Here is a 141108-nt window from a genome sequence, read left to right on the forward strand (position 1 = left end):
CAACTGAATACTAAGAAATGGAGTTCGAAAACGCTTAATGTTTACGACCACTCCTGAAAATCTATCGGAGTGAGAAAAGTGTCTGAGCGGATGCAAAAAGGGGGCATTGTATGTCATTTTTGCATCTTGCTGATTGGACAATGTCACGAAGTAAACAAGGAAGTCAATGCTCGGGAAAGGTCCACATAGAATAAAGAAGAAGGGTATTTACGCCCGACAATTGCGCAAAAGTAGCTGTGTTACTTTCACGCTTGAAGTACTGTGAACGCACCCCGTAAACCGCACATAAGGGTTCCGCAGCAAAGTCTGACTTGTTCGCACGAAGGTGTCAAAAATACAAAAAGGATAAGCCCGAATGCTGTTTATTGTGTTCACGATGTAGCGTATTGATGAAGTTTCCTCAAAACGATTCGAAAAAAAAAATCGAATTTATCGTTAATTAATCGGTTCAACAAGTTGTACCTCTCAAATAAAATTTATTTGTCAATAACAAGCCAACATTCATCATAACATGTGAGTTTTTACTGTGCTAATTCAACTTTAGTTAACAGTTGTACGTGTTTAAACGGTGACCGTACATTTGAACCCACGGAATTTGAACCCATACATTTGCACCGGTATGTCCGCGGGTTCAATGTATATTTGGGTGCTAAAATCCATGGGTTAGGGTTAGTATGGGTTCAAATATCCATAAAAAAAATATCCATAGGTGCAATAGTATGCAGGTGCAATTGTAGTGGGTTTAAATTACGGGTTCAAATGTCCGTGGGTTCAAATGTAATGGAACCGTTTGATTTAGACTAAAAATTATTCTAATTTAACACGAACACTAAAATCAGAATCAAGCTGAAGTAATGAAAACGCGACAATTAGACCTGTACCAACCATGATATTACAGCGTCATTACCACGAGATATCAAAACAAGTTCCTAAATGACCACTTATTAGGAAACGGGTTAGCTAAGAAGAACAATCGATTAAGTGAGAGAGTAATTACCAACTTTATGACCTTTGACCGATGCTGCCAGCAACATATTTTGAGGGGACGCTCCGCGCCATTAAAAACTGTCTGGCTTATCAGTCATGTATGTGTTTGAAAATATACAATTCCGACACATTCGGAAGTATGAATATCGAGTGTCCGCGTCATATAAACAACAGTGCAGCCAATAACAGAACTACCATGTTTCCCCGAAAATGAGATTGGGTCTTATTTCAGTATTCTACCGAAAAATAACACTAGGGCTTATTTTCGGGGGATGTCTTATATTCTCATTTATCAAAAACAAAATTACAAAGTAGAAAGGTACGAGATTTTCAAATATACAAAATTTGAAAACCGATATCCATTTACTTATGAATAACACGTTTTGATTCAAAAAACTGCAAAACATAGTTGTATTATCGATCATTTAAAATTCGTACGAGTGTTTCTTTCTATCGACTAGGTAAAAAAAAAAATCGCGTCTTGACTAGGTCTTATTTCAAAGGGAAGGCTTATATTAAAATAATATTTATTATTCAGGCTAGGTCTTTCAGGGCATGTTTGATTTCCGGAAAACACGGTAGCTACCAAACCACAAAAAGGTTTTCTCAGACCCTGCACTCTAATGCAAAGGTTCCCAAACCGCGGTCCAATTGTGGCCCGCGAACGATTTAAAATGGCCCGCCGAACTTGGGTAAAATAGTTTAACGGTTAAAGTTTAACCGTAATTAAATTCTAATACGTTCACCACTTTATGTTTTTATTTTTTTGCGAGACTGAAAACAGACGTTTTTCAGATAAATGGCAGCGTTCTGATTTCTTTATGGAAAAAAATCAAACTTCAGCGATTTGTCTTCCTTCCCAACAAAATATACCAGTTCTGAAGGAATATACCATTAGGCGCCATTATGAGACGCAGCATACTTCAAATTATGATCAGTTGACGCATGTACTTCAAAGTTTAATTCATTGCTAAATCCATACAAAAGTCAAACAAATATGTTAAAAAAATGTCAAATGAAAGTGAATCCACGTTATTGGCCAGTTATATTGTAGCCCACAACATCGCTTTTAAACAGCGCTGTTTGGTGAAGGGGAATTTTCCCGCGAATGTATGCTGCAAGTTTTGGAAGTCATTTCTCCTGATATAAAAAGTAAATTTTTAAGCATCAGTTTTTCTAACAACACAATTTTGAATCCCAACAAATCAAAACTTCGGTCCGGACTGGCGATAATCACTTGAATGTGTTATTGGGAATACAATGTACTGAATTACAGCCACGTTTTGAACATCTGATTTTGAGCCAACCCTACTTACACGTATACACAAAAATACGCAACTAAATTATGTTGGCATTTCGTTTTTTTTTTGAATATATATATTATATACACTAGGGTGTTTTTTGTGTAAATAACAAGCCATAAGTAGTTATTTATGTCAGATGAGCAAGTAACTTCATTAGTCACTATTAGTTGCAAATCCTTGTTGAGTGTCGTGCTTGTTATTCCTCAGGTATTCAATCACCTAACTATTATAATTAATAATTTTATTACATAACAAATTGCGATGCTAGGTGCATCTAAAATCCAGCTTGCAGCCTATTTTAATTTTTTAAAATTTTGCCCTTTTTGCCGCTCCCATTTTCTGGACCGCAAATATCCTTCTGCTTCGAATTTTGGCCCGCGGTAAATCAACTTTGGGAACTTCTGCTGAGTCTAATGTAATAATATTTTTGTAACTACGTCTGATAATACTTCGCTACAAAATGAAGAGTTCGTGCATATTGTTTTGCTGCCTTTTCACAGATTTTTTCTAAACGCCAAATAATAAATTTATATCGAAGAATTTGCTCAAAGCAAGGTCGTGTATACTCATTCCACTTACAGTGGCGTACGCACAATTTGGGGAACTCTCGTAGTATGTGAACCAAAATAGCGGACACCGGAACGTAGTATGTTTACCAGGTCAGGGTTAGGCCATAATTTCGGGGACAAATACTATGTGAGTCACTTGGCTAGTCCCCGAACTCGTAACAGAACTAAAATAAGGAAAACTGTAATAGAATTATAGCCTAACCCTAACCTGGTACACATACTATGTTCCGGTGTCCGCCATCTTGGTTCACATATTACGAGAGCGCCGAATTTTGTTGAAGGATAATTGAAAAAAATATACGATATATATATATAATGATGTCATATTTTGTATTTTTCACACCCGAAACATTTTGTTGACCTCATATTAGATTTCTTTAAATGAATCATGACGTCATAAAATGACTTTTACATCTATGTAAAATAAGGAATTGCAGTTCTAGCTAGATAATAATATATATACGCATCACGCAAGTATATTTGAAATAACTTGGATTGGTAAACAAATTAATTAGGAAATTCGAAGCTGTATGAAATCGTTATGGTACTATAGAAGGGAGGGTACGCGACTATATGCCTATTTAGGATAGGATTTACATATTTATCCCAGTGGAGAGGAAAGCCGATAAGACGGTGTAGCCATATAGCGAACCACGGCCTCTCGTCCGGTGCGGCGGCGTATTCCTAACGCCCAGCAGGATGAGCCACACCGCCGCGTTATCTATATACTAACTTCGGATCTTTTGTGAAAGCCCCCGACACTAATGCAAAAAATTTGGATTTGAGAAAAATGAAACCGCCACGTTTTAAAATAACAAATTTGTAATTTTTCCGTCGGGTTAGAAATGATTTGGAAATTCGAATTTCTTGCGCAATCCTCACCCTAACCAAAACTGGATAATTCTTAATTTTCCTATTTTGAGCGTTGGCGGGTTCTTTGTACAGGAAATCCTCAACTTCTTAACAACAAAACAAACGTTTATAGTCGGAGGTTCTTAATAGAAAAAAATTCGGCGCTTTCGTAGTATGTGCACCAAGATGGCGCACTACCTGATAACCCCAACCTGATACACATACTATGTTCAGGCTGTGCGCCATCTTGGTGCACATACTACGGGAGCGCCAAAAATTCGAACAAATAATAATTTTCATTAGAGAATTTGCTCAAAGCAATAGGAAAGACTCATCTCTGTGCAAAGTTACATCACTGAAATTTCTACTGCTGTATATGTACATTTATGGGCGCTCCAGAAGCATGTGTACCAATATGGAGGTAACTAATTTTGTTTGCCTACTTTACATCAAGTTGTGTAAAGGGAATGAAACCTATAGACAGGGGGTATATTCACTTGGCTAACGCAGACAGTCCCCAAACTCGTAATAGAACCAAAATGAAAAAAAAAAATCGGAATAAAATTATGGCCTAACCCTAACCTGGTACACACATACTACGGGATTACCCATTTATGTATATGAATAGGCCGCGCGCTTCTAAAATTTTCAAACTATGGACCTTTCCCCGAGCATGGACTTCCTTGTTTACTTCGTGACATTGGCCAATCAGCAAGATGCAAAAAGTGACGTAACAATGCCCCCTTTTCGCATTCGCTCAGACACTTTTCTCACTCAGACAGATTTTCAAGCGTGATTGTAAACATTACCTCGTTTTCGCGTTTTTGAACTCTATTCGTTAGTTTTCAGTTGTGTTTTGGGAACTTAAATAAAAATCAGATAATTCAATGATCACTCTGTCTTTCTAGGAGTTTTAATTTAATTGCAGTAATAAAAATTAGGCTGTGATAGACTATCCTGAAATTCTTTACCGGTACTTTTAAAAAACAGATTGTTGTATGCGATGAATCATAATGATGGTTTGAAACACATACCCCATTTTACAGACGCCAACTCGCAAAAGCACTCTTGAAATAGCCTTGACAATTTTGCAATGGTAAAGTATAGGGAGAATTTTCCGAGGGTCAAAGGTCGGGGAAAGGTCCATTGTTTTTCAGGCTGCTCAAATTATTTTACAACAGGAAACTCCAACGGTAGCTACGTAACTGATGCATAGACAGCGAGTTCTCAAGAGAAAAATGCGAACCAATAACCGTGAAGGCCCAATGGCAACCCACTGACGTCAGAGCGTTAAAAATAAGGAAGTTGCCCAAGTTCTATTTGCCCCAATTCGAGTAAAAAATTATTATTACAAAATATACGAAACTGTTGACCTTCCTGTTTCAGCCATACTGTTTCATTATGAAACTTGAAGTTCTACTAAGTCGTCAGGGTACTAACAAACTTGACGTCATAATACTCGTTTACAGTCATCAGGGAACTATCACCCCTCTATTGATACGTTAGTGTATATTCAAATAAGGCTTTGATAAATTAGGCGTTTTCATTACATTACTTCGCGTTCATAGAGCATAAAGACTAAGGGTATTTACGCCCAACAATTGCGCAACCACGACAAAAGTAGCTGTGTTACGTGAGCTGATAAGTTGACGCTCGAAGTACTGTGAACGCACCCCGTAAACCGCACATAAGGGTTCCGCAGCAGAGTCTGGCTTGTTCGCACGAAGGTCCCAAAAATAGAAAAAGGATAATCCCAAATGCTGTTTATTGTGTTCGCGATGTAGCGTATTGATGAAGTTTCCTCAAAACGATTCGAAAAAAAAATCGAATTTATCGTTAATTAATCGGTTCAACAAGTTGTACCTCTCAAATAAAATTTATTTGTCAATAACAAGCCAACATTCATCATAACATGTGAGTTTTTACCATGAGCTAATTCAACTTTAGTTAACAGTTGTACGTGTTTAAACGGTGACCGTACGTTTGAACCCACGGAATTTGAACCCATACAGTTGCACCGGTATGTCCACGGGTTCGATGTATATTTGGGTGCTAAAATCCATGGGTTAGGGTTAGTATGGGTTCAAATATCCATAAAAAAATATCCATAGGTGCAATAGTATGCAGGTGCAATTGTCGTGGGTTTAAATTACGGGTTCAAATGTCCGTGGGTTCAAATGTAATGGAACCGTTTAATTTAAACTAAAAATTATTTTAATTTGACACGAACACTAAAATCAGAATCAAGCTGAAGTAATAAAAACGCGACAATTAGACCTGTACAAACCATGATATTACAGCGTCATTACCACAAGATATCAAAACAAGTTCCGAAATGACCACTTATTAGGAAACGGGTTAGCTAAGAAGAATTATCGATTAAGTGAGGGACTAATTACCAACTTTATGACCTTTGACCGATGCTGCCAGCAACATATTTTGAGGGGACGCTCATCTAACCGCGCCATTAAAAACTGTCTGGCTTATCAGTCATGTATGTGTTTGAAAATATACAATTCCGACACATTCGGAAGTATGAATATCGAGTGTCCGCGTCATATAAACAACAGTGCAGCCAATAACAGAACTACCATGTTTCCCCGAAAATGAGATTGGGTCTTATTTCAGTATTCTACCGAAAAATAACACTAGGGCTTATTTTCGGGGGATGTCTTATATTCTCATTTATCAAAAACAAAATTACAAAGTAGAAAGGTACGAGATTTTCAAATATACAAAATTTGAAAACCGATATCCATTTACTTATGAATAACACGTTTTGATTCAAAAAAAAAGCAAAACATAGTTGTATTATCGATCATTTAAAATTCGTACGAGTGTTTCTTTCTATCGACTAGGTAAAAAAAAATCGCATCTTGACTAGGTCTTATTTCAAAGGGAAGGCTTATATTAAAATCATATTTATTATTCAGACTAGGTCTTTCAGGGCATGTTTTATTTCCGGAAAACACGGTAGCTACCAAACCACAAAAAGGTTTTCTCAGACCCTGCACTCTAATGCAAAGGTTCCCAAACCGCGGTCCAATTGTGGCCCGCGAACGATTTAAAATGGCCCGCCGAACTTGGGTAAAATAGTTTAACGGTTAAAGTTTAACCGTAATTAAATTCTAATACGTTCACCACTTTGTTTTTACTTTTTTGCGAGACTGAAAACAGACGTTTTTCAGATAAATGGCAGCGTTCTGATTTCTTTATGGAAAAAAATCAAACTTCAGCGATTTGTCTTCCTTCCCAACAAAATATACCAGTTCTGAAGGAATATACCATTAGGCGCCATTATGAGACGCAGCATACTTCAAATTATGATCAGTTGACGCATGTACTTCAAAGTTTAATTCATTGCTAAATCCATACAAAAGTCAAACAAATATGTTAAAAAAATGTCAAATGAAAGTGAATCCACGTTATTGGCCAGTTATATTGTAGCCCACAACATCGCTTTTAAACAGCGCTGTTTGGTGAAGGGGAATTTTCCCGCGAATGTATGCTGCAAGTTTTGGAAGTCATTTCTCCTGATATAAAAAGTAAATTTTTAAGCATCAGTTTTTCTAACAACACAATTTTGAATCCCAACAAATCAAAACTTCGGTCCGGACTGGCGATAATCACTTGAATGTGTTATTGGGAATACAATGTACTGAATTACAGCCACGTTTTGAACATCTGATTTTGAGCCAACCCTACTTACACGTATACACAAAAATACGCAACTAAATTATGTTGGCATTTCGTTTTTTTTTTTGAATTTATATATTATATACACTAGGGTGTTTTTTGTGTAAATAACAAGCCATAAGTAGTTATTTATGTCAGATGAGCAAGTAACTTCATTAGTCACTATTAGTTGCAAATCCTTGTTGAGTGTCGTGCTTGTTATTCCTCAGGTATTCAATCACCTAACTATTATAATTAATAATTTTATTACATAACAAATTGCGATGCTAGGTGCATCTAAAATCCAGCTTGCAGCCTATTTTAATTTTTTTAAATTTTGCCCTTTTTGCCGCTCCCATTTTCTGGACCGCAAATATCCTTCTGCTTCGAATTTTGGCCCGCGGTAAATCAACTTTGGGAACTTCTGCTGAGTCTAATGTAATAATATTTTTGTAACTACGTCTGATAATACTTCGCTACAAAATGAAGAGTTCGTGCATATTGTTTTGCTGCCTTTTCACAGATTTTTTCTAAACGCCAAATAATAAATTTATATCGAAGAATTTGCTCAAAGCAAGGTCGTGTATACTCATTCCACTTACAGTGGCGTACGCACAATTTGGGGAACTCTCGTAGTATGTGAACCAAAATAGCGGACACCGGAACGTAGTATGTTTACCAGGTCAGGGTTAGGCCATAATTTCTGGGACAAATACTATGTGAGTCACTTGGCTAGTCCCCGAACTCGTAACAGAACTAAAATAAGGAAAACTGTAATAGAATTATAGCCTAACCCTAACCTGGTACACATACTATGTTCCGGTGTCCGCCATCTTGGTTCACATATTACGAGAGCGCCGAATTTTGTTGAAGGATAATTGAAAAAAATATACGATATATATATAATGATGTCATATTTTGTATTTTTCACACCCGAAACATTTTGTTGACCTCATATTAGTTTTCTTTAAATGAATCATGACGTCATAAAATGACTTTTACATCTATGTAAAATAAGAAATTGCAGTTCTAGCTAGATAATAATATATATACGCATCACGCAAGTATATTTGGTAATAACTTGGATTGGGAAACAAATTAATTAAGAAATTCGAAGCTATATTGAATCGTTATGGTACTATAGAAGGAAGGGTACGCGACTATATGCCTATTTAGGATAGAATTTACATATTTATCCCAGTGGAGAGGAAAGCCGATAAGACGGTGTAGCCATATAGCGAACCACGGCCTCTCGTCCGGTGCGGCGGCGTATTCCTAACGCCCAGCAGGATGAGCCACACCGCCGCGTTATCTATATACTAACTTCGGATCTTTTGTGAAAGCCCCCGACACTAATGTAAAAAATTTGGATTTGAGCAAAACAAAACCGCCACGTTTTAAAATAACAAATTAGTATTTATCCGGTTCGGGTTGGAAATGATTTGGAAATTTGGATTTTTAGCGCAAACTGCATTTTTAACCCCAACTGGATAATTCTTAACCTTTTTTTTTTTATTTTGAGCGTTCGCGGGGTCTTTGTACAGAAAATCCTTAATTTCTAAACAGCAAAACAAACGTTCATAGCTGGAGGTTCACAATAGAAAAAAACTCGGCACTCCCGTATTATGAGCACCGAGATGGCGCACAACCTAATAACCCTAACCTGGTACACATCTATATTCAGGTTGTGCGCCATCTTGGTGCACATACTACGGCAGCACCAAAAATTCGAACGAATAATATTTTTCATAAGAGAATTTGCTGGTCGTATGCACTTATTCAGAAATAGAAGAGACTCATCTCTGTGCAAAGTTACGAGCGATCACTGAGATTTCTACTGCTGTATGTGTACATTTATGGGCGCTCCAGAAGTATGTGTACCAATACGGAGGTAACTAATTTTGTTCGCCTATTTCCCTTCGAGTTGTTTAAAAGGTAATGAAACCTATGAGCAGGGGGTATATTCATTTGGCTAACAAAGACAGTCCCCGAACTCGTAATAGAACTAAAATAGGGAAAATCGGAATAAAATAATGGCGCAACTCTAACCTGGTGCTGGTACACATAAACTACGAGAGTACCCATTTATGTATCATAAATAGGCAGCGCGCTTCTGAAATTTTCAAAAGATTGTTTTTCAGGCTGCTCAAATTTCTACAACAACAACTTCCAGCTGTTAGCTACGCAACTGATGCATAGACAAAAAAAACAAATGTTCGAAGCAGCGAGTTGTAAAGAGAAAAAATGCGAACCAATAATCGTGAAGGCCCAATGGCAACCCATTGACGTCAGAGCGATTGAAAAATGAGGAAGTTTAAGTTTCTTATAAATTCTACTGACAACATGGCAATAATAAAATATTATAAACCTGATCTAAGAAACTGTTGACCTTTTTCATTCCTACATACTGTTTCATTCAATGCTCACAAACACACATAAACAAGAAAATAAAAAGTCGTTACGCCTGTAGCGTACGGACCAAGATGGCGGAACTACGTTCGGGTGTCCGCCATTTTGATCACATACTTCGGGAGTACCAAAAAGTCATGGGTGGAAATAATTATTTTCACAAAATATTAAACGATATAACATCAAAAATGGCTTTTCTGATAAACTACCACGAATAAAAGTCGACTAAATTTAAATATTATTCCTGTAACAGTTCAAGACTTAACACATGTAGTTAATTTCAAGAATCGGTGAGCAACGTTCTTGTTGTTTATTAAATGAATTTTACTGAAAACGTTTTATAAACTGTTTGCTACACTTCTGGTCCTGGGTTCATCTGCAACAATATATAAAAGGTAAGTCACGCGATTGTAAATGCCTGAGTGAATGTTTAGGACCGAGTGCACAAAAACAATAGTGAATGCGTAACTGCAGACGCCAAAAAATGAGGAAGAAGAGTCAAATTCAAGGGTTCCTAAAATTAGAAAATGCATTTTCTCGATTTTTTCGGACGAATTGACTCGAATCAAACTTGGAAAACTCATAGAGGACTTTACTTCCAAAATTTATTATGTGTGAAGTTTTTGAAATAGTACAAAGGTAACTAAATACGATACCAAGGTGTTGGGCGATCGTTCTAAATATTTCTGGGGTCGCCGAGTGTCTGGCGTTGTCTTTTATTTTTATTCTTATTTTATTCCCCTGTGTACATTTTCGTCATTTATTACTTCGCTACATAATAAATGTTTGTATATTTTGTTTCGATGTCTCTTAACAGATTCCTTTTAAATGTTTACATGTTCAAATACTGTAAACAAGATACTGAAGCCGTGATTTTCCACGTTTGAAAAAAACAAACAAAAAAAGTGAATGTTGGTAATTGTTAATGGCGCCTTTCGCGACTTGGAGAACTTCAATAATATATATACTTCTGCGTATGCAGAATTTCGTTGAACGAGGATTAAGGAAAATTGAAAATATTTGACGTAATGTTATTATGATGTCATTAGACGAAAAAAATGTTTGTCGGCGATTGTCAATGACGCCTATCGCGACTTAGAGAACTTACAATATAACAATAAATATAGCAATATATATAGTTCTGTATACGCAGAATTTCGTTGAGCGTGCATTTTGAGAAATTAAAAGTTTTTGACGTCATTTTTATTATGATTTCAGTTGTAACACTTTAAAAATTCATTTTGACGTCATATTATTAGATTTCTTTGAAAAAATTGTTAGGACCACGTAATACTTCTTTCTCCTACTTAAAATACAGTTCTAGGCAAGATACGTACGCTTCACGCAAGTGGGCTACATTTGGTTACAGAAAAAAAATGAGGAGAAAATATCCGAGGGGCGAAAAGTCTGTATACCCACCCCACTGCGTTTCCCCGAAAATAAGACCTAGCGTGAATTTTTAAAATGATTTTAAATAAATAAAAAATAAAACATAGTCAATAAAATTATTTAATTATATAAAATTATTATAGGAAATTATTTTTTGACCTAGTGCTAGTCGATAGCAAGAAATCTCTCCCACCCTTATTAAATGATAAATAATCTATGTTTTGCTGTTATTTTGAATAAAAAGTGTTATTTATGGGTAAATTGATATCGGTTTCCGTATTTTGCATATTTAAAAACCTCGTATTACTTCATAATTTTGTTTTTGATAAATGAAAATAAAAGACATTCTAGCCCTAGTGTTATTTTTCAGAAGAAAATTGAAACAAGACGCAGCCTTATTTTCAGGAAAACACGGTACTAATTATTCGTATTTTAACATCCTCAAACAACTTACAAAGCCACCTGTATGATATTTTAGTTTGGTTTAGAAAACAATGTAGGGTGCAGAATGTCAGACCTCCGTGTTTGTACGGACCTATAAGGTGCGTCACCATAGTTTGGGAAAATCAGGATATTTCTGGTTCGACATTGCTTACCCAGTTTATCACACCCCGAGTAAGGGCATGGTATTTGAACCCGGGATTTAACCTGCAACAGCATGATGGTGTATCCTAATGCCTCACTACAAAGCCATCACGCTTATTCTCCGACTCAAAGCAGCCACTTCTCGCTACAATTATATATTACTTTTTGAGACGATGAACCGTAAATAATACTTATACCCAGCATTCAATTCTGGGATTTTGCCATGTCTTTCTCGGCAGGCACAAGGATAATGGTGTTTCAAACGTCACAATGAGTCGATAAAAGTTATTCGCTCCCCTTGGCAATACTTGTAGTGATATTCTCACGCAACTATAATGCCAAATGCTATATATGCATTTATATAACATAGATGGATCACGCGCTACTAAAATTCGTTTGTACCAACCCCTATCGGTAACTAAAAAACAAAAAACCGCCAACGCATTAACCCATTGACGTCAGAGCGATTGAAAAATGAGGAAGTTTAGGTTTCTTACAAATTCTACTGACAACATGACAATAATAAAATATTATAAACCTGATCTAAGAAACTGTTGACTTTTTTCATTCACACATACTGTTTCATTCAATGCTCACGAACACACATAAACAAGAAAATAAAAAGTCGTTACGCCTGTAGCGTGCGAACCAAGATGGCGGAACTACGTTCCGGTGTCCGCCATTTTGGATCACATACTTCGGGAGTACCAAAAAGTCATGGGTGGAAATAATTATTTTCACAAAATATTAAACGATATAACATCAGAATGGCTTTTCTGATAAACTACCACGAATAAAAGTCGACTAAATTTAAATATTATTCATGTAACCGTTCAAGACTTAACACATGTAGTTTTTTCAAGAATCGGTGAGCAACGTTCTTGTTGTTTATTAAATGAATTTTACTGAAAACGTTTTATAAAATGTTTGCTACACTTCTGGTCCTGGGTTCATCTGCAACAATATATAAAAGGTAAGTCACGCGATTGTAAATGCCTGAGTGAATGTTTAGGACCGAGTGCACAAAAACAATAGTGAATGCGTAACTGCAGACGCCAAAAAATGAGGAAGAAGAGTCAAATTCAAGGTTTCCTAAAATTAGAAAATGCATTTTCTCGAATTTTTCGGACGAATTGACTCGAATCAAACTTGGAAAACTGATAGAGGACTTTACTTCTAAAATTCATTATGTGTGAAGTTTTTGAAATGGTACAAAGGTAACTAAATACGATACCAAAGTGTTGGGCGATCGCTCTAAATATTTCTGGGGTCGCCGAGTTTCTGGCGTTGTCTTTTTCTTTTATTCTTATTTTATTCCCCTGTGTACATTTTCGTCATTTATTACTTCGCTACATAATAAATGTTTGTACATTTTGTTTCGATGTCTCTTAACAGATTTCTTTCAAATGTTTACATGTTCAAATACTGTAAACAAGATAATGAAGCCGTGATTTTCAACGTTTGAAAAAAACAAACAAAAAAAGGGAATGTTGGTAATTGTTAATGACGCCTATCCCGACTTGGAGAACTTCAATAATATATATACTTCTGCGTATGCAGAATTTCGTTGAACGAGGATTAAGGAAAATTGAAAAATTAACGTAATGTTATTATGATGTCATTGGACGAAAAAAATGTTTGTCGGCGATTGTCAATGACGCCTATCGCGACTTAGAGAACTTAAACAATATATATACTTCTGTGTACGCAGATTTTCGTTGAACGTGCATTTTGAGAAATTGAAAGTTTTTGACGTCATTTTTATTATGATGTCAGTTGTAACACTTTAAAAATTCATTTTGACGTCATATTATTAGATTTCTTTGAAAAAATTGTTAGGACCACATAATACTTTTTTCTCCTACTTAAAATACAGTTCTAGGCAAGATACGTACGCTTCACGCAAGTGGGCTACATTCGGTTACAGAAAAAAAATGAGGAGAAAATATCCGTGGGGCGAAAAGTCTGTAAACCCACCCTACTGCGTTTCCCCGAAAATAAGACCTAGCGTGAATTTTTAAAATGATTTTAAATAAATAAAAAATAAGACATAGTCAATAAAATTATTTAATTATATAAAATTATTATAGGAAATTATTTTTTGACCTAGTGCTAGTCGATAGCAAGAAATCTCTCCCACCCCTATTAAATGATAAATAATCTATGTTTTGCTGTTATTTTGAATAAAAAGTGTTATTTATGGGTAAATTGATATCGGTTTTCTTATTTTGCATATTTAAAAACCTCGTACTTCATAATTTTGTTTTTGATAAATGAAAATAAAAGACATTCTAGCCCTAGTGTTATTTTTCAGAAGAAAATTGAAACAAGACGCAGCCTTATTTTCAGGAAAACACGGTACTAATTATTCGTATTTTATCATCCTCAAACAACTTACAAAGCCACCTGTATGATATTTTAGTTTGGTTTAGAAAACAATGTAGGGTGCGGAATGTCAGACCTCCGTGTTTGTACGGACCTACAAGCGACTTACGCAAGGAGATGCAGGGCCAAGAAATGTACCGGCCTCGACCTCTAAATAGCCCTTGCCAGTTTACCAACATACAAGCTTTTTATTTGACGTATTTTCACTCATTTTGCTCTGAAAAAAGTTGTGCACAAATAGCTACTGCCGGGTAAGGTGCTACTATAGTTTTAAAAAATCCGAATATTTCTGGTTCGACATTGCTTACCCTATTTATTACACCCAGAGTAAGGGCATGGTATTTGAACCCGGGATATAACATGCTACAGCATCATGGTAGAGCCTAATGCCTCACTACAAAGCCAGCACGCTTATTCGCCGACTTAAAGCAGCCACTTCTCGCTACAATTATATATTACTTTTTGAGACGATGAACCGTAAATGATACTAATATCCAGCATTCAATTCTGGGATTTTGCCACGTCTTCCTCGGCAGGCATAAGGATAATGGTGTTTCAAACGTCACAAGGAGTCGATAAAAGTTATTCGCTTCCCTTGGCGATACTTGTAGTGACATTCTCACGCAGTTTTTGCCTTTCTGTGTAGATAATTACGAAAAAGGGTACTCCTGGAGTATGCGCACCAAGATGTCGCACAGCCTGAACCCTAACCTGGTACACAACCTGAGTTCAAATTGTGCGCCATCTTGGTGCGTATACTTCAGGAGGTCCCGAAAAAGATTTACAAGATACATGACGCGTTCCCGTTATAAACTTCATTCAAGGCTTTACCGCGTGCCTCTGTCTTTGCTTCGTTTATATTTTGGTATTTATGATGCACAAAAAAACGGACGGCAGCACTGCAATGGCAGGTTGTTACTAACGCTTAGTACGTGGCGCTAGCCGTCGACCATTTCGAAAAAAATATTTCTAATTATTGTCGAGTTTACAGTGATGTCGTGGGTGGGACATAATAGGAGTTACAATCCTAGGTAAGTAAAAGGCTTGAATAAGTCAACTAGCTCGTTGGACTGGTAACCAGACCAATGTTGTGATATAACTAATCCATCATCTACGGCAGGGCTACTCAACTAGCGGACCGCGGTCCCAATCCGGACCTTCGAGTATTAGATTCGAACCGCACCTAATTCTTTATTTTGGATCATTAGCCGCACTTTTTGAGTTTCCTTTTATAAAATGACTTTTATAGTTTTGAATATATATGAAAAGAACCATAACACCATAATAAACAATCTTGATTTGCTAATAATCATTAGCCGCTCGAGGAAGTGCGCGTTTAAAGGTCGCCGAAATATAATTTCTGGAAAGGCCGAACCCAAATAATTTTGAAGTTTTGTATCTTCGGTAAAAATAGTTGAGTAGCCCTGATCTACAGGTCAACTCATTGTAATGTGCAAGAGTCCGGCTTTCACAGTAAAATATCTCCCATTCTATAGTTATAGCAAAATGCACAAAAATCTTGTTCAGGCCCTTTCTCAGGGTTTTCCTTCAGTCCTGCCGTGCGACTCAAGCTCCCACATGCAATATTAATTTCGATATCTCAAAAATGAAATCTTTTCTCAAACTACGTCAAGACTTTTTTCGGTACTCCCGAAGTATGTGAACCAAGATGGCGGACACCGGAACATAGTATGTGTACCAGATTAGAGTACAAATACTACGGGAGTCACTTGACTAGTCCCCGAACTCGCAATAGAACTAAAATAAGGAAAATTGGAATAAAATTATGGCCTAACTGATACACATACTACGTTCCGGTGTCCACCATCTTGGTTCACATACTTCGGGAGTACCAGACTTTTTACCTATACTTGTTCTTAGCCATTCTCCCCTACATTGTGCCAGACGCATAATTATTAGTCTTGTTACAATTTATTAGCTACTTAGCAGTTACGATAGAATTGATTAGTATACATTTAAAATTGAAATTACAGAAAAAAAATTATACATATGGTATAAACACAGGGATGCCAAAACTGAATCAAATAATTGAATGCTTTTGAAATTGGAAACATTCGACATAGGTAATTCTAGGATTTGAGAATGATTTATAAGGTTTTTATTTAGAAATTTGTAATTTCTCGTCAAATGATTCATTTCTGATAACTGTAGAAGTGGCGCAATCAAATGAACAATGTTTATCTTCAAGTTTCAACATTATAATAAATTTCAGTTTTTAACATCGATAAATGGGGAAATGCCGGCAGGGTGGAATTTAGAATATTTGACATTTCATATTCAAAAGTATTATTTTAAATCACGAATTAATTGGTTTTTGACATCCCTGTAATAGGCATAGTTAAAATATATGTACAGTCAAATTAGTTTTAAACATAAAAGACTCTTGACAGCAAATTCTACAATTTGAATAAAATTGATACCTGGCGGTGAAGGGGTTAATATTTGTAATAATTACAGTTAAATTTAAAAAAAAACATAACCTGAAATAAATGTTTCTATTATTTTCACTAAAGGTAGCAAGAGACTTTCGGAATAATCTATGTCAATTTTTGTAAAATATATCTATATATGGATATACTAAAAACCTTAATTATAATAATTAATTTCATAGATTGTGGTTACTTTGAACCATCCATTCCATTTCCAGAAAGAATCCATTTCAACAAAAAATCAAGAAAAACAATTTAACTCGAACTTTTTATTTCAATAAATCTGTCGTAATGCGTTCGAGAGTCTCTAATGTTTAAAGGCATCATTAATATAAATGGCTGCTCGAGGAGTACGTGTACCAATATGGAGGTAACTAATTTTGTTCGCCTATTTTACATCAAGTTGTGAAAGGAGGGAGAGCCCATGGGCTGGGGGTATATTCACTTGGTTAACACAAACAGTCACCGAACTCGTGATAGAACTAAAATATGGAAAATTGAAATAAAATTATGGCTTAACCCTAACCTGGTACACGCACTACGGAAGTACAAGAAAATGAATTACAATACAACACATTTTAAATTTTACAGGCATCGGTAATTATTCAATGTAGATTTGTGGTTTTGATAATTACTCGAAAAAGTGAAAAGATTCGCTTTTTTGGCGAAACTAGGCTTGAAATAAAATTGATTTTGTTTCCTTTCTCTTCAATAATTACCAACACCATCAAAATCTCTTGAGTGAATCAACTTATGTGCCAACCAATCTTGGCTCCAGTGCCGGCTCCAATAAATCCACCGACAGTAGCAACTATGGCAGTTAAAACCATACTTCCTCCAAACATGTATGGTAAAAGCCATCCGAAAAATGCCCCACCAACCCCACCCACTACAATGAGTAAGAAAAACTTGGTCCAGTCCTGAAACACAAATAACAAAGTGTTGGTCGGGAATTTTCATTTTGTTAATGCCACCAAAATTTCACTTTATGAATCACACCCGAAGTAGTAATCCTAGTTTCCCCTAATGATCCTATTGTTCGTGATCAGAAAGATCAGATCAGACAGCAAACCCACACAAGCTAATCAGTGCGATGATAGCAAAATATGTTACTTATGCTCAGCACAATGCAGCCGCGGTCATGCAAAGGTTGTGAATTCAAGCTTTTATTAAATATGATGATGAGTGAGTAAACATGAAAACACAGAAAATATTTTTGAAACTCAACTCACAAAATTCGCACTTTTGCCTTCAAGAATTCTCTTTTTTGCATCATCCAGATCTTCCTTCTTCACTCCAGCCTTTACCAGAAAGTCATCCAATAGTTTGGAGGAATTTTCATCTCCCTATATGATGTGAAAAAAAGTGTGAAAAATCAATTTATAATTACAAAAATGGCACCAAAAACGAGTACCCAACCAAAGCAGCAAATGCAGCAGCGTTTCCCAACGGGGGATGGGATTTGTTATTTTCAGGAAGTTAATACAAAATTATTTTTGAATAATATGTATTTGGTAAGCTTCTACCAATGTTGCCTAGCTATTTGTATTATATTGATATATAGTTATGCACACATTGAAGTCCAGTGGTTCTCACACTTTTTGAGTCGCGTCACCTCTTCAGAATTTGTCAAGTCTCGTGGCCCGCCTCAAAAATAATAAGCTACAAATGAAAGATAAGAAGGCGAAAGTATGTTTTTTCAAAAATAAAAAACACGTTGAACATACGTGGATGAAATCACAATCTCTAAACAATAAAAAAGTGTGAATATACAAAATAAGGCGGGCAAGAGCAAATCTAACAGTTGTGCGTAACACTAGCTAAGGGACGTTTCATGATTGAACAAATAATGTAAACACAATTTGTATGCACAGTGAAGGAGAAATAAACACAGGTTTATATCGGTAAAGGTAGGTATATATCGAAAAAGTTTGACACCACTTGGATATAGAAGGATACGAAAATTGTTGCATTACGAATAATATGAGATACGTTTAAGTGGATACCGGCAACTCTTTCATCAACTTGTCCATTTCAGCTACCAGCTCTTCCTTGCTTAATTTTCCTTGAGCTACCTTATTCTTAAATTCTTCGATCTTCTTTTTTGCATGAGAACATCCATCCCCATAATCAAGAAAGCTCTCGCGGAGTGATTTCAGTTCAACCTAGATGAAAAAGATTCAAATTCCAAAATTAATTTCAACACTAAATATATACAAAATGTGTGCTTCTAAATCCCAAATAGGCATCACTGTAGAAATTATAAATTCATTATACTTTTTTCCTTCATATTATTTTCCTTTAAACATTAAACGTATATATATTATTAATTGAGAGCATACAATTCTTTAGCGCTAACAGGTCTATTTCGTGGAATTAAGAAGTATCGGTAATGCTCTGATAACAAATTTTGATGGACTGAAATCAATACTGTACTTCAAGATATGCATACATTCTACTTTCATTTCTAGATTTCTAAATTGATTCAAAATGCATATGAAGCTTAAGTTAAAGGTTATGAGACGAGTTTCCGCCCCTGTTTACAAGTTGTGAGAGAAACTACATTTTAGTTTTATAAATTGTAACTTTTACTGACAGAGTGTTTTTTTTGTATTTCTTCAATTTTGTTTTCATGCTTTTCCATGAGTTCTTTCATATCTCTTTTGCAGCAATCCTAAGAAAAATAGAACAACCCTTGTTAATTAGAATATTCTCACCAATGTGTTTAACTCCTAAAATAGATAATTGGTGGAAGTTGAAAACAGAGTACACAAACCACCTTGAGACCAGACGATCCCTTTTACAGGTAAATCATGGATAAAAAAAAGAGAGATCGGCTTCTAAAGTTTAATAAACACCATAATTTTCTCTTATCAGGTATGCCTACAGACAAGGTCTTGAAAATGTTACTTATAAATAATAATACTAGAGCATAAGTTGCACTTCTCATACCAAAAATTGTGCCAAAATCAGTGGTAGAGATGTCCGTATCTGGAAACTACACTATTCTACTATTACACTCAAAAATTATTTGGTATATTGTTGAAACTGAATTCACATAGATGCACCAGTGTTTGAATCACATTAATGCCCACCATAAGGGAGTTAAATGCAAACAAGACATGATACAAGTTCTGCCAAATTGCACTAATGCACATTGCTGAAATAATGATTTATTCACAACGGTTAATTCACGAAAGGCGATGATGAATGTCAAAGCCGATGCAACATTCAAAAATCAGAATAAAAAAAAATGTGTCTTGAATCCACCCCTAATAGTTGTCTTCGCCAGAAAAAACAAGTTTCCACATCCGCCATTGCGAAGGAATTGGTACTTGTGAAGAAAAGTGAACGAAGCGCGTGGTCGTCGTGCCACCGATGCAATGTAACTCAATGATGCCAACAAAAAATTTGTTAAATTGCACTCATTGAAATGAATGCGTGATGAAATTGGCGATTATTTCACAATTAAAAATTTATTATTGTTTGTGCAATTGGAGCCCCCAAAACCATAAGGGAATGTCTTGTAAGAGTTATTTATGGTGAATCGTATATAAGCGGAAATATGATGATCTTAAAAACCAATTGTTTTAATTAGCGATGCTCATTTTCTACATATTTACCTCATTTTCCTGACACCTCTTTCCAATTTCAACCTTGTAAAAAAAAATTTTGTTTATTGGTTATGCACTTTGTCTTCAAGTTCAAAATAAAATATTATTTTTCAGAAATAAATATCTCAAAAAAGAAATCTTAAAGCAGGGGTCACTCGCGGGCCAAAATTAAGGGTTGCAAGTCATTGGGGGCCGCACATATTTTTAGGAAGTTGAAAATGGAACGAATGATAATTTTTATAATAAAAATCAAGCAATGATACATTACATTGCATCTCAAAAAATTACATTTGAATTATTCGGCACCATAGAACCCTTTGCGCTTAGCATCAACTTTTCTGCGTTTTGTTGCCATTTGTTTTGTCCAATTATAATTATAATATAGGCTCATTAAACGAGCAATTGTGAATTTTATACTTGTTAGAATATAATATAATTAAGTCTACATGTGTCTCACAATAAATTCTGTTACATATAGAATATAATCATCAAAACAGCTGTTTTGTTAATAAACATAAAACAAGAAAAATGAAATCTTACCTTGATTCTTGCTTCATACAATTATGATATGTACATCGATGATCCTTATGGCAAACGCACAGAAAGATACAGACATTATATTTGTCAGACATCAACATCAGCAACGAGTCTTCTGGCGAAAAAAAGAGAAGAAACATGTTATAATGAGGCAAAAGAAAAGGATGTGACGAGGTAAAAAAAACTTGTTATAAGTCTGAATTAATAACCTATGCTTAGTTATTGCTGAACGCCCGGAAATAATTATTTATGTACATTTACTGGAATTAAGTCTAAACGTAGAGCACCAAATAAGAGGTGCAATCCCATGTACAAGACGTCATTCAAATTTGCTCCAGACTTAACAAATTGCAAGAAAAACTTGTCCTATATATGCACAACAAATGCAGGTATTTGAAAAGTTGATATTTTTGAAGGGATGGGGAAAGATGATAAGATGGTCTCCTACATAACAAACCAGTATAGTCATCTTGAGGCAACATATATCGCAGACTGGAATCCTATAGATGGAATGTCTTGGACTCTCATCAACTAACCGCTGATGACATTCAACTCAGTGATTGACTTGAGACCAATGGGATAACCGAAAGGTCAAGTCATCTGAGTGTTGGGGTCGAGTAAATCACTCACTTAAGTCTCACTGATAGTTACTTGATGACAAGTCCGAGTAATTCCATTCAGATGACTTTAGTCACTTCGGGTCTTTGGTGAATGGCGACTAGAGTCCAGACAATGACCCAACCCTTCCCAAAACTGAAGGCTTCCATTTGATTTATGAAATTAACTTTTCTGAATTTCTTAATTCATTTTCATAGTTTTGAATTCTTTATGCTCTCTGTTAAACATGAACCAATTAACAACAAAAGATTACGGTAATTTAGAATGAATTCAGAGTAGGATGGGATAAGAATTTCATTTTTGTCCCAGAGGAGAGGAGGTGGTTTAATAATATAGCAAACCGAAGCATCCTGTTCGGTTATCAGTCATATCGGGTATGGGAAAAGTGAATTATTCGGTTTCGTCCATACTTTTATTACCAGCTTTATATATCTTTATATATACATCAACATTATTTTAAAGAATTGAATATTACCAACCTCTTTGTTTTCTTCTTATTGAAGCATACGCCGGTCATACTTCGAAAATGTTCTGGAATGTGAAAACCCATTGCAGGAAATATCATATACCAGTATGTTATAAACAAACACTTTGAAGGACACAAAAGCCTCTGAGAAATATCTGGTAGAAAAAAGATTCAATATTAAAGTCTTTGAATTTGTAATGTTTAATAATGAGTTAGAAATAATGTTTTCACTAGTATATATTATCCTAAATTTGAGAACTACAGGTGTAAATACTGTTATTGACTGAATGAATCATAAAATCTTTCACTGAGACTGCTCGTCCAGTCGTCAACTGTATTTTCAGATTATATATTTTTATATTTTATTATACATTTTTTTTTGAGTTATTTTTATTCTTGAATGATGAAAACAAATATATGAATCTGGCCACAAACTGGCACTGCTGAATACCATTTAATTGTTCGCCAACTTTGATTTATTGATTACAGTATTTTTTCGGTCAGTAAAAAATTGAATTGTACCGTAGCCGTCCGTAGGTACCCATATTTAAAGAGAAAGATAATCATACAGTTTAACTGGGGTATTAAAAAGTGTATATTTAGCGCTACACACATAATTAGCATAAATAAAATTACACTTGTCCAATATCTATTTGGAAATCAGAAAACTTCTTCCGCGATTACAATAAATCTCTCCTACTTAGGCAATGCACATGTTGATATATTTTAACGCGGCAGCGATATGAATGCCAGGCGAAATCGACAACATGGAGGCATTACTCCGCCGCCAGTGACGCCGCCACGATAACCCATCGAGATCCTTAGCAAAAAAAAAAAAAAAAACTGACTGAAACGTGCAAAGAACATACTAAAGCCGTCAAAAACAGAGAAAGTCCATGCTTCCGAAAACAAATAACTAACTAATCCCATACCCGACATGGAATAGTAAACGGACGAGGGTACGAGGTTCGCCATATGGTTTAGCCGTCTTATCAGCTTTACCCTCCCCCCGGAATGAATATGTAAATCTTATTCTATCATAAAAAAAAAAGTTATTTTCATAAGCAATGTTAACACGAACAAAGAATACAAAACAAGGTTAAAATGTTGCATATCATTTTGCTAGTTTCGTTTCTACCAAGTAACTTATCCCAACTTTCTCTCGGTAAATTTTTATAAAATAAAACAATATTGCGATAAATAATATTTATCAATAACAGCTTTTCACCATAATATATACATATTACATTATTAGTTGAATTATATTATAAGAATTCTCCATTTTTTGTTATGTTTGACAATTTTCTTTTTTTCAATGGTAAATCTCTTTCGTTTTCTCCGATAGTGCCAATCATGTATAAAACAAGAGAGCTGTGCTCAAATATATGGACACGTAGCGCCACCCAGTGGCAATAATTTTGATGACGTCATAGCGGAAAAAAAAGTAATAGCCTTCTGGAGAAAAATTTTATCTTTAACCACTGAAAATATCAAAGCAATTGGTCCAGTATTCGAAGAGAAAAGCGATTTTTTAAAAATGGAGACGGAGACAAATAACAATAACAATAACAAAATTTTGAAACGATCGTTAGGGCCACTAAACGTGTCCAATAAACGTGTCCAATAAATATGATCGTGTTTGCGTCTGTGAGTGGGCACGAATTAATGGTATATTTCCAAATGCCGTGTTTCCGCGAAAATGAGACAGGGTCTTATTTCAATTTTCTTTCAAAGAATACCACTAGGCCTATTTTAGGGGGATGTCTTTTATTTTTATTCACCAACAAAATTACAAAGTAGGGAATTACGAGATTTCAAAATATAAAATCGATATCAATATAATTGATAAAAACAATGTTTTTCATTCAAAATAACGGCTAAATAGAATATTACTTATCGATCTTAAGATTGGTAAGTATGTTGATAGGTATTTGTTTGTTTGTCTGTTAGATGCACGCGATATCTCACGAAAGCGAGGTGCAATCTGCTCCAAATTTTGCATGTGCATTCATCATAGCTCGGAAGCCTATTAATTTTGGATGGATCATGTCGTATAATTAGCGAGTTAATAATTGATTAGTGATGTGACACACGGTGTCACTATGGGGTAAGACCGCTGTTTTGGGGGATCCCCTAACCTTCGATCGATAAGTCTTCAGTTTCCAACCGAATTCTAGTTAATTATTTAAAGCGTGTAGAAGAGATCGACTAGGTCAAAAATAAATTTGCTTTATTGACTAGTTCTCATTTTAAGGGAGGGCTATTAGAATCATTTTTTTAAATTCAGGCTTTATTTTCAGGGGAAGACGGTATCTTTCGATTTGTACGATGGTGCGTACGCTTGCGATGCATTCCTGTTCTAAACTTCATTCAGGGCTTAACCGTGTTTCTCCGTTTCTGCTGTTCATATTTGATATTTATGATACATAAAGAAATCGGAATACAGTAGTATGTAAGTAATGGGAAGGCGTTACTAACGCACAGTGCCATACGCTAGGTAGCCACTGAGCAATTTATTTCTAATTATTGTCGAGTTTACAGTGGGCAATAAGAGAAGTCACAGGTAAATATGTAAATGATCCTGATGCGGAAATGTACACTTCAACCCAGAAAGTATTTACTTTAAAGTGATCCCAAGAACTGACATTATTCAAGTGTGGTTATATCGGTAGATAATAATGGCTGCTTGCAACGGGCATTGTTCAGAGCTTAATCAAGCCATTAGATAAATATTGTTTGTACTGGTAATCAGACAAGACAACATCTTGTTCAGATTCTTACTCACAGCACAGTTCTTCCCGCCCTGCCAAGCGACTGAAGCTCCCGCCCGCAATAGTATTTTCGCTATCCCCAAAAACAAAAGCTTTTCTCAAACTGTCATGACTTTTTTCTGTGCTCCCGAAGTATGTGAACCAAGATGACGGACAATGAAACATAGTATGTGTACCAGGCTAGGGTTACGCCATAATTCCAGGTACAAATACTACGGGAGTTACTTGGCTAATCCGCAAACTCGTAATGGAACTAAAATAAGGCAAATTGGAATAAAATGATGGCCTAATCCTAACCTGGTACACATACTATATTCCAGTGTCCGCCATCTTGGTTCACATACTTCGGGAGTACCCTTTTTCCAGCTATATACTTGTTCTTAGTCATTCTCCCCTACATTGTGCCAGACATATATATTATTAGTCTTTTTTACAATTTATTAACTACCAATCAGTTATGATAAAATTAATACATTCAATAAGTAATATACATTCAAAATGAAAACTACAGGGAAAAAAACTACACATAATGTATGGATGGACACAGAGATGCCAAAATCTAATCAAATAATTGAAAGCTTTTGAAATTGGTAATATTCGACATAAGTAATTCTTGGCTTTGAGAAGGATTTATAAAGTTTTTATTCAGAAATTTGTAATTTCTCGCCAAATGATTCATAACTGCACAAATGTAATAGGCAGAATTGAAATATATATACCTAAGTCATTATATAATTTTTTTGAACATAAAAGACTCTTGAAAGCATATTAAACAGTTTGAATAAACTAGATACTTGGTGGTGAAGGGGTTAATATTAGCAATGATTTCACTTGGTTATTCGATATTCTAAGGCGAAAACAACGTCAACTCAAATTGACCCAAGTGATCAGGAGTTTTGTTGCACACTAACAAAAATAAGGATAAGTAGTTAAACTCGCAGAAACCAAATAATTGGCGCAACTAAAATTGAATATGAGCATTTTTTCATTCAAAATTTTCAGAGCAAATTCGCGTATACTGAAAGTAGATAGAGTACTAGAAAGAGAAGAGAAAGTAGAAGAATACTGACGCACATTAGGCCGCCTGTTCATTTATTTGTGCTGTTAAATCTGTTACAGTGCGTTCAAAAGTCTCTGATGTTCAAATTTATCATTAATATAAATGAATGGAAAATGAATTACTATAAACACAATTTCAATACTTTACAGGGATTAGTAATTGTTTGCAGTAGATTTATGGTTTTGATAATTACTCGGAAGGGTGAAAAGAGATAAAATTACAATCCGCTCTTTTGATCAAACTAAACTATGGCGGACACCGGTACGTAGTATGTGTACCATGTTAGGTTTAGGCCATAATATCAGGTATAAATACTACGGGGGTAACTTGGCTAGTCCCCGAACTCGTAATAGAACTAAAATAAGGCAAATTGGAATAAAATTATGGTTTAACCCTGACCTGGTACACATACTTTGTTCCGGGAGCGCCTAAATAAACACAATTAAAATCACTTGAGTTTATCAGCAGATACGGTGGCCAATCCCGACTCAACTTCATCTACCAGAAAATTTCCAACAATGGCAATCACAACACCGATTGCTTGAACCAGGAATTGGAAAGGCGATATAATAGCCACACATCCACAAGCTGCGATCATGATTATCAATGGCAGGACCCAATCCTGCAACACAAAATGCTGAATTTCAAATATCGTAGTTTAATTTGTAATTCAGAATAAAAGAGGATTTTAAAATTTCGGTTTAAGATAAGAATTCAATCGAACCATGAAATAGATGAACTGACATCAGGAACCATCAAACTGGTACATACAATTATTTAATGAACAAGAGAGCTATGCTCAAATATACGGACACGTAGCGCCTATATGCGGTCGCGGAACCGCCAGATGGAGGCCAATATTGATGACGTCATAGCAGAGTAAAACAAGCATTTATCGACAAAGATGGATAGGTACAAACAAGAAAGATGAAATACTTGGAACTCAACTCACGAAATCTGGACTTTCGATTCCACACGCTTCCTCTGCTGCTTTGACCACATCTTCCACTTTCACTCCAGCCTTTTCCAACATAGATTCCAGTTTATCACAAAAATCTGTATTTTTCTGTAGAAAGTGAGATGAAGAGTGTGAAAATTATTTTACAATGTGAAAAATGAAGCTAAAAACGGGTGCCGAACCGAGTGCCGAGTGTTTACAGGGAGCTCCCGTAATATGTGTACCAAGATGGCGCACAACCTGATAACACTGAGCTGGTACACATACTATGTTCGGGTTGTGCGCCATCTTGGTACACATACTACGGGAAATCCGGTACAGGAATAATGGTTTCGCCCAGATATTAAATACTAATTTTGGTACTCCCGTAGTATGTGAACCAAGGTGGCGGACACTTGAACGTAGTATGTGTACCAGGTCAGGATTAGGCCATAATCTCATGTACAAATACTACGCGAGTCAATTGGCTAGTCCCCGAACTCTTAATAGAACTAAAACAAGGAAAATTGGAATAAAATTATGGCCTAACCTTGAGCTGGTACACATACTACGTTCCGTTGTCCGCCCTCTTAGTTCACATACTACGAGAGTACCCTAATTTTTGCATTCATATGACAACAACTATTTCGTGTTGATGATAAAAAGTGGTACTCCTGAAGTAAACGTTCCAAGATGGTGGACACCGGAACGTAGGATGTGTACCAGGTTAGGGTTGGGCAATAATTTTATTCCAATTTTCCTTATTTTAGTTCTATTACGAGTTCGGGGACTGGCCAAGTGACTCCCGTAGTATTTGTACCTGAAATTTTGCTTAACCGTAATCTGGTACACATACTACGTTCCGGTGTCCGCCATGTTGGTACGCACACTTCAGGAGTACCTAAAAAGTAGTAGTAGATACCGGAAACTCTTTTATCAACTTCATCAATTCAGCCATCAGGTCTTCCTTGGGCAAATCCTTGCTTCCCAAGTCCTCGATCTTCTTTTTCATGTCTTCCTTGTTCTTAAAATCACGTTCGAAACTCTCGCGGAGTGATTTCATCTCATCCTAAATAAAAAAGATTTTAATTTTGAAATTGATTCAAAACAGAATTATGAAAAAGGTGTTTGCTTCCAAAGCTGAAAGAGACTGCAAGAATACTTTAATAACATCATAATAGGGTACTCCTGAAGTACGTGAACCAAGATGGCGGTTACCGGAACGTAGTATGTGTACCAGGATGGGGTTAGGTCATAATTTTATTTCAATTTTCCTTATTTTAGTTCTACTACGCGTTCGGGACCAGCCAATTGACTCCCGAAGTATTTGTACCTAAAATTATTGTCTAACCCTAACCTGGTACACATGCTACTTTCCGGTGTTCGCCATCTAGGTTCACATACTTCGGGAGTACCCATAATAGCAGTATTTAATTAACTTTGAAAGTGTCTATACTTATGAAAACGCTAGATTTTATACGTTTATAATGACATCGCAAGGCGAAAACAGCCACGAAGGCATTCTTTCACTTCATCTAATTGTTACACTGTCAACTTTAAGACAGAATGTAATTATTTCTACAAAATAATTAAAAATATATCATGACCTCATGTTCCGTCTTTATTTCTTCAACTTTGTCTTGGTGCTTTTCCATGAGATGTTTTATTTTAGCCTTGAAAAATGAAACACCGTCGTCAAATTGGAATTCACCGCTCATGGCTTGAACTCCTTAAAATAGCTTTTAGATCCCAGGTGAAAGACTTGCCACTTCATTTATTTTCCAGGTTATCATAGATAAGAGGCTTGACAAAATAACTTAGTTTTTTTCAATCATCAGGTATGACTACGGACAGGGCCCTAAAATTACTCTCAAAAATGATATTTCCGATATATGTGCATATCCCCCCTCTTGCTTTTTGTTAATATTTAGCGGTATTAAAATCGAAAAACCATATGAGCATTTGTAAAAATTACTATTTTATAGTCAAGTGTAATTTTGATGGGTTTTGCAAACAGTAAAAAAATAACTGTTCAGTTTTAAAAATGATGTGTATATATATATTTACCTCGCATTCTTCTCGCATTTTCCCTTTCATATCAGCCTTAAAAAAACAAAAGCTTTTGGTAATTAGTTGTTAAACTCATGTTTTATTTTCAATTTGTGGAAGAATCTATAATTAACCTTAGGTTACATAAACCACAGTCAGTTCTACCTCTGTTTCATATAAGTCAGGGGTGGCCAACACGTCGATGGTCGTGTCTGATGTTTAGTGAATTTAATAACACACCCCAAACTTTTTCCTTGTACTAGTTTCATGCAGCGCCTATTGTGTTTTAAAAAAGGAAGAATATAGTTACATGCGCAAAATGAGGCTGTATATCTGAATTGTACGATTCAAATAAATGATGGAAGTTTCTCCGGGTGAATTTATTACATAATCAAATTAGATGAAACATAAAAAATACAAGGTCTTGTGACGATCTCATTGAAATGCGCCCACAGAGCCGAGTTTATTGGCTGCGGTGGAATTTTATGTATGTGCCTGTATGAGCGCTCCCGAAGTATGTTTACCAAGATGGCGCACAACCAGAACCCTAACCTGGTATATATTCTATATTCAGGTTGTGCGCCATCTTGGTACGCATACTACGGGAGTACCCCTGAATGACCTTATTATCTATAGATCAGTCGATCGCGTGCTAATTTGACAATTTTAGCCGATCGCGATCGCAAGCAGGTTGGCCACCTCTGATTATAAGTTTTGCTTGCATACTGGGTTTTATATAAGTTAGAAATTTTTATTCCCAAACAAAACTCGAGAATTGAGTTGGTAGATTTGAGTGGCATTATACGGCAATAGTCTATAGAAATTGGTTTCTCGAAAGAAAATTCCCAAAGCATAAATTTAACAAATATTCTATATAAAACAGATAGATCGCACTCGCAAGAATTTCCTCTTTGAGCCGATTCCTAATTTTTTGAAATCTCTCAGTCACTCTTATCTAGATAAAGAAGATGTTAGATGTATCTTCACCCTTTCGAAATTATTTAAATTCATGTAAAATTGAAGGGGCGTATTACAGGCAGGGGTACTCCTGTGGTATGCAAAACAAGATGGCGGACAACGGAACGTAGTATGTGTACCAGGTCAGAGTTAGGCCATAATTCCAGGTACAAATACTACGGGAGTCACTTGTCTAGTCCCCGAACTCGTAATAGAACTAAAATAAGGAAAATTGGAATGAAATCATAGCCTAACCCGAACCTGTTACACATACTACGTCCCGGTGTCCGCCATCTTGGTTCACATACTACAGGAGTTTCGAAGTAAGGCCGGGTAAACAGTAATTTCTGTGAAATAAGGTGGACCCAACGTATGGACGAGAAATAAATGATATATATAGAAACTTACACTGGGTTCACTTCCATCGGAAGCTTGGGCGCCGCTTGGTTCGTCAGACATAATATATGTTAAGTTAAAACTTATATTCTACTCCCAATTATTTATTCAAGATGTTTAACCCTAATAAACAAAGAATAGTCAATCAATATTTTTGATATAGTTAGTTTATGATCATATGATTGAGATAGCACTATTTGTTCAATAACTGACTTGAAATTTAAAGTTATTTCGAATACGAACGTAAAGCAGATTTTTCGTTACATTTTCACAAAACACTGAAAGCGTGTTATCCAATGTATACCGTAAGTTGGATATTTAGACGAAGAACTTAAATTTAAAGTCAAATTTTTCTTCATAGCAACGTTAAAAATGAACTGTTAAAAAAGCGTCAGTCTTGAAATGTTTGAATGGCATTTCATAGTAATTCAATACTCTTGAAAGGTGTCAGTCGTTAAATGTTGTAAGTAGCATTTCATCCTAACTTCTGTTAATTTTGCGTTACTTTTTACCCCCCTGTATCTGAGTCCCATTCCATCAACTCGCCCGGGGTGTGACCCGAAAGAAGTTGAAAAATAGTAGCACCTTACGTGTCCGTGGTTTCTTTCCTATAATCATGTTCGAAGTGTGAAACCGCTTTATAAAACATGCTAATAATTCCAACCAATAAAATCTTTTTTTTCACAAATATTGGATACGTGTAGAAACAGGGACCAATTAGCCCGCAGTTGCCCCAACTTTTATCATGTGTATCCAAACATATCTATAGATCGATAAAGAAGTTTTTATTTATTCAAAGTTTGAGCACAAAAAACCCTTCAAATTCCTCTGTGGTATTAATGATATCCGTTTCTCAGTTATCAGTGCTTCCTAAATTTAAAGGTTTAATTAAAGATACCGTAATCCTCTCGCAGCCTCTCATCTAAATTTACAGAGATAGAGTAAAATAAAGAACAATATTTTGATGTCTGCCTCACTATCTGTAAGGTATCCCGGTGGAACTGAATGCTCTTAAGTAGAAAAGCATAATATAAGAGATTTCATTTTTCGTCGACATGATTACAAACGTTACAATGAAAAAGCGCATAACTCTCCATCGCATAAATTGTAACCAATACCACTGACTGGCCGAATAATTCCATTACATTCCGAGGTAACAAAAACACCGTATGAGTGATTTGTAAACACGATCCGGCAATATACGTAGCTTGGTGACGATAAATGTCTTCCCAAAGGTGCCCTTCTCTTGACTTTACTAATCATAATCGACCCATAATCAAATCGAATGAGGTAACGAGACTCATATTACGAAGACGATGCGCACAAATAGCGATTGGTTTTTTAATATAAAAGTACAATTGTTTTTATAATGATATGCGATATAAAAAAAATCTTTCAAAGGGAACTCGCCCATTTTGAAACACTCGCAACTTAAGCTGTATATAAATATAACAACTGCTAGGGTTTGAATGAATTCAAAAACATTGCATTCGTGTAATAAATATTACATTATTCCTTTTTTTTAATTTCCAAGATTCGGGGTTCTCTAGTCGATACAATAAAACCGCCTCTATTTTTAAGTTATGATCTACCCAGCCAAACTTCTGATAACGCCGATCTGATCGCCAGGCTTGTCCATGGGACATATTTTTCTGACCCATCCCATAGCAATTTATGCCTGTCCCATCCCATGGGATTCCCAATAGAATACAATTCAATAAAAATTGTCCAAATTTTGATTTAGCGTAGGACTAAATAGGACTACATGTACGAAGAGACATGCAAAACAATATAATTTACTGACTTTGATGCCGGGTTTTATAAATCGGATTTTTACCAAATATTTGTCAGGAAAAGGAAAGCGGTGGAGCCGTGTAGAAACAAGGGTACTCCCGGAATATGTGAACCAAGATGTCGGACACCGGAACGTAGTATGTGTACCAGGTTAAGGTTGGGACATAATGTTATTCCATTTTTCCTTATTTCAGTTTCATTGCGACTTCGGAGACTAGCAAAGTGACTCAGGTAGTATTTGTACCCGAAATTATGGCCTAACCTCAACCTGGTACACATACTACATACCGATGTCCGACATCTTGGTTCACATACTTCGGGAGTACCCATATTTTAAAGTAAAGCAACACCGCTAGACTTTCTATCGTTTAGACAGATTACGGTACCTCCATTAGTCGGCTCTAACTTATCTTCATAGTAATATGTTCCCAGCGCATCGCGAGTCTTCGAAACAATTGCTTGGATTCCGCGAAAATTCACCTCCGGCTCTCGCGTATAGATCGGAACGGTAAATGTGAATATTTTTTTTTTTATAGTATTTTTTTTTATCCTCGTCTATCATATCTTCTAAATTTATGATTTTGCGTGGAGCAAGCATAACAACATCTAGCGGGTTGCTACGCAACTGATTTATAAACTCAAAACAAATGTTCAGAACTGCAGATTCTCAAGACGGGAAACAATGCAAACAAAATTCCGTGAGGGCATCCGAGTGTCTGGCGTTGTGTTCTTCTTTTATTATTCCATTGCGTGCAGTCTACCGTTTATCTGACTAGCGCTACATAGCTTATAATTTGTATATAATTATAATAATAATACATAGTTATAATTTGAATTAGAGTGATATCTTTTATGATGGGGTGCATGTCGCACATTCGTGTCTTAGGCAAGTAAGGTCTTGAACATGTACCCCGTCTCTGTTATAGCGTTTAATTATTATGCAGATACTGTTACATTTTTGAGGCAAATAAACATACATACATACGGTAATATGGCTATTGCGTAACGACAATAATTTAAATTTTAAAGTAAATCGTTGTGTTTTCATTGTAATTCACCGTTGCTTTTACTGCTAAACTTCATTTTCCAAGAAACCGTTATATTTAGACTTACCATAATTTCTTGGGCATAATCCGGGACAAAATCAAAACTATGAATGGAATAACTGGACGAAAGGCCGAAGGCCTGAGCTTGGCAAATTTAACATTGCATTACTCTACAGAGTCTCAAGTTTTAGATTACTCTCAACATAATATGACTCAAACAAAACCAAATTAAAGTTAATATGCCTTCTCCAACTCCAAGCATATATATACCTAAAATGGTTTATAATGCAGCAATTGCTGTAGTTTGATTGAAGTCAATAGAATAATGACGCAATAAACGTCACTCTTTATTCCCTAACTAAAGGATTTCTCAAGCTATGCGCGATATTTTACTCAACCTAATAAGCTAAAAAAAAATAGGATAATAAAATATGCCTCGAGTTAAAGCAAAATTATGTCTTTTGGGACGGAATTATTTCATAATTTTGCGTCAGGTTGGAGTTAATTTTAAAGATTTCACCAAAGTAAAATTCCGGGACACTTTGCTAACCGGGACGGGACACCGGGACAGACGTTTAAACCGGGACTGTCCCGGCCAAACCGGGACGTATGGTAGGTCTAGTTATATTGCTAGTTCTTTGGTAAGTTTTACAACTGGCTGATAGACATGAAAGAAACTGCAGAATACTGCAATGAACGACGTCTTTGTATTGAAAATGACCAAATATTCAGTATCTTACATTGCCAAAAGCCCAAAATAGGTCTTTTCGTCGTTTAATACGAGTGTTATGACGTCACGTTTCTATCACCATGACAACTTAATATAGCTTTCCTTTTTTCTTGATACTTTGCTACGCAATAAAGAGTTTGTACATTCTACTTCGCTGTCGCTTTCTAAACGCTCACATGTTCATATACCGTAAACAAGATAAAAAAAAAGCCGCGATGTTGCACGTTCCTGGAAAATAATGTTTGTCGGTAATTGTCAATGACGCTTGTCGCGACTTCGAAAATTTCAACAATATATATACTTCTGTGTACGCAGAATTTTGTTGAACTGGCATTTTGGAAAAAAAAATTTGTTGACGTCATGTATATTATGATGTCATTTTACACAGTTGGAAGAGTTCATTTCGACGTCATAGTAGATTTCCATTTAAATAGTTGCTATGACTACATAATGACCCCCCACCCCCACATATATAAATATATATATATAACAGAATTGCAGTTCTAAACAAGAAGAACTGCAATTCTGTTATATATATATATTTATATATGTGGGGGTGGGGGGTCATTATGTAGTCATAGCAACGTACATGTGCTACATTTGGTAACAGCTTGAATTTTAAAACAAATTAAGAAACTCGAAGCTATATTAAGTTTTCATGGTGATAGAAACATGACGTCATAATACCGTTTCCAGTTCCATAGAGTGTGTAATGTGTACATAATACCCGTGACTTGAGGCACCGGCGCAAACCCAGTCTTGACTAGGCCCAAATGTCCATAAATTTGCGTGTATTTTTAAACAATTTCGAAGGCGACTGTGAAACGAAATGCTAACTAAAACTATACAGCCGTCCTATACCATCTAGCGTTCAGGAAAAGTCTGGTGCGTGAAATGTGGAGGTAGAAGTCTGCAGACCCAACTCAAAATACGCAACCATCTGAAGCCATCTAGTGGTCATAAAAAAGTTCGACAAGCAAAATAAAATCGGTGCTCCCGAATTATTTGTACCAAGATGGCGCACAACCTGAACATAGTATGTGTACCAGGTTGGAGTCGTTCAGGTTGTGCGTCATCTTGGTACGGATACTTACGGAGCTCGAAAAAGCTACGGAATAATATGGTGAATATGTCCAAATGTTATAATTGAAATGTTGAAAATATCCGTATGGTATTATTCTCAAACAACACATAAAGTCACCGAAACTCAAATTCATAACCCCAATCGACATTGCAATCGGGAAAGTCCCTACACCGAGCGGCGCTCCCGTAGTACGTGAACCAAGATGGACACCGTAACGTAGAATGTGTACCAGGTTCGCTCCCGTAGTATGTGAACCAAGATCGACACCGGAACGTAGAATGTGTACCAGGTTCGCTCCCGTAGTATGTGAACCAAGATGGACACCGGAACGTAGAATGTGTACCAGGTTAGGCCATGATGTTATTCCAATTTTCCTTATTTTAGTTCTATTACGAGTTCGGAAACTAGCCAATTGACTCCCGTAGTATGTGTACTGGAAATTATGGCCTAACTCTAACCTGGTACACATACTACGTTCCAGTGTCCGTCATCTTGGTTCATATACATCGGAAGTACCCACCGAGCGAAATAAAGTCCCCAATTCTAAAAATTCACCTCATTACAATTTTCACACAACACCCAAAGCTACTCAAAATCACTTTCTACTCTTTTTTTCATTTTTTCACTTACATGATTCCCATTCTAAAATCAGAAAATTTTTAGCCCATTATCAAAAATTACCCTGCCTAGGGTCCAAAGGGCACACAGACAGTAAATAGATAAACAAACGGAGTTCATAATTTGTATATATCATTACTTATCGATCTTAAGATCGGTAAGTATGTTGATAGGTATTTGTAGGTTTGTTTGTTTGTCTGTCTGTTAGATACACGCGATCTCTCACGAAAGCGAGGCTGAATCCACTCCAAATTTTGCATATGCATTCATCATATCTTGGATCAGAAGCCTATTGATTTTGGATGAATTATGTCGTATAATTAGCGAGTTATCAATTAATTGGTGATTGGACACCAAGGAGTCACTATAGAGTAAGAGCTCTGTTTTGTGGGATCCCCTAACTTTCGATCGATATTCTCGTAATTTTTTATTCCAATGATAAATTAGGTTGCTAAATCAATTTATATAATTATATACAGCCAAGATATCTAAAAAATGGACAAACTTCATAAACGAAGTTATCGGTCAGAGACTGAAGACTTATCGATTGAAAGTTAGGGGATCCCTCATAACAGCGCTCTTACTTCATAGTGACACGTTGTGTCCCATCACTAATTAATTGATACCTCGTAATTATACGACATAATTCGTCCAAAATCAATAGGCTTCTGGTACGAGATATGATTAATGCACATGCAAAATCTGCAGCAGATCCAATCTCGCTTTCGTGAGATATTGCGTGCATCTAACAGACAGACAAACAGACAGACAAATACCTATCAACATACTTACCGATTAAAATTGATAAGTAATAAGTGATTCACTTAGTGATACATAAATTGAAATTGACAATAAAACAAAAATTGAAAATCAAGATTACATTGATATGATTTGCTCTTCAATGTGGAGCACAATGGGAAATTCGTTACCAATTAGGACAATATAATTTGAATTTCTTCTGATTGCAATGGTGATTACCACAATTATGTAACCACCTCCGACAACTACTCTCTGGCGAAACCTACTCCAGCCCAAGCTGCGACTTTTCCACTCCAAGAACTATACAAACTGACTTCAGAACTGTAACTTTCCATGGTTTCTGTTGAAATTAAACATTTAATATTTATGTCCACCGTAATCATTTTTGAGAGTATTGCTAGACTCCTCACCACCATAGAGAAGAAAAGAGATAGATTTATTATTCGTCAAAAAGCATTGCAACAATAATATGCAACAATAAACGCACAATGTTATTCGGTATAGAATGGGAGGAGCGATACGACCATACAGTCATCAGAGTCAGTTCCCCCCATATTCACTATTTTATATTATGTATGATAACGGCGGTTATGGTGAGGAAAAGGTGAACAACGAGGCTGACTGTTGCGAAGTTATCTAGTTTTCTACAATACGTTTTCAGGTTCATTTATGAAATCATAGGGCTTTCTACCCAATTCAGTTGAGTATTATAGGTTAGATACCTTATAGGTCCGGGATTCCATCCCTATGGGTGGTTTATGCAACTGCATGGAACAAATACCTGGCTAACTAATCTCATACCAGACATGGACTTGTAGCTGGTAGGTTATATCATTGAGTGCTCTCACAATATTAATAAATATGATATCTTATTCTTATCAAATGCCCAGGGGGTGAACTAGGATAGGATAGGATTTACATATTTATCCAGAGAAAAAGGGAACCGACCAGCGATTACATGAACCATCCTATGACGGCGAGTCCAGCAATCCGCTTGCACATAACTATCCTCGCATGATATTCGAACCTGCGAACCCAAGCAAAGTAATCAGAGGTGCTGTGGGCGAGCGTATTCCCAACGCTTAGCACGAGGAGCCACACCGCTTTTTGAGGCTCATACTGGTTTCACCTGATAGCTCTAACTTTAATGAAATGAATACTGGTTGCCTGAGTTTTTTGTTTTATCTCGTTTTTTCTTATATTCGAAGGTTCATATTCATAGTCCCGCTCTAGCCTATGAATTGTCTTATTAGATGAGTTCTATGGGGTTAAAGACAAATTTGTAAATCCGAAGAAAAGTCATAAAAACTAAAATTCAACTCAGTTTTTCAATCAAGTTGTAAAATATTGTCACAAAATATGAAAAAAAGTGTTATTTTGAGTTACAAATAGTACTCACTATATTGATTGTGCCTCTTTGTTCAAGTTGATTTCGCAATTCCTGGTTCTCTCTTTCAAGTTCTTCACATTTTGTTTTGCATTCCTGGAGTTCGACCTGAAAAAGTGTTTTACTACTTTTTTTTATTAAAGCAGAGCAATAAGAACAACAATGCAACAAAGATCGAATTTTAAAGAGAGGAGATCTAGTATTCAATGCCAAATAATCATGTTCGTGACAAGATGAAAAAAGTCTTATCGCGGTGGAGCGTTGCGGACGAATATCTATCAGAAAGGGCAATTAGAAAAACCTACATGTGTGAGGCAGCATTTTTAGCTCTTACCAAGTTGATGACAAAATACAGGTCGAGACTTCCCGTAGAGTCGAATCTACGAGTTTGCTTGTCACAAATTGCTACAGCAATTATAAATTATGCAGTCAAAATTAGGAAAAAAACATGGCTCCATGGCCTAAAAAGTTTGTATAACATTATATCATTTCATAATACCTATTGAATTATTATGTTAAATACATTATAGCACAAAAACAAATATTTATATTGTGTGAAATACAAAATTTCAGTTGCAGTCAATCGATGTACACCAATAACCCAAATAGATCGGATACCAAGTTGAAATTTAAAAAACCTTCAAACAACCCAGGGCTGTCAAGACACAAGGTAATAAACAACACCAGAACAATACTGCCTATTCGCGATTGGAGTCACTGCAGAAATAGATATTCATAGACTTGTTGTTGCTTAGATAAATTATTATAGCTATATATTGACAAAACCTGCTTTTCCATTATGAATAGGAAAAACTATTTTTTTAGGGCCATTCAAAACAAGCCGTAATTTAATATCCCATGTTTCAACTATTTTTGCTCAACTCTGTGAAACGATTCATTAATTTTCAGTCTATTGCACTAGTCGTAAATTCTGTTCAAATATAACCAACCTTCTGTTCCCGATTTGCTTGTTCAAGATCAGCAATCCTTTTTTTATTCTGCTGATCTGACTTTCTGAGCTCAGCAACACTTTCCATCAATATTTTAAGATCTCCTTTTGACGCATAATCACCTTCAGGGTGGAAAGTTGTTTTCGCCTATGTGAATGAGAAGAAACGATTATTCCTCACTTTTTCTGAAATCATTTGAATTTGGTCAAACAGAGATTGTATTCGAAAGTAGATTACTATTATGAGTTTGTTTAAATAATGATAACTGGTTTATGATATAAAAATGTTATTATTAGAAAGAAGCATTCTCATTTACACCATCCATATTCAGTATAAATTTCAAAGTCATTTTATTTATCATAGGATATGATAGGATTTACATATTTATCCCGGGGGAGAGGAAAGCCGATAAGACGGCTTATCCATATGGCGAACCACAGCCTCTCGTCCGGTTACCATTCCAAGTCGGGTATGGGATTAGATTTACTGTATTGTTTGTTTTCGGAGGCATGGACTTGGTGGTGGAGGAAGCCGTAACCGACCAGCGGTTACGTGAACCACCCAACGACGGCGAGGAGTCCAGCAATCCTCTCGCACATAACCATCCCTGCATGGGATTCGAACCTGCAAACCCACGCAGAGTAGTTAGAGGTGCGGTGGCGAGCGTATTCCTAACGCTTAGCCCGTTGAGCCACACCGCCGCGCATAATAACTAATAATAACATAATAACTAATAATGACTGATCATATGTGACTTTTCTAATTTTTCCAACAGTTTTTACAACAATAAATAATATTGGATTATTAAGGGAGGATTTGTATCTTTAGCACAAACATCAAATAAATAATATGCTTGTTTTCAAATCGTAGGAATTTTTTAGGAAAAGTCTCAGATATTGCATGGGGCATTACTCTGGACCAAGGGTGTGTAACATGTCAATCGCGGTCAACAGGTCGATCACCATATCTTGAGTAGTCGACTGCATCTGATGTTGAGTGAATTAGATAACATACCCCAAATAAATTATCTTGAGCCAGTTTCATGCAGCGCCTGTTGTATGTTTTGAAACAGAACGAATACAGTATGCTATGTGCATAAAATATACGACACACACATAACAGTATTTGGCCTTAGCCATGGAAGCCATGGAAAATTTTAAATAAATTGGCCAAGTGTAGTTGCAGCTTGTTGAAAGCAAGAGGAATGTCGTAATCTTGACAACTTACTAGAGTGGTGTCGGCATCATCACAAGTGGAGGTAGAAAATGCAGTGTTGGACAGTGCAGCCATAATCAACGTAAACTTTAAACTAATATGCTATCACTGCTTACATGATTCCAAAGGATTGACATTAATGTCTTGCTATTCCTTGTAATCAACCGTAGGGGTATCATATTAGGGAAATCTGATTTCAGTCAAAATCGAAAAACTATTTCCACATTTTTCAACTTCATCATGACCTGATGAAGATGTTAAACTCGGCGATTGATCGCATTGTGCTGAGTAACGTTTGCCACTGCAACTCTGATTACCCTGCCTGGCTTCACCGGTTTAAATTCCATGACGAGATAGCTATGTGCAAGATGATTTCTGGACTTCTCGCCGGCGTAGGGTTGGTTCACATGTTCCCCCACTTTTTTTAAAAATTGTTTGAAAACTGGAAAATTATCAGCGTGACGTGTTATTTAGGCCGTGAACACCTTTACGTTGGTTTTATTTTTTCTAAACCGCAAATTTTCCACAACTTTTTGCCAAGATAACGATGATATTCATTTTAATTTTGTACACGCACAGAATTGTGAATCCGGTGATAGTTTAATATACGTTCATCGGCGCGAGTTTCTAAAGACAACACAGATTTTTTGATTGAAAAGCGGGAAAATATAAAATACTGAAAAAGAAAAATTTTCGTTTCAACATTATACAAGGTTTAAAATAGTACAATTTTCCTGATTTTGATGATATATGAGATAATCCATCTAATGTATATTCAATATATTTTTATTGCATTACAATCAATTTTTCCCTGAGATTTTACAGCAGATTTATGGATTTTTTGAAAGATGTTATCTCAAAAATTATTGGAGCGGCAGCATTGTGATGTTACAAGTACCTCTAAAATTCGTTGAACACGCAAAATAGTAAAAATAAGGTTTAAAGCTTCATATAATCGGGCAGATTGCCGTGGTATTTTAAAAATAGGAAGATTTTATTTTGTCGACGCAACCACATGTTAAATTGAAGACAATTAAGTTAATAAAGCAAGACATTTTAAATATGCCCGTATTGGTCACAGATTGATTACTTTGATTACTATTAAAATTGAATACATCAGGCAGTTAGTTTGTCTTAAATTTTTATGTCCACAGATCGCCATGGCATTTTAGAGAAACAATGTTTTTATTTTGACCTAAGAAGAAGCAACCGCGAGCTACGTTGGACACAATCAAATTAATATATAAAGACATTTTAGAATCACGTAGTTGTCATGGATTGAATATTTTACGCAAAAGAAAAATCATTACACGCTGAAAAGACAGCTCTCATAACGAGCGCGTAATCGTGGTGACTGTTACAGACGGCAATGGGAATTCTGAACCCCCCCTCCCCTTTTGAAAATTCATATAGATAAATACCTTTTTCTCCTAATTAGAATAGGTTTAAAAGAATAGGTAATGCATTTGGGACTGTCCCAGGTAAGCTAAGTGGGACACAGATTTCATATCATGTGAGCAAATAAAAACAACAAAATGACTTACGTAATTAGAATTTCTTTGTGTGTGTTTATATTACTGATACAGTGATTAACACATTAGAAAAGTGTTTTGCAACCTTTTCAATAAATTCTTCCCTTCACCTTTTTTGGAACTTTTATTCCTCCCTAATTCTTATAAAAACTTTTGTTCATTCTACAAATGCTCTCTAGCTAGTTTTAAACACGCTCTGGCTTTTGTTTTACTGAACTAGTATATACTCCTGTAGTGTGTGTACCAGGTTTAATAATTTGTTTCCAATTTTCCTTATTTATTTTAGTTCTATTATGAGTTTGGGGACTGCCTTTGTTAGCCAAATGATCATACCCCCTGTCCATAGGTTTCAGTCCCTTTACATAACTTGATGTAAAGTAGGCGATCAAAATTAGTTACCTCCATATTGGTACATACTATTCACCATGACTCCATATTGACAAAACAAAAAAGCCCTCTATCTCTCATACACTTCTGAAGCGCCCAAATATGTATTACAATAACACTACTATTGCTAAGAAAACTACACTTGAAAGTAACAATACTGTTTTCCCCCCCAATCCCCCGAAAATTCTCTCTCGTGTAGAGAGAGGTTGCATTATACTTAACTATGTTGACATCACTGATCTCTGGTTAAACTCCCTGGGTGTAATAAATTGGGTAGCCAATGCCAAACCAAAAAGTTCTGGACCCTCGTGATATAGTAGTCTGTTACATATCATTAGATATCAAAAGATGCTTGGGTCTTGTCAAAAGAAAAAGGCATGAATGAACTCCCCAACCCAGACAGAAGGTTATTCAGAGTACGACAAGCTCTAGCTATATAGTGAATACGTTAATCTACTGGTGGAATCTGATATTTATACAATGTGACTGTATTATAATGAGTAAACCAGCGGTTTTCCATTGGCCCATTTAGCAAGAAAAAAGTTTGCAAATGATTTTGTTCAAACAAGCAAGCGAAAAGTTGACAAATAATGATTATTTGCAAGATGTCATTAGTTCTGCAGTGCATACGTTGAATAAATATCAATATGATAAGAATTATAAACTCTGGTTCAATTATTTCAAACCCACCCACCTTCGCTCCACCCCCTTAATTATGATGAAATAAACTGTGAGGTTACGCAACCAAAGTATTGCAAAATCACAAATTCCTTTCATATCAGAGAACAAACAATACTGCGAAAAACCAAACAAATACCAATAGTTGTATTTATCTTATTAGAGAATAAGCACTTCATCTAAAAACTTAGTCCAACATGAAAAGAAAAAATTCCTGGGAAGAGGAGTCCAAAGCAGAAAAATTGCCTTCAATAAAATGGTCCTTTGGCCTGAATGGGTGCAAACAACAGGGAGGGATAATCAAGGTCAGAAGGCTCAAAAGAATAAACTGACAAAGCTAAAATTTATAATCGCTCCTCTTAGAGTCTAAATTGGAAATTTCCAAGCTGTTCCCTTGGCCCCAGATTGGGAACTATTTCCAAAAAATATCAAGTAAATTAATACAATATTTGGTTGAGAGAAATCTGAAAATGCCACATTTATTAGAAATTCTCAAGAGAGATGATTATGTGCAAAATAAATGCAAGACTCTCACCGTCAAAGAGTAAACCACTGTTCAATCACGGCTACCTTCCCAATAAAGTCTAGGCATATGAAACAAATAACTTGTTAACTATTTTCATACCGAACATGCACTGGTATATACCTTGTTCCGGTGTCCGCCATCTTGGTTCACATACTACGGGAGTACCCACTAATCATAACTCATCATCTACCACAATGAAAACATTTAAACCACATAAAACCACAAATATTAAATGTCTATTATTCTTGGCTGGAATAATTGCTCATGAGCATTACTATGCTCCAGTATGCCTAAGTAGGGGTTATGGCCTAGTGGTGAGACCATTGGGCTTCAAGTATGTTTAGATATCAACCCCATACCAACAACGTCACATAGAGTGTAATAAATTGGGTTAGACCAGACATATCCAAAGTACGGCCCGTGGGCCAAACCAGATTGGGTAATTCAATCTGGCCCGCCTGATGCTGCCACAATCAAACTGAAACCTAATTTTGATGTTTTAGTTAAAAATGGCTGTTGAGACTGAGATTAATTTAGTTTTGGCATGAGGCTCGTTGTTTTCCACATTTGCAACACTGTAAATAATGTTCATAGAATGTAACTTTTTACGTCACACTTACATGGCCCGCCAGTTTAGGTGGGCAAAATATTGGCCCCTGGTCGAAAAACCGTGCGCACCCCCGGGTTAGACCCACACATCACAATACCAGTAAAAGTAGACCATAAAATACCAGTGGCTGGTTGTGTAGAGCCTTGTCTAAAGTGGACATGTAAGCTAAAAAGGTTGACTTCAATATGGAAGTTTTCAACATCAACCATAAATGTACCATTCAGCTCCTTAAATATGGAACAGTAATGAGATGATTTCAAAACCTTGGGAACTTTGGAATATATGAATCACCTAACAGTGAAACATTACTTATTCACAAATATAGGAGGTCAAGCTCTGTGTATGAACTGTACAAGTACTAGAAATCCCAATACAGATGCATCCAGTGTATATGGCTGGAAAGAGCATGTACCATATATGTGCCCATTTTATTTCATGCATGGCCAGACCCACTATTTTAAAATTCACTGCCAATCTCAAAATCCCAATAAAAGCCTAGCCTACATCATCAACAAAAGATGTGAGATTATTTCCTCATTTGCTGGATCGGTGTAGTGCGGTGGTTTTCAAACAGTAGGGCGTGCCCCTCAAGAGGGGTGTGGACAATTTTTTAAGCAGCCATTAAGCTAATTAAAAATGAAAATTGATAAATTCAATCTTGTACGTCTTGTACGTACGATTGCGATTCCATCTACGTATTTGCAACATGTTATTTGAATAGAACATACCTTACCTACTATCTCTTATTTGTAGCTTATTGTTAGTTACGGTAGTTATTTTTGAGGGGGGCGTGAGACTTGACAAATTCTAAGAAGGGGTGCAGCAGAAAAAGTTTGAGAACCACTGGTGCTGAGTGAATTTTTGAAATATAATGTGTCATATATGGCATACAATTCTAACACACATATTACGCTTAAAACTATTGTCTATGGAAAGTACCTAAAACGTTGACTCAGGAATAAGAAAAGATCACCTAAAGCACAATACATAAGTCATACTCCGTGGAAGAGTCATGGTTAGTTTGGCAGAAACTGTAAATGGCTTACAGAAACGCACTGATCTACGTACAAGCTATGCCTAACAGGATTTAGACTCACACATCCATATATAGAGATAACACAATAGAAAGGAAAAATCCCATTTGATAAAGTATATTCTCGCTAAGAAAAGCCATATATGTAGCTGAACTGTGATGAAAATTTCAACAGTGAATTAGTCCTTGTTGGTATAGTTCATGAATAAAAAATGTGGCCAATGCTAGTTGTAACTCTTGTGAGAAATCAAAAAATATGGAATTGAACAAAATTGTGCCATATTCAAAGCAGAAAATGTAGAACCACAGCAAAAGCCAAAACAGACGAGCAAAAATATAGAAGAATTGCCATGTGGGAACTGTATGACATTTATGACTTTTCTGATAAGAGAATAGAATGTTTAGCATGGGGAGAAGAAAGGTGAAAGGATGTAGCAATGATGTTTAATAAGTCATTGTATTGGAATGACTTGGACTTATCAACAACTAATCACGAGAATATCGGTCAGAGACCGAAGACTTATCGATCGAAAGTTAGGGGATCCCCCAAAACAGCGCTCTTACTCTATACTGACACCCTGTGTCCAATCACTAATTAATTAATAACTCGCAAATCCTAATTATACGACATAATTCATCCAAAATCAATAGGCTTCTGATCCGAGATATGATGAATGTATGCAAAATTTGGAGCGGATTCATACTCAATTTCGTGAGATATCGCGTGTATCTAACAGACAGACAAACAAACAGACAAATACCTATCAACATAACAAGTGAAATTTAACTCAGTGATTGTCTCGACTCAAGAACCTGATGACCCATGGTGCTGCATCATGATTCCCTCTAAGGTGTGCAACTGCGCAGTACCACCAGACCATTTGCTCATTAAAATCCTCATCCTCAAAATATTATAATTAAATATGTAATTTGTTCGCATTCTGATAATAAATTACACTACACTAATATTTGTAAATAAATATTTGAAAATATTTCTAAGTTTGTAAACCATTCAAGACTCTGCTAATTTAGCCTTAAAATATTCATGTTCACTAGAACAAACATTTGCTCAGTGTACATTTTTTTAAGAGGGAACACTGCTCAGCACACAGAATGTAGGACTTCTACTAACACTGCACAGTGGGCTTAACGTTTTTTAATACACAGTCACAGATACAAATTTTTTATTTTGCAAATGCTCATAGGAATGACAGTTTTTTGTTAAAATTTACATCAACCAATGGAATGACCTAATTCATCACCTAACCTCAAGTGAATAATTAAAAAATGAACAACCCTTTTACAAATATTGGAATTTGAAATACCCAGCAAAGCTCCAATTTGTAATATGAATGAGAGTTTTTCGATAAAATTCGCGTCAATAAACTCACTTTGTATAGGTACTTTGAGTAAGCCACAACAGTCAAAGTCAATCAGTTAGGAGCAAGTTTTGAGACATCTAATGTTCTAAAGCAACATTGGGGAATCTAGAGTGATTGCAAAAGATCAGAAGTGGGTAAGTTACAGCCCATGAGCCGGATCTCACCCATCAAAGAGTTTCCTGCGGCCCACTTGTGTCTATTAAAATTACAACTATAGTTTTTATTAATATAAATTTCTGATGAAAATATCGATGGCAATCATATCCTTATGACCCCGATTGTTACACTGTGCTTCTTTTTAACAATAAACATTATCCTTGTTGTTGGACTAGCTGTTGTAAATAAAATGTTTTTCATATTGAGTTTGAGACTCCAGTCCAGTAATCGAGTCTATTATCTGTAACCCACTCAGAAGAAAAGTAATTGCCAACCCCCGCAATAGATGTAGTCTCGAGTCATCGTTTAAAAAGATTTCCAGATACTTTTAGGCAAAATGACTTAATTCCCCCAGTGCACAATCAATTTCCAAATATCAAAATACCCAGTCAAGCTCCAAATCGGCATTCAAAATTTTGACGAGAATCTTTTGTTAACTTTAGATCTGCATATTTACCCAGCACAAAGCAATTACTCAGATGTAGGTTGCAAATTGGCCTAATTATTCTATTATCAGAGGTTAAACACCTTTCTTTTTAGCTCTGGGGTTATTGTTCAACCGAGAACTTCTTGTTCAATTCAAATTTTTACTTTAAAGAAACATAAAACATGAAAAATGAAATCATACCTCAAGTCTTGGTTTATACAATGATGATATGGACATCGATGATCATAATGGGGAACGCAAAGAAAGATACAGACATCAGGATTTGTCAGTCGTCAACATCAGCTACAATTCTACTGGTGAAAGATAACGAGGGAACATGTTATCATTTGGCAAAAGAAAAAGCAAATTACGAGGTAAGCAAACTTGATATGAGTCTGAACAAAAGCCAATGACTAGTTCAAATATTTTGTAGGAACGAATGCTGAACGCCCTGAAACAATTAATTATGTACATTTCCTGAAACATGAGCGCTCCCAAAGTATGTGTACCAATATGGAGGTAACTAATTTTGTTTTCCTATTTTATATCAAATTGTGTTAAGGGACTGAACCCTATGAGCAGGAGGATATTCACTTAGCAAACACAGACAGTCCCCGAACTCGTAATAAAACTAATAGAACTAAAATAATGAACACCATCCAAGTATTAAAACAAGTATTTGTGATTAAAACAATTAGGTTTAGGGAATGCTTTAAATAACGAATCTTATTTAAATAAAGCAATTTTTCCTATGGCGATTTACCCTATGAGGCGATTTTCCTAGAACCGTCGGGGAAAAGCAAAATTGGCACCAGATTCTTTATCCCATGAGGACATTCTCATAGAATCTAGTTCCTAATCCTAACTGAAATCACTGAGATGGCATACCAAAGTAGCACCCAATCAATTAGAGCTAAATAGGTTCATTTAGTTTAGATGGTTCTAGGAAAAATCGCTGTAAGAAAAATCTCCTTATTTAAAAAAGATTTGTTATTTAATAGCATACTCTAACCCAGAGTGGTCCAAGGTTGACTGTCTCGCGGGCCACACTATTATTTTGGTATTGTTCACAGGCCACAATAGTCCCAAGAACTGTTCAAAATTGCAATACAAAATAAACACTTTTATTGTCAAAACACACTGGTTATTATTTGTCATTTATCCAGCTAAAACGTGCCAAAACTACCAAAAAACTCATTAAAACGTGCAAACAAACATCTTACTATATCTACAGTTAGTGTGAGATTTCAAACCGTTCATAAAGGAGAAAATGTCGTTTTAGATTGTCACCGACACAACTTGCAGACATATTAAGCAATCATTGTGGCCTTTTCCCTGCGATATCCAGGTAAATATCTGTTTGAATCGATCAGCTTTCTTTTCAAACTCATGTTTACAAAATAACTGCAGATTGGTTGATTACCGAACTTTACCAAATTTGAGATATTGGAGGGTAAATACACAATTTTCTGACATACAGGCAGCATTTTTTACTGTTTGCGCAGTTTGAAAAAAAAACACTCGACAGGAATAATATTGTTCAGCCATTGCATTAATAAGTAGTTATCAGGCATAGCCAACCTCTGCTAATTAATAGATTCCTCATTCGATTTTTAGTTTTCTATTAAGCCTATTTTGTTAGCATATATTCCCGACCAAAAAACAGAAAACCAATTAACAATTTAGACTAGCCAAACACATTATTCCACTTCACTGGTTGACTCAGCTAGCCCTAACACTAGTCAATTCAGTGAAACTCATTAGTAATGTAACGATATATCAAATTACAACAAGAACTTATAATTACCATTTCTGGTTATTTATACGACAAAACATCACCAAATACGTTTTTTTGTTTACCTTCCTGAAAATGCGACACGGGCCACAGATAATGAAGCAGCGGGTCGCATGTGGCCCGTGGGCCTGGGTTTGGACCACCCTGCTCTAACCCATAAACCTAACTGTTTTAATCACAAATACTTGTTTTACAGCAAAATGCTCTTGCAATTGTTCCTATGGGCGAAATTTCCTGCGAAGAGATTTGCTACAGTGAAATTTCATACGGCGAATTTTCTAGACATGCATTTAGATAGCTCGAGTCACACATGAATGAATTTTCCTAACAGTCTTTTTTTCCACATATTTTGGGATTTGAAATCTAATTGAATTCTTTCTGCAGGAAGCTATGAGGTTTTGTACTTCACTTGGTGGAAACATAGCAAACATCCGAGATCTCAAAACATCAAAGTTGAGTCAAAGATTATATTGGTCATACTCAAAACAGGTGTGTTTTCTATTTTAAGGTGGGGTTTCAAAATTTAGGGGGTGGTAGATATTTTGGTATTGGTGATAAAACTATTTGAAATGTGTTATGTATCAATTAGCCTGATCATCTTCACTGGCATATGAGCCACTTTCTGAACATTCAAATACCGGTACTTTTTTATTTTCGTTGATAATTGAAATATCAGTGTCAGTGTCACACCTAAAAATTGGGGGGTGGGGTAGGGAAATCACTGAGTGTACTATAGTCTCCAAACCTTTGCTTGACGCAAACAGCAATATTTTGATACTTTTCAGGTTAAACCTTGGAAAATCCCTCCCAAGTTCCACACTATGACACTCTGTTAAACAATCGACCCATCACATCACCATTACTGTATAGTTATTATTCGTTAGCGTTTAGGAGTATGTCTGAAATTACTTCGAAATGAAAAATTCCTTCACTACCTTAGAGTACAGTACATGGGTTCTAGGAAAATTCGCCATAGGAAATCTCGACGCAACAAATTTGCTACATAGGAAAAATCAACGAATGAAAAATCGACACAAGAGCATTTTGCTGTAAAATAAGTATTTGTGATAAAAACAGTTAGGTTTTTGAGGTACCTTTTTATTTGAAAAAAAATTCGTTATTTAAGAACTTATCCTAACCCTATAAACCTACACATTTTTATCACAAATTCTGTTTTACAGCAAAATTCTCTTGCGACAATTTTTTAAGCAACATACTTGTTTTACAGCAACATGCTTTTGCGGCGCTTTTTTCATGCCGCGAATCTCCCTATGCAGCTGAATTTCCTACGGCGAATTTTACGGACGCGCAGTAAATGTGACATTGCTTTCGCAATATGGTAATAAAGATGAAATAAATATAAGAGAAGAAAATAATATATAATTGCCTCTGTGGAAGAATCTTGAAATTATTTTTTTTTCCAGCCAACAGCACCGAAATGCAATGCCATGCCAGGATTCAAAAGTGTGAATTGCAAGACAAACTTGCCTTATATATGTACAACCAATGCAGGTATTGAAAAGTTGATATTTTTGAGAGAGTGAGGAAAGATGATAAGATTGTTTGCTTCATAGCAAACCAGGGAAGAGAGGCTCAAGCCATTGACTTATCCCGAACCACCATTTATCTGAGACTCCATTTACCTAAATGGAATGACTTGGACCAGTGGTTCTCAAACAGTGGGTCGACCCCCACAAGGGGTAGAGTATTAATTTTTGAGGGGGGTGGATCTAATGAAAAATATATTTATTTGTTAGATTTGATCTTACCCGCTTTATTTTGGATATTTACATTTCCTAATTTCGATATTTACGATCCATCCACATACTTTCAACGTATTTTTTGAATAAAACCTACTTTCGCCTTACTAGTTGTTATTTGTAGCCTATTGTTAGCTAGTTATATTTGAGTTGGGGCACGAGACTTGACAAATTCAAAAAGGGGGCCCCCTGCCTAATAAGTTTGAGAACCACTGTTCTAGAATGTACTAAGAATTGCGAATTATACAATTTTGGTTCCTCGCTGTATATATCAACTTTAATTCGAAAAATTCAATTTTACCAACCTCTTTATTACTTTAATTTTTGTTTCTTCTTATTGAAGCATACGCTGGTCAGACTTTGAAAACGTTCTGGAGCGCGAAAATCATTTGTGTGGATTCTTATAAACTCAATCTGTTATCACCGAAAACTTTGAAGGACGTAGAAGCAACTGAGAAATATCTGAGAGAAAAATGGTAAAAACTAATTTGATGTTTTCGATATGATAAAAAGTCTATGAATCTGTCAAGCTTTGATTAAATATATTTACATTTCTAACCTGTACTGGTAACTGGTCATAAAGGTTTGTTCCTTATGAATAAACTTATTAGGGTAGGATTCACCTTACATATTTATCCCGGGGGAGAGGAAAGCGAGAGAGAGGCTTAACCATAGCCTCTCATTCGATTACCATTCTGTGTCGAGTATGGGATTAGTTAGCTATTTGTTTTCGGAAGTATGGGCTTGATGGTGGAGGTAGCCATAAGCAACCAGAGGTTACGTGAACCACTCTACAGCAGCAAGAAGTCCAGCAATCCTCTCACACATAATCATCACCGCATGGGATACCAATCTGCGAACCCATGCAAAGTAATCAGAGGTACGGTGGCGAACATATTCCAAATGCTTAGCACAATGAGCCACACCGCCACACTATTGGCAGAGATAGTCAAAATTGAGCAATCAATATACTTTTGAATGCTTTCAGAAACAATATTTTTGATTATCAATCCAGTGTGCAAATTGGATCAAGCCCAATAAATGAATTTTCATAGGAAATCATTGTATATTGAAGAAGATTGAGCATTTACAATTAGAACAGGTGTTATTTCAATACATACTCCAATCTCCCAAAATAATTAATTCCTAAATCCGAAATGTACTATGCTGAATAAGGCCTGTGATAAAATGATATAATTGTTAGACCTATAAAAAAGTACATTCTGTGATAAAGTATCACTTTGACAAGTATGCGAATATTTTCCCGGTGTAATGTTAATTTTGTCAAATGTGAAGTTACCTTTAAGGTGTGCAACTAACTGCACGCGTCATTGTCATTTGCGGACCACCAGACCATTTGTGGACTAAAATCTCAATCTCGCGCACTTGCAACATTAGTTTTCAAAGCATGGGTCGTAATATTTTCTAACGCCTAGCTAAAATGATTGTTCCATGTTTTTGAGTTGAATGTGTACTTTGTTCGCATTCTGATAATATATTATACTGTTGGAATATATTTCACATAGTATGTAGACTCCGCTCAGCGTTAATATATTCATGCTCAGTGAAGCAAACGTTTGCTCAGTGTAACATTTTCTTAGAGGGAACACTGGTCAAATATATATTCCAAATGTAACTATTAGTAATACAGAAAGTAGATGTGTCACAAGTTTGGGAACCTTTGGTCAATTGATTTTTATTTTCTATTAGGAAATTTGCTCAAAGTAAGGTCAGGCGCACTCACTCTAAAATATAAACGAGAATATCGGTCAGAGACCGAAGACTTAACGATCGAAAGTTAGGGGATCCCCCAAAACAACGCTCTTACTCCATAGTGACACCTTGTGCCCCATCACTAATTAATTAATAACTCGCTAATTATACGACATAATTCGCCCAAAATCAATAGGCTTCTGGTCCGAGATAAGATGAATGCACAAAGTTTGAACACAAAATTTTTTTTGTTTGGAACAGACATGGGCAAAGTACGACCCGCAGACCAAATCCGCCCATAGGGTCTTTCAATCTGGCCCGCCTGATGCTGCCGTAACCAAAACCCAAATTTGATGTTTAGCTAAGAATAGCTCAAAAAATTTGTTGAGATATTGTCTTCCAAATTTGCTTTGTAACACTGTAAAGGGGATTTTTGTTATAATATTTTACAGGAAGAGCTCAAGTAAAATTTTGTCTTGCACTGTATGGATTGGACTTACATGGAGAAACAATAATCTAACTTGGAATCGTGGCGTTCACAGCAAAACATTGGCAGACAGGAAAGGTATGATAAATAATGACACCAGGGATTCATAATATACCAGTGTTGGGAGACAGTCCCAAAACCCAAGCCAAGTCACAGGTCTTAATTCCGAGCTGAGAGTCACGGGTGCTTAGTTGAGTACAAGCAGTTGTGAGATTCGAAATTTTAAGAACGGATATCACTTTTTCACTTCTATCCATTGCAATTGATGACTCGTAGAAAAGTACATACTGGGTACATAAGTCATTGCAATTGATGACTGGTTTATATTGAGTGGAAAAGTGTTATGAAATATTTATAGTCAAATTGAGTAGTTAGATAATTTGGTACTCCCATAGTGTATGTACCAGGTTATGATTAGGCCACAATTTTATTTAGATTTTCCTCACTTTAGTTCTATTACGATGTCAGGGACTGTCTGTGTTAAACAATAAATATACCCCTGCCCAAGAAAATCAGTTACCTCATATTGGTACATGCACTTCTGGAGCGCCAAAAATTCTTTGAAGTGAATGATATTGCAAATGCCAAAGTTAACAAAATGACGTCAATTTGCGTTGAACTGTGAAAGAATTGGCGAAAATAGAAATATGATAGGCTATATAGGAAGTGAATATCTGACTCAGAAATGACTAGTTCTACGTATTCAGGGAAAATTTTGTAAACTTTACCTATTATTAGCATTGGTTTACTACTTTTTTCCCAACCTATGGTCCCAGTTTTGCGTCGCCTGCAATTATTTTTGGGTCTCATGTTTTTCAATAAAATCCTAAAAGTTACTATATTTAGTTTCTGGTAAATTTTTATTGATTATAATATTTTTAGTATTGCAGTGTTGCTCAATGGTAATGTGGAAAGTATCACATGCCTAAAATAAATGCTTGAGTATAAATGCCTAAAAACTTGGCAGCATTCAGTTTGCTGAGTACAGCCACGCCTTCTTCAAAAAGCTGTCTTCTCACTTTGGGGTAATTTCTGGGGAACTAAAGGTTATGTAAAACTATTGTTTTATATTAGTGATTAAGTTTAAGGCCATAAAAGTACTACTTGCCGTTCAGTATTTGAGCATGTCCTTGAGTCGCAAGATTTTACAAGGTTGGAACTACTGGTTTACTATGTCTTTTACACTTTTAATATATAATATGCTTGCAAATGAACGTGAAATAATATTGTAATAAAACCCTTTAATCACTACAACTGATAAACTCGACTTGCGCAATATAAACAAAAACAAGGTGACATAATATTCTTTTCCATTCAGATCTTCCATTCAAAATTATACCAGAAACTCCAGTGAATGCAAAACAAGATCAGAGATACCATGCAATAATGAAATTTGATGGGTTACATTTCATTGTAACTTGGGAACAAAAAGACGCGAAGGCCAATTATATATATGGGGAATTTACCAGCAGTGCTGACTCAAAGACCATTTGGGATGGAAGGAGAGACAACGAATTGGGAGACGAGTACCGCTAATGGTAGGTTCCTATTTTTTTAAGTAGAGGAAGACACCATATCTTCTTCCATAAGCTTTATTCCAGCATTTCAAAATTACCGTTCAAGTGTAATATTCAAACCATCGTCTATAAAATGAATAAATATAATCAAGAGCTCTACAGGGTGTTTTTGATTCACTAGTTGATTCATGTATTGACTAGGGTAGCATCAGAGGTGAAAAATCTCAAGATCAAATGCCAAGCTAACGTCTTACCCAGTGTGTAAAAAAATGGGTAGACAATTCGGAGCCGTAAAGATTCCGGTCCTTCTGAAATACAGTTTCTTTTCTTTCTTGCCTTTAAACCAAAGCATTGGTTAAAATTTTCCAAGCTTAAGAATTAGGTAATGGTTTTAACTGAAGCTACTTCATTTTATTGGTATCAAATTATCTCCGAGGTTCAAGTGGTATGTTGAAGTATGTTGATAGATATTTGTCTGTTAGAGACACACGATATATCACGAAAGCGAGGCTAAATCCTCTCCAAATTTTGCATGTACATTCACCATATCTCAGATCAGAAGCCTATTGATTTTGGATGGATTATGTCGTATAATTAGCGAGTTTGTGCAATATTTCTCGTGGTATATCCCAGCGGTACCCAAAAGGCTCGCCGTGACGAGTTGCTAGGTGCGCCGCGAAAATCTACAGAATTGTGTTAAACATATCTAAAATATGATTGAATATTATACAAATTGTATTTATTTTATAGGTTTAATTGTTTCTTCTTCCAAATGCTGTGTATATAATTCGATAAGTTCACTTCACTTTCCTATGTCATTTATTTTTTGTTACCTATTGTCTGCCTCTATTGTTACGTAACGGTAACAATATAGGTAACCACTATTTGCTGGAATTTTGTGATCTGCAGCCAATTATCTGCTGAATCGAGTTTAGCGAACAAGAGTGATCTTTTTAGCATTTCAAATGATAATCAGGCTTTTGCATTTATTGCATAGACCTACATGCTTACAAACTTTGAAAGGCACAAAGTACACATTAACGATCACAAAATTGAGTTTAGTTTGAAAGCAGCATCTTTTTCGTGTAAGTGCGCCGTGAGTTTTTTTCCCTGGTAAAATGGCACCGCGCGAACAAAAAGTTTGGGAACCGCTGGTGTAACCATCTTCAGACATCTAGTTGGGCTACGCAAAAAAATTAGTTTTTTACATGTAGACAACGAAATAAAAAAGTTCTCGCAATGTCAAATTTTATTTATTCAAAATGTTAGTCTCACAATTGAAATTCAAGTTCTTGCATAGATTATATCAGCTGTTAACATAAACTGTTGGATTAGGTTTTTATGTTTGATGGGGAAAAATACGAGTGCTGACAAGAGCCACACTAAACAATTTAGTGGGCCTGGTTGTGGCCCGCCTGTTGCACACCCCTACATTAGACTTAACTATGATGGCATTCAAAGTCACCATATCTAGGGTGTCAATGCCGAACCTGTAACATACAAGTAATTCCAATAAATCGTAGCTCCTTACATGTCGTCAATGGTGGATAGGATAAGATTTACATATTTATCCCGGGGGAGAGGAAAGCCGATGAGATGGCTTATCCATATGGCGAACCACAGCCTCTCGTCCGGTTACCATTCCAAGTCGGGTATGGGATTAGTTATATTGTTTGTTTTCGGAGGCATGGACTTGGTGGTGGAGAAAGCCGTAACCGACCAGCGGTTACGTGAACCACCCAACGACAGCGAGGAGTCCAGCAATCCTCTCGCACATAACCATCGCTGCATGGGATTCAAACCTGCGAACCCACGCAGAGTAATTAGAGGTGCGGTGGCGAGCGTATTCCTAACGCTTAGCCCGTTGAGCCACACCGCCGTGCCTGGTGGCCTGTACATGTCTTTGTACACAGCAAACATTGTGAATAAATGTCACATAAATTTGTATTTATTATTACTCTCCCAAATAAATACACACGTGTTTTTAAAGCAACAGATTCGACTCCAGAAGTCCGAGATCAGAGTCCCGAAACCGAAAGACCGCAATACTGGAACATTATACTGCCCCTAGTTGGGATAATTACACTGTCCTTGATTATACTAACCACAGTCTTTCTACGAAAGTACAAGAAAAGGTGAGAAAACTTACTTAACCATGGAATATCACTAGGACTGTGAAGTGGAAGAATGTCACTGTGATTTTGGTACTCCTGTGGTATGTCTACCAGGTTAGGATTAGGCCATAATTTGATTCCGATTTTCCTTATTTTAGTTCTATTTTGAGTTAGGGGACCATAGGCTTCGGTCCCTTTACACAACTTGATTTAAAGTAGGCGAACAAAATTAGTTACCTCCATATTGGTGCACATACTTCTGGAGCGCCATTTTTTGAATAAAAAAAAAATTCATAATCAGATCAACAGTTTTGAGTTCTTTTGAAAACTAAATTAACTACAAAATTAAATTAAATATTACTCAATAACGTCAACGATAGACAATTTTTAATAAACTCTAAGCATTCTCAATAGACAATTAAAAAAGCGTGCATACACAAAATAATTGACCGCCTGAAGTAAGTGAACTAAGATGGCGGACACCGGAACGTGGTATGTGTACTAGGTTAGGCCATAATTTCAGGTACAAATACTACAGGAGTCACTTGGATAGTCCCCGAATTTGTAATAGAACAAAAATAAGGAAAATTGGAATGAACGATGGCCTAACCCTAACCTGGTACACATACTACGTTCAAGTGTCTGTCGTTTTGGTTCTCATACTACAGGAATACCAAACAATCATCTATCAAAAATCAAGTCTTCTCAGAATTTGGAGTCGCAGTCCAAATCCCCTTCAAAGCTAGAGACATAGAGTCAAAAGTTTTGCCAATCCATATTCAGAATGGATGGCTCACAAATTACAACCAGATGTAAATTTGTTACTCCCGAAGTGTGTGAACCAAGATGACGGATACCGGAGCAGTAGTATGTGTACCAGGTTAGGGTTAGGCCATAATTTCAGGTAAAACACTACGGGAGTCACTCTATTACGAGTCCCCGAAATCGTAATAGAACTAAAAGAGGATAATTGGAATAATATTATGGCCTAACTCTAACCTGGTACATTTCAGTGCCCGCCCTTTTGATTCACATACTTTGAGAGTGCAGTAAATTTTTCCTGCCTTCACTGCCATGTTAACTTCAATTCTCTTTTAATTTAGACATGAATCCCTCAGTAGCAATTCATCTCAAAATGGGAGTAATCAAGGTCATTCCAACCCAACTTTCCAAATGGAAACACAACAAGAGAACATATCAAGTTCCCTATACATTAGCAATGCGGATATAGCTTCAATGCCAAACCGTTCAACTCAACCGAACATCCGAAACGAAGTACCAATCTCAAGCAATAGCCAACAACTCGAAACGGTGAGGATATTTAATGAATGGCCTCGCGGAACCGCCCCTTACTTCCCTTTTACCAATGATAAGATGGGAAACAACGCAGAATCAGAAAAACTCAATAGGGTAGTTTCAACAGTATCAGGGCCATATGAAGCTCCGATGAAGTTCGAAACACCAAAGGGATACCTGACTTTTGAAGTGTGTAGTGGAATGCAAACATTGGTAATGAGAGAGTCTTCTGATCAGTGTGCGATAAAGAATCATAATCTATATCTTAATCAGTCAACTAGCTTTGAACAGAAAATAATACAAAGCAAACGTGAATCATCGACATACACTGCAATGAATATGCTGAATAAAATAACTCCACAGCGCCACCATCCCTATCATCAGATTGAAGAAAACGTGCAAGGCAAGAAAAAGATTAAATTTTCAAAGTTGAGGTCAAGTAAAAGTTCTTTATATATCAGTATGAAAGGTCCTGTCACACAGAGACAACCATCTGATCCAGCCAAACATATCTATGAACAAATGAAAATAAGGTCCCTCAGCAACAGAGCTGCAGCCATGACCATTGTTGCCACAACAAGAGAAGCTTTGATAGGACTTCTAAAAAACAAAAAAGCGAAACTGAAAACATTTTTCAGACTGAGAATGATATTCTAGAAAAAATTACAACTCCAGCTAAATTGAGCTGTAAAGAAGACCAAGGCAGTGATGCCAAAATGAAACACAATGTGTCTGCTTAGTCTTATTCAGTGGTTTTAAACCTTCTTGTTGTAGGTGACATTCAAAACATTCAAGAGGCCTGAGGAACCTCTGTGCAATTGTCTGAATTGTATAAACTATAAACATATATAGAAGCAAACCTAAAATGGAAATTTATCTTTAAAGTGTAGCAAGTTTGATAATATTCACAAACCATATAGGTATTTGATTATACACAAACAATATATATAAATATGTAGTAAAATAGACTGTTGGATTTCGATAGCTATAAGAGCCCAGTTTCATCCTAGAGCAAACATTGCCTTTCTTGTAGCCAACAAATTTATAGCTGTTATGGAATAACAGTTAATAACTTGATTGTTTCAGACATGATTCAATTTATGCATTTAGTTAGACAGTTCTTGCATTCCATTACTAACCTTTTTTATTATTTATATGATTCATCAACCTCGAACCTCTTGCAATTTCTCAAAGGATTCAAATCATACAAGATAAATCACTTCTCCTGGCAAATGTTATTCATTTTTTTTTTTAAATGAGGTTTTTATCTAGTATGCATCATCATGTGCTTTTTTAGACCAATTGTCCTTGCAAAATCTTTGCCACACATACAGGATAAATCCGTGGTGATATGGAGAACGTCCAGAAGTTATTAGCGAGTGTTTGGTCACTAAACCACAGAGTCAAGTCAGGACCATTAAGTCCCAAGATCGCTGTCAAGACAATCAATGATTTAAGTCTTGCTGGTAGTAAGTTGCGTACTAATCACTTCAATTTGTGTGACTCTAATCCTGACATGGGCAAACTACGGCCCCTGGCCCAAATCCGGCCCTTTGTTCAATTCAATTTGGCCCGCCTGATGCTGCCACAACCGAACTAAAACAAAATTTTGATGTTTTTAGCTAAAAATAATTCAAAGAATTTGTTGAGACTGCGATTAAATTTAGTTTTGGCACGAGGCTTATCGTTTTCTACTTTTTCTTTTGTATAACTGTAAATATTGTTGAAAAAATGTAACTGTTTACGTCACACTTACATCGCCCGCCAGTCTTGGTGGGTGGTTTAAAAACTTTGCCCTACATTGCTCTAATCGTAACAAGTTTTTGATAAATGATGAATCAAGCCAACCCAGCACTGTCGCCAATACATAACCCTCAAGCCATTAAAAGGTCCCATTACTATTACTCAAAGTATCACAGTCTGAAGATGATTTTACTTGAATACTCATTTTAAAGTGAGTTTGCATGAATATACACTGATTTACAAACGACCTTGGTAATTTTGTATATATACATTTATGCCTCAAGTTGGAAAATTATTTCTTCTGAATAAATAATCCAGATTAACTCATTCGTTTGATAACTATTCCATATCAGAGGTTACTGAACTTTTTAGGCGGTGCCCCCATTTTTAGAATTTGTCAACTCACACCCCACCTCAATAATAACTAGCTAACAATATGCCGCAAATAACAGATGGCAAGGCGAAATATGCTTTATTCAAAAACACATTGAAACGTAATTAATGAAATAAATTTAAATATCCAAGAAAAGGCAGGCAGGCTCAAATCTAACGAATATTTTTATTTTAATTAGCTTTACGACCCCAAAATGAGGTGGACAAGACAATATATAACAAATATTTTTATTTTAAATAGCTTCACGCCCGCTCAAAAAAATGTCTAAATTTAATAAATTCATTAAGTAGTGTTACCTTTGATTCATAACCCACAAATACCAGAGTTTTGAATTTGTGTCACTCCAGATGACTTAATCAGAGTTAAAACTTAAAGTTCATCTCACTATCTATTTGTAGAATAGTACTTGTTTGGCATTTGGAGTTGATGTTTCAAAATTTATTCAACCTAACTAGTAAGTTGCCTCCTCTTTGTACTTAAAAGTAGAGATGAAAGAATTTGGTCTGGTTTATCTTGGCTATCTGTGACAATTTATATGTTTGTATTCTGATTTCAATGTCTTCCAATATTGATTTGTATTTTATATAAATAAAAATAGCAGTGCCTCAATGTGTCAGAATGTAATCTGAAAAGAAAGATACTATGTATGATATCAATAGGTATTTTGGAGATTTACCGTCACCCAGTTGCCAGATAAGCTGATTTTTCATCTTAAAAAGAAAGATACTTGGATTGTCAGGCGACGACAAAAGGATGCCACAAGATTGTGAACCAAGTCCTGTCATTGAATGACCTCCCTAGCAGGGCTAGGTAGTCTGCGCATCCCACTGGCTTCCAGCACTTTCTGGACATGTGGGCTCGAGTGCGCAAGGTTCGTTTATTAACAATACGAGATAGAAGATAAGGCTTGATCATTGTGATTGATTTGTTAACGAACATGAATTATTTTGTTATTTTTTCAATATTATTTTGTTAGAGAAGATCGCTATTACAATCAACAAAAGCAGAGACAAAAGTGGAAAAATTGAAAAACAATAAAAGGCTGAAAACTAATAGGAAGAAGTGGATGAAATTTCTTCCGACGGATAGTGGTTGGAATCACTAAAAGGCTGAACACTAAAAGGAGGGAGGGTGATGGAATTTCTTCCGAGGGATAGTGAGGTGGTTGGAATCACTAAAAGCCCCCCCCCCCCTTTTTGCAATAAAATCATCTTTCTGTATCATACACAGCAATTTTTCGTAGCTCGAAACGCTTTTTATACCCTCAAGACTAATAAAAACATGCGTATTCCAGGCGCAAACTCTTTCAATCTAACTTGGGAAATAACATTTTCAGAACCCCCCCTTAACAATTTTCTGGCTACATACATCCCAGCATGGCCAGACCCACTAATTTAAAAATCATGCCAATCTTAAAATCCTAATAAACGCTTTGCAATGGAAATGGATTGGAATTACTCAAATGTACCGGATCAAAATGAATTACAGGTATATGCCATTCCATTAAGTTCTAAAATAGCTATTACGCTCAGAATTTATTTTTGTTTATGAAAAGTACCAGAACCCATGACGAACATAGGAATAAGAAATAGGAAAAGTCACCTGAAGCACACAATACACAAGTCATACTCCTTAGAAGAGTCATAGCCAGTTAGGTTGAAACAGAAATGTCTCAGAGAGACAAAAGTATCGATTTATATACAAGCTATGCTTGGCAAGATTTAGACTCACACATCCATATACAGAGATGACACAATAAAAGGAAAAAATCCCTATTTCATAATACCCATGATCTCTGGGAAGAACCATATATAGAACAGAACTGTGATGAAATCTTCAACAGTGAATTAGTACTTGTTGAAATAGTTCATGATTATAAAAGAGCAAAGTTAGTTACAAGACTGTAAGACATCAAAAGATATGGAGTTGAACAAAATTGTGCTATATTCAAAGCAGATACTGTAGAACCACAGCAAAGCCTAGAACAGACGAGCAAAAATGAAGAAAAAATTGTCATTTATGACTTTTCAGATAATAGAATAGAATGTTTAGTATGAAGAGAAAAAGCTGATAGGATGAAGTAATTATACAATTTGAGACGTTTTATTGGAATGACTTGGATTTATCAACTCGCCAGTGAAATTTACTAGACTCGAAACTTTGATGACCCATGACTCTGCACCATGGTTCATTTTAAGGTGCGCTTGTGCAGTACCAGACCATTTATGCAGTAAAATCTCCATATCCTGTCTAATAATGAATCAGCTAAATATCAAGTTTCAGCAATAAACATGCAAGGAGGAACTATCACATTTAAATGTGTAATTCGTCTACATTCTGATAATATATTATACTATCGAGTTTTTCGTTAAAATTCACGTCAACAAACTCGCTATGTATGGGACCATATATAAGCAATATTTTGGTAGGGCGCAAAGTCAAAGTCAGCTCTGCATATTTACCTAGCACAAAGCAATCAATCAGATGTAGGTTGCACCTTGGCCCAGCCTAAACTATTCTATCATAAGTGGTTAAAAAACTTTATTTTTAGCTCTTCGGTTATTGTTCAATCCACCCCTTCTAGTTCAATTCAAATTTTTACCTTAAAGAAACATAAAACATGAAAAATAAAATCATACCTCAAGTCTTGACTCATACAATGATAATGTGGTCAACGATGATTCTTGTGGCGAACGCACAGAATGATACAGACATAAGAATTTGTCATACGTCAACATCAGCCACGAGTCTTCTGGTGAAAGGAAGAGAAGGAACATGCTATCATTTAGCAAAGGAAAAGGCAAGTTATGAGGTAAGAAAACTTGATACAAGTCTGAACAAATAGTCTATGTTTAGTTCAAATTTTGAATTTTATACAAAATAATTATATATGGGTACTCCTGAAGTATAAGTACCAGGTTAGGGTTAGGTCATATTATTATTACGGTTTTCCTTGTTTTAGTTCTAGTCAAGTTCGGGGGACTTTCTGTGTTAGCCAAGTGAATTGACCCCCCGCCCATACGTTTCCGTCCCTTTACACAACTTGATGCAAAGTGGGCGAACAAAATTAGTTACCTCCATATTGGTACACATACTTCTGGAGCGTCCATAAATCAAGTATGCATAAAAGTTGTTAAAGTAATATTAAAAAGTTACAAACAATCATCGGTTCTACTTTGGGATCTGATCTCACTTGATTAATGCGAAAAACCAAAATGGTCCGACTAGTTTAATCTCATGAAGACATTCTTATAGAATTCAGTTTCTGACCCAACTATAATCACTAAGATCGCACACCATGGTAGCCCAATCCCCTATGGGTGTGCAATTTTTAATAGACTAGGGTCAGATACAAATAATTCGATGCACCTGTGGGTCGCACCTTCATTTATCATAGGTCTCTAATAGGTGCAGACACAATAACACATTAAAAGCTTAAGGTTTATTTAGATAGTCACACATAAAGAGCCATCTTGTGATGAGTCGAAGACTCAAATTCCCCTAACAGTGTATCGAACAAATTCAACCTTAAATAAATTTGAAAAAATTTTTCTACAGGAAGCTATGAGATTTTGTACTTCGCTTGGTGGAAACATAGCAGCCATCCCTCAAGATAAATATCTCAGAAGATCAAAGTTGGAAGGTGAAAGGTTATATTGGACATACTTTAAAACAGGCGTGGGACAAGATATTTCTAATAAGGTAAATAATTTAAACCAGGATTTTTCATAATGAATTTTCATAATTTGTGACTTCTATGAAGACTCTTTTAACACCTGCCTGTGCTTCCTAGTACCTAGTTCGATTCTCTCCAAGTATCCGATTTTCCGTGTTTTAGTTCTATTGAGAGTTCAAGGACTGTGCGTGTTAGCCAAGTGAATATACTCCTTGCCCATAGGTTTCAGTCCCTTTACACAAATTTTTCAATGCAATTCTGACATATGATTATGTTCTGTAGTGAGTTATTGATAAATAAGCGTTTTGTATTGTATGTGGACGCTCAGCAATCTGTCTTAGTGATGTAGTCCATGTGTCCAGTAATTAATTTGTTGACAGGACTAATTACAATAAAAAAAATTGCATACAATTACATATCTCTCATCGACTCCCAAGTATTCGAGATTCGATTCGAAAAAATATTCGATTCTGAAATCATCAGATATTCTAGAATGCTCACCCATACAGCTGACATTACTTTAGGTAGATTATAATAAAAATACACAGAAAATAAAATATACTGTATTTCTCGGCGATTAAGTCGATTTTCTGGACCCCAAATTTTTGCTCTGATTTAGGGGGGTCCGTCATATTGGGCAGGTATGCTTACTTTATTTTTTCTGGGGCTTGGAATTATCGTTTTATTGTTAAGAATTAATGATGTGAGTATTATTCCACCTGAAACAAATTTGACCTGGTTCTAACTATATAAAATAATTGATACATATTAGTGCTTAACTGACCAACAGAGAAGCAATTTTTTAGCCCTGTCTTATTGGAGGACTATATGGAAAAACTCTCGTTTATTAAAAATAGATTTCATCTTATTCACCGAGTAAACTTATTCACCGGGAAATACAATAATCGCCTTTATGAGAGAATCCTAAAATCATTATTTTTTTCAGCTTACAGCACCAAATAAGAAATGCAATGCCCTGTACAAAACATCATTCAAATTTGCCCCTCACCTTACAAATTGCAAGAAAAACTTGTCTTATATATGTACAACAAATGCAGGTATTTGAAATATTGAATTTGATATATTGAAAGTATTTATTAAAATCTGATTCTTATTTGTTAAGAGGATGAGGAGAGCTGAAAAGATGTTCAGTTACATAGCAAACCAGTGATGCCAGTGTTGAAATAAACACAAGTCTTCAGTTACTATAACTGATAAACCTGAATTGCATATCACAATTAGTTCAATCATCAAAATAAGTTTTAAATGATAAGTCGCAACACAAACCGTATGTTCTGGCGATAGTTTGGATACTATATTACTGATATTTTCTATTTAAAGTAGGGTCGCCCAACCTGTGGCTCGCGCAGTGTTTTTCGAATAACCAAACTTAACCCGATGTTTCCCACAAATTCAGACCACAGTTGACACCTCACATAAAAATTGAGTATATTACGGTATACTTTGTTTTTCCGTTTGTATTTTGTTATTGTGTGTATGTTATTTTTACAAATAAATAAAACTTCTGAAATTTAGTCACTGCATAAAAATGTGTGTATATTGTGTTCAGATATTCACTTTGTGCAATCCAAGCGTTTAATTTAATGACGCCCATATTCTAACGTAAATCTGTACTGATATATATATATTCATTAAGTTTGAGCCCGCAATAAGTTTCCTCGTGTGAAAGTGGCCTGCGGCACTTAAAAGGTAGGACATGCCTAATTTGAAAAAATCAATAAGACAGGTTCTTCATCATATTAGACCCTGTGTGCTATTTTCAAGCCATTGACTCATCCTGACTCACCATTTATCTGATACTCAGGTTACCTCACTGAAATGACTTGAACCAGTGGTTTTCAAACAGCCCAATAAGGTGGGCATAGATAATTTTGAGAGGGCGTGAATCTAATGAAAAATAAAAATATTTGTTAGATTTGATCTTGCCTGCTTTATTCTGAATATTTACAGTTCTTTATTTGAGATATTTATGTTCCATTCACATATTTTCAATGTTTTTTTGAATAAAACATTCTGATTACTATCTGATTTGCAGCTTATTGTTAACTAGTTATTTTTGAGGTGGGCCACGAAACTTGACAAATTGAAACTTGAAAGGTTTGAGAACCAGAATTGTTTATTATTCAGTTTTGGTCATCCCTGCATATATCAACTTTACTTTCAATCTTACCAACCTCTACGTTACTTTAACTTTTGTTTCTTCCTATTAAAGCATACGCTGGTCAGACTTCGAAAATTTTCTGGGACACGAAAACCCATTGCATGAAATCTCATAAACTCAGTCTGTTGTCACCAAAAACCTTGAAGGACGTAGAAGCCACTGTGGAATATCTGAGAGAAAAATGGTAAGAATTATTTAATGTTTTCAACATAACAAGTTTTTAGGCGCTCCTAAAGTATAAGTACCAATATGGATAAATATGAATAATATAAGCTCCTTCCACAAAATAGTAAGTTTATTTATGAGCTTTCATTACATCATAGTCTAACTTCTTCAGATAAAACAAGATATGGCTGCAAATGGTAAAGATCAATAGTCAGTTAAAAAAAATAATATAATAATAGACCTGTACCAATATGGAGGTAACTAATTTTGTTCGCGTATTTTACATCAATTTGTGTAAAATGACTGAAGCCTTTGGACAGGGGCTAACACCGACAGTCCCCAAGCTCGTAATAGAACTAAACACAAAGGAAAATTGGAATAAAATTATGGCTTAACCATAACCTGGCACACGCATACTTCGCGAGTACAAGTTTTTGAATCCATCATGCTTTGGTTAAATATATTCACATTTCTAACTTGGACTGATAACTGGTCATAAAGGTTTGTCCTTATGAATATACTTATTAGAATAAGATTTACATATTTTTTCACGGGGGAGATGAAAGCCGATAAGACAACTTAACCATATGGCGAACCATGGGCTCTCGCCCGGTTACCATTCTGTGCCACATGGATTAGTTAGTTAATTGTTTTCGAAAGCATGGACTTGATGGGGGGGAAGCTGCAACCGACCAGTGGTTCCCCCTATGGTGGCGAGGAGTCGAGCCATCCACTCGCACATAACCATCCTTGCATGGGATTCAAACCTAACTGTGACTTTTTACGTCACACTTACATGGCGAGTCTCGTTGAGCAAAATTTTTGGCCCCTAGTTCAAAAAGCTTGCCCACTCCTGGTCTGCAAGGTACACTGAAAGTGAAAGGATATTTTTGTTAAAATATTTTACAGGGAGAGCTCAAGTAAACATTTGCCTTGTACTGTATGGATTGGACTTACATGGAGAAACAATATTTTAACTTGGAATCATGGCATTTACAAAGAAACATTAGCGGATGTTAAGGGTATGATAAATAACAATAGGGATTCGTAATATACCAAAGTTGGGTAGAAACTTGAGTCACGTAAAATCATTGCTGCGAGTCGAGTCAATTTGAGAGCCACTAGTGGGTAGTTGAGCACGAGCAGAGGTGTGAATCAATTTAAGAACAGGTTTTCTCTTGTACCAAACTCTCTAACAATGGGTTCCAGCAGATCAGAGAACGTGCGTATGTTACTATGTAAGCTGCATTAACATGGCACACATTACATGAATCTAATACATAACTTTTGAAATATAATACTAATTGTCATCTGCAGTGTAAGTAACCCATTCACTGAGTTGTCTAACTTCGGTCCCCAAACCAGAGTCAAGTAAAGTAACAAGTCTTAAAAGTCGGGTCAATCCCCAGTTGAGAGCCACGGGCGATTACCGTAGTTACAAGCAGTTACGAAATTCAAAATTTCAAGAACGGATATCGCTTTTTAATTTCTATTCATTGCAATTGATGACTTGTGGAAAAGTGTCTTCTAGCCAAACTGTGACTGAATGATATTGCAAATACAAAAGTCATCAAAATGATGTCAATTTATACGTTAAACTGTAGGTTTCAAAATTTTAAGAATGGTATCGTTTTTTTATTTCCATTCATTGCAATTGATGATTGGTTTATAATAAGTGGAAAAGCATCGTAATATATTTATAGTCAAACTGAGTAGATAATTCTTTGAACTGAATGATATTGTAAATACTAAAGTCATCAAAATTGCGTCAATTTATATGTTGAACTGTGGAAAGCACAATAATCATAAGGTGAAGTAAGGCTTCGCATAAATACAAATTCAAAGAAATGATAGATCGTAAAGGAAATGAAAATCTGACTCAGAAATGAGTAGGCGAAGTTCTAAGAATTCAGGGAAACTTTTGTAAGACTTAGATATTATTAGGGCTCCTAAAGTGTGTATACCAATATGAAGATAACTAATTTTGTTCGTCCTACTTTACATCAAGTTGTGTAAAGGAACTGAAACCTATAGGCAAGGTATAGTATAACCCTGACCTGGTACACATACTATAGGAGTACCATTATTAGAGTGTGTTTACTGAACCTGATTTTTTTTACTGTTCTAATATGCATTTTGCTTGCAAATTGAAAATGTAGGATATGATTTACATATTTATCTGGGGGAAAGGAAAGTAAATAACACGATTTAATCATATGGCGAACGACGGCCTTTTGTCCGGTTACCATTTCGTGTCAGGTATGGTATTAATTAGTTATTTGTTTTCTGAGAGCACGAACTTGATATGAGAAATATTGTAATAAAAACAAGACTACAACTGATAAACCTGCCTTGTGCAATGTCAACAAAAATAAGTTGGCACATTCTAATGAAATAAATTCAATAATTTTCTCTATTTAGATCTTCCATTCAAAATTATACCAGAAACTCCTGTGGATGCAAAACAAGATCAAAGATATCATGCAATAATGAAATTTGATGGGTTCAATTTCATCGCAACTTGGGAAAGAAAAGACGCAAAGGCCGATTACATTTGTGGGAATTTACCAGCACTGGCCCAAGGCCCTACGGGGATGTATGGGGAGACAAGTAATGGAAGTTTATTCATATTTAATTCTATAAACTTTCTGCATTTCTCATTAATGTCCATCGTCTATAGAATGAAAAATTATAATCAAGGATAGGATATTTATGATATTTACCATTCCATGTCGGGTGATTAGTTATTTGTTTCCGGAAACATGTACTTGATGGTGGAGGAAGCTATAACCGACCAGCGTTTATGTGAACCACCCAACGGCGGCGAGGAATCCAACCAATCAATCAATTCACACACCGCTGCGCCATTCACTCATCCAGTGCCATATAAATATGTATTTGAGCATTGCTTTACCAAATCAGTCAGTAGTTTATTTATACACATGCTGAAAATACACATTATAAAGAAAAATATAAAAAAAAAGGATTTCATTGTCACGGAAGACTTGATAAACCAGTGATGGTTAGCGCAGTGGCACCTTTTGTTAACAATGTAGTAAATGCATACATTTTTTTAAAGCACCAGATCCGGAACCAAAAACCAAAATACAGCAATATTGGAATATTATACTGCCTCTAGTGGGGATAATTACCCTATTCTTGATTATACTGACCACAGTTTTCCTACGAAAAAACAAGAAAAGGTGAGAAAACTTAATTACCCATGAAATATCACTAGGACTGTGCAGTGGGAGAATGTCACTCTGATTTTTGGTACTCCCGTAGTATGTGTACCGGGTTAGGGATAGGCCATAATTTTATATAGATTTTCCTAATTTTAGTTCTATTACAAGTTCGGAGACTGTCTGTGTTAGACAAGCAATTATACCCCCTGCCAATAGCCTTCAGTCCCTTTACACAACTTGATGTAAAATAGGCGAACAAAATTAGTCACTTTCATATTCGTACCCATACTTCAGAAGCACCCTGATTTTTGCTGCAATTGAAGTTGGAACCAGGGTCATATTTACAAATGACCAAATACAGAAACAGAGCTAAAATTTTGAACAACTCAGGCTCAAATCTTATTTTGACCGAAACCAAGAAAGACATGCCATTGCCAAAGAATTGTATATGAAATTTCAAAAAGCCTGGAATTGGTAGCCTATATATTTCTTATATAGTCAGAGCTGTTATTTTTTTTAATCAAAAGAAATTCTGAATCAGATTTACAGTTTTGAGTTCTATTAAAAACTTAAAATAATGAGATGAATAGCATCATTAGTGTCAGCGGTGGACAAAATTTTTAACAGAAACTCAAATATCATCGAAAAATTAAAAAAGATTGCATACACAAAAAACTCATCTATCAAAATCTATGTCGTCTTAGAATTGGGAGTAAAAGTTAAAATCCTCTTCAAAGCTAGAGACAAAAGTGTTGCCAATCCAGATTCAGAATGAATGGCTCACAGATTACAACCAGATGTAAATTTTCTTGCCTATACCACTATGTTAATCTCAATGCTTTTTTATTTAGACATGGATGTCTCCTTAGCAACTCATCACAAGCAGGAAGTGATCAGAGTCATTCTAACCCAACTTTCCAAATGGAAACGCATGGAAAGAAAAGATCAAGTTCACCTTATATAAGCAATGCGGATATTGCTTCAATACCCAACCTTCCAACTCAACAAAACTTCCAAAACGAACTACTGGTATCAATCCCGAGCAAAAGCCAACAACTCGAAACAGTTAGAATATTTAACCAATGGCCTCGTGGAACTGCCCCTCACATCCCTTTCCCCAATATTAAGATGGGGAAAAATACAGAAACAACAAAAATAAATAGACAAGTTTCCACAGTCTCAGGGCCTTATGAAACTCCAATGGAATTTGAAACACCAAAGGGCTACCTGACTTTTGAAGTGTGTAGCGGACTACAAGCAAAGAGATCATCTTCAGATGAGAGTGTGATAATGACACATAATTTATATCTTCAAAAATCAACTATCGATGAACGGAAGCTAACTCGAAGCAAACAGAAATCATCAACATACACTACAATGAATATGCTGAATAAAATAACTCCACAGCGCCACCATCCCTATCATCAGATTGAAGAAAACATGCAAGGCAAGAAAAAGATCAAATTTTCAGAGTTAAGATCAAGTAAAAGTTACTCAAATATCAGTATAAAAGGTCCAGTCACACAGAGACAATTATCTGATCCAGCGAAGCATGTCTATGAACAAATGAAAATAAGGTCGCTTAGCAACAGAGCCGCAGGTATGACAACTGTTGCCACAACAAAAGAAGCTTTGCTAGAAATTCTCGAAAAACAAAAACGTAAAACTGAAAATATATATCAAACTGAGAACGATATTCTAGAAAAAATTTCTACTCCAGCCATATTAAGCTATAAAGAAGACACAGGCAGTGATGCCAAAATAAAACACAATGCTTCTTCTTAATCTTATCTAGTGGTTTTCAGCCCCATTGAAATATACTAAGAGGGTACCGGAACTCCAGAAGTATGTGCACAAAGATGGCAGACACCAGAACGGTGTATGTGACAAGGTTACGGTCAGGCCATAATTTTAGGTACAAATACCATGAAAGTCACTTGGCTTTTCCCCGAACTCGTAATATAACTAAAACAAGGCAAATTGTAATAAAATTATGTCCCAACCTGGCACACATATGACGCTCTGGTGTTCGCCATCTTGGTGCACATACTTCTGGAGCACCCTTAAAAAATATACATATAGTAAAATAGACTCTCAGATTCTAATGGCAACTTGTGGAACCATGTTCGAAAAGTACTGTTAAAAGTCTTAGTTAATTGAAGCACGTTCAAATGAAATTGTGGCACTGTGCTATTATTGCCCCACTATTTGTTTACTCAGGTCAGAACAAGTTAGGTCTGGTAACAACTATTATTTTTGAGTGTGTAGTGTACATTTAGATCCTTTTTCTGATATCTTGTTGTTAGAATGACAGGTAAACTTCACCGTAATAAATGGACTAATCAATTTATACTTCCCACTATTTAGGTATAGGAGGATTCTTAAAATATAATACGACAGTGGTTTCCAAATTTTTTGTTCGTGCAGCCCGATATTACCAGGGAAAAACTGACGCTGCATTGACATGAAAAAATACTGCTTTCAAACAGAAATTAATTTTGTAATCATTAATGTGTACTTTATGCCATTTGAAGTTTGTAAATATGACGAAAAACGTCAACTCTCCTTCTTCGTTCTAATAATTCAGCCTGATATTCAGTTTAATATGAATAATATTTAACACAAGTGGAAAGCTGATAGGTTGCCCCTTTCATTAAGTGAGGCTTTTTCAAACATCTGTCAATCTGATCCCTGTACAAAAAGTAATGGGCGTAGAGGAGGGGTTTGGGGACGGACCCCTTCTTGAAATATAAAAAAAGGGTGCTCCCGAAGTATGCGAACCAAGATGGCGGACATCGGAACGTAACATGGGTAACAGGTTAGGGTTAGGCGATAATTTTTTTCCAATTTTCCCTATTTTAGTCCTATTATCAGTTCGAAGACTAGCCAAGAGCCTCCCGTAGTATTCATACCTAAAATTATGGCCTAACCCTAACCTAGTACACATATTACATTCCGATGTCCGCCATCTTGGTTTGCATACTTCGGGAGCCCCAAAAAAAGTTTCTCTGTATCATACATAGCAATTTTTCGTAGCTTGAAACAACTCTTGAAAATCTTTGTTTTCAGCTGGGTCCACTAGCTGTTAGGCTCTAACCTGGCAATTAGACATTTAAAACCCCATCTTTAAAAATTCCTGGCTATACCACTGCAAGCAGTCACTCTCGGCATAACCCATCTAATTCATAAAACTTTGGGTGTGGGTAGTAAGCATGAGATTAAAACCAAGGTTGTGTAAATTACAATGCCGACAGTTTATTCCAACACTTTATCCAATAAGCTATTACTGCCCACTTTTGTCATGAAGCAAACATTTCCTTTCCTGTAGTTAAGAAATCTATGACTGTTATGGAAATAGATTGATTGTTTCAGGAATTTATATGCATTTAGAGAAACAGTGCTCACTTTACATTACTACCCTTTTTTTTTATCAATATGTTCCTACAAGAATTCAAGCCATGCAGGCTAAATCACTTTTTCTGACAAAATATTTTTCATATATTTCACAAGAATGAGGTTTTTCCCCAGTATGCATTACCATGTGCTTTTGAGACCACTTGTATTTGTAAAATCTTTCTCGCCTATACAGGCTAAATTTGTGGTGATATGGAAAAGTCTAATACTAGTCCGTGTTTGGCTCTTAAAACTCAAGGGTCGAGTCAGGTAATCAATGAGTTGGACTTGCTGGAAATGAGTTGAGTTCGATTCATTTCAATCTAGATGACTCTAAACTTGACATGTGCAAACTAAGGCCCGCAGGTCAAATCCTGTCCGCTGGATAATTCAATCCGGCCCACCTGATGTTGCAATAAGTTTCTGCTTTTAACTAATTCTACATGTACTGCATATGGTTGTTATTATTGAAATCTGTACAATAGGCTTGCTAGATTATGAACATTGTCAGTAAGATGTATTTTAAATTGCCACAATTTTCATGTTATAGGAACGTTAATAAAACTTCACGTTTTTTTGCATATTCTATTCTAAGGCATGCTTTTTACACCCTTTTTTCTCCTCATGTGCTAGTAATGTAGGTCACGCACAACCTCTATGTTCAATTAAGTGAACTCAAAGTTTTGTCAACGTCCACATAACGCACTCTTAACGCACTCCTTTTTTCTTACTTTAGCAATCTTGCCATTAAATTTTGTCAATCGTTTCCCGATAGTTTCTAAAAATTTGTTGCTGCATTTTTTGCACTCTAATTTCTGAAGATTAACAGCTACGATAATTTTTATGTCACACTTACATGGCCCGCCAGTATAGGTAAGCAAATTTTTTGGCCCCTGATTCAAATACCTCAGCACCCCAGCACTGTCGCAAACACGTAACACTATCGAAAAAGGTCACATTTTTCATCGGAACTCAACTAAAGATGATTTTACTTGAAACTCTTTTAAATTGAGTCTGCATGAAGATACACTGAGTTACGAAGATCGTTCGTTACAAACAATCATGTTTAATTTTGTATATATACATTTATGCCTCAAGTTCAAAAATTATTCCTTCCAAATATATAATCCAGATTGACTCATTCGTGTGATATTTGTTCTATATTAGTGGTTCTAAAACTTTTTAGGCCGCGCCCAATTTTTAGAATTTGTCAAGTCTCGCCACCTCAAAAAGCAAAAGTATACTTTATCAAAAAACCACGTTGAATATACTTGGATGGAACGTAAATAATGAAATAAAATAAGGTGGGCAATATCAAATCTAACAAATATCTTTATTTTAATTAGCTTCACGCCCACTCAAAAATATTGCCTACAATCCCTTGTGGGCCACGCCCAATCGTTTGAGAACCACTGTTCAATATGAATAAGTTTAAATATTGTAATAAAAACTGTATAATCTCATTTCATGAAATAGGTATATTTGTGTGCTTCCTTAAAATCATAGTCTTAACTTCTTCAGACAGTAAAGATCACAAGGAATTGTAAAGTCAATTTAATAAATTCATTAAGTTGTTTGTACCTTTGATTCATAACACACAAATACCAGAGTAGTGCATTTGTGTCACTCCAGATAACTTAATGAGTTAAACTGAGTTTGTCTCACTATCAATTTGTAGAATAGTCCTTTGAGTTGATGTTTTGCAATTTAATTAACTCAACTAAAGTAAATTGCCTTGATCTTAATACTTAAAAAGTAGAGATGGAAGGACTTTGGTCTGTTTTATCTTGGCTACCTATGCTATCATATCTGATTGTATTCTGATATAAATGTCTTTTCGATATTGATTTGAATTTTATATAAATAAAAATTGCTGTGCTTCAATGTGTCAGAATGTAAACTGTAAAAAAAAATACTATATAGGATTTCAAAAGACATCGATTGGGTTTCTACGAGACTAATTATATCTCTGTCTTCTATTCTTTTGCGCCTGTGGATCCGTATGCATATATCGCAAAAATACTGTAGCAAGAGTAAAGATAACTATCCTAAGTGATTAGTCCTGCTGCACACTAACACAAGTATATATTTCTGTAACATTTCGTCCGATTAGGGTCAGACTTCCTAGGACATGCATAGTTCAAATGTCTCAGAAAGTTGACCTTGGTCCGACCTGAGTCATGAATTAACAAATTATCAAGTCTCAATAATAATCTAAATTAATCGCGACCGTCACATGACAAAATTGTTAAAAACTCTAGAATGCCACGGTAAATATTCTTTTTCTTCATAAAATAGGAGTATCTTTTCAAGAGGAATTCAATGATGACGTTTTTAGACTGCGCCTTTTTTCAGTTATTGCGCAACTTCATTTTACTGTATTTTTACCGATATTGAGGGACAACAATGTTCAGACGTCCCCGGGGTGTCTGTTCATCGGTAAAACGTGGTTCTCTGGAACGAGCAATGTCATAAACAATCTATAAAGTGTGCCATACCGCAGGTACAAGGTTTTAAGAACTGAAGAATAATTTGCTTGCTCATGAAACAGTCTGATCTGTCTTGTTACTATTTTACATTTCAGTGAAATGATATTTATTTTCATATTGTTACCAGCTCACCCAGTGCAAAACTTTTGAATTAACCTCCCTGATAAGGCCCAGTAGTAGGAGTATCATGCGAAGCGTTAGTAACAGGCTTGCTGTCATATCTAGGATCACAGAATTATGAAATTCTTATTATTTTCAGTGGTAAACATAAAATCTCACAGCCTAAGTGATGCATACACCACCATGGGGTTGTAGGGCAGTTCATGTAACCGCTGGTTATGGCTACCTAAACCATCAAGTTCATGGTTGAAGATAGGGATGGGACGAGTCCGGCATTACAGAGATCCGACGAATCCGAGTAATAGGTCAAGGACTCGAGTCGAATCCTCAGAGTCCGTGACGTCACAATGTAAAAAGTAAAAAAACACGTTTTTGACCATACTACAGCATCGCACGCTCACAAACATACGTCGTAGCTCATATTTTTTCATTAATGGTTCTCCAGATAGCTGTTGAATCAATTTAAAAATATATTTTTCTTCTTTTTGGCGGCCATAATACAAAGGTAAACGTGGGTCATTGTGCGCGTTGGCTGTGAACTGAATTTCCAGCCTATCACTTTGCGTCAATTCTGGGCGGCTATTTAGAAATTCTTACATGTCAATATGAAAAATAAAAAGCTTTTGACTACAATGCTTTCCCATAATTCCAGATATTTCTAGCCTTAAATTTACTATGTCGCGTGCGCAAATGGTAGAGAGATGCCACTCGTCGTCAAGACAATGCTAGCAATTTAGTAGTTCATGTAAACGTTCTGAATCTCTGCGCATGTTTCATTTTCGCGAATCGAAAACTCAAAAATATTGCGCTACCATATATTTTATTGTGCACCACATGTATACCAAAAAAGATAGTTTGAAGGCGACTGGCGCATCATTGTTATAAGCTATCAATAGTTTTTAACTTGCGTTATATTATCTGGATATCTGTCGTCGTTTTTATCAGGAATGTTTATAATACACACGAGTGATATTGTTACATATCTACCAGACTGGATTCCATGGCAGGTGCACGCCCGAGGGCGCTAGCGCTCCGCAAAAATGCACGCGAGCGAAATCAATTTTGCACGCCGAAAATTAGCAATTGCTCACCAATGTAAATCGGTTTAAATGGTTTTAAAATCAATAATCCAGTAATATAAAGATGCCAAAATATTATACCTCCACAATTGTCGACAAATACCAGCTTGCAAGATTTGGTCTGATCGAAATATTGCGAAGCAAAAAGACCATGGACCTTTCCCCAACCTTTGACCCGCGAAAAATTCCTCTCTTTGTTACGTCCTTTTTTGCATCTTGCTGATTGGCCAATGTCACGAAGTAAACAAGGAAGTCGATGCTCGGGGAAAGGTCCAAATCGTGTTGAATGATAGGAAATAGGAATCCCGTGAGAATAGTTATGGACGAAAAGATCGCCTCCGCACCAATGGCCAAGTACGGCTCTGATTCAGCGTATTTTCCATACAATAATTTTACACGAATGTACTGAACAGTACCGGTATCTAAAGTTGCTCAAACACTCCCAAAATTAGTGACTAAGTATGAGAATAATGTTTGGGGTCAAAGGTCAAACGTCCATTTTGCTCTAATTTGACGTAATTTTTATCCATTAATTCTACGTAAAAACACTACCAAAATTAATGACAAAGTATGTCCATTTTGCTCTGGTTCAACGTATTTTTTATCCAATAATTTTACGCGGATGTACTGAACAGTACCGGTATCCAAAGTCGCACAAACACTCTCAAAATTAGCGACAAACTGTAGAAATAATGTTTGGGGTCAAAGGTCAAACGTCCTTTTTTTCTCTGATTCAACGTAATTTTTATCCGATACCGGTAATTTTACGCGGATGTATTGAGAGGTATCTGATGTCAAAGTCAGTTGCACGCGAGTGCAGTTGTTTTGCACGTCGTGAGCTATAATTGCACGCCAGGAATTCTTATTTGCACGCGGGAATTTCTGATTGCACGCCCGATTTCTCGTTCAAAAAGGCCATGAAATCCAGACTGGCATATCTATCCTTGAATTACAACTAGTTAAGGTATGTAGTGAGATTATAGGGGTAAAAGTACAAACATAGGCATAAATTAGTAAACAGAATTGATTATAGACTCTGTAAAAACGACGTGGACTCGAAATTGAATCCGAGTCCAAAAAAAGCCTGGATTCGACTCGAATCCGAATCCCGGCCCATCCCTAGTTAAAGATGGATTTTTTCTCCAGTTATTACTTTTATTTTTTGCTATGACGTCATCAACATTATGTGACGCTACATGATTTGAGCATAGTTCTCTTGTTCTTTCTGCGCAATTGCCCTATATACTTTTCGAATGACAGTATAGACTATGGTGAGAATAAATATCTGAATCTGACTGAATTCTGGAACTGCTGACATGAAATACTGCAAAGTTTATCAAACAGGCTAACTTTTACCTTCGTTGTTCGTTAACTTCAATTCAATGATTATTTTTTCAGTAAGTAAAGAATCAATTGCTAAATTGTACACAAATTTCTAGAAAGAGGATAATCACACTAGTGTATTCAAATTATTTTATTAGCAATACACACATGAAAAATTAGCATTACATTTCACACAACACCTACCGTGATCGTATCTGTGTTTTCCTTCTGCACACCGCAATGACCGCATATACGCAAATGCGGCAACGGGCTGCAACAGCAAGCAAGGCTGCCTCTGAGAATGGGAACAACATCAATGGAGGCATTACCTCGCTGCCAGTGACGCCGCCACGAGAACACATAACAGGCTTAACCCTTTCGGTTCTTCGAACACAGATGTTACATGACATGACAGTATTGTCTTCTGCTTCTATGATGAATTGAGAGAGAGAATTTCATTTCCGCAAACAATGTTCACATTTAACACGAAATATATAACAATATTGTAACAGTGTATAGCATTTTATGGTTTCTCAGTTTTTCATCCTAACTTTCTCTCGTTTTTTTAACCTTGCTTACATTTTTGTTTGCTCCCCTGCTTCTGTAATCCTACACAATTACCAATACAATTGCACGTTGAAATGCCATACACATTTACAATGTTTCGCTATATGCAGAGCTATTGTGTCACGAGACAATAACACATAAGTTCTGCATTTAAAGATCTGAATATTATACTGTATTGATTATTGTTCCCTTTTCTAATGGTTTCGCGGTCTGGGGATAGGGGTCATATTGTTATTATTATCAAACAAAATTTTATTTTTCTATTTTTATTTCAAGTCTGTGTGTCTAATAAATATATTGTTACTCATGTTTTAGTGCATCCGTGTAGGCAGAAAATCAGAAAGTTAGCCACTTTTTTCATTGGATGCTGTTGACTGAATCTTCGAAAATAATAATTAAAATGAAATCCAATTTTATAAATTGATATTTTAATACACGTAAAGTGATGTTATTGAATTCATTTAACCAACCAGTTGTTATAATTATATAAAGGAAGACCATTTAATAAATTATTATTTAATACAATTAAATTAAGGTTTTCGAATTCATTTAAAAACCCAAGAAATTCTTAAAATCATATATAGATTCAATTGTGACTGTTTCAAAATGGGGAATATCCAGATAACAGATTTCCTGTTTTAGATATCGTATGTCATTATTAATACAATAGCATATTTATATTAACAATGCATCGCTATTTTCTCGCACGGTTTATGGTACGAGTCTAATCAGTTTTAAAATAGCCGGACACTTTCTCGATTTGGTTAGGGGTCGGCTATGAATAGAGAAGTCATTCTAGAGTAGGGACGCCTGTGAGCCGTTGTTATTGTAGTCAATCTACGCATACTGTCGGCTCGTGTTAACGAATCACCCATGCTCTAATGTTGTTTTGGCAGCCATGGAATGTGCTAGAATTGTACTTCGGCATGTTGGGGGTATTGACAGTTATTATTATTATTATTTATTTATTACGGAAGTAATGCGAGAGAGAGCTACAGGCGCTTTTGCATTGTACTTTTATAATCATGTCGCAATTCGAAATTCAAGAAAAGAAAAAATGTTATATAATATAATATTCCTTTCTATTTTTAAGAGCGTTCTGTACCGCCAGGATAGTCTACTTTTCTGACATATAAATATTGCATTTATTCTAGTCTATAGGTTAGCGCAAAATTTCGTAATTTTTTTTTATAATTTTATAGATATATATATAATATAACCCAAACTTTTTTTCTCGATTTATTACTACGTTATCTATGGCTAAATGTAGAAACCGTATGTTCGGGCACACACACAAGTCGAAAGCTACCGCTGGGTAATCCATTAAATCTGTATAAAACCCCGATAGTTGTTTTGAGATTGACTGGCGATTTTGTTAGTCGCTATGCGAAGGATTTTCAATTTATCGTACGATCCCCACCCCTGCACCACTTTAAAAAAATGGCAGGCTTTCAGATTTATTGGTGATGCTTATTGTTAATTTCAAGAAAAGGAGATTGGATAAGGATTCATCAGGAAATTGTTTAAATATATAAAAAAATTGTTCTCCGACTATTTTCAAAAATATATAAATTTATATGTTATACATAATATTGCACGGCGCTTCAGAAGTATGTGTACCAACATGGCGGACACCGTTACGTAGTAGCATACACATTCTACGTTCCGGTCTCCGCAATTTTGATTCACATACTTCTGGAGTATTAGAAAAGTTGTCGGATATAGGTAAATAATATTTTTAAGAAGCAAGGGAGCCTAATACAACACAATACAACGCAATTTTTCCTTTGAAAATAGAGAAGTTTAATTAATTTAAAATATTTTCATGATTGCGACATAAGTTCTGCATTCCACGATGTTTCAATCTATTCTTTCTATTTCGCAATATGTTTTGCGCCAGACGCGCCCCTTTGAAAAAGGGGGGTTGTGTGCGACATAGTTATGCGCCGTTTTATTGTTGTTACTTTTTTAATCATGTCGAAATTCACAATTCAAAAAACGTAAAAAGTGTTATGTACTTAATAAATTTACACGATTTTGTGAAAATCTTTGAAATTAGCGCAGGTGCCCTCCAATACATCAAAAATAGAACAAGGAAGTGTAATTTTATCTTCGATTATGATAAAGCGAAGTATGTTATTGAATACACTTCGCGTTGAGGGGTCGGCTTTGATTAAGGAAATTGTCCGAGACACCTGTTGTTTGTCGTCAAATAAAATTTTGTTATGTTGTTCGTCCTCAATCATATCGAATTTAAATATTTAACAAAGAAGCGTCGTGTAGGCTACTTAATATAGGTATTATTGTTTTTCAACAGGTCGAGAAGTAACCCCCAGCGCGAGACGGAAATAATTTTATGTTCAGACATAAGTTCTACATACCGTTTTTGAATCTATGGTAGTATTTCACAATAGCTTTTGTGCCAGTCACGCCCCTTTGAAAAAAGGGGGTTATGCGCGAGAGAGTTATGCGCTGTTTTGTTGGTACTTTTTTAATCATGTCGCATTTTGAAATTCAAGAAAATAAACAATGTTGAGTATCTAATAAATTTACACGGCATTGCGCAAATCTTGGAAATCAGTGCAGATGTACTTTGAATTAATTAAAAATAGAACAAGGAAGCGTAATCCCATACTTTGATTATCAAAAAGCGAAGTATGTTATTGAATTCACTTCGCGTAGAGGGTCGGCTTTGATTAAAAAAAATTTCCGAGACACATGTGGGCTAATGTTGTTGTTGTCGTCAAATAAAATGTTGTTTTTTCGTTAGTCATTTAATCAAAGCGAATTTTAAAATTTAACATTTGCAGTGTCGTGTACTTACCATATATATATATATATATATATATTATTGTTTTTCAACAGTTCGCTTGTATAGCATACAGGTCTTCATATTAGAGAAGTAACCCCCAGCAAGAGACAATAATATTTTCACGATTTAGACATAAGTTCTGCATTCCACGTTTTTTATTATATACATTGTTCTTATTTCACAATAGGTTTTGCGCCAGGCACGCCCCTTTGAAAAAAGGGGAGGGGGGGGGTATCCACGAGAGAGTTATGCGCAGTTTTATTTGTTACTTTTGTAATCATGTCGCAATTCGAAATTCAAGAAAATAAAAAATGTTAGGTATCTAATAAATTTACACGATATTGCGAAACTCTGCACTTTCAATGCATTAAAAATAGAACAAGGAAGTGAAATTATATACTTTGATTATCACAAAGGGAAGTATGTTATTGAATTCACTCCATGTTGGGGGTCGGCTTTGATTAGGGAAATACTTCGAGGCACCTGTGAATTCATACATTTGATATAATTATATACAACCTTAAAAGTTAATTTTTTGAAATGAAGGAGTTCCGTATTGAAATCAATTCTATTTTGCGAACCTTCGAGTTATAAGAGAGTTTCTCAATTTGTTTCGTAACAGGTGTACGTCTTTCAATAAAGAGGTCGGTCATTAGGGCTGGGCCTTTCGAATCGTATATTCGAGTCGAATCGAATATGAAATGATTCGAATCGGTTCAGAGCAAAATTTCGAATTGCCGCCATCTTGTTTTTTTTCCGTTTATGGTCGAGGTATATTTCTCAATTTTTTTATTGAAGTCATGCTTTTTCAACGCAATTTCGACATATGTTGTATTGATGAAAACGTGTTTTTTATTGTGTGTGAACGCTCAGCAATCTGCCTGAGTGATGTATTCTATGTTTTCGGTAATTTATGTGTCTGGAGGACCTAATACAATAGGAAAGTTACATACAATTTTATATCTCCCAAGTATTCGAGATTCGATTCGATTCGAAAAAATTATTCGATTTGATTCTGAAATCATCAGGTATTCGAAAATGCCCAGCCCTATCGGTCATACGAGAGAGAGGGAGTTATTCGCCGTTTTATTGGTACTTTTGTAATCACGTCGCAATTCAAAAGTTAAGAATAGAAAAAAGTGTACTGATATTGCGCAAATCTTCGACAGGTGTACGGCTTTGAATAAAGCGGTTATACGAGAGAGAAAGTTATGCTTCTTTTTTTTATTCTTCTTATCATATCACAATTTAGAAGTCAGAGAGAAAAAATGTCACGTATCCTATATAATATTCTACACCATGAAAAGCCCTCAGTTTCGTGGAAATAGCGTGCTAGAAACCTTGGATAAATGAAGAAGAATGAATTTTCCTGTGCAGACAGGCTCCAGGGTTGTGTTGTTATTGTCATCAGACAAAATTCAGATTTTTTTCAAGTGCTATGTGCCTATTAAATATATTATTAACTATGTAGGATAAATGGGAAACTGATTAGCAAAATTGCGTATTTTTTAAACTTGAATAGATATAGCACTCACGTTTCTTGTAGAGCAATACGTGCTATATTGCTCTAGTAGCAAACCCGCTGAATATTATCGGGTAAAAAAAATATAATGAAGACACATTGTCACACATTGTCACCCCCCCCCCCCCCCCCCCCCCTTCTGAAAACTTTTACTACGCCCCTGCCATGCCATAAGCCATTTTATAGAAATTTTACATGGCGTCACATCGGATTTTCAATTGTGTAAAGAATACACAAAATGATACCACAAAATGACGTCATAAATTTACAAATGACCGCTAAACGAAATTCTACGTACGCCGCTGTAAGTATATATTAATAAAGTTTTCCAAGTCGCGGCAGAAGTCATTAACATTTTTTTTTCGTTCATTAGAGAAATGTTGAAAATCGGGGTTTTGTTATCTTGTTTACAGCATTTAATCAGCGCTTAAGAAGAATCTGTTAAGCGACAGCAAAACAAAATGCAAAACTTTTTATTGTATAGCGAGGTATTATCAGATGTAGTTACAGAAAGATCATGGTTGCTAGTCGCAATATAGATCGTAGGATACAATAATATTTCTTGTGGGTTGGTAACTTGCTCTGATGCTGGCTGCATCGTTGTTTATCTGACGCTGACACTCGATATTCGTAGTTCCGAATGTGTTGGAATTGTATATTTTCAAAGTCTACAGTTCCGAAGAATGGTGATAAGCCAGATAAATCCAAGTTACAGCAATTTTAATGTCCGAGTCAAATTAGAATAATTTTAAGTTAAAACACGTCTAAATGTTAAGTAAAGTTAGTAAAATTAACCCAATATGCTATTAGAAGATCAAGAACTCACATGTTATGAATGTTGGCTTGCTATTGACAAATATATTTTATTTGACAGGTACAACTAAATAATTAAAGATAAATTCGATTTATTTCGAATCATTTTGAGCAACTACGAGACCGCAAACATGGTAAGATCATTCGGGCTGTCCCTTTTTTTTTTTTTTTATCATTTGAGACTTTCGGGCAAACAATTTAGACCAGGGGTCAGGCAACCTTTCAAACTCAGCGTGCCATTTTATGAATAATGAGCACTTTCGCGTGACAAACATTTTTATGTGTATGGTTTGCATAGCCAACGACCTGATTTGAATAGTAAGCCGATGAGAAACAAATTCATTTTATTGGATAACGTGCATGGAAATCAACTCACGAGATATTTCGACATACGGTAATTCTACATTCGACCTGTCTTTGCACGACATGCCACTCACGAGTCACGATTAGTTTTGTAGCCAGAAACAATGTATTTACGACAATACTAAAGAAGTAAAATTTATTTCGGTACTCCCGTAGTATAGGGTTAGACCATAATTTCAGGTACAAATACTACGGGAGTCATTTGGCTAGTCCCCAAACTCGTAATAGAACTAAAATAAATAAAATTGGAATAAAATTATGCCCTAACCTGATACACATACTACGTTCCGGTGTCCGCCATCTTGGTACACATACTACGGGAACGCCTTTATTTCGTCGTTTTGTTAGGGCTGCATGTAGCTCACGGTGAAATGATGAAAATTTTAGCTTCCGTGAGGTACCCAGTAAGCCATTCGCGTGGCCAGAATTTGCAGAAGGCGGGGGTTTCAAAATTGAAAATTTTCATTCCCTCATGAAACAGTCACCGCGATTACGTGCTCGTTAAAAATGTCGAGTTTTTATCGTATACCGATTTTTCTGTCCCGTAAAACATTCAATTCATGACAATTAGGATAATCTAAAATGTTCATATAATTGTGTCCGACGTAACTCGCGGTTGCGTCTTCTTGCGTCAAAATATAAACATTACTAGTCTAATATTTAGTACAATTAAATACATAAAAAGTATATCAGTTAATCAAAAATACATATTCATCGCCTCGAAATCCATGCCGAACGACTTTTTCGACGAATAATAATGATTTTCCTGTTGTGCAAAGTAATCAATCCATGATCGTTACGGGCATATTCAAAAATGTCCTTCTTTATTAAATTACTTGTCTTCAATTCAACCTGCGGTTGCGCTGACAAAATAAAGGCATCACTACTCTGAAATGCCATGACAATCCGCGGACATAAAAATGTGTGTTAAACTTTAGACCATCTAGTTTTGATCCGTATTTTGCAAATTCGACAAATCTAAGCTGCTGCAACACTGACTCCGCTCTATCGCAATGATGCCACTCAGATTATTTTCAAGATAAAACCGTCAGAAAAATCCCCCAAGTCTGCTATAAAATCTCACCGAGTGACTTTATCTTATTACAATGAAAATGATTGAACATACTTTAGTTTAATTAATTAATTATCTTATATATCACCACGACTCGGGAAAAAGTCGCGTTTCCAACCTTGTATAATATTAACACGAAATTTTAAAATTATGGAAAAAAGGAAATTTTAGCAACGTTATGGTTCCCAACGCCGCCGAAACTTATGTGTGCCATGTGCCGAAATCCATCTTTGCGATTTACAATGTTTAGAGAAGCGTTTTTATTTGTCGCGGACCTCCTACAATTAATTGTTTACGGTTTTACTTTTATTAGTAGTTTATATTGCCGCTTCTCAATCAAAAAAATTGCGTCGCCAATTCACTCCTTTGTGGGTATTTAGCATTTCGCCGCCGGTAAACGTATATATAATAACTTTCAGCAAATTTACAATTCTGGGCAAAAAGAAAGTAATTATTATCGCTGTCGTGAAATAATTCTTGTGATTTAGGAAGAAAGGGGGTGGGGGTCGACTGCACCGCACACGCTTATCTACACAAATTTCGGCCTCTCGTCGATTGCGGTTAAATATTGAATGTTTTTTCCAATGAATTTGTCAAATTGTTATTTTTTGTTCGAATGTATAAAGTTTGTCCCGAATCTGCCTCAAATCGCTTGGCGTGCCATGAGAAATCCTCTCGCGTGCCACAATTGTCACGCGTGCCAGGGGTTTCCGACCCCTGATTTAGACCATCCGGCGACAACAAGACTTCCTATAAATATTAATTATGGAGAATAAAATAGCAATGCATTCTTAAATCACTATACTATAGTGTAAATTCAAATTTACAAGCATAAAGCTAGCGTCTATAATGTCAAAGAACCAAAGTTTAATTAGCTTTTGTGGCGGCACAATAATCGTACGGGGGACCAAAAATAATGCATTATGATGGACGGACAACAACAATGTGCATGCCACATGAATTTACCTTTCTATGCGTTTCGGAATCCTTGGGATAAAATCTGAGTTGACGGAAAGGTGCGCAATATCACGTATATAACTTTTGTATGAAAAAAAATTTGAAAATCGCCAACGTGTGACCTGCGCAATTTGGCTATTAGCGTGACGTTATATAATTCAGTATATATTACAACAGTTTCTGTTCGTTTGTTCTCTCAGTTCCTGAAAAGAAGGTTCAGGCTCGTTTCAATGGTACGTCGTCTGTTAAAATGTCCCCCGTACACAGTAGAACACTGGTTCTCAAACTTCCAGTATCAGTGGCTCCCTTTTAAAGACTTCTCACGCTCCGTGACCGAATGTTCTTAAAAATAAATAGTTTAGTTTCAGCAGGTTGTTTTTGTAACACTACGTTTGAAGCCACGAAAGAATAATAACTAATGCATAGCGGCCGGGTAATTAATGAATGAATACTTCGAACGATTTATTAAAATGGCAAGGGTTCATTCAAAACCTCTTATTTTTAGGTAAGAAGAATTGTACACCCAGAAGATGACATAATTCGTCAAAGTCAAGACGAGCGTTTCGCAAACTTAGAAAAGTGCATGTATAATATTGAAATGTCAAATCGAGAGAAAGACGTAAGTGTTATTTCAACAGTATTTTTGTGATATATTCTGTGATCAAGAATAGTAATACGTATAATCTTATTCTGTGGACCCTACTAGGGTATGGTGGCCCATCGTTGTCACGCGTAAAATTGAAAATAAAAAATAAAATAAAAAACCGAAAATAAAAAAATAGTTGTGAAAAAACATAAAAATAATTGAAAAAAAAAATGATAAAAAAAATTGAAATTAAAAAAAAAAAATTGAAAATAAAAACGAAAAAAAAGAATGAAAAAAAAAAATTAAAAAAAAAAAATTACTTTACTTTTTTTTTTTTTTTTTCGTTTTTTTTTTTTCAATTTTTTTTTTAATTTTAATTTTTTTTTCATTTCTTTTTTTTCAATTATTTTTATGTTTTTTCACAACTATTTTTTTATTTTCGTTTTTTCATTTTATTTTTTCATTTTTTTTAAATTTTACGCGTGACAACGATGGGCCACCATATTAGGGATATATGTTTTAGAATTTCAAATTTAAGCGATTTTAATCAACATCAATTCGAATCAAAGCAATTCTGTGAAAAACGCCTCGATTCTATTTGAAAAAAACAAGAAAGCGATGCTCAGATCCATGGACACAAAATCCAAAACAAAGTATTTTTCCTACCGTATGGTTACTAAATTTCACGTAATGTCGCCCCAAATCGGAAACAGTCGTCACGCTTGGCGGATCAAAGGCCGGGTGTCCCACGAATAAAAATAATTCAACGAAATTTGTATTGAAATAAATGATGCCATAAAATTTAGGATAAACAAAAGTAAGAGCCTTTTATCCACAATACCAATATCCAATCACAGAGAAATTGGTCTAGTAGTGAATGAGAAAAGCGATGTAACAAGAAGAAGAATAACAGTAACATAAAAACACAAAAGAGATAGGCTCAAATAAGTGACACTGAGGGCAAAAATGAATACTTTGTCATCATTTCACCAAAAATGATAACTGGTCACTCACCAGTAGCCGTATCGAATTCCGAACAACTCGGCTACACAACACGGACAATTCGACTTAACGGGCGAATCTTTTTATATCGAGTTTAAATTTCACGGAGAGTTTTACTTCTCGGCCCACCTTTATCATCGTTTTTTTTTCAGAGGCTAGTATAAGTAAATAAATTCCGAATGATAACCACTTTTCGTGGTCAGCTGGGTGTTTCGTTTTCGAGAGAAATCTGACGATTTTCATCTGTGTTTCGCGTATAGTAATGATTATGAAATACAATTGGCGCTTTGATTGTTTGTTATCTTCTGCGCGAGCGTGCGCCGCATATGGTTGCCACAATTTTGAACGGTTGCGTAATATGCATTGCCGCCATTCCTTTCAAGGCTTTTCTGTTGCGTAAAATTTCAAATCCATGACCGATACCAGCATTTAAAATGCCGTACCATATATTAATTTAATTTTGTTCAATGTAACTCACGGTTGCGTCGACGAAAAAATAAAAGCATTACTTGTCTGAAATACCGCTGCAATCTGCGGACATAAAATGTGTGTTAAACTGTCCGATTATATTTAATTTATGATTCGTACTTTCGTACCTGCGAAAACATAAAATCATTACTAATTTAAAATACCACCATTGCATAAATATCATCGATAAATGCACATGACAGCAGATGCATCCGATTGTCACGCTTAAATTGATGGAATTGTTTAGGATCCCCATCAGAAAAGCATTTCTATCCTATTAAAAATCGAAATAATTCAAATTCTAACACAAAATATATAGAAAAATACAAATAATTTGGCAAAGAGTTCGTGGCCCACCATGAGATGCTTGGCGGCCCACCAGTGGGCCGCAGACCGCCGGTTGAGAAGCGCCGAATTGGACTACACAGAGTACCGTACCGGTACTACAGGTACTGTTGTAACTTTTATAAAGTGCTGTGACGATGATCCATTTTTCGTGATTTAGATTCAATGTGAATGTAAAAAAATACTTACCGAGTCACTTCTGTATTACCAGATCAGATCCCACAGTCCACCGTTCCGCATAAAAAACTTCCCACTTGCGCCAGGCACCAAATCCACCGACATTCGCTTAGCACGGGATCGGCTGATATGCGTGATAACAAATCGATCCATAGGTTCACTTAGTGTCCAATAAGGATTCAGAAATATTTGAATTGCAACATTCTGATTCAAAATTCTATTTGAAAATAAAATATTCGAAACTGACATCCCTAGCATGAACCCATCTGTGAATAGCATTGTTTCCTTCCTTATTTTCATTAATAGGGTATTTATTAGTGTTTACATGCTGCCTATTGCATCAGTTCAATTTGACAGACTTTGATGCTTATTATTTCAGCAATATGCTTTTCTTCGTTTTTATCATATTGGATTGCTTTCTTATCTCTTCTACGGCTCTCTTATGAGTCTTTATGTCTCCTGCACCAGTAACCCCCGCCGCCATACTATATTTATTCACTATATAAAAGATTTCAAAGCAATCCCCCCAGATACCGGTACTGCATTTAGTGCCACTGAGGCTTTGGAATGATGTTACCATGGTTGCGGTGCTTGGAGTTTTTATTTTTGTGTGTATTGAGTTTTGTTTGTTGTTTTGTTGTAAACTCATTTTTCATGATGTAATGTTTGATTATTTTCTTTTTTATATATTAATTCTTGTTAGACTTCATCAGGGGTGTTGCTGCTCGTTAAGCAGTTTTGGTTTCTTGCGCCACCTTTCACCCTGAAATGCCATATGTAGGTCTCTTCATTGTATTGTTCGCTCAAAGTGTATTTTCTTTATGATGATAAAATAAATACTGAATATGCATCAGTTCAATTTGATAGACCTTGTATCATGTTTTCTATCCCTCGCCTATGGTGGGCAATAACGTAATTCAAACACTGGTACATCATAGTCAATTCAGTTTCAATATTCGAAATGTTTAGTTCTCAGATACGGGCATCACTACCAATAAATTTGGAACAACTTTTGGTTCAAAAAGTGCAACTTATGCAAGTATCATTATTTATAAGTAACATTTTGGATATCCTATCAGTAATTATAGCTGATGATAAGAAAAGGCCAAATTATAGTGTTAATTAAACCGTAGGTGGTCGCTATCTTTTTCATCCATGATTACTTGGACATGAACCGCGATTGGTCTCATGGTGGTTTGTGTAAACTGATTTTAACTTCTTATAATAATTCTTGAATCTATTCTACTTTATATTCTAATTAACAAGAGTTGTTCTATTTTCATCAGGATAGAATGGAAGCGATGGAAAGAGGACACCGTACAAGCATGAAAGAACTCATCAAAAAGCATGAAAACGACATTTTGAAAATGCAAAAAGAATATAGGGTCAGTGAAATTTACAATTACCGTATTTCTTCATGTATAATACGCTCTTCCGGTCGCGGATTTTATCTCCAAAATTAAGGGGGGCGTATTATACAATGGTATAGAAAAATTTCAAAAAATCCTGATCGATATTTTACACGCAATTGCCAAATACACATGTTTCATTTCCTTCTTATTTCTATTGATTTTCTGTGACAAAGTCCGTTATAACCAGATCATGCTTGTTGCAGTACACCCACACCCACGGAATGGACTATCTTGTCTAACAAAGGACAACGCATCTATTTCAATAATCAGTGTAAATTAGTGATAAGAACGTCACTTTAAATCGATAGTTTAATTGTTGTTGTCGTCCAGTCTGGCGTCTGGCAATAATTCAAAGCCGGGTAACAGCACTCTGAGATTGACAGTCACAGACATGTCGACGTCATAAACACTTGAAACATATTAATAAATCACAGTGAAACTTGCTAGGCAGGCTTCTCGAAAATACCAAATGCGGTCGACGCCAGTGACCGAAGTGAGTGACTGAATTCGACCGTGCGTATGGACCTTGGTATTTTCATACAATCCACATCTTAAAAGAGCCCTGCGTATTATACACGGAGAAATATGGTAAAATAAATTTGTTTTTTTTGCATTTCATACACATGGGGCGGAAACTTGTTTCATAACAGCTGTATTTGTATTATCGTACACCTAAAAATTAAAGTATGCATTTCCTTAAGTAATTGATGGATTGATTCCAATCCATCAAAATTTGTTATCTCAGGACAAGAACATTCCTTCATAATTTTATGATTATCTGAAGAAGGGACCGCCTGGTCGCATGATAGTTTATGTAATCTAATTTTAACTTCTTTCACTAATTCTCTTGAATCTATTTTAAGAGTTAAACACATGAGTGAGTATATTCTAATTAACAAGAGTTGTTCTATTTTCCTTAGACCGAGAAGAAAGACACGGAAACAAAGCAGAAAAGATATTTTGAAGAAATGTTGAACAAAAATAAAAAAACGCAAGAAGTACATATGGTCAGTAAAACTTACAATTTAAAAAAATAAATGGGGTTTCTCTCGCAATTTGTACACAGGAGCGGAAACTTGTCTCGTAAGAACTGACATTGTATTAATTGTCATTATGAATGTGGTTAGACATCTAGAAATGAATTTATTTATGTATATATTAAAATTAAAGTATGGGTTTCAGTCCTACTATCAAAAGGCAGTCGTATTGCATCTTAATTTTACGAAATGGGCCCGATTGCGCTCGATTAATAATATTCGTTTAATGTTAAAATGAAAAAGTATATATAATGAATAAATAATTGTACCAGATCAAAATTTCCTGGTTTCGGGACTTATTTTCGGTTTCAGATACCAACGTTTTTAATAGCAGCTTTGGGCTTTTCGATTGTTAATTTTGTATTTCTGTAATATAATAAAATTGCTTATGTATAAATATAGGTTCATTTACAGGTGCTTCCGTAGTATGTGCACCAAGATGGCGCACAACCTGAACATAGTATGTGTTGTGTTCAAGTTCAGGTTGTGCGCGTCTTGGTACACATACTACCGAAGCGCCCATTTACACGCCATAATGTATTTATCCCAATTCTCAATTAAACGTATTCATCGATTTTTTACGTGTTTTAAAGTACGAAACATGACATCTAATTAGGACGTTTCTAATTTTCATTTATAAAATGTCTTTCCCTTATGTATAGGTTTCTGACAATAATTCAATCCGACTGAAATAAAACAAAATAAACATGTTTTTCATGCACTATTATGTATTTTCAGGAGAAAGTCCAACAACTAACTGCTGAACCTAAAAAATACATAGAAGACAATAAGAAACTCAAAGATGATCTAGTTGATGCACTGAAAAGATGCAGTGCTGCGGAAGAGAAAGTTCGAACATTGGAGAATAAGGCTAAAACAAAAAAGGTTTGGAAACCCCTATTCCTGTTTATACGTTTTACACAAATACAGTGATTCCCCTACATCCTTCCTAAAATTTTGAACACTACCCTAATTTTGAGGTGTGAGACCACGCTTGAGTATAATTGAATTCAAATATTCAGAAAGTGGCGTATTTATCGGTTCAGATGGTCAGGTAATTACATAACACATTTTTTAGGTTATCTCTACCTATTATTAACTTTAAGCTATGAATTTACATTTGAAAGTTTGTGCTATCAGAAGAAACATATACCAAAACAGATTTGCGCAAGATCCACTTGAATGTTATCGTACTCTCTTTTATGGTATTGTACTTTCAGCTTAGAAGATTATTCAAGTTAGGCTATAATTACATTTAACAGTGGAAGACATTTGAATACCATAAAACGTGTCATGGAGGGTTTGAAGAGAATGAGATACCATGGAAAAATCTGTCTCGACCTGGCTTGAAAAGGAGAGTACCGGTAAGTAATTATTAAATATTTTATTATCTCTATCTCAGGAGATGGAGCAACAAGTTATTGTTGAACACATAGTCGGAAATGTTCAGTTTGAAGAACATCTATACCAGGGGTGGGCAACCCCTGGCACGCGTGCCAAACTTGGCACGCGAGACCATTTATTCGGCCCGCGAGCGACGTCTCAAAAACGAGATCATTTTTCTTCAGATGAAAAGTTTCAAGCCTCTGAAATATCTGATAAAACTCGGTGTTCGTATATTCATTATATATCGTATGTTAACAATCCGTTATTTATTCTAACTCTTTTTGTTCTTTCATGACATATGGCTACAAAGAAATATATTATGACGTAACAACTGCGTGAGCTTTCGAAAAAATTTTCCGTTATCTCATCTGCTATAAAAGAAATGTTGTTCATCCATTAACAAGTGTTTTGAAAATATATTTAATATGTAATTGTAATGTTTAATATAATCTCAATTTAACCTTTTTTTTTTCTAAAGGTAAGAGGAAATATTCACTTCGCAGGTGCTTACACAACAAATGAGGGTTTTGAAGAATCCGAGGAGGAACGTTTAAAAAAACTACATGTGAGTGGGACATTTATTTTACTGTGAGTTAAGGCAAATGATCTTAATGCCTCCCAACTTTACTAACCCAATCGTAGACTATCGTCTGACATATAGAATCACATGATTCTCATTTTTATAAAACATATGATGCAAACAAACATATTTGAAAGAAGGTTGATTAATGTAACAAATGGTGAATTTTATCCTATTTTTCAAATCTTTGTACATACCAGGGGTGTAACCTGGATTTTCAAAAGAGGGGAGGGGGGAGTATCGGAACCTGAAATTTCAACTAAATGTCTTCTGCAACGGTCCCTGCGATTGAACCTTCCGTTAAAAAGTGTTAGTTGTGTTCAACGTAACTCGCGGTTGTGTCGTCTTACGGCAAAATAAAACATAACTACTCTACCACAGCAATCTTGGACATCATAATGTAACATAGGCTGCCTGATTGTTACTTATCGATTTTAATCGGGAAGTATGTTGATAGGTATTTGTCTGTCTGTCTGTATGTCTGTTAGATGCACGCGATATCTCACGAGAGCGAGATTGAATCTGCTCCAGATTTTGCATGTGCATTCATCTTATCAAGGATCAGAAGCATATTGATTTTGGGCGAATTATATCGTATAATTAGCGAGTTATTAATTAATTAGTGATGGGACACAAGGTGTAACTATGGAGTACGAGCGCTGTTTTGGGGGACCCCCTAACTTTCGATAAGTCTTCGATCTCTGACCGATATTCTCGTATTTAGTTTTGATACATATTTTTATGATCTTGCGAACTTTTGATTCAGTGCAATAAAAATACATATAACGTATATTAGTATATCAAAAATACATATCCATCGCCTTGAAATTCCCGCGGAACTGCTTCTGAAACAGTCGTCGTGATTGATAAAAGAGCCGACTTGTTCAACGGGTGCATTTAAAACGTCATGGTTTATTATTTTGATTTTGTTCCATTTAACCAGCGCTTTTGTAGACAAAATAAAAGCATCATTACGCAAAATACCGCCGACTTCAAAATGTGTGGTAAAGTGCCCGATTATATTTTGTTTTGATTGATATTTATTCGATTTTGCGAATATGACAAATCTGTTATGTTCCTACAACAATGACTCCGTTCTTTTGAAACGATTCAACTCAAATTTATTAAGATAAGTCTGCGATAAAATTTGATGGGGTAGTAAAAAATATTTCAAAAAATAAATTGAAGATACATAACATTAATTGTCCTATGTATCATCAAAATCCGGAAGAAGTCACATAAGGCCCTGTCGGTAGTTTTAGAATGGATAAAAAGGTATTTCGCGCGCACAACTGACCGTCTCATAATGTTACAATTTCTACTAAAGCGTTTTAAATCTGTCGCCGGCTTTCTGAAAAACAACGTGGTGTTTTCCGTTTTATTTTCGTTACTCTACAGTCTACATTGTCGCTTTTTAATTTATAAAATTTGGATTGCGTATTAACTACTTATCTTTAGCATCTCGTCACCGATGATAATACAATATTTCGTTTTTCTTAGTCGCAGTTCCCTGCATGAACGAAAAAAGCCATTGCCAAAACCATGAGATTAACAACTAATTGTTTCTTTTAAGGAGGAACTTAAAAAGAAAGAGGCAGCGATGCGGAAGGAACGTGAGGTATATATAAGTATATATTTACTGTTTTTTAAGACCGGTCAAAATTGAAGTCATACCTACATTTATTGCTTTGTTTTTATAAAAAAAAAAAAAAAAGGAATACATGTGACATAATCTGATTTACTCAATCGATGTTCATCGCGAAAATTTTTAATTGTCGTTTCGCATCCTGTATAACTGAGCTATTGTGCGATTGTGTCATTCGCCTCATCCAATAAACGCTTGTTTATAGTCTCTGTTCGAGGTTTATTCCCAAGTCTTTCAGCTGTTCTTAATAAAATGCTTTCGTTGTGAGTAAGTTTTAAACATCTCATTTTCAGGAAGAAAAAAAAAAATCATCATGAAAGTCGCGGAATTAGGAAAGAAACTTGAAAAAATTGGCGTGCAAAAGAGAGTGAGTACCCACCCGAAGGCTAGTTTTGAAATCTATAAAATACCCAGAGGTAGGCATTTTACAATTGTTCAGATTTTGTGTTATTATTTTGTTTTTAATTTAAAATCTTGGGTTGAAACATTGAAAAGCATATATGGTGTAATAATATGTTTCCTATTCTCGCCCTGTCGAAATATCAGTAAAGAAATATGATATTTAACGCATAAGTTAACTCAACACCATTGTAAACATAAGCCGTTAAAGAAAATACTTCAACAATAATTAATTATTGAATAAGCGAGCCTGTGCAAAACCGATAAAGATAATTCAGGCTTTCAATTCATTTGTATATGGGCAGTCAGTATAGCATCCTAAATAAAGGCAAACAAACTCACGCACCGCACTCGGAAGAGGATACAACAACTTAATCAGTAAAATATGGGTTAATGAAAACGTACTTCGTAACCATGGCATTGTTCCGACTCAGAATATAATATTGATATTGTTTCATTTTCACAGGACTGGGTGAAATATGTTGTTGCCTTCCTCGGTGATGGAGTCGGAGTGTTGTTAGGCGGTGGCATTCCAATGTTCATTGCTGGGTCTGTCGCCCTAACTGGGAGCGTCGCAACTGGTGCTGCAATAGGCGGTGTGGTAGGAGGAGTTGGCGGTTGTCTTTTTTAGAAAATACGCTTTCGCAATGAGAAAAATCCGAATAGGGTTGTCGTATTTGGTAACGAATTTCTTAATGTGCTACACATTGAAATGTAAAACCTATCATAATGTAATATCGATTTTTTAATTTTTGTTTTATTTCAATTTTCAAGCTATTTTTAATCCTGATAATCTTGTTTTATTTCTATCACTAAGTGAAATCCAGATTTGACTACGATTTAGCTATTGGCTATATATATATGTTATAATGATCACTGTATAAAAAATTGATCTAGCAACTTTATTTAGTATTGCATTGAATATTTATGATATATACAATGTATGAACTCTGTTTATTTATGAATTTACTGTCTGTGTGCCCTTTTGGCTGAAGTGGGGATTTTAGATAATGGGCTGAAAATATTCTGATTTCAGAATGGCGGTACATGTAAGTGCAAAAATTGAAAAAGAGAACGGAGCGATCCTAGGTTGTCTTGGGAGTTGTGTAAAATGATAATGATGTGTAGCTTTAGAATTGTTGACTTTATTTTGCTTGGTATAGGGACTTTTCCGATAGCAAAGTCGCACAAGACGATTGGGGTTATGAATTTGAGTTTTATTGGCTTTGTGAGTTGTTTGAGAATGATAATAGGCGAATATTTATGGGATATTTAAAGAAATTTGGGCGCTCCCGGAGTATGTGTACCAAGATGGCGCACAATCTGAAACTCTAACCCGGTATACATACAATGTTCAGGTTGAGCGCCATCTTGGTGCACATACTTCTGGAGCTCCCAAATTTGAGAATTATGGTAGGCAGACTTTTCGCTCCACGGATGTTTTGCCCAGCAGTCTCTTCCAGATTACAAGATGGCGTAAGACGGTAGCGTAGTTTCAGTTGGGTATGCAGACATTTCGCTACACGTTCGCCCAGAAGACTTTTTCTGACCGCTAGATGGCATAGGACGGTTGTGTTGTTTTAGTTAGCATTTTGATTCATGGTCGCTTTCAATATTGGACATTTTGGCGTAGTCAACACTAGAGCTGCACGGGTTCCGCAAGTCATGGGCAACAGGTACACATTACACACCCTCTGGAACTGGAAACGTGTATTATGACGTCATGTTTCTATCACCATGACAACTTAATATAGCTTCGAGTTTCTTAATTTGTTTTGAAATTCTAGCTGTTACCAAGTGTAACCCTCTGGCACGAATCTTGTCTAGAACTGCAATTCTGTATTTTTCAGGGGGAAAAACATTTATGTCGTCATAACAATTTTTTTATAGAAATCCAATATGAAGTTCAAAAAAGGACATTATAATATACAAGACATTAAAAATTCTAAATTTTTCAAAATGCTCGTTCAACGAAATCCTGCGTACGCGTATTGCGTATATATTGTTGAAGTTATCAAAGTCGCGATAGGCGTCATTGACAATTGCCGACAAACATTTTTTTTTGAGAAAAGTGCAACATCACGGCTTTATTATCTTGTTTACAGTATTTAAACATGTAAACGCTTAAAAAGAATCTGTTAAGAGACAGCGAAACAAAATGTACAAATTCTTTATTTTGTAGCAAAGTATTAAATGATGACAAGTCCTGTTTCGGGCTCTTGGTGATATAAGCTTCTGAATTTTGTTTTATTTTTTAATACAAAGACGTCGTATATTGTACTTCGTCAGATTTACGATTCGAAAGTCTCGCACAAAATTGTCTTCCAGTGAGGTCTATTTGTTAGTTTTCCCAGTTTGATTAGAGTCATTCCGTCGTAACGACTCGAAAAATTCTGAGAATTCAGTCGTCCAAACTTGGAATGTTTGAAAAACTCGGGGTTACAGCTTCCTTGTTTTTTATCGCTCTGACGCCAATGGGACTGCGGTTAGACTCCATCACGTCGGAGTATCGGATATGAAGAGGAAAGTCACGTGAAGAAGTCATGCGCCTTCTCGGTTACTTTCGTAATACTGTCGCAACTCAAGAAAAAAAGTAACATACCTATATATTGTTTTTTTCTATTTTCGGCCATTCAGTCCCGCCAGGTTAGCGTACAGGTTGTGAAATAAACATTCTTATTTTGACATCTAAATATCGCATTCATTTTACTCTATCTGTGTAAATTCAGATGAGAACCTGCGAGAGCATTACTGTATCTTCAAGCCTATTTTGGAAGCTTAGATAGGACAGGATAAGATTTACATATTTATTCCGAGTGAGAGGAAAGCCGATAGGACGGCCTAACCATATGGCGAACCACCACCTCTCGTCCGGTTACCAGCGGTTACGTGAACCACACTACGGCGGCGAGAAGTCTAGCAGTGCGTTGACGAGCGTATTCCTAACGCTTAGCGCGATGAGCCTCGCCTAACTGGGAAACTGATTCGCGCGGAATTTCTTTAATTTTTCGGTCACAAATAATAGTCGGAAGTAACCGCTGGTAAATTCTATAAAAACACCGATAGTTGTTTATGATGGACTGGCGAATTTTAATTCGAAGTCGCTATGCGATGATTCAGCAGAAATATTTAAATACGGATATTCAAATTTATTGTCCGCTTTCGCATCAAATAAATAACCGATAGGACGAACGCCCGCGAAATTTTGTAGGTATATCTGAATTATAATCATATAACGCAGGGGTGAGCAACCTTCAATACAGGAGGGCCAGTTACAAATTACTGGGTGAAACCGCGGGCCGCACTTTAATTTAACATAGGTTATTGATCTTCTGACATGGTTGTTCGCTTCGCCCAAGCTTGCTGTTGCATTTTAACTTCTTAAAGAATCTAAAAAGAAATAAATTGGACTCGGGTATGGGCTTTGCAATGTGAAAGGATTGGAATTACTCGCATGTATCAGGTTAAACTAAATTAAAAACTCGTTCCGCGGGCCGCAGACCATTTGAAAATGGCACTTTTCGTGGGCCGCACAATTTTCCCTTGTGGGTCGCATTCGGCCCGCGGGTCGGAAATTTAGTTTGATCTGGTATATTTGAGTAATTCCAATCCATTTGCATTGCAAATCTTTTATTAAGATTTCAAGATTGGCATGATTTTTAAAAAGTGGGTCTGACCATGCTAGGGCGTAGCCAGAAAATCATCAAGGGGGGTTCTGAAAATGTTATTTCCCAAGTTAGATTGAAAGAGTTTGCGCCTGGAATACGCATGTTTTTATTAGTCTTGAGGGTCTAAAAAGCGTTCTAAATTACAGGAAATTCCTATGTATGATACAGAAAGATGAATTTATTTCAAAAGGGGGTCAACAACCCCCAAAACCACCCCTTGGCTATGCCCCTGTGGCCATGCATAAAATGAACACAGCTATAGTACAAGTTCTTTTCAGCTATATACACTGGATGAATCTGTATTGTGGTTTCTAGTACATGTACAATCCGCACTGAGATGTGCATGGCCTACATTTGTGAATGAGTAATGTTGTTAGGTGATTCGTCTATTCCCAGGTTCTCAATACACAATGTTTTTGAAAATGATCTCAATTAGTGTTCCGTATAGGGAGCTGAATGGTGCATTTATAGCTGATGATGACAACTTCCCATGTCAAAATCCTAAACGATTGACAGCAACGTTTCGACTTCTAACATACATGAACTTAAACATTTTATTATCACATCTGCACAAACTTTTTATACAATATATTTCACTTACTCACTCTGAATAAGACTCTATATAAGCAGTCACTGAGTTTAAGGACAGCCCCTATAAGAAGCTACTACTACTTGTAATTTCGCTGGTTTGGTAATATGTAGCCAATATTTTACACCCTTGGTGATGTTGTGGGTATGGGGTTTAGTAGTGCCCAAGTTCATGAGCCTTCTATGTGCCAAAATCGATTGAAGACCAACACTCTTACCATTAAGCCATAACCTCCAATATTTATGTGCATAGTAATATTTGTGTTAAGTGATTGTCTATTCTTCGGTTTCAACCTTGGATCCTTAACCCGCAGGCCGCAATACATTCCTGAAATAGACTCTAAGAGAAGTGATTATCAATTTTAGCCTCATCATTCTTTTGAGCTTTCTGACCTTGATTACTCCCAGTGTTCTTTAAAGAAAACCTTGATTACCCCTCCTATAGTTGTTTAAGTTGTTGCACGCATTCATGCCAAAAGACCATTTTATTGAAAGCAAGTCCATTTTAATATTTTTCAAATATTTTCCTATTTGTGGATTCCTATTCCCAGGTGCTTTTTCTGCTTATATTGGCCTAAGTATTTAGATAAAGTGCTTGTTTTCTAAAGAGTTAAATGTAGTTCTCGGTATTTGTTTGGTTTAGCAGTTTTGTTGGTTCTTTGATATGAGAGGAATTTGTAATTTTGCAATACTTTGTTGATTTGCTGCGTAACCCCTCAGTTTATTTCATTATAATTAGTAGGGGGTGCAGAGGTGTGTTGCTTTGTGTTATTGACAACCTGCATCACCTTTGTGACAAGAGACAAAAAAACTAATTGAACTTAACTTTATAATTGGGGTGGTATTTGTTCAATGTATACACTGCAGAACTAATCACATCTGACAAACAATCCTTATTTGCCACCTTTCTAAGGTCGCACAATAACACTTCGCATGTTTGTTTGAACAAAATCACTTGCAATTTTTTTTTCTTGCTAATTGCCCTTTTGACCCTTCGTATGAGATTGATTCCTACATGAGGAATTGGCCAATGGCAAACCGCTGGTTCACTTATTATAGTACACTCACATTGTATAATAAACAGATTCCACCAGTAGATGAACATATTCACTACATAGCTTGGGCTTGTCATACTCTAAATAAATTCCTATCTGGTTTGGGGAGTTAATTCATACCATATGCTCTGAACAAGGCCTTGTCAAGTAGCCACTGATATCTAATGATTTGTAAGGAGCTACTATTTCTGGGAAGACTAGAATCTTTTTTGTTAGGCGTTGGATCATTCTAATGTAACGTTTCCCAACCGGAAAGGAGTTTTGTTGATTTCTGTGGTGTAGGCGTATTATTTTGTCTTTGGTGTAGTTTTCCCAACAATATTTAGTATTATTGTAAATTGTATTGGTAGTAACATTATAAACTATTTCAATATAAAAAAAGCCAGAATGTGTTAAAACCCGCATAAAAGAACTTCTTGAAAATTACCTAAAATGCTGAAAGCAAAACCTATCAAAAAAGGTTGGGAACCACTGGTCTGATGCTTTAACCACTATATCAGACTGCAAAACTCACACAAACAGAATCTAAATTACGCAAATTATTTGTTGGTTTTTATTTATTCACATGATATGCAAACTGTGCCCCACCTGCCTTACCAGGGACATTCCCACTTGCATTACCTCAATATTTCTTACATTTTTAATTAAGAGAAAAAGGCATTTAGGTATATGGAAGCATTTTGTCCATTCTAAATATCATATTTTTTTTTCTGTTGCTGGTGTATAGGTTGGATTTGATCTGTTGCGATGGCAGTATAGGAGTACTCAACTCAAACTAATAAGCAGTTGCATAATAATTTTGGACACAGATTTACTTTTTCCCGCTATTAGACTAGGGGGCCAGTCTAGGAGAAAGTCACTTAAAAGAGTTTCACCTTTTTCAATTTTTTTCTTTTGTCCAATTCATGAGAACATTTTATGAGATGGTAACAAAGACCTGCATTCACAAATTTGAACTTCGCTCTCTTGTTTTTGACATGATACTTGTAAAGTACTTGATAATCTTTAAAGAAATTGAGGGGCAACTTGATCAAATCAGGCTTTACACTTATCTCTTTCAGTAATGATGAAGTAATTAAAATAAGATTTTTCTATTCAACTTGTGGAGAGAAAAGGTCCTTAATCAAAAGGCAATGCATGGCTTCTCGTCTTATTGCCAGTACATTTTGAGTTCCAGGGTTTGGAAAAAGTTATTTGTTTCGGATGCACGGAATGAACTATGGTGGAATAAACTATGAACATCTAGTTGATGTGAATCCACTGACAGAGCAAAGAGTCCAACAATCTTTCTGCGCTTGCTTATCACCAAGGGATTCAAACTGCAAACCTGCGAGGGGTATTCAGATTTGTGATTGTAAATGTGTTCTAATCCTTACCACAATGCACTTACTGTAGACTTAATATTAAAAGGTGGAAATACTGAGTACTGTAACTATACTATTGGGTACTCCCGAAATATGTGAACCAAGATGGCGGACACTGGAACATAGTATGTGGAACAGTATGGTGGCCCATCGTTGTCACGCGTAAAATTGAAAATAAAAATAAAAAATAAAATAAAAAACCGAAAATAAGAAAATAGTTGTAAAAAAACATAAAAATAATTAAAAAAAAAATGAAAAAAAAAAAATAAATTAAAAAAAAAAAATAGATAAAAACGAAAAAAAAACAAACAAAAAAAAAAAATTCAAAAAAAAGAAAATAAAAAGGTTGACAACGATGGTCCGCCTCGTGGCCCATCGTTGTCACGCGTTTTTATTTTTAGAAAATTTGCTTCTGCTTGGGACCAACGTTGTCAGGCATAATCCTACGCGCACAAATGTGTTGAAACACTCTCTGCGCCTGCCCCATACCGTACAGCCGTAACGTATCGATCCAGACAAATGATAAATCGCCCGTGCTCAACCATTTATTTCAATCCATACCTCGATCCTAGTAGAATATAGTGAGTCGAGGTATGGATTGAAATTAGGTTATTGGGTATAGATTAATTAATAACATTGTCAAAAAGTAAAAAACCTAATACAACACATTTTTATTACATTCTTCTTCAAAAGTAGATAAATTTAATTAATTTGAATTAAACATTTGATATAATCATATACAGACCTAGATCTAAATGTTTTAAAATGAGGGAGCATTTAAGAGTTTCCTAATTGTGGACCAAAAACCTATTGATTTTTGATGAATTATGTCAGGGGTCAGCATTGATTAAGACAATTAATTCTCCGAGACACTGGTGGGCTAATGTTGATGTTTGTCGTCAAATAAAATTTTGTTTCGTTGTTAGTCATATAATCATATCAAATTTAGAAGTGTAACAAAGAATTGTCTTGTACTTATATAATTGATTTATAAGTAACAGCATTCAGTTCGCCTGAATAGAATACGGGTGCGCATTGTCTCCCGACTTTAAGTTTATTTAACTCCATTTGAGTAGGGTCACACACAGCGTCTTTTAATATTTTCAACTTGAAAGGAAGGTTAATAAGGGTTATTAAGAGATTTATCATATACTTTCCTCGTAAACTCAAGCAAGAAGAATTTAGTATCGCCAGTTCTATAAATAGCAACGGTTTGAAAATACTAAATCATAGCTTAAAAAAGCTGGTGTAAAACACCTGTAACCTGTAACCCCAGATAAGAAATAACAGTCGATAATTTCCTTATTGTGACTTTGCATTGGTTCAACAATTCAGCGTATATTTTTACTCAATTAAGCATAGCAAAAATGTTAATTGACATTTTTTTTATTTATATATTTAGTATCCTTAAGTTTTAACTCGACATACACTATGTCAAATATACCCATGTACGGATTTGTTTCAGACGGAAACTATTATGGAAATAAAGCTCATGTGAGCTGCCTTATTTACATACATACCTTTATCGTGAAATTGACTTTGATCGCCTTACTGTTACTGTTTTACTTACATTATTGTTTATTTGTCTTTGCTGTATCTGTGTACCCCCGGCCCCTCCCCCTCAATTGCTATAAAATATGTGTTGTCCATTGGTGAACGAGAGTTTTGTAAAAATATTTATATTATAATCATAATGTTTAATATAAAGTCAATTTTAAAATGAAAGAAATTAAAATTATCTGTATAAAAAAGGCAAAGCATAAATCTAACGTTCTTTTTTTTCCATAGACGAAAGCAATTTTTCACCCTGAAGGTGATTACAAAAAAGATGCTTATGAAGAATTTAAGGAGCGAATGATGAAAGAAATACGTGTGAGTGTGACATATATTTCTACTGAGAGTTAAGACAAATAACCTTAATGCTTCTCAATTGTACAACCTAATCCTAGATTTTTTTATTCTTATGAAACATATCAAGGTCGAAATCGGAATCGTAAATTCCCACTCAATGACTTCTGCGATTGAACGTTCGGTTAAAAGAGCTGAAATGTTCAGAGTTTAATATTCAATCCATGACAACTACGTGAATGTTTTTCTATATTAATTTAATTGTGTTGACCGTGGTACCTCCGGACAAAATAAAACCATCACTGATCTACCACAGGCAATCTGCGGCATTTATTTTAGTGCAATGAAAATACATGTAACATATATTAGTATGTCAAATCCATATCCATCGCCATAAAATCCACGCGGAACGGCTATCGAAAAAGTCGTCGTGATTTATAAATGTCTTGGTTTAATAATTTAATTGTGTTCAATTTAACCTGCGGTAGTATCGACAAAACTAAACGCCCACCGTTGTTATATAGCATCAAAATCCGGGAAAAAGTCTGGTCAGGCCCCGTCGATAGTTTCAAAATGAATTACAAAAGTACTCAGTGGGTACAATTGACAGTCTCATAATGTGGGATTTTGCGATTTACAATGTCTACCAAAGCGCTCTTCATCTATCGCTGGCCTCCTGAAACACAACGCGGTGTTTTTCCCTATATTTTCGTTGTTTTATATTGCCGCTTTTCATATATAAAATTTGGGTTTCGAATTCACTAAGTCATTTATCCTAAGCATCTCGTCGCCGATGATGATATTCGATCTCGTTTTTCTCACTGGAGTCACAGTTCGTTGCAAAAGCAAAAAACAATTATTATCTTTCGCGTGGTACAAGACATATGTCGTCAGAAATTCATTAATTAGGGGGAATAAACACAGAGATAAAAAAGGATTACGGCCTGAATAAAACGTCAAGCTGGCGAAAACGGCCGACGATTGCAGCAAAATGCAATCGCACGCTTGGCAACGTTTTTATTTTTATACCCCCCCCCCCTCATCTTCGGCTGACTGCGCCTTTGCCCGAAACCACAAGTACAACAACTAATTAACAAGATCTCTTGTTTTTTAAGGAGGAATTGAGAACCGAGATGAAAGCGATGCAGATGAAACATGAGGTATGGTATATATTTATACATACTGTATATGAAAAACATTTTCAATGCTGTTTTTCAAGACCGGTCAGAATTGATAATAATATAGATGTGACATTTGGATTTACTTAATCGATGTTAAGCGCGAAAACTTTTAATTACCGTCTCGCATCCTGTCTAGCTGATGTATCGGGTAAGTGTGTCAGCTAGACAGCTAGAGGTGTGTCAGCTTGAAGTTTATTTCCAAGTCGTTCAGCTGTTCTGAACAAAATGATTTCGTTGTAAATAAGTTTTGAATTTCTCATTTTTCAGGAAGAACTCCGAAAGGAGATGCAAAAGCTCATCGATGAAAACGTGTACTTACGGCAAATACTTAAGGACAGTGGAGAGGAAAAGAAAGTGAGTACCCGAATTCCAGTAATCTATAAAATATTTTTTAGATTTTGTGTCATCCTTTTGTTCTTAATTGAAAAACGCAGGTTGAAACATTGAAAAGAATATATGGTGTAATAATAGGTTTTCTATTCTCACCTGGTCAAAATATCAATAAAGAAATATGAGATTTATAAACACATAAATTGACTCATTACCATTATAAACATAAGCCGTTAGAGAAAATAATTCAACAATAATTAATTATTGCTTGAGCGGACCTGTGCAAAACCGATAAAGATAATTTGGGCTTTCAATTCATGTGTATATGAGCAATCACTATAGCATCAGAAACAAGTGAGCTATGCTCTAATATATGGACACGTAAAGCATTCTGCAAAATTTCGAAAATCATACCACAGTCCACCCTCAACCATAAAAAACTTTCTACTTTTGCTAAGCACTAGATCCACTGGCAAACACCGAGCACGGAATCAGCTGATGTGCGTCCGCAGAACGTTCGGTGACGTCATAGAAAACAAAAAACGAATCCCACAGAGCTAACAGAAATATTTGAAATAAATAAAGATAATGGCTTTCTAGAAAAAAATTCCATCGTTAACCACTGAAAATTTTGAAGAAATTGGTCCAGTAATCCAAGAGAAAGCGACTTTTTAAGTTTTACTAGATGTCCAAAAATACCGCAAAACCATCGTTATGTCCACTAACGTTACCAATAAAAGCAAACAAACCCGAGCACTGCATTTGGAACAGGGTACAACGACTTGAACTAATCAGTAAAATCTGGGTTTATGAAAACTTACTTGGCATGGTAACGTATCCAATGGCATTATTGGACACGTAAGTGGACCTAGTGTCGTTTTAATATTATGTTGTTGTTGTTCTTATTGGACACGTTTAGTGGCCATAACGATCGTTTCAAAATATTGTTGTTATTGTTATTTTCTTTCGTCATTATCATTAAAAAATCGCTTTTTTCTTCGAATACTAGACCAATTGCTTTGGAATTTTCAGTGGTTCAAGATTGATTTTTTTGCCAGAAGGCTATTACTTTCATTTATTCCTAAATTTTCTATGAATCTTATGAGATCTAATATTTCATCCAAAATTGCGCTGTATTAATTTTTAATTATGGAAACACGGTTTTTAATCCGCCAATCGTGACGGCTGACTGTGAAAATTCTTGCGACTGAAAACCCGGAACTTTTTGAGGGTACGGTACCGGTAACGTCAAAGGTAAACCCTGCTTCGCTCTAGTCCACGTGTCCATATATTTGAGCGTTGCTCTCTTGTTCTTGTTGTTCTTTGTCACATAAAAAACGCTGTTCTCTTTGATTTCTGGGCCAATTGCTTTGAAATTTTCAGTGCTCAATAATTAAATGTTTCGCTAGAAGGCTATTACTTTTATTTATTTCAAATTTTCCAGTAAGCTGCATGGGAACTGTTTTTTTGCGTGTAATGACGTCATCAAAATTTGCTACGTGCAATATATATGTGAGCATAGCTCTCTTGTTCCGATTCAGAATATAATATTGATATTATTTCATTTTCATAGAACTGGTGGAAAGTTCTTGCTCTCGCCCTCGGTTTTGGAATCGTCGGAGTGGCGACAGGCGGTAGCATCCAAATGTTGACGGCTGGATCTATTGCCTTAACTGGTAATGTCGCAGTTGGTGCTGCAATAGGTGGCACCGTAGGTGCTACTATCGGAGGAGTTGGTGGTTACGCACATGAGAATAAACGCCTTCGCAGTATGAAGAAATCCAAATAGTTTTGTCGTTTTTGGTAACGATGTTATTCAATTCTTGTTTCAATTCGAATCATCGATGTACATATCACTAAGTAAAACCCAAATTTGGCTACTATCCAGATATCTTGACTGTATATATCTATGATGAACACTGTTTAATTAAAAAAAATATTTGATTTAGCAACCTAATTTATCATTGCAATAAAAAAATTGTGTACAATTCATGAACTTTGTTTATTTCTATTTACTGTACGTGCCCTTTCGTCCCCGGGTAGGGTGATTTTGGATGATGGGTTAAAAAATTTTGATTTTAGAATGTCGTGTCAAGTGAGTGCAAAAATTAACAAAGAGTAGAAATTGGTTTTCAGTTAACTTGGGAGTTGTTTAAAAATGATAATGTCAATTTTTAGGATTATTGACTTTATATAGCTCGGTGTAGTGACTTCTATGGTGGCCCATCGTCGTCACGCGTAAAATTTAAAAAAAATAAATAAAAAAAAACCAAAATAAAAGTAAAATAAAAAAATAGTTCGTCGGGCCACGAGGCGGCCCATCGTTGTCAACCTTTTTTTTTTTTTTTTTTTTTTTGCTTTTTTTCATTTCGTTTCTATTTAATTTTCGTTTTTATTTTCAATTTTTTTTTTTCATTTCATTTGTATTTTTTTTCATATTTTTTATGTTTTTTTACAACTATTTTTTTATTTTACTTTTATTTGGGTTTTTTTTTTTACTTTTTATTTTTTTTTTCAAATTTACGCGTGACAACGATGGGCCACCATAGACTTCTCTGATCACAAAGTCGCTCAGGAAAATTAGGGTTATGAATTTGAGTTTCATTGACTTTGTAAGTTGTTTGAGAAAGATAATATAAGAATATTTATGGGATACTTCGACAAATTTGGGAATCACGGTAGACAGATATTTCGCGAATGTTTTGCCGAGCAGACTATTTCGGACCACAAGGTGGCGTAAGACGGTAGCGAAGTTTGAGTTGGGAATACAGACTTTTCGCTCCACGTTCGTTACATACTTTTTCTGTTCGCTAGATGGCATAGGACGGTTGTGTAGTTTTAGTAAGCAATTTGTTCCACAGTCGCCACGTAATTCGTTTAAAAATATGTGTGAATTCATGGACATTCGGGTATAGTCAAGACTAGGTTTGCACCGGTGCCTCAATTCACGGGTACCACGTATACATTACACACTCTCTGGAACTGAAAACGGTATTATGACGTATAAGTATAAGTATAAGTTTATTTCGACTTCAAAATCAGCAAAACAATAAAATGAATGGTAAAAATAAATAAATAAAAACTGATTATGAAATCAGGAGAGCGAACAAAACCTTAGATAAGGTTTAAAACGTACAGAATGTGTATAAGATGGAAGGTTTTGCCAAGAAGATGTGGTACGTGTTCACTCACCTAAAATAATTGAAATATTTCACACACGCACCCACACACACAACCATATAGAAGTTATTAAGTAAAGGGAACATGAAAAATTACATACTGGTAGTTAATAAAAAATAAATAAATAAAAAGACGTCACGTTTCTATCACCATAACAACTTAATATAGCTTCTAGTTTCTGAATTTGTTTTAAAATTCAAGCGTACGAATCTTGCCTAGAACTGCACTTCTGTATTTATTTAGGGAAAAACCATTTAAGTGGTAATTTTCTAGAAAGCTAATATGACGTCAAAACAAATTTTCTAAATGTTAAAATTAACATCAAAATTCACATGACGTTAACGTTTTTTAATTCAGGTTCAACGAGATTCTGCGTATTCTGCGAGAAGTATATATATGTTGTTGAAGTTCTCCATGTCGCGAAAAGCGTCATTGACGATTACCGACAAACAATTTTTTTCATGTTTTTGAGAAACGTGCAACATTACGGCTCTATCAGTTTGTTAAATATATTTGAACAGTGACAGCAAAACAAAATGTACAAACTCTTTATTTTCAAATTACAGTCGATACCCCCAACGTGCCGAAGTACAAATACAGTACATTCCATGGCTGCAAAAGCAACATTGGAGCATGGGTGATTCGTGAACTTGATATGATCGTATGCATAGTTTGGCTACAAAAACAACAACCCACAAATGTCTCTCGCATGACTTCCATATTCATTGTCGACCTCGAACCTATTTACAGGAGGATACAACTATGATAAAACTGTTTTGACACGTATTAATGATGATATATATGCGATATATAAAACAAGAAATATTTTATCAGATCTTGACCATTTTAAAACAGTCACAATTGTAGTTGAATATAATTATAAGAACTGCTTTGTTTGAATGAATTGAAAACATTACGTTAGCGTAATAAATATTAACTAATTGGATTGAACCTTCAATTTAATTACTAATTAATGTTATTTAGGCAATAACATTCATTGAAAAATAATTGTCGAATTTCTTGATTTTCTACGTTCAATAATTCACAATAACATAGCCAACAATATATTTATTCATTGGGCACATAAAACTTGAAAAAAAAAACGAAAAATATGTCTGATGACAATACCAACACTCTATCCAGACGGCGGTGGAGCCAACTAGACAGAGAAAAATAGGTAATATAATCTTCCAATGCAGAACTTATGTGTGATTGCTGTATGACGTTCCAACATACCAATTGCATTGGTAATTGTGTGAGATCGCCGAGGCCGGGGAACAAACAAAACATCCAAGTAAGGTTTATAGCGTACAGATTGTAAATTAAGAAAGGATTTGTCAAAAGAAATAATAACTATTCAGATACCATGTTTACCCGAAAATAAAACCTAGACTGAATTAAAAAAATTATTTTAATATAAGCCGTACCTTGAAATAAGACCTAGTGGGAAATGAGAATTTTTTGACCTATTCGACAGCAAAAAATCTCTCCTACACGTTTTAAACGATTAATGATTTATTCAGCCATTATTTTAGTGTTATTTTTCAAAAGAAAATTAAAATAAGTCCTTGAAATTGTTCTGTCTCATTTTTGGGGAAAGGCGGTATTTAAAAAATATAACATTATTTCATGTCCACTAACAGGCGCAGACATGATCATAGTTATTTTATAGAATAGATAATAAAATTGATTTTTTTCATTTAGATTAATGTAAAATTGGTAAAAGATCGCCATTGTTCGAATACTAAAGTTAATTGGCATTATCAGAGCGAACGAAGGAGATGTGGCATTGAAAAAAATGAAAATTGTCAAATATACAAAAAATTGAGAATTCTTATAATATAATTGAACTAATAATGCAATATATGTATATTGTTATTACTGGTATTGATGAATGTTGTTTATTGCAATATTGTATAGCCTATTTCATGTTGTTTTCCTATTATAACGCAGCAGTACTAAACTGCTGTTATTTATTAGAGATGCATGTCGCACATCTGTGTCTTCAACCAGTAAGGTCTTGAACATGTATCCCGTCTCTATTTTACTGTTTATTTATTGTGCAGATATTGTTATATTTTTAGGCAAATAAACATCCATACATACATTGTTTTAGTTTATAAAAATTTAACGAGAGAAAGTTAGGATAAATTACTTGGTAAAAACGAAACCAGTGCTATGCAACATTTCAAACTTGTTTTGTATTTTTTGTTAGTGTTAAGATTGTTTGTGAAAATAAACCTCTCTTTAGGATAGAACAGGGTTCACATATTTATTTTGGGGGAGAGGAAAGCCGATGAGACGGCTTGACCATATGGCGAACCACGGCTTCTCGTCCGGTTAACATTCCATGTAGGGTATGGGATTAGTTAGTTATTTGTGTTCGGATGCATGGACTTCTCTTTGTTTTTGACGGCTTCAGTAGGTTTTTGCACTATTTAATAAGTTTTTTGTATATTTTTGATTGGGATTTTGATAGGTTATCGTGGCGGCGTCACTGGCGGCGGAGTAATGCCTCCAGTGCTGTCGGTTTCGCCAGACATTTATATTGCTACCAGTTAAAATATCAGCATGAGGTTGTGCATGCATTGCCTAACTAGGAGAGATTTAGTGTAATCACGGTAGAAGTTTACTGATTTCCAAATAGATATTTGATAAATGTAATTTTATTTATGCTAATTATGTGTGTAGCGCTAATTATATATTCTTAATACCCCATTTAAATTGTAGGATAGGATAGGATAGGATTTACATATTTATCCCGGGGGAGAGGAAAGCCGATAAGACGGCTTATCCATATGGCGAACCACGGCCTCTCGTCCGGTTACCATTCCAAGTCGGGTATGGGATTAGTTTTACTGTATTATTTGTTTTCGGAAGCATGGACTTGGTGGTGGAGGAAGCCGTAACCGACCAGCGGTTACGTGAACCACCCAACGACGGCGAGGAGTCCAGCAATCCTCTCGCACATAACCATCCCTGCATGGGATTCGAACCTGCGAACCCACGCAGAGTAATTAGAGGTGCGGTGGCGAGCGTATTCCTAACGCTTAGCCCGTTGAGCCACACCGCCGCGCGGTGTGTAGGATTATCTTTCTCTGTAATTATGGGTACAATTCAATTTTTCACTGACCGAAAAAATACTGTAATCAATAAATCAGAGTGGGCGAACAATGAAATCGTATTCAGCAGTGCCAGTTTGTGGCAAGATTCATATATTTGTTTTCATCATGCAAGAATCAGGTAAAGGCAAAAAAATGTATAATAAAAATATATAATCAGAAAATATTTGACTAATTGCAATTGACGAGGGGTCTCAGTTAGGGATGTAAGTTTCAGAATTTCGAATCGAAACGTTTCGAATCAACATCAATTCGAATCGATTCGAAGCAATTTAAGAAAAGTGGGCTTGATTCTATTTAAAAAAAATTCAATAGATAAGGCAATTGCACGACACAACGGCGCCGCCTTTATAACGACCAAAAGCCTTTATTATCCTTACGTTCACAGCTTTCCAAAGCCGTGACACTCACAGAGTAGTTATATTTCATATTGGTGGCAGCTTTCGAGGGACGAATGGTTTTGCTCAATTTTGTTCGACTACGGTACCTAAAATGTTACAAAGTTTCACAAATATTTTAAATGTTTCTTCAAATTATCTACATAACATTATTATAATAAAACATCATCGCTTTATACCTTTTCAAAAACATGTCTGCGATGCTTCCCCTCGTTGTCATTTCTCCTTTTAAAATCATGGCGCATACGGTACCAACTAGCTTTTACCATTTGGATAAATTTTGAAGATCACTTTTAGAAAAAACAATCGTTATACACCCATTATTATTCGCAAACATATTTGTATGTAAGTAAATATGTAATTGAGTATACCTTTATGTAACAAAAAATTAATCTCAGCTGTAATATATTTGGTAGTTGACCTTCATGCAGTGTGTTTTTTTAGTAACTTTCTTAATTCATTATTATTATTTTATTAAAATTTATACCATATTATTTTCAAATTTGAAGAAATTCAACGATAATATGATGATATACTAAATAGAATCAGATTCGGAAATATTCGAATCGGAACATTATGATGCGAAATTCAATTCGAAAAAAAAATATTTGAAACTTACATCCCTAGTCTCAGTGAAAGATTTTATGATTCATCCATTCAATAACAGAGTATTTACACCTGTAGTTCTCAAATTTAGGATAATATATACTAGTGAAAACATTATTTCTAATTCATCAAACATTACAAATTCAAAGACTTTAATATTGAATCATTTTCTCTCAGATATTTCTCAGAGGCTTCTGTGTCCTTCAAAGTTTTTGTTCATAACATACTGGTATATGGTATTTCCTGCAATGGGTTTTCGCATTCCAGAACATTTTCAAGGTCTGACCTACGTACGAGTATGCTTCAATAAGAAGAAAACAAAAACGAAAGTAACGCAGAGGTTGGTAATAGTGAAATCTTTAAAGTAATGTTGATGTATATCTAAAGATATATAAAGCTGAAATAGGAAGGTACGGCCAAAACCGAATAATCCACTTTACTATACCTGATATGACTGATAAAGAAGAAGCCCAGGTGCCCTATATTATTAAGCTTTCTTATTGCATTTCTTTTTAATCGAGATAGAAATATAATTCTGATCTTATCCTACTCTGAATTCATTCTAAATTACTGTAATCTTTTGTTGTAAATTGGTTCATGTTTAACAGAAAACATAGAGAATTCAAAACTATGAAATTGAATTTAGAAATTCACAAAAGTTAATTTCATAAATTAAATGAAAGCCTTTAGTGTTGGGAAAGGGCTTGGTCTGGCCAAATTCACCAAAGACCTGAAGTGACTCAAGTCATCTGAATGGAATTACTCGGACTTGTCATTAAGTAACTACCAGTGAGACTTAACTGAGTGATTTACTTGACCTGACTTGACTTTTTGGTTTTCAAGTTTGAGTCAACCACTGGTGGTTAGTTGATGAGAGTTTGAGTCACTTCATTTGTATCAAGGGTCAGATCAAATTACAGCTCGCGGGACGGATCCGGCCCACTGAAGTGTATCATCCTACTGATAAAATTACGACTATAGTTTTTATGAATATAAATTTCTGTTGTAAATATATATAAACTATTTTTTATTCGTAGTTTTTAATATTGAGTTTGAAGTAAGGAAGTCTATTATCTGCAACTAGCCCACTAAGAAAGTAATTGTCCATCCCTGATTTAGATGATTTGAGCCATTGATAAATGGTGATTCAAGATGAGTCAATGACTTGAGCCTCCCTCCCCTACACTGGTTTGCCATGTAGCAGGCCATCTTATCAACTTTCCTCACTCTCTCAATAAATGTACAAAAATAGCTTGTTTCGAATATCTGCATTGGTTGTGTATATATAAGACAAGTTTTTCTTCCAATTTGTGAAGTCGGGAGCAAATTTAAATGAAGTCTTATACAAGGCATTGCACTTCTTATTTGATGCTGTACGTTTAGACTAAATTTCAGCAAATGTACAAAAATAATTATTTCAAGGCGTTCAGCAATAACTAAGCATAGGTTATTGGTTCAGACTCATAACAAGTTTCCTAACCTCGTAACATGCTTCTTCTGTTGCTAAATAATAACATGTTTCTTCTCTTTTTTTCATCGGAAGATTCGTAGCTGATGTTGACGTTTGACAAATCCTGATGTCTGTCTGTATCATTCTGTGCGTTCGCCACAATGATCATCGATGTCCATATCATTGCATAAGTCAAGACTCGAGGTATGATTTCATTTTTCATGTTTTATGTTTTTTAAAAGTAAAAATTTGAGTTGAACAAAAAGGTCTCGATTAAACAATGAATCAAGAGCTCAAAATAAAGCTTCTCAACCTCCGATGATAGAATAGTTAAGCCCAGTTGCAACCTACATATATGTGATTTCTCACATAAAGCTTTGTGTTGAGTAAATATGAAAATCTGAAGTTGAACAAAAGATCCCTGTCAAAATCATAAATCAAACTTGCCATCCATATGACAATTTGAAGCTTGGATTGGGTATTTTATATTTAAAAATTGATTGTGCATTTTAAAATATTTTCTTACTAGAACACTAGATGTCTCAAAACTATATTTACCTGCTGTGACTATTCTGAGTGACGGCTTTCATATGGATTTGAACAAAAATATTCATTTATATGACAATTTTTTTGTGTATTCAAATACAATAATCTCACTGTATAGTATAGGTCCCATATTTTGTGTGCCGGATCATCAGAGTTTCTAGTCGAGACAATCACTGAGTAAAATCTCACTGGCGGGTTGTTAATAAATTCAAGTCATTACAATAAAATGCCTTGAGTTATATAATTACTTCATTCCATCAGCGTTCTTCTCCCCACGCTAAACATTCTATTCTCTTTTGAGTCATAAATCATTCAGTTGCAAACATTCTCACGGCAACTCTTCCTATGTTTTTGCTCTTCTGGCCTTTTCAACTTTATTTCAAAATTATTTCAAAAGGGGGGTGAGGGGGGTCAACAACCCCCAAAACCACCCCCTGGCTATGCCCCTGTGGCCATGCATAAAATACAGCTATAAGTACAAGCCCTTTCCAGCTATATGCACTGGGTGAATCTGTATTGTAGTTTCTAATGATTGTACAATCCATACTTAGATAAGCATGACTCCCTATATTTGTGAATGAGTAATGTTTTGCTGTTTTGTGATTAATCTATTCCCAAGTTCTCAAGACACAATGGTTTTGAAATAATCCTATTACTATTTCATAGAGGAACCTGAATGGTGCATTTTCATAGCCTATGGTAAAAATTTCTAAATATAGTCTAACTCTAGCATGTTTGACTTTAACCTTTTTGCAACACAACTACAACACCCATGACTTTCAACATGTAATGCTTTATTATATATTAAAGTATTTTTCACAACTTTTTTATTTTATAAGCAGTCACCAAGAGTAGCATTATAGTGACAATTTATTTGAACTTACTTGGTTTTCTCTCCCAATAATTCATTAGTTGACGCAGCTATTCTTCTTACAGTATTAATTCATTCACGTCAGAAGTCCTAAGGCAATCATATTATTGTTTTTTTCAATAATTTCTGTTTTGTAGATCTCCCTTCCCAGAGTTTTTTTTTGCTCATATTGGTCTAAGTTATTTTTTAAAGTGCTTGTACTGAAGAGAGTTTAAATGTAGCTTTTGCCACTCTCCATTTTTTTCAGAGCCTTGTTAGATCCTTGAGCAATATTATGTATTGAAATATTTTTGTGAAATTTGGGTCAGGTGAAAACCTTTCCCTAATTCAATATAAATCTTATGCGAGAGGATTCATGATTTTGCAATACTAAGGTTGAGTAACTTCACAGTTTATTTCATCATAATTTAGAGGGGATGGAGCAAAGATGTGTGGGTTTATCACCAACATCAGGCGACTCCTCAGTGACTAAAAAGCGATAATTGACGGTGATTTGTATGATTGGCCTAGATTTCAAATTTGATATGTATCTATGTATCTAATATATACTTAATAGAAAGAACTCTTTGAAAGTGAAAATGAATCCCTGTTCTAAGAGGAGTGATGATTTTAGATCGATTTTAATGCTTGTTTTTAAAAATACAATTTTTTAGATTTCTTTCCACAGGAGTTGATTAATTGACTATGCTGACCCAAGTTATCGGATAAAATGCTTGTTCTCATAGGAGCAAAATATTGCATTTACTACTGGTACTCCTTTGATTTTTCGCAGCTTTGCCCTGAGCACCTTGCTTATTTATGATAAATAGATTTAAAACAAAAAAAGCTTCCCACTTTGTTGATATGAAAGGATTTCATAATTTCGTAATACAGTTACGTGACTGTACAGTTTATTTCCTCATAATTTAGAAGGGGCGGGGCAAAGGTGTGTGGGTTTATCACCAACATCGAGCATCACTTTTGTGACTAAAAATCACTAATTGACATTGATTTTTATGATTGGCCTAAATTTTGAATTTGATATGAAAAGCATGCCAATCGATATGAGGAAATTGCTTTGAGTGACGTATTATGCACCAATTATGAAAACTGTACGTGATTTTGCACCTACTCAAATGTTGTGTAATCGATGTCTCAACTGAACTGAATCACATTTTCAAACTGTTCGAATGTGGTGTTTTAATCTCCGGGCTGTTTTTGTGTCTGGTATTTAAATGTAAAGTCAAGCAGATTGTGGCAACAATACTATATATGTGCGCATGTAGGGGCCCTGTTTAATCAAATGAAGATTATTTTGATTTTGATGGTTTCCTCACAATCGTGCCATTTCTGTGTGTATCATTGAACAAAAACTATATAGGGGTGTTCAAACTAGAATACAGTTTTATACTCATTTTGAAAACAGATTTACCTATTCCCGTTACCGATTGACCAGTCTAGGAAAAAGTTGCTTCGAAGAGTTTCACTGTCACATTATTATTTTTATTTCCGAATTTTTGGTATTATGGTTTTTTTTTCTGTTGCAGATACGATACATTAGAAAGTACTTGATTGAAAAATGAGGTCAAGTCTAATTTTATGAAATTAGGCTTTGCACATTCTATTTTATTATGTAGTTTTGTACCTAAACTAGGATTTTCATATTTATCTGAGCGAGGGAGAGGAAATATCTTATTGCCAGTTACTGTTGGGTTGCAAGGCTTGGGAGTAGTCAACCAGGTATCTGTTTCGCATGCATGGACTTCATGGTGGAATAAGCTATAAACATCCTGTGGTTATGTGAACCAACTTACACAGAGCCCAGTAATCTTCTTGTACTTGATTACTATTATTAGAGATTTAAACTGTGAACCTGCTCAGGGTAATCAGTGACAAATGTGTTCTTAATCCTTACCACAATGTACTAACTGTAGACTTAACAAGAAACGTTGCAAGGATCTATGTCTGTAAATTTTTATCTGACTCTAGTCAGACTAGAGAAATGCATTTATGCTGGTGTGCAGCAAGACTCTTAAATGAAAGGGTAAATTTTTATAGTTCTGCCATCTAATTCATATATATATATATATATGGCATATAGATGGGTTTCATGTCATGATGTTTCGTGGTAAAATGATTTAATGAAATGTTAGTTCTCACACCTGTCTCGCACATTTATTCTGACTTGTCCCACACCTGTTTCATGCCATAATGAGGCATGTAAATGTGATGTAGTTTGGGCTCAAATACGATTTGCTTATTTACATGAAATAGGTATGATAATAATGTCGAACATTTTAAATTATCTGTGCAGTAATGACCTATTAATGTAAACTCAACCATTGACTATGGCTGCTGTGTCCCACGCTGCATTTGTAACCAGTGATGATGATAAAGATGAAGTTACCGCTCCTGTGAGTTGTCAAGATTGTGACATTTCTTTTGCCTTTAGCCAGGGGCAGTGGTGTATGTAGGGATGGGCCTTGTTTAAAAACGAGCGCAAAGACGACGAAAAGAATTAATCATAAAAAGTTTCAATAAAATAATTTCAAATTGGGAGTGAGTACAACTTGTAATAATAACGTACAAGTATCTCAATTCAATACTAGTCATTATAAATTGTCAAATAACTATCAAGGGGGCGCATTTTTAGACTTTGCCATGAGCGCAATTTTACGTAAATACGCCATTGGCCAGGGGCAAGGGCTGGGGGGATGGTTTGAAATCACATTGGCTCCAGCTCCTGAGTCACTGTGTATTCGAACTGTTGCTCCAGCCGCGGCACTTCATTTTTTTTTACCTCAGAGCTATTTCCTGGCTCTATACCCATTGGGATTTGGAAGTTTGACCATTAACATGAAATATCTGCCCTAAATGCAGTTTCGTGAAAGCGAGACTCAAAAGTATGATATTGGGGTTTCAAATTTCAAAATTAAAGTTTAACATATATAAATTCAATTTGACATATAAAATAGCATTATAAATTTAAATTTGTAAAAAATTAATGAGCTGAAAAGGATAGAATTTATTATGTATGAAGTATAAAAAATTATAAATAATTAAAAATAATTAGATGGTTCGGAGCTGGAGCCACTAAAGTTTCTGGTAGCACCAGATCCATCTAACATGGTAAGATTTGTTCCAACTCTACCAGAATGATCATGGCTCCATGACTCCAACTCCAGCCCTGCCTTTAGCAATCTTTAGCTTCACTTCACGCTAGTTCATTTGAAATTATAACGAAATGCTATTTGATGGATTGGGCATAAATAAACTGATGGCAATGCTCAGTATAGTTTCTTAGTTCCTAGATATGACATTAGAAGCTGGTTCTAATGCAATACCGATGCAATAACTAAAAAGTTGTTCATATAAGATTTATTTTCGAGAGTTGAAAAAAAAGAACTTATTATTATTATTAAATAATTGTGTGTGCTAAAAATACAAATCTCCCCTCCCCCAGATAATCTAATATAGGTAAATTGCCCCCACCTAAATAGTCGGGAAAATTATAGAAGTCTTCATAAAGCAGTCATTGCTAATTATGTTAAATACAATGACTTAGAAATATATATTGAAAACATATAGCCAGAGTAAATGAGAAAGCTTTTCTTGAGAACAATAATCTTATAAACCAGTTACCAGGTAATAAAATGAATATGCACTAGCAATCTAGTGTTAAATACCAACTACTCCTATACTCCTTGAGCAATGAAATATTTTTGTGATATTTGGGTCATTTGAAAACCTTTCCCCAATTCAATATAAATCTTATGCGAGAGGATTCATGATTTTGCAATACTAAGGTTGAGTAACTTCACAGTTTATTTCATCATAATTTAGAGGGGATGGAGCAAAGATGTGTGGGTTTATCACCAACATCAGGCGACTCCTCAGTGACTAAAAAGCGATAATTGACGGTGATTTGTATGATTGGCCTAGATTTCAAATTTGATATGTATCTATGTATCTAATATATACTTAATAGAAAGAACTCTTTGAAAGTGAAAATGAATCCCTGTTCTAAGAGGAGTGATGATTTTAGATCGATTTTAATGCTTGTTTTTAAAAATACAATTTTTTAGATTTCTTTCCACAGGAGTTGATTAATTGACTATGCTGACCCAAGTTATCGGATAAAATGCTTGTTCTCATAGGAGCAAAATATTGCATTTACTACTGGTACTCCTTTGATTTTTCGCAGCTTTGCCCTGAGCACCTTGCTTATTTATGATAAATAGATTTAAAACAAAAAAAGCTTCCCACTTTGTTGATATGAAAGGATTTCATAATTTCGTAATACAGTTACGTGACTGTACAGTTTATTTCCTCATAATTTAAAGGGGGCGGAGCAAAGGTGTGTGGGTTTATCACCAACATCGAGCGTCATATTTATGACTAAAAATCACTAATTGACATTGATTTTTATGATTGGCCTAAATTTTGAATTTGATATGAAAAGCATGCCAATCGATATGAGGAAATTGCTTTGAGTGACGTATTATGCACCAAGCCACCAATTATAAAAACTTTACGTGATTTTGCTCCTACTCAAATGTTGTGTAATCGATGTCTCAACTGAACTGTCCCACATACTTTACCTATTATTTCTAACATTTTTGAATATGAGAGAAAAGCATTCAGGTATATGAACAGACACTGGGTCATTTTAATATCACATTTTCAAACTGTTCGAATGTGGTGTTTTAATCTCCGGGCTGTTTTTGTGTCAGGTATTTAAATGTAAAGTCAAGCAGATTGTGGCAACAATACTATATATGTGCGCATGTAGGGGCCCTGTTTAATCAAATGAAGATTATTTGGATTTTGATGGTTTCCTCCTAATCGTGCCATTTCTGTGTGTACCATTGAACAAAAACTATATAGGGGTGTTCAAACTAGAATACAGTTTTAGACTCATTTTGAAAACAGATTTACCTATTCCCGTTACCGATTGACCAGTCTAGGAAAAAGTTGCTTCGAAGAGTTTCACTGTCACATTATTATTTTTATTTCCGAATTTTTGGTATTATGATTTTTTTTTCTGTTGCAGATACGATACATTAGGAAGTACTTGATTGAAAAATGAGGTCAAGTACAATTTTATGAAATTAGGCTTTGCACATTCTATTTTATTATCTAGTTTTGTACCTAAACTAGGATTTTCATATTTATCTGAGCGAGGGAGAGGAAATATCTTATTGCCAGTTACTGTTGGGTTGCAAGGCTTGGGAGTAGTCAACCAGGTATCTGTTTCGCATGCATGGACTTCATGGTGGAATAAGCTATAAACATCCAGTGGTTATGTGAACCAACTTACACAGAGCCCAGTAATCTTCTTGTACTTGATTACTATTATTAGAGATTTAAACTGTGAACCTGCTCAGGGTAATCAGTGACAAATGTGTTCTTAATCCTTACCACAATGTACTAACTGTAGACTTAACAAGAAACGTTGCAAGGATCTATGTCTGTAAATTTTTATCTGACTCTAGTCAGACTAGAGAAATGCATTTATGCTGGTGTGCAGCAAGACTCTTAAATGAAAGGGTAAATTTTTATAGTTCTGCCATCTAATTCATATATATATATATATGGCATATAGATGGGTTTCATGGCATGATGTTTCGTGGTAAAATGATTTAATGAAATGTTAGTTCTCACACCTGTCTCGCACATCTATTCTGACTTGTCCCACACCTGTTTAATGCCATAATGAGGCATGTAAATGTGATGTACCGTAGTTTGGGCTCAAATACGATTTGCTTATTTACATGAAATAGGTATGATAATAATGTCGAACATTTTAAATTATCTGTGCAGTAATGACCTATTAATGTAAACTCAACCATTGACTATGGCTGCTGTGTCCCACGCTGCATTTGTTACCAGTGATGATGATGAAGATAAAGTTACCGCTCCTGTGAGTTGTCAAGATTGTGACATTTCTTTTGCCTTTAGCCAGGGGCAGTGGTGTATGTAGGGATGGGCCTTGTTTAAAAACGAGCGCAAAGACGACGAAAAGAATTAATCATAAAAAGTTTCAATAAAATAATTTCAAATTGGGAGTGAGTACAACTTGTAATAATAACGTACAAGTATCTCAATTCAATACTAGTCATTATAAATTGTCAAATAACTATCAAGGGGGCGCATTTTTAGACTTTGCCATGAGCGCAATTTTACGTAAATACGCCATTGGCCAGGGGCAAGGGCTGGGGGGATGGTTTGAAACCACATTGGCTCCAGCTCCTGAGTCACTGTGTATTCGAACTGTTGCTCCAGCCGCGGCACTTCATTTTTTTTACCACAGAGCTATTTCCTGGCTCTGCCAGAATGATCATGGCTCCATGACTCCAACTCCAGCCCTGCCTTTAGCAATCTTTAGCTTCACTTCACGCTAGTTAATTTGAAATTATAACGAAATGCTATTTGATGGATTGGGCATAAATAAACTGATGGCAATGCTCAGTATAGTTTCTTAGTTCCTAGATATCACATTAGAAGCTGGTTCTAATGCAATACCGATGCAATAACTAAAAAGTTGTTCATATAAGATTTATTTTCGAGAGTTGAAAAAAAAGAACTTATTATTATTATTAAATAATTGTGTGTGCTAAAAATACAAATCTCCCCTCCCCCAGATAATCTAATATAGGTAAATTGCCCCCACCTAAATAGTCGGGAAAATTATAGAAGTCTTCATAAAGCAGTCATTGCTAATTATGTTAAATACAATGACTTAGAAATATATATTGAAAACATATAGCCAGAGTAAATGAGAAAGCTTTTCTTGAGAACAATAATCTTATAAACCAGTTATAAAATAAATATGAACTAGCAATCTAGTGTTAAATACCAACTATGTTTTAAAAAGAAAAACATTTCACTCTCTTTTTCGTCTAGGTGGTTAAAAGTAAGGGTGATTACTTGTTGAAAGGCAAACTTCAAGACATAATCGAACGAATTGCTGGGCTCGAAAATTCAGATGAGAAGAATAAAACAAGGATTGTTGCTCTTGAAGATGCAAATCAGGAAAAGGAGGTTGGTTATATCTGAACTGAATTTATGATCAGTACCATAAACTGAAAATTCATGGATAGTTCACATATAAAATATAAAATAAAAAGTGTTTGTTCTGGGTCCTGTCGCACTTGTATGTTATGCAATGGTAGGTTTTACAACTCCAGATTAATTTTTTCTCTTTTTATTTACTGTGACCTGGGAAACGGTGAGGCTAGTTCTATCACATTTTTAGAAAAAAAAATTTTGTCATGCAAAACTGTAAATAAAATAGTATAGTATATTTGAAAGAAAAGGCATTTCACGTGTTAATGAAATTTCAAGACTAAAATACTGATATAGTAAATTCAGACTCTAAGCATGCACTGCAGGTAATAGGATATAGGTAGTTTACTGCAAGTTTTTTCTTCTTGTTTACTTCCTACTTCGGATCCGTAGGTGTCAGTTGGCACGAGGGTACTTGAACGAAATAGTATTATAAAGATAAATAAGAATAGTATAATCTCTTTCCATAAAATAACAAAAATATTTGTAAGCTTTCCTTAGATCAGTGGTTCCCAACCTTTCTAACCTGGCGGACCGGTGAAATTAAATTAAATGTACTCGCGGACCGGCAATAAATTGAAATGATCGGAACATGATAAAATAAAAATATAAAGCGTAATACAATGCAATGTCGGGCACTCAATATGCATCTAGACAAAATAGGCACACTCAAAAACAGCTCACACGAAGAAAAACTATCAAATAATGTGCCGACCAAAAATATTTGCGTAATGAAAATGCAGTGCTGGGTACCCATTATGCGTAAGAAAGCCACACATAAAACATCTCACATAAAAAACATGTACATGCCAAATCATGTACAAACGCAATTAACTCTAGTGAAAATTTTGCTGCTGTTTAGTTTCCAATATAGGATTGCAAACGATGCCTCAAGGAAGTTTCTGCAACACGTAGCCCTGCACCCCAGCGGCGTGCAGTCAATTTCCTTGCTTCGCTTTAATTAAAGCTAGTGATGAAAATATTTTTATATATAAGTTATAAAAATATAAGTAACTCATTGAAAATACGGACAACAGTTTGATATCTCAATTACTTAGCGATGGGTATTCGTTATCAAGAGATATCCAAAATTGTGACAGTTATTCTTTTTTTAAATTTGGACTGTAAAGTAGAATCACAATTTGAATCAAGCTTTTTCATTGGATTTATCATATTAATCCCTCTGCAGTTGATACATGCTTTAAACAGGATGAATTTGCATTACAATGACAAAGTCGTCGGTAATTTGGCACCAGGCTCAAAATCCTACTTTGTCTGCTCAAGATACTGGAAAAGATCTCAGCGGCCCATGCTTTTTTGCGCTCCTCGTGACCACCTGCCATATTTTACTGGAGTATTATACTTTTCTTGACTGTTTTTTGGTTTGAACAAAGAAATATGCATAGCGTTTTATTTGGAGGGTCATATTAATCAGGAAAAGCATGCAGTACAGAAAAAGCACGCGTGCCAATTTTTAGGTTTCTGAATCTTGCGAGATGATGATAGAGCGCATTCACGATGAATCGTAGCGGAAAAAGCAGAAAGTGTGATTCCTTGGCACTAAGATGTCGCAATATGACGGCGGAAGAGAAATTGCGTAATAAATCAACCTCGTCTTCGGTAAAGAGATGGGAGCGCATTCGAGATGAAACAGCCGAAAAAGCGAAAAGTATGATACTCGGCGCCAAGATGTCGCAATATGACGGCGGAAGAGAAATTGCGTAATAAACCAACGCAACCTCGTCCTCGGTAAAGCGACAAAAAAGACCGGCAAAAAAGCTTCGCGGACCGGCATCGGTCCGCGGACCGGCAGTTGGGAACCAATGCGTTGAATCATAGTCAACTTTGTCACACAAAACAAGACAACTGCAGATAATATTTGTCAATTTAAGTTCAAAGAAAATTTCTAAAATGCTAGAGACGAGAGGACTTGGTCTGCATATACTCCGCTGTCTATATTTATTGATGTTAAAGTTTTCCAGGCTTGTCATTTGCATATTTTCGTTCTTGGTTTATTTTGTTTTTCTTTTGCATTTGATTAACAACCTTTTTAAGCTTCAATCTTTTACGTTGATAATGTAAATAATGTATCTCATATGTTGCATTTTCATTTTAAGGGAGAAATGCAACGTTTAACCATGGAGTTAAAAGAAGTTGTAGAAAGCAATAAGGATTTGAAGCAGAACCTGGAAAAAACATTAGCAGAATATGAAGATTTGAGGGAAAAATTTCAAAAGTTGGCGAGTGAGGCTGAAGAAATGAAGGTCTGTAGACCAGTATCTTTTTATCATGGTGCTTAGTATTTTTATAGTGTTTTGCATGAGGGCTAAGCTGTACAAGTATACACTGATGCGCATATAGCTAATTTATTTTAGAAGAACTAGAACCCTTCTAGTTTGGTAATGCGTACCCAATTATTCGCACCTTGGTTGAAGGTGAGCAAAGAATTTGGATAATGCCTGCATTTTTTTCTTAAATGATGATAAAATAACGATATATAGATAGCTATACTTACAACGAGTAAGCAACAACAAGTCTACTAACAATTGATTTTTTGACTATTTTCGCATCTTCTATGTTGTTTACTGCTAATAACTTTTATCATTGATGTTTTATTTATCAGTAACTTACGCCATGATAATACTAGATCTTTCATCTTTAATATCTCTTCCGTGTTGCATTGTTGCATTGTTGTTTGTATTTTTCTGTTCTGATAAAAAGTTCTTTTTCAGGTTGACCTCTCAAATTACAAAACAAGATGTGATGCTCTTGTTCAAGAAAACAAGAAATTGCAAGAAAAACTCGAAGAGAGTGGCGTGGAAAAAATAGTGAGTATTACTTATTACTATAACACTTTTTCATATCTCGTGACATCTTCCCAGACTTGAGTCCCAGATTTGAATTTTAGTTTTCATGACTCCTCTGTAGATTAACAAGTTTGTCTTTAACCCATAAAAAATGCAACCCTGCAACGATGCAATTTATGGACTAGAGCGGGACTCTAAATATAAACACGTAGAAACAACAAGATAAAGTGAAATTGAACTACTGGTACCAGTAGTCTATCAGTAAAGTTAGGGCTATGATATAAAGTCAATCTGAGGATCAAATAAACCTGGTTAGTTTACGAACATAGTTTACCATCTGGGCATTGAGATGGAATGATTAATTTTCTCAGCATTGGTGGAAAGTTGTGGCTCTCGGCTTAGTTGTGGGAATTATTGGATTGGCAATAGGCGGTGGCATTCCATTGGTAATTTCTGGATCTCTCGTACTCACTGGAGGAGTCGTGGCTGGCGCTTCTATAGGTGGCACCACCGGAGTTGCTATTGGAGGTGCTGGTGCTTACCTACATGAGATTAAAGCCTGTCCCAAAGAGGAGAGAACCGAATAATGTTGCTATATTTCTTAAATCATCTCTCAATGTGGCTACATCGAAAAGTGAATCTTATTATAATTCGATCCTGATTTCAAGTTTTGTTTTACTTCATTTTATTTTACAACTTTATGTAGCACTAAGGGAATTACTGATTCATAAGGGTTGGGCAATTTTTGACTATCTTGACTGTATATAATCATATTGAATATTGGATGAAAAAAATTGAATTATCAAACTTTAATTTAGTATTGCAATAAAGAATTATATACAATAAACGAATTCTATTTTATCACTTGTAAGTCGAAAAATTAAAAAGAGTACCTAGCGATTTTCAGTCGTCCTGGGGGTTGTTTAAAAATATTAATGATATGAATTGTTACTTTGTTCAGCTGGGTACATGGACTTTTCACATTGCAATGTCTCACTTCACGATTGGGGTTATGAATTTGGGTTTTGGTGACTTTGTGAGTTGTTTGTGAACAATATTATAGGGATATTCATAGGATATTTTAGGTGGACAGACTTTTCGCTTCACGGGAGTTTTGTTCAGCAGACTTTTTCAGGCCACGAGGTGGCGTGAGACTGTAGCGTAGTTTGAGTTGGGAATACAGACTTTTCGCTCCACGTTCGCGTAACCTACTTTTTCTGTTCGCTAGATGGCAGAGAACGGTTGTGCAGTTTGAGTTAGCTTTTTGTTTCACGTTCGCAACGTAATTCGTCTAAAAATACATGTGAATTTATGGACATTTGGGTAAAGTCAAGACTAGGTTTGCACCGGTGCCTCAAGTCCCTTGTACAGATATAGTAGAAATTACACTCCATGTTGAAACTCCACATTCACAGTCAAGTATTGACGCCCGGATTATTTTTCGTGTCTCTCTCTTTATTTTTAAATTTACTTCAATGTGTTGTTTGCTGTGTGGGGTAAATGGGCACGTGCACCAGCACGTCTTAAATCTTTTTTAGATTTTGCCCACTTTCCTGATTTTCCGTACATTTGTTTGTTTTGCCCTGTATTGTCTATTTGTTTTGTTGTAACGGAAAATCGAAATAAACACTTACACTTACACTACCACGTACTCTTTACACACTCTTTGTAAACGGTATTATGACGTCACGTTTCTATCACCATGACAACTTCATATAGCTTTTAGTTTCTTAATTTGTTTTGAAATTCAAGCTGTTACCAAATGTAGCCCACTTGCGTGAAGGGTTTCTTGCGCCCAGAACTGCACTTCTGTATTTTTTTAGGAAAAAAGCGTTTATGTGGTAATTTTCTAGAAAGCTAATATGACGTCAAAACGAATTTTTTAAATGTTAAAAATGACATCAAAATATACATCACGTTAACGTTTTTTAATCCTGGTTCAACGAGATTCTGCGTATAGAGAAGTATATATATATTGTTGAAGTTCTCCATGTCGCGAAAAGCGTCATTGACAATTACCGACAAACAATTTTTTTCATGTTTTTGAGAAACGTGCAACATTACGGCTCTATCAGTTTGTTTAATATATTTAAACAGCGACAGCAAAACAAAATGTACAAACTCTTTATTTTCAAACTACAGTCGTTACCCCCAACGTGCCGAAGTACAAATACAGTACATTCCATGGCTGCAAAAGCAACAATAAAGCATGGGTGATTCGTGAACTTGATATGATCGTATGCATAGTTTGGCTACAATAACAACAACCCACAAATGTCTCTCGCATGACTTCCATATTAATTGTCGACCTCGAACCTATTTACAGGAGGATCCAACTATAATAAAACTGTTTTGACACGTATTAATGATGACATGCGATATATAAAACAAGAAATATTTTATCAGATCTTTCCCATTTTAAAACAGTCACAATTGTAGTTGAATATAATTATAAAAACTGCTTTGGTTTGAATGAATTGAAAAAATTACGTTAGCGTAATAAATATTAACTAATTAGATTGGACCTTCAATTTAATTACTAATTAATGTCATTTAGGCAATAACATTCATTGAAAAATAATTGTCGAATTTCTTGATTTTCTACGTTCAATAATTCACAATAACATAGCCAACAATATATTTATTCATTAGGCACATAAAACTTGAAAAAAAAACGAAAAATATGTCTGATGACAATAACAACACTCTATCCAGACGGCGTTGGAGCCAACTAGACAGAGAAACATAGATAATATAATATTTCAATGCAGAACTTATATGTGATTGCTGTATGACGTTTCAACATACCAATTGCATTGGTAATTGTGTGAGATCGCCGAGGCTGGGGAACAAACAAAACATCCAAGTAAGGTTTATAGCGTACAGATTGTAAATTAAGAAAGGATTTGTCAGAAGAAATAATAACTATTCAGATATCATGTTTACCCGAAAATAAAACCTAGACTGAATTAAAAAAATGATTTCAATAGTGGGAAGTGAGAATTTTTTGACTTATTCGACAGCAAAAAATCTCTCCTACACGTTTTAAACGATTAATGATTTATTTAGCCATTATTTTAGTGTTATTTTTCAAAAGAAAATTAAAATAAGTCATTGAAATTGTTCTGTCTCATTTTTGGGGAAAGGCGGTATTTAAAAAATATAACATTATTTCATGTCCAGGAGTCGGAAGCATGGACTTCTCTTTGTTTTTGACGGCTTCAGTAGGTTTTTGCACTATTTAATAAGTTTTTTGTATATTTTTGATTGGGATTTTGATAGGTTATCGTGGCGGCGTCACTGGCGGCGGAGTAATGCATCCAGTGCTGTCGGTTTCGCCAGGCATTCCTATTGCTACCACGTTAAAAAATCAGAATCAGAGACGAACTAACCAAGTTCAACTAACCAAGTCCATTAATTGGAACAAAAAATTTATACTGTCTCATCTGTATGTAATGATTTATATTATTAATTTATCAAAAAAAAAAAAAAATTAATTGGAACAAAATATGGAAAATTAACATAGGAAATAAGTATAAGGAGTTGTGTTGGAAGGTTATTCATAATGGACTGCCAACAGGGGATAAAATAAAACACTGGTTCATGAATGAACCAGGTATATGTGTTATGTGTGAATGTAATATTGAAGAGACTTTATGTCATTTATTTTTGGAATGTCAATGGGCTGTTGATTTCTGGCAATGGTGCTGCGTAGAAAATAATCGAATTACTATTTTAGCAAATGATTCGGAATGCAAATCTAAATTAATCACTATAATATGCGGAAAATCAACAATTTGGGAATATAGAAATTCAGTAAAATATGATGAAATAGGTAAAAGTAAAAGTAGTATGCGCTCAATATTCAAATGTAAACTGATAGGAGTTTTAAATTTAATGAAAACAAGTGAAAGAAATGATTTACTATTGTATGAACATATGGATGATCTCATACATAGGTCAATCATGATGTGACATGACATTGACATTTTCTATGCAACACCAACTTAAATGGATAGTACATGAAAAGATTCCAATGTCCAAATTTATGCATCATTTTGATTTAATTCATACATAGATAGTGAATAGAGAAATGCCAAAAAACCCACTTTGGCTGTTTTCTGATTTTCTGTCTAACTTTCTATTTTCTAATTTCCATGCAAAAACTAACTAAATCGATTAATTATTGGTAACTATATATAAAATGTGTGCACGAATTGGATGACGACTGATAATATGGATTAACCTATATTCAATGGATATAAATTGGACTATATATGATACAAAACTCCGGTAATGGTATGGTTTTATATTTTAATTGTTACATATATTATTGAACTTGTGGGCAATGTGTTTTGAAATTATGAAATTGTTTTAATTGGGTGCAAATTATACTAATTCGACAATAAAATTAATATACGAAAATTCCGTTTGGCAATGGAATTTATTTGGCAAAAAAAAAAAAAAGAATCAGAGACGAATCAGGCATATGTGTATTATGCGATATTGTAGAGGAAACGTGTTTTCATCTGTTTTTTAATTGTGATTGGGCACAGAATTTTTGGGATTGGTGTAATGTAGGGCGTCTTAATCCGGACCAAATCATAGCCAACAACATTGAAAACGAATCTGTGTTGTTGACTGTGATTTGTGGCAAGTCAGCAATCTGGCAATATAGAAACTCTATAAAATATTCTATTCAATTAAAGAGTCCAGCTGCACACTAACACAAATGTATTTCTGTAACGTTTCGTCCGACCAGAGTCAGACTTCCTCAGACAAGCAGTTTACAACAATCCAGCGCAACCCAACTCAAATTTCTATAAAATATGATGGTATTTATTGGATGCAATGCAATTTGAGAGCAGTTTTTAAATGTAAAGTATTGGGGTGCATGGGTTTGATGGACAGTGGATGCAGAAATGATATTATGCAAGATCAACACATTGATGAGGTTTTAAATAAATCCATCATGCTATAATATCAAGTTTCCAATGCAACCACTGGCCATCTCATGACAATATGCAACAGATTCCATTGTAACAGATTACCGTATTTACTGATTTGTGTAAAATGATAACATAGATGGAAAATGTAGAAATCACCTATGGCATGATAGGTGTTTTTCTGATTATTTATCTAATTCTTCAAAAATTTTGTTTTTTTAAAATAAAAATGCTAATGATGGGTTAATTAATATTTATATTATATATTAAAACTGATGATAATGGGAAAATTATGTCTCAACTTCATGCACAAATGGGCATACTTCATGGAGATACTGACATATGGAATTTAATGGTAAATGTATCTGGTCTGAATTATTTAATATTTGTCTTATCTTTTCATTGTATACTTATTCATTGTATGAAATCACCTAAAATACATCACAAAAATAAAATAAAATTTGGACCTCATGCAATAATATTGAAATATATATTTTGATACACCAAAACTATCATTTGTATAAATCCGATTTGGCAATAAATTTAAATTTGGCAAAAAAAAAAAAAAAAGTTAAAATATCAGCATGAGGTTGTGCATGCATTGCCTAAGTAGGAGAGATTTAGTGTAATCACGGTAGAAGTTTTCTGATTTCGAAATAGATATTTGATAAATGTAATTTTATTTATGCTAATTATGTGTGTAGCGCTAATTATATATTCTTAATACCCCATTTAAATTGTAGGATTATCTTTCTCTGTAATTATGGGTACAAATTAATTTTTCACTGACCGAAAAAATACTGTAATCAATAAATCAGAGTGGGCGAACAATGAAATCGTATTCAGCAGTGCCAGGTTGTGGCAAGATTCATATATTTGTTTTCATCATGCAAGAATCAGATAAAGGCAAAAAAATGTATAATAAAAATATATAATCAGAAAATATTTGACTAATTGCAATTGACGAGAGGTCTCAGTTAGGGATGTAAGTTTCAGAATTTCGAATCGAAACGTTTCGAATCAACATCAATTCGAATCGATTCGAAGCAATTTAAGAAAAGTGGGCTTGATTCTATTTAAAAAAAATTCAATAGATAAGGCAATTGCACGACACAATGGCGCCGCCTTTATAACGACCAAAAGCCTTTATTATCCTTACGTTCACAGCTTCCAAAGCCGTGACACTCACAGAGTAGTTATATTTCATATTGGTGGCAGCTTTCGAGGGACGAATGGTTTCGCTCAATTTTGTTCGACTACGGTACCTAAAATGTTACAAAGTTTCACAAATATTTTAAATGTTTCTTCAAATTATCTACATAACATTATTATAATAAAACATCATCGCTTTATACCTTTTCAAAAACATGTCTGCGATGCTTCCCTCGTTATCATTGCTCCTTTTAAAATCATGGCGCATACGGTACCAACTAGCGTTTACCATTTGGATAAATTTTGAAGATCACTTTTAGAAAAAACAATCGTTATACACCCATTATTATTCGCAAACATATTTGTATGTAAGTAAATATGTAATTGAGTATACCTTTATGTAACAAAAAATTAATCTCAGCTGTAATATATTTGGTAGTTGATACATTCATGCAGTGTGTTTTTCTAGTAACTTTCTTAATTCATTATTATTATTTCATTAAAATTTATACCATATTATTTTCAAATTTGAGGAAATTCAACGATAATATGATGATATACTAAATAGAATCAGATTCGGAAATATTCGAATCGGAACATTATGATGCGAAATTCAATTCGAAAAAAAAATATTTGAAACTTACATCCCTAGTCTCAGTGAAAGATTTTATGATTCATCCATTCAATAACAGAGTATTTACACCTGTAGTTCTCAAATTTAGGATAATATATACTAGTGAAAACATTATTTCTAATTCATCAAACATTACAAATAGTGAAATCTTTAAAGTAATGTTGATGTATATATAAAGATATATAAAGCTGAAATAGGAAGGTACGGCCAAAACCGAATAATCCACTTTATTATACCTGATATGACTGATAAAGAAGAAGCCCAGGTGCCCTATATTATTAAGTGTTCTTATTGCATTTCTTTTTAATCGAGATAGAAATATAATTCTGAACTTATTCTACTCTGAATTCATTCTAAATTACTGTAATCTTTTGTTGTAAATTGGTTCATGTTTAACAGAAAACATAGAGAATTCAAAACTATGAAATTGAATTTAGAAATTCACAAAAGTTAATTTCATAAATTAAATGAAAGCCTTTAGTGTTGGGAAAGGGCTTGGTCTGGCCAAATTCACCAAAGACCTGAAGTGACTCAAGTCATCTGAATGGAATTACTCGGACTTGTCATTAAGTAACTACCAGTGAGACTTAACTGAGTGATTTACTTGACCTTAAGACTCTAATGACTTGACTTTTTGGTTTTCAAGTTTGAGTCAATCACTGGTGGTTAGTTGATGAGAGTTTGAGTCACTTCATTTGTATCAAGGGTCAGATCAAATTACAGCTCGCGGGACGGATCCGGCCCACTGAAGTGTATCATCCGACTGATAAAATTACGACTATAGTTTTTATGAATATAAATTTCTGTTGTAAATATATATAATTTATTTTTTATTCGTAGTTTTTAATATTGAGTTTGAAGTAAGGAAGTCTATTATCTGCAACTAGCCCACTAAGAAAAGTAATTGTCCATCCCTGATTTAGATGATTTGAGCCATTGATAAATGGTGATTCAAGATGAGTCAATGACTTGAGCCTCCCTCCCCTACACTGGTTTGCCATGTAGCAGGCCATCTTATCAACTTTCTTCACTCTCTCAATAAATGTACAAAAATAGCTTGTTTCGAATATCTGCATTGGTTGTGTATATATAAGACAAGTTTTTCTTCCAATTTGTGAAGTCGGGAGCAAATTTAAATGAAGTCTTATACAAGGCATTGCACTTCTTATTTGATGCTGTACGTTTAGACTAAATTTCAGCAAATGTACATAAATAATTATTTCAAGGCGTTCAGCAATAACTAAGCATAGGTTATTGGTTCAGACTCATAACAAGTTTCCTAACCTCGTAACATGCTTCTTCTGTTGCTAAATAATGACATGTTTCTTCTCTTTTTTTCATCGGAAGATTCGTAGCTGATGTTGACGTTGGACAAATCCTGATGTCTGTCTGTATCATTCTGTGCGTTCGCCACAATGATCATTGATGTCTATATCATTGCATAAGTCAAGACTCGAGGTATGATTTCATTTTTCATGTTTTATGTTTTTTAAAAGTAAAAATTTGAGTTGAACAAAAAGGTCTCGATTAAACAATGAATCAAGAGCTCAAAATAAAGCTTCTCAACCTCCGATGATAGAATAGTTAAGCCCAGTTGCAACCTACATATATGTGATTTCTCACATAAAGCTTTGTGTTGAGTAAATATGAAAATCTGAAGTTGAACAAAAGATTCCTGTCAAAATCATAAATCAAACTTGCCATCCATATGACAATTTGAAGCTTGGATTGGGTATTTTATATTTAAAAATTGATTGTGCATTTTAAAATATTTTCTTACTAGAACACTAGATGTCTCAAAACTATATTTACCTGCTGTGACTATTCTGAGTGACGGCTTTCATATGGATTTGAACAAAAATATTCATTTATATCACAATTTTTTTGTGTATTCAAATACAATAATCTCACTGTATAGTATAGGTCCCATATTTTGTGTGCCGGATCATCAGAGTTTCTAGTCGAGACAATCACTGAGTAAAATCTCACTGGCGGGTTGTTAATAAATTCAAGTCATTACAATAAAATGCCTTGAGTTATATAATTACTTCATTCCATCAGCGTTCTTCTCCCCACGCTAAACATTCTATTCTCTTTTGAGTCATAAATCATTCAGTTGCAAACATTCTCACGGCAACTCTTCCTATGTTTTTGCTCTTCTGGCCTTTTCAACTTTATTTCAAAATTATTTCAAAAGGGGGGTGAGGGGGGTCAACAACCCCCAAAACCACCCCCTGGCTATGCCCCTGTGGCCATGCATAAAATACAGCTATAAGTACAAGCCCTTTCCAGCTATATGCACTGGGTGAATCTGTATTGTAGTTTCTAATGATTGTACAATCCATACTTAGATAAGCATGACTCCCTATATTTGTGAATGAGTAATGTTTTGCTGTTTTGTGATTAATCTATTCCCAAGTTCTCAAGACACAATGGTTTTGAAATAATCCTATTACTATTTCATAGAGGAACCTGAATGGTGCATTTTCATAGCCTATTTTAAAAATTTCTAAATATAGTCTAACTCTAGCATGTTTGACTTTAACCTTTTTGCAACACAACTACAACACCCATGACTTTCAACATGTAATGCTTTATTATATATTAAAGTATTTTTCACAACTTTTTTATTTTATAAGCAGTCACCAAGAGTAGCATTATAGTTACAATTTATTTGAACTTACTTGGTTTTCTCTCCCAATAATTTATTAGTTGACGCAGCTATTCTTCTTACAGTATTAATTCATTCACGTCAGAAGTCCTAAGGCAATCATATTATTGTTTTTTTCAATAATTTCTGTTTTGTAGATCTCCCTTCCCAGAGTTTTTTTTTGCTCATATTGGTCTAAGTTATTTTTTAAAGTGCTTGTACTGAAGAGAGTTTAAATGTAGCTTTTGCCACTCTCCATTTTTTTCAGAGCCTTGTTAGATCCTTGAGCAATATTATGTATTGAAATATTTTTGTGAAATTTGGGTCAGGTGAAAACCTTTCCCTAATTCAATATAAATCTTATGCGAGAGGATTCATGATTTTGCAATACTAAGGTTGAGTAACTTCACAGTTTATTTCATCATAATTTAGAGGGGATGGAGCAAAGATGTGTGGGTTTATCACCAACATCAGGCGACTCCTCAGTGACTAAAAAGCGATAATTGACGGTGATTTGTATGATTGGCCTGGATTCAAAATTTGATATGTATCTATGTATCTAATATATACTTAATAGAAAGAACCCTTTGAAAGTGAATCCCTGTTCTAAGAGGAGTGATGATTTTAGATCGATTTTAATGCTTTTTTTAAAAATACAAGTTTTTAGATTCTTTCCAAAGGAGTTGATTAATTGATTATGCTGACCCAAGTTATCGGATAAAATGCTTGTTCTCATAGGAGCAAAATATTGCATTTACTACTGGTACTCCTCTGATTTTTCGCAGCTATGGCCTGAGCACCTTGCTTATTTATGATAAATAGATTTAAAACAAAAAAAGCTTCCCACTTTGTTGATATGAAAGGATTTCATAATTTCGTAATACAGTTACGTGACTGTACAGTTTATTTCCTCATAATTTAAAGGGGGCGGAACAAAGGTGTGTGGGTTTATCACCAACATCGAGCGTCATATTTATGACTAAAATCACTAATTGACATTGATTTTTATGATTGGCCTAAATTTTGAATTTGATATGAAAAGCATGCCAATCGATATGAGGAAATTGCTTTGAGTGACGTATTATGCACCAAGCTACCAATTATGAAAACTTTACGTGATTTTGCTCCTACTCAAATGTTGTGTAATCGATGTCTCAACTGAACTGTCCCACATACTTTACCTATTATTTCTATCATTCTTGAATATGAGAGAAAAGCATTCAGGTATATGAACAGACACTGGGTCATTTTAATATCACATTTTCAAACTGTTCGAATGTGGTGTTTTAATCTCCGGGCTGTTTTTGTGTCAGGTATTTAAATGTAAAGTCAAGCAGATTGTGGCAACAATACTATATATGTGCGCATGTAGGGGCCCTGTTTAATCAAATGAAGATTATTTGGATTTTGATAGTTTCCTCCTAATCGTGCCATTTCTGTGTGTACCATTGAACAAAAACTATATAGGGGTGTTCAAACTAGAATACAGTTTTAGACTCATTTTGAAAACAGATTTACCTATTCCCGTTACCGATTGACCAGTCTAGGAAAAAGTTGCTTCGAAGAGTTTCACTGTCACATTATTATTTTTATTTCCGAATTTTTGGTATTATGATTTTTTTTTCTGTTGCAGATACGATACATTAGGAAGTACTTGATTGAAAAATGAGGTCAAGTACAATTTTATGAAATTAGGCTTTGCACATTCTATTTTATTATGTAGTTTTGTACCTAAACTAGGATTTTCATATTTATCTGAGCGAGGGAGAGGAAATATCTTATTGCCAGTTACTGTTGGGTTGCAAGGCTTGGGAGTAGTCAACCAGGTATCTGTTTCGCATGCATGGACTTCATGGTGGAATAAGCTATAAACATCCAGTGGTTATGTGAACCAACTTACACAGAGCCCAGTAATCTTCTTGTACTTGATTACTATTATTAGAGATTTAAACTGTGAACCTGCTCAGGGTAATCAGTGACAAATGTGTTCTTAATCCTTACCACAATGTACTAACTGTAGACTTAACAAGAAACGTTGCAAGGATCTATGTCTGTAAATTTTTATCTGACTCTAGTCAGACTAGAGAAATGCATTTATGCTGGTGTGCAGCAAGACTCTTAAATGAAAGGGTAAATTTTTATAGTTCTGCCATCTAATTCATATATATATATATATGGCATATAGATGGGTTTCATGTCATGATGTTTCGTGGTAAAATGATTTAATGAAATGTTAGTTCTCACACCTGTCTCGCACATCTATTCTGACTTGTCCCACACCTGTTTAATGCCATAATGAGGCATGTAAATGTGATGTAGTTTGGGCTCAAATACGATTTGCTTATTTACATGAAATAGGTATGATAATAATGTCGAACATTTTAAATTATCTGTGCAGTAATGACCTATTAATGTAAACTCAACCATTGACTATGGCTGCTGTGTCCCACGCTGCATTTGTAACCAGTGATGATGATAAAGATGAAGTTACCGCTCCTGTGAGTTGTCAAGATTGTGACATTTCTTTTGCCTTTAGCCAGGGGCAGTGGTGTATGTAGGGATGGGCCTTGTTTAAAAACGAGCGCAAAGACGACGAAAAGAATTAATCATAAAAAGTTTCAATAAAATAATTTCAAATTGGGAGTGAGTACAACTTGTAATAATAACGTACAAGTATCTCAATTCAATACTAGTCATTATAAATTGTCAAATAACTATCAAGGGGGCGCATTTTTAGACTTTGCCATGAGCGCAATTTTACGTAAATACGCCATTGGCCAGGGGCAAGGGCTGGGGGGATGGTTTGAAATCACATTGGCTCCAGCTCCTGAGTCACTGTGTATTCGAACTGTTGCTCCAGCCGCGGCACTTCATTTTTTTTACCACAGAGCTATTTCCTGGCTCTACCAGAATGATCATGGCTCCATGACTCCAACTCCAGCCCTGCCTTTAGCAATCTTTAGCTTCACTTCACGCTAGTTAATTTGAAATTATAACGAAATGCTATTTGATGGATTGGGCATAAATAAACTGATGGCAATGCTCAGTATAGTTTCTTAGTTCCTAGATATTACATTAGAGCTGGTTCTAATGCAATACCGATGCAATAACTAAAAAGTTGTTCATATAAGATTTATTTTCGAGAGTTGAAAAAAAAGAACTTATTATTATTATTAAATAATTGTGTGTGCTAAAAATACAAATCTCCCCTCCCCCAGATAATCTAATATAGGTAAATTGCCCCCACCTAAATAGTCGGGAAAATTATAGAAGTCTTCATAAAGCAGTCATTGCTAATTATGTTAAATACAATGACTTAGAAATATATATTGAAAACATATAGCCAGAGTAAATGAGAAAGCTTTTCTTGAGAACAATAATCTTATAAACCAGTTATAAAATAAATATGAACTAGCAATCTAGTGTTAAATACCAACTATGTTTTAAAAAGAAAAACATTTCACTCTCTTTTTCGTCTAGGTGGTTAAAAGTAAGGGTGATTACTTGTTGAAAGGCAAACTTCAAGACATAATCGAACGAATTGCTGGGCTCGAAAATTCAAATCAGAAGAATAAAACAAGGATTGTTGCTCTTGAAGATGCAAATCAGGAAAAGGAGGTTGGTTATATCTGAATTTATGATCAGTACCATAAACTGAAAATTCATGGATAGTTCACATATAAAATATAAAATAAAAAGTGTTGAAACATGTGGCATTAATTACTCTTTGTTTTAAATGGCCTTATAATGATAACTTTGTTCTGGGTCCTGTCGCACTTGTATGTTATGCAATGGTAGGTTTTACAACTCCAGATTAATTTTTTCTCTTTTTATTTACTGTGACCTGGGAAACGGTGAGGCTAGTTCTATCACATTTTTAGAAAAAAAAATTTTGTCATGCAAAACTGTAAATAAAATAGTATAGTATATTTGAAAGAAAAGGCATTTCACGTGTTAATGAAATTTCAAGACTAAAATACTGATATACTAAATTCAGACTCTAAGCATGCACTGCAGGTAATAGGATATAGGTAGTTTACTGCAAGTTTTTTCTTCTTGTTTACTTCCTACTTCGGATCCGTAGGTGTCAGTTGGCACGAGGGTACTTGAACGAAATAGTATTATAAAGATAAATAAGAATAGTATAATCTCTTTCCATAAAATAACAAAAATATTTGTAAGCTTTCCTTAGATCAGTGGTTCCCAACCTTTCTAACCTGGCGGACCGGTGAAATTAAATTAAATGTACTCGCGGACCGGCAAAAAATTGAAATGACCGGAACATGATAAAATAAAAATATAAAGCGTAATACAATGCAATGTCGGGCACTCAATATGCATCTAGACAAAAAAGGCACACTCAAAAACAGCTCACACGAAGAAAAACTATCAAATAATGTGCCGACCAAAAATATTTGCGTAATGAAAATGCAGTGCTGGGTACCCATTATGCGTAAGAAAGCCACACATAAAACATCTCACATAAAAAACATGTACATGCCAAATCATGTACAAACGCAATTAACTCTAGTGAAAATTTTGCTGCTGTTTAGTTTCCAATATAGGATTGCAAACGATGCCTCAAGGAAGTTTCTGCAACACGTAGCCCTGCACCCCAGCGGCGTGCAGTCAATTTCCTTGCTTCGCTTTAATTAAAGCTAGTGATGAGAATATTTTTATATATAAGTTATAAAAATATAAGTAACTCATTGAAAATACGGACAACAGTTTGATATCTCGATTACTTAGCGATGGGTATTCGTTATCAAGAGATATCCAAAATTGTGACAGTTATTCTTTTTTTAAATTTGGACTGTAAAGTAGAATCACAATTTGAATCAAGCTTTTTCATTGGATTTATCATATTAATCCCTCTGCAGTTGATACATGCTTTAAACAGGATGAATTTGCATTACAATGACAAAGTCGTCGGTAATTTGGCACCAGGCTCAAAATCCTACTTTGTCTGCTCAAGATACTGGAAAAGATCTCAGCGGCCCATGCTTTTTTGCGCTCCTCGTGACCACCTGCCATATTTTACTGGAGTATTATACTTTTCTTGACTGTTTTTTGGGTTGAACAAAGAAATATGCATAGCGTTTTATTTGGAGGGTCATATTAATCAGGAAAAGCATGCAGTACAGAAAAAGCACGCGTGCCAATTTTTAGGTTTCTGAATCTTGCGAGATGATGATAGAGCGCATTCACGATGAATCGTAGCGGAAAAAGCAGAAAGTGTGATTCCTTGGCGCTAAGATGTCGCAATATGACGGCGGAAGAGAAATTGCGTAATAAATCAACCTCGTCTTCGGTAAAGAGATGGGAGCGCATTCGAGATGAAACAGCCGAAAAAGCGAAAAGTATGATACTCGGCGCCAAGATGTCGCAATATGACGGCGGAAGAGAAATTGTGTAATAAACCAACGCAACCTCGTCCTCGGTAAAGCGACAAAAAAGACCGGCAAAAAAGCTTCGCGGACCGGCATCGGTCCGCGGACCGGCAGTTGGGAACCAATGCGTTGAATCATAGTCAACTTTGTCACACAAAACAAGACAACTGCAGATAATATTTGTCAATTTAAGTTCAAAGAAAATTTCTAAAATGCTAGAGACGAGAGGACTTGGTCTGCATATACTCCGCTGTCTATATTTATTGATGTTGAAGTTTTCCAGGCTTGTCATTTGCATATTTTCGTTCTTGGTTTATTTTGTTTTTCTTTTGCATTTGATTAACAACCTTTTTAAGCTTCAATCTTTTACGTTGATAATGTAAATAATGTATCTCATATGTTGCATTTTCATTTTAAGAGAGAAATGCAACGTTTAACCATGGAGTTAAAAGAAGTTGTAGAAAGCAATAAGGATTTGAAGCAGAACCTGGAAAAAACATTAGCAGAATATGAAGATTTGAGGGAAAAATTTCAAAAGTTGGCGAGTGAGGCTGAAGAAATGAAGGTCTGTAGACCAGTATCTTTTTATCATGGTGCTTAGTATTTTTATAGTGTTTTGCATGAGGGCTAAGCTGTACAAGTATACACTGATGCGCATATAGCTAATTTATTTTAGAAGAACTAGAACCCTTCTAGTTTGGTAATGCGTACCCAATTATTCGCACCTTGGTTGAAGATGAGCAAAGAATTTGGATAATGCCTGCATTTTTTTCTTAAATGATGATAAAATAACGATATATAGATAGCTATACTTACAACGAGTAAGCAACAACAAGTCTACTAACAATTGATTTTTTGACTATTTTCGCATCTTCTATGTTGTTTACTGCTAATAACTTTTATCATTGATGTTTTATTTATCAGTAACTTACGCCATGATAATACTAGATCTTTCATCTTTAATATCTCTTCCGTGTTGCATTGTTGTTTTTATTTTTCTGTTCTGATAAAAAGTTCTTTTTCAGGTTGACCTCTCAAATTACAAAACAAGATGTGATGCACTTGTTCAAGAAAACAAGAAATTGCGAGAAAAACTCAAAGAGAGTGGCGTGGAAAAAATAGTGAGTATTACTTATTACAATAACACTTTTTCATATCTCGTGACATCTTCCCAGACTTGAGTCCCAGATTTGAATTTTAGTTTTCATGACTCCTCTGTAGATTAACAAGTTTGTCTTTAACCCATAAAAAATGCAACCCTGCAACGATGCAATTTATGGACTAGAGCGGGACTCTAAATATAAACACGTAGAAACAACAAGATAAAGTGAAATTGAACTACTGGTACCAGTAGTCTATCAGTAAAGTTAGGGCTATGATATAAAGTCAATCTGAGGATCAAATAAACCTGGTTAGTTTACGAACATAGTTTACCATCTGGGCATTGAGATGGAATGATTAATTTTCTCAGCATTGGTGGAAAGTTGTGGCTCTCGGCTTAGCTGTGGGAATTATTGGATTGGCAATAGGCGGTGGCATTCCATTGGTAATTTCTGGATCTCTCGTACTCACTGGAGGAGTCGTGGCTGGCGCTTCTATAGGTGGCACCACCGGAGTTGCTATTGGAGGTGCTGGTGCTTACCTACATGAGATCAGAGCCTGTCCCAAAGAGGAGAGAACCGAATAATGTTGCTATATTTCTTAAATCATCTCTCAATGTGGCTACATCGAAAAGTGAATCTTATTATAATTCAATCCTGATTTCAAGTTTTGTTTTACTTCATTTTATTCTACAACTTTATGTAGCACTAAGGGAATTACTGATTCATAAGGGTTGGGCAATTTTTGACTATCTTGACTGTATATAATCATATTGAATATTGGATGAAAAAAATTGAATTATCAAACTTTAATTTAGTATTGCAATAAAGAATTATATACAATAAACGAATTCTATTTTATCACTTGGTCTAGCGATTTTCAGTCGTCCTGGGGGTTGTTTAAAAATATTAATGATATGAATTGTTACTTTGTTCAGCTGGGTACATGGACTTTTCACATTGCAATGTCTCACTTCACGATTGGGGTTATGAATTTGGGTTTCGGTGACTTTGTGAGTTGTTTGTGAACAATATTATAGGGATATTCATAGGATATTTTAGGTGGACAGACTTTTCGCTTCACGGGAGTTTTGTTCAGCAGACTTTTTCAGGCCACGAGGTGGCGTGAGACTGTAGCGTAGTTTGAGTTGGGAATACAGACTTTTCGCTCCACGTTCGCGTAACATACTTTTTCTGTTCGCTAGATGGCAGAGAACGGTTGTGCAGTTTGAGTTAGCTTTTTGTTTCACGGTCGCAACGTAATTCGTCTAAAAATA

The 141108-nt window shown here is 35.3% G+C and overlaps 10 protein-coding genes across 29 annotated transcripts; 7 read left to right on the forward strand and 3 right to left on the reverse strand.

The window, feature by feature from the left end:
• Window positions 1-16800: 16800 nt before the first annotated feature.
• On the reverse strand, window positions 16801-21989 carry LOC120334242 (uncharacterized). The gene is made up of 6 exons (XM_078114324.1): window positions 21854-21989; window positions 20760-20871; window positions 19202-19279; window positions 18612-18770; window positions 17838-17951; window positions 16801-17525 (listed from the first exon to the last, which is right to left on the reverse strand). Exons 3-6 carry the CDS (start codon window positions 19259-19261, stop codon window positions 17352-17354), a joined length of 507 nt encoding a protein of 168 aa, XP_077970450.1. The 5' UTR covers window positions 19262-19279; window positions 20760-20871; window positions 21854-21989; the 3' UTR covers window positions 16801-17351.
• A 3043-nt stretch (window positions 21990-25032) lies between these two features.
• LOC120325431 (uncharacterized) lies at window positions 25033-30242 on the reverse strand. Its single transcript, XM_039391536.2, has 6 exons — window positions 30023-30242; window positions 28676-28711; window positions 28216-28281; window positions 27531-27677; window positions 26624-26737; window positions 25033-26293 (listed from the first exon to the last, which is right to left on the reverse strand). The coding sequence occupies exons 1-6, from the start codon at window positions 30071-30073 to the stop codon at window positions 26120-26122; spliced, it is 588 nt and encodes a 195-aa protein (XP_039247470.2). The 5' UTR covers window positions 30074-30242; the 3' UTR covers window positions 25033-26119.
• A 5754-nt stretch (window positions 30243-35996) lies between these two features.
• Window positions 35997-65156, reverse strand: LOC120325434 (uncharacterized). 14 transcript variants are annotated; one of them, XM_078116466.1, is made up of 8 exons: window positions 65015-65156; window positions 64627-64727; window positions 61783-61892; window positions 50185-50341; window positions 46526-46635; window positions 38379-38525; window positions 37441-37536; window positions 35997-36381 (listed from the first exon to the last, which is right to left on the reverse strand). In XM_078116466.1, the coding sequence occupies exons 5-8, from the start codon at window positions 46559-46561 to the stop codon at window positions 36304-36306; spliced, it is 357 nt and encodes a 118-aa protein (XP_077972592.1). In that variant the 5' UTR covers window positions 46562-46635; window positions 50185-50341; window positions 61783-61892; window positions 64627-64727; window positions 65015-65156; the 3' UTR covers window positions 35997-36303. The 14 variants fall into 14 exon arrangements, with proteins under 14 accessions (XP_077972592.1, XP_077972586.1, XP_077972608.1 ...); XM_078116460.1 differs by having other exon boundaries at window positions 46526-46638; XM_078116482.1 differs by lacking the exon at window positions 61783-61892 and having other exon boundaries at window positions 46526-46638.
• Window positions 46508-50174, forward strand: LOC144427361 (uncharacterized). The gene is made up of 3 exons (XM_078116488.1): window positions 46508-46698; window positions 48504-48608; window positions 49544-50174. Exons 1-3 carry the CDS (start codon window positions 46546-46548, stop codon window positions 49661-49663), a joined length of 378 nt encoding a protein of 125 aa, XP_077972614.1. The 5' UTR covers window positions 46508-46545; the 3' UTR covers window positions 49664-50174.
• Window positions 50224-59698, forward strand: LOC120325425 (uncharacterized). 3 transcript variants are annotated; one of them, XM_078116434.1, is made up of 5 exons: window positions 50224-50355; window positions 52045-52157; window positions 53398-53617; window positions 55593-55731; window positions 56814-59663. In XM_078116434.1, the coding sequence occupies exons 3-5, from the start codon at window positions 53533-53535 to the stop codon at window positions 57661-57663; spliced, it is 1074 nt and encodes a 357-aa protein (XP_077972560.1). In that variant the 5' UTR covers window positions 50224-50355; window positions 52045-52157; window positions 53398-53532; the 3' UTR covers window positions 57664-59663. The 3 variants fall into 3 exon arrangements, with proteins under 3 accessions (XP_077972560.1, XP_039247461.2, XP_077972557.1); XM_039391527.2 differs by having other exon boundaries at window positions 55587-55731; window positions 56814-59662; XM_078116431.1 differs by lacking the exons at window positions 50224-50355; window positions 52045-52157 and adding an exon at window positions 52710-53125 and having other exon boundaries at window positions 55587-55731; window positions 56814-59698.
• Window positions 61821-70136, forward strand: LOC120325423 (uncharacterized). The gene is made up of 8 exons (XM_078114257.1): window positions 61821-61955; window positions 62702-62845; window positions 63766-63877; window positions 65053-65185; window positions 66076-66188; window positions 67588-67776; window positions 68246-68369; window positions 69203-70136. Exons 1-8 carry the CDS (start codon window positions 61821-61823, stop codon window positions 70134-70136), a joined length of 1884 nt encoding a protein of 627 aa, XP_077970383.1.
• Window positions 70137-81783: 11647 nt separating this feature from the next.
• LOC144425229 (uncharacterized) lies at window positions 81784-94857 on the forward strand. 4 transcript variants are annotated; one of them, XM_078114758.1, is made up of 10 exons: window positions 81784-81960; window positions 82531-82603; window positions 85367-85480; window positions 88726-88824; window positions 89772-89858; window positions 90627-90773; window positions 91151-91252; window positions 91753-91839; window positions 93428-93472; window positions 93793-94857. In XM_078114758.1, exons 2-10 carry the CDS (start codon window positions 82601-82603, stop codon window positions 93814-93816), a joined length of 708 nt encoding a protein of 235 aa, XP_077970884.1. In that variant the 5' UTR covers window positions 81784-81960; window positions 82531-82600; the 3' UTR covers window positions 93817-94857. The 4 variants fall into 4 exon arrangements, 2 of the variants coding, with proteins under 2 accessions (XP_077970884.1, XP_077970876.1); XR_013477394.1 differs by lacking the exon at window positions 81784-81960 and having other exon boundaries at window positions 81989-82603; window positions 93793-93915; window positions 94365-94857; XR_013477395.1 differs by lacking the exon at window positions 81784-81960 and having other exon boundaries at window positions 81989-82603; window positions 93793-93866; window positions 94365-94857.
• A 7093-nt stretch (window positions 94858-101950) lies between these two features.
• LOC144424502 (uncharacterized) lies at window positions 101951-105924 on the forward strand. The gene is made up of 4 exons (XM_078113873.1): window positions 101951-102067; window positions 102362-102445; window positions 103870-103956; window positions 105506-105924. Exons 1-4 carry the CDS (start codon window positions 102005-102007, stop codon window positions 105719-105721), a joined length of 450 nt encoding a protein of 149 aa, XP_077969999.1. The 5' UTR covers window positions 101951-102004; the 3' UTR covers window positions 105722-105924.
• A 13947-nt stretch (window positions 105925-119871) lies between these two features.
• Window positions 119872-124800, forward strand: LOC144427195 (uncharacterized). The gene is made up of 5 exons (XM_078116026.1): window positions 119872-120007; window positions 120991-121128; window positions 123270-123416; window positions 123885-123980; window positions 124331-124800. The coding sequence occupies exons 1-5, from the start codon at window positions 119942-119944 to the stop codon at window positions 124544-124546; spliced, it is 663 nt and encodes a 220-aa protein (XP_077972152.1). The 5' UTR covers window positions 119872-119941; the 3' UTR covers window positions 124547-124800.
• A 6929-nt stretch (window positions 124801-131729) lies between these two features.
• On the forward strand, window positions 131730-140672 carry LOC144425257 (uncharacterized). 2 transcript variants are annotated; one of them, XM_078114807.1, is made up of 5 exons: window positions 131730-132149; window positions 136822-136959; window positions 139150-139296; window positions 139757-139852; window positions 140203-140672. In XM_078114807.1, the coding sequence occupies exons 1-5, from the start codon at window positions 132117-132119 to the stop codon at window positions 140416-140418; spliced, it is 630 nt and encodes a 209-aa protein (XP_077970933.1). In that variant the 5' UTR covers window positions 131730-132116; the 3' UTR covers window positions 140419-140672. The 2 variants fall into 2 exon arrangements, with proteins under 2 accessions (XP_077970933.1, XP_077970931.1); XM_078114805.1 differs by lacking the exon at window positions 131730-132149 and adding an exon at window positions 135682-135839.
• The last annotated feature ends 436 nt before the right edge of the window (window positions 140673-141108 follow it).

Source organism: Styela clava, chromosome 1 (genome assembly GCF_964204865.1).
Source record: "Styela clava chromosome 1, kaStyClav1.hap1.2, whole genome shotgun sequence".
NCBI classification, from domain to species: domain Eukaryota; kingdom Metazoa; phylum Chordata; class Ascidiacea; order Stolidobranchia; family Styelidae; genus Styela; species Styela clava.

Coding starts and splice junctions, on each gene's coding strand:
- LOC120334242 (XM_078114324.1), bottom strand. CDS start 19,261: ATGAAAGAACTCATGGAAAAGCATGAAAACAAAATTGAAGAAATACAA. Junction 17,952..18,611: donor AGTTGATGAAAGAGTTGCCG/GTATCCACTTAA, acceptor CACATCATATAG/GGAGATGAAAATTCCTCCAA. Junction 17,526..17,837: donor AAGGCAAAAGTGCGAATTTT/GTGAGTTGAGTT, acceptor TTTGTGTTTCAG/GACTGGACCAAGTTTTTCTT.
- LOC120325431 (XM_039391536.2), bottom strand. CDS start 30,073: ATGTCTGACGAACCAAGCGGCGCCCAAGCTTCCGATGGAAGTGAACCC. Junction 28,282..28,675: donor AAATGCGAGAAGAATGCGAG/GTAAATATATAT, acceptor TCATTTTTCAAG/GCTAAAATAAAACATCTCAT. Junction 26,294..26,623: donor GAATCGAAAGTCCAGATTTC/GTGAGTTGAGTT, acceptor TTTGTGTTGCAG/GATTGGGTCCTGCCATTGAT.
- LOC144427361 (XM_078116488.1), top strand. CDS start 46,546: ATGATGATATGGACATCGATGATCATAATGGGGAACGCAAAGAAAGAT. Junction 46,699..48,503: donor AAGAAAAAGCAAATTACGAG/GTAAGCAAACTT, acceptor TTCTTTCTGCAG/GAAGCTATGAGGTTTTGTAC. Junction 48,609..49,543: donor ATTGGTCATACTCAAAACAG/GTGTGTTTTCTA, acceptor TTTTTTTTCCAG/CCAACAGCACCGAAATGCAA.
- LOC120325425 (XM_039391527.2), top strand. CDS start 53,533: ATGGGGAATTTACCAGCAGTGCTGACTCAAAGACCATTTGGGATGGAA. Junction 53,618..55,586: donor GGAGACGAGTACCGCTAATG/GTAGGTTCCTAT, acceptor GTGTTTTTAAAG/CAACAGATTCGACTCCAGAA. Junction 55,732..56,813: donor CTACGAAAGTACAAGAAAAG/GTGAGAAAACTT, acceptor CTTTTAATTTAG/ACATGAATCCCTCAGTAGCA.
- LOC120325423 (XM_078114257.1), top strand. CDS start 61,821: ATGATTCTTGTGGCGAACGCACAGAATGATACAGACATAAGAATTTGT. Junction 61,956..62,701: donor AGGAAAAGGCAAGTTATGAG/GTAAGAAAACTT, acceptor ATTTTTCTACAG/GAAGCTATGAGATTTTGTAC. Junction 62,846..63,765: donor GACAAGATATTTCTAATAAG/GTAAATAATTTA, acceptor TATTTTTTTCAG/CTTACAGCACCAAATAAGAA.
- LOC120325434 (XM_078116441.1), bottom strand. CDS start 61,920: ATGTTCCTTCTCTTCCTTTCACCAGAAGACTCGTGGCTGATGTTGACG. Junction 37,537..38,378: donor AAGCAAATCGGGAACAGAAG/GTTGGTTATATT, acceptor ACACTTTTTCAG/GTCGAACTCCAGGAATGCAA. Junction 36,382..37,440: donor AAAGAGGCACAATCAATATA/GTGAGTACTATT, acceptor TAATTTCAACAG/AAACCATGGAAAGTTACAGT.
- LOC144425229 (XM_078114758.1), top strand. Junction 90,774..91,150: donor ATAAGGCTAAAACAAAAAAG/GTTTGGAAACCC, acceptor TACATTTAACAG/TGGAAGACATTTGAATACCA. Junction 93,473..93,792: donor CGATGCGGAAGGAACGTGAG/GTATATATAAGT, acceptor TCTCATTTTCAG/GAAGAAAAAAAAAAATCATC.
- LOC144424502 (XM_078113873.1), top strand. CDS start 102,005: ATGTCAAATATACCCATGTACGGATTTGTTTCAGACGGAAACTATTAT. Junction 102,068..102,361: donor ATTATGGAAATAAAGCTCAT/GTGAGCTGCCTT, acceptor TTTTTTCCATAG/ACGAAAGCAATTTTTCACCC. Junction 103,957..105,505: donor ACAGTGGAGAGGAAAAGAAA/GTGAGTACCCGA, acceptor TCATTTTCATAG/AACTGGTGGAAAGTTCTTGC.
- LOC144427195 (XM_078116026.1), top strand. CDS start 119,942: ATGGCTGCTGTGTCCCACGCTGCATTTGTTACCAGTGATGATGATGAA. Junction 121,129..123,269: donor ATGCAAATCAGGAAAAGGAG/GTTGGTTATATC, acceptor TTTCATTTTAAG/GGAGAAATGCAACGTTTAAC. Junction 123,981..124,330: donor AGAGTGGCGTGGAAAAAATA/GTGAGTATTACT, acceptor TAATTTTCTCAG/CATTGGTGGAAAGTTGTGGC.
- LOC144425257 (XM_078114805.1), top strand. CDS start 135,774: ATGGCTGCTGTGTCCCACGCTGCATTTGTAACCAGTGATGATGATAAA. Junction 135,840..136,821: donor AAGATGAAGTTACCGCTCCT/GTGAGTTGTCAA, acceptor TTTTTCGTCTAG/GTGGTTAAAAGTAAGGGTGA. Junction 139,297..139,756: donor GTGAGGCTGAAGAAATGAAG/GTCTGTAGACCA, acceptor GTTCTTTTTCAG/GTTGACCTCTCAAATTACAA.